Raw genomic sequence first — 144179 nt, forward strand, 5'->3', positions numbered from 1 at the left:
GAACCTGCCCCAGCTCCAAGCTCAGCCCAGGGAAGGGGATGCTGGTGCACTTCTGCCCCACTAGTGAGACACATATGGGTTCTTCCGGCTCACGATTAAACCCTGCATATGCCAATCATGTTTTCAGTAAAATGAGAAACCATCCAAATCTAAAATAGCCAGGAAAAACTTGTCTGTGACGTGGCATTATGCTGTTTACACATAAGGAGAAATCGTGTAGCATGATTTGAGCCCTCAGCAGCAGCCAGGGGCTCGCTGTGCCTGTGTTTGCAGCCTGGCCTCAAAAGACCACGAGGTGAGTCACCGAGGTGGAGTTGGGATGTCTGTTGGGGAAAAGGGCAGGATGGGAACTGTTACTAAGCAAAAGCAGTGCCAGGGGAAAGGAGACTGTGAAAACTGCTGTCAGTCCTCAGAGCTGCTGTTCACCAGCAACAACATGAAACTGGAGCAGGCTTTGGCAGAGCTGCTTGGGTGCTTGTCTGGGGCTCTCTGGGGTCAGGGAAGCAGAGACATTCAACAAATACCCAGCTGCCAGACTCAAGTTCTGCGCTTGTTTTAAACTTGGTTTGCAGCCTGATCCCAAGTCTCATTTAGTAAATCTAATTTTTGCCATTACTTGTGTCAGGAATTCTGGCCAGAGTGATTCAGGATCGACTCAGGGCACTGTTCAAGGATCAGTGTCTCTGAAAGAAGAAATCAGGGTGATCGACACGTGTACCTCAGACCTGAGATATCTGGTGCCAGGAGCTGTCACTTGTTTGCTAGCAGAATGGTGCAAAGAATTAGGATACAAGGGCTAGCTTTGCTTAATATTGAAATTGAGAAGGAATAGTTCCAGGAATAAAGCAGGGTTTCACATGGCAGAGGGGATGTCCTACACTTGCAGCCACGTTGTAACCCACCAGATCTCTGGAAAATGAATTGGGAATGGTACGTACCTATCATGTGTACTATAGCAAGTCATTTGTACCTCACATACCTCACCTGGTTTAGGTTGTGGGTCTCTGCAGCCATGATTTGCCTTCTGAACAAAAGGAGCATCAGTTCCAGGTAGGGAACCCCTACTAATATGGACCTGGGTGGGAGATGAGGATCTGGACATGCCCACAAGCAGGAGAGTGCGGCTGCCACCTGCAACTCCCCCCTTGCAGGGGAGGATGAAGCAGCCAAAGGGGCAGGCAGGCTGGCTGCTGGATACCCAGCAATGGTGACTTTCAGCAATCTCTACTGGCTTAACTTTTTTCACAGATGGAGGATACATGGGAAACCTCGATCCACCACCAGTGGCACAATAGATCCACCCACAATGGCAAACCCACAGTCTGAGAGCTGCATGCAACTTGGAAACTCAGAAACCAAAGTTTTCTGGTACAGAAAAAATTCCCCAGGGGCTCTTCAGTGTTCTTTTTGTGGTCCCCACATCCAGTTTTGTGGGCACATCACTGCATCAGGTGGAAGATGTTTCTCAGGGCTCCAGCTGGCCCCACTCCCACCACAGCCTAATGCTTCAACAAGTGCCAGGGCTTGCATGAAAGAAGCCTTTCAGAGAAAACAGACCGACCCAGTCACTCCAGACAAGAGGCTGCAATAGGTTGTAAGTTGGCAGAGCTCTTGGCAGTCCCAAGAGCCCTGTTTATACAACCAGACTCTTCCCCTGCCAGTCACGTCTGTTTTGCTGACTCCTACTTCCACTCACTGCTAATACCCAAGGGACTCTGAGACGCAACTGGTGGGAGGTAAAGATGACATCAAGGCACTTGGAAGCACTGCGGCAGTGGTGTGACACGGACCCTCATCCAGCCCAAACATGAACTCTCTTGGAGTCAGAGCACTCACTTGTGCAGCCCAAGCCCCTGGCCCATGGAGGGAAAACCTGGTGCACCCTGTGCTGGGGAACCAAAGGGCTCTCTGCTCCCCTGTGCAATGCTTAGATTTGGCAAGCAGAGAGAAATGAGTAAATAAGCATTTAAGAAAGCTTTACAGTCTGGATGTGACATCCAGAATTTATATTTTGTAACCTCCTCTTTATTTTAGCATGCTCAGTCACAAATTCTATTTGTGACATGACAATGGGATCAGGTCTGCTCATGTTTGAGCTGCATGTGGCTGCATCGTCAGCTGATGCCTTTAAAAATGGCAGTCAGTCCCAGGGCATTTGCCCTTTTGCCTTCTTGCATTCTGTCCCACACCACTGAAGGTATGTGTTGTTTGAGGGAATCTTCAAGCAGGCTTTTTGCAAACTTAAAAGTTACGTTAATGAAATAAGAAAGAGCATCCTATCCTTGCAAATAATTATACTGCTTTATTTTTCAGTATCACAGTCTCAGGAAATGAAACAGTCCAGATCTTTTCCAAGATATTACATAGCCTTGTTTTCCATCTGTCTGTCCACAAAATAATCAGATTAAATAGAAATTTGTTTGTTTGCTACATCTCTTACAGTGGAAGAACGTAATTGTTGGTAGAAGCAGCTAAGCTTCAGGAACAAAGGGTGGAACAAAGTCTTATTTTCCCCTGCTTTTGTGTAACCCACTTAGGTTTCCAGAAAAGCACACAGAGGGACAGAAGGACGTGGTGGGTAACAAAATACAGCGGTTTATTGAACAATATGGGGCAAGGCAATGTTCCCTTTACATTCGATGACAATTCAGGAGTATGAAGCAAAACATGCTATACACACACACAGACATGATACTTTGGTTAAATGTCATTCAGAAGTTCTATGCCAAACCTGGTAAAATTATAGTGAACAGTCGAAATAAAACCAAGAATAGGCTTGCATAGACAGATTATTGTCAGTGTGCAATTCATATTTAAGGATTAGCTGTTACAATGCAGGATACACTTGCAGCTCTGAGGAATTTAAGCCTTCTGACTAATCCACCTCATCACATGGCTAATATTTAGATCCAACAGGCTAAAAGTTTACCCTGAAGAGCTGAATGAGACAACTGCAGTTATTTTATCTGAGGCAATGAACTATATTGCAGTGCACAGATGCAGCTGGAGACAGACCATGGAGTCTACTTAGAGTGAACACTGATACAGTGGAACTTGTTTACCATGAAGTAGAAAATACTCATTTGTGTGTGCCACTGCCCTAGCTGCACAGCTAAGCTTTGCCCTGTGCTACTGATGGGGAGGAGGTGCCTGATATTATGTCCAGCCCAGAAGCTGAGGCTTGGGCAGCTCCTGGGCACAAAACCCATGTCCCAGAGCCTGTCCTGGGCAGGGCAGGGCAGTACAAGTGGCACCTGTGTGCAGCACAGCCAGTACCTCCCCAGCAGTGCTGCACAGCCACAAATGTGCTGGAGCGCAGCAAACTGGGATCTCTGCAGGTTTATGTCTGTCCTCTGCAATAAAAAGAAGACAAGCTGCCCATGGTGTGCTCCATGTAAGGGACTATGTCCCACACCCACCTCCCAAAGCAACTGCAAAACTAAGCCCTGAACACCTTGGGACAGTGTGGCAAAACCAACTGTCCATGGACTGGGGACAGATAAAGATCAAACCTCAAAGACTCCACCATCCTGCTGGGCATTCCTGCTGCAGCACCTGCCCTGGTACCACTGCCAGGCACAGGACAGCACTGAGCTCAGTCACCTGTCAGGCCACTCTGGGAGTTGTGCTCCAGTTCCTATTGCATCTCACCCAGTCCTGCAGTGTCAGAGCTGCCAGGAGGGACAGCAGGAGCCACCTGCTCAGGGGGACAGACACACAGGAGATTGCTCTGTGAAGGAAGCAACAAGTTTCATGGACTGGCTGTGCTCAATTACAAGAGTGTAAACTAAATAGGGGAATCCTCACACTGTCTCCAAGTGCTCCCCTTTATATATATATAAATTAGCAATCCACAGTTAGTTTGCATACAGGATAATATGAATTAAAATAAAAACCTTGATAATAAAAATATATAATATACACATTGATGAACAGCAATAAACTGAATGAAAACACTAGAATGTAACAGTGGCTGTAATTTGGCACAAAATGAACACACAGAGGTCTAGCACTGTAAAAATAACTATCAATTTTTTTCCATATGTAGAGAATGTTATCAATCCTGATTCAAATCCTGATAGGTGGGAATGCAGAGATATAAAAATACTGTACATAACAAGATCCCTTTTGTAGAGAGAAGCAGACTGCAGCATCTGTAACTTGTATCCTTCTTCCCCAAGAGGAGAAATTCAATGATGAGAATTCATCTATCCCTTAACAGCTAATATTTCCTCACCCCACCAAGTTCAAACCCATGAAGTTCTTTAAAAAAAGATGAAATCAACCAGTTCGATCTATCCCTGTGATGACAACTGCTTCTTGCTGCAGGAAGCTGTACAGTCCACATTAAGACAGTGTTTCATAGCAAGGTGACTCAGGTCAGCCTGCTGAAGACATCGAGTATCCCTGCGTGTAAGGCACGATCCCTCCAGGTCACCTGACCTCTCTTCTGCAACCATTGTGCTTTGGACGGAGGTGAGGAGGCGGTGAGAGCTCTTGCTGCTGAGATGTGCCTACTAGGAAGGTTAGGAAGTGCCAGGATTTCAAGGAAGTGTGTTTTCCACGTGGTGCCAGATGCCTTGTTAATGCACAGTCAGAAAGGGATGCAGGACCTGAACGCCCTGAGCAGGGGTCCCAGCAGGGGCTCCAACCTGCTACTAAATCCAGAGCAGACCCAAAGGCAAAGCTACTGAAACTTGGCAAGAGTAAACAAGTAAAAAAACCCAATATACTTAAACATTTTTCTGTTCTAGGAAAGAAATATTGCTCTGAGTGTTTCTTTTAAAAAGATCAGCTTCATTGTGCCCCTTTCCAGGGACACATGTACAAGGTGCTGATTTTGCATCTCGCCTACACAAGCTGCATCTTCTTGACTCTCAGCAGAACTGTGACTGCTGAGCCCCAAGGGAGCTCATCCATGATCTTAACTCTTGTTGGCTTCAGTGGGACCATGGAATCTCTTTCCAAAAGTGGTCACTAAATATGCAAGTCCAGTTGAAACCTTTGTCTCAGGAGGTCTCTAACCTGTATGGCTGCATGAGGACTCCAATCTTTATCAGATGAACAATTGCTCTGTTCTTATCCCATTTACTACCCTGCTTTCCTCAGCTGCCATTCCTAGCATTTCTCTCCCCCTTCTAGCAAAACCTTAGGAACACCTTAGGAACCTTTCACATGTACTATGGAGTAATAAAACAGGAGAAACACTTTAAAGGGACAGCAAATTAATAAAGGTCAGGAGAAAGAATAAAAAGATAGGGACTAAGAGAGGATACAGAGCAAAACAGTCCTTAAAGCATTCAGCACCCCCCAAAGGCTTCCAAGGAAGCAGCAACTGCTCCTGGGATCCTTCTTTTGGGCTCTTGTCTCTTGGTGCCATTGCTGGAGAGCCTCACTGGCCAGAGGAGGCCACTAAGGAGATCCTACAGCTCCACAGAGGAGGCACTGAGGTGTTCTTCAGACTCTACCCAGCTTCCAGACTAAATCAACCAGAGTTTTCTCTCACATTTCTACTCAGTACCATTGACACCAACAACTTGGATACTCCCAAGTATCCCTCCTGAATTAATAGGTTCTTCAAATGTCAGAGGGCTCAGGGTTCTCATAACTCCTCTGATTAGGTTAAGACAAAAGTTACACCAGCCAACTGCAATGCAAGAAAGTCCATCACAGCCAGATACAGAGGCCCATGGAGGGCTCAGTTCCGAGTTGGTTATTTCTCCTTGCCTTTTACCGAGTCACTGGGTTTCCAAAAGCACAGCCAATACAAAGCTCAACCTCTTTCTGATTTGGCAGGACTTTTCTCCATCCAGTTTTCACAAGTGCACCAGGTGGTACAAGCAGCAATGCCTGGACTACAGTGTTTCTAGGAAGTGTTAATTCTTAAAACCCCACCAGGCATCCATTTCATGATAATTACTCTGATGGCAATGGAAGGAAAAAGCCCACAGAAAAAAAAAATGGCATTTTCAGCAGTAGAAATTTTGACTGTTACATGAAATACAAAAATAAATTCTTAAAAAATAAAACCTTGGTAGATGAGGTTGCCACACTGGGCCAAGTTATCAAATAAGAAAGAAAGCGAAAAAAATAGCATCTATGTTGTTATTTTTCTGGATCCTTTTAAACAACATGAACACTTCTGAATGACAGAGATAGAATGAGAAGAGCGAACAAAACAAGGACAGTAAAATGTAGCTGCTGACTGGGATATTTCCTGAGAAGCAGCAGCAAGCAAGACCTTGCAAGTCACTTAGGGGCCCATGCGGGCAGGTAAGCTCACAGTCTGGAAGCAAGGGTATGCAGGTAGCAGGATTCTGCCCATACACAAAGTCCTACATGGCAAGGTTTTTGGTTAGTGTATGCCTGGAGCAGAGATCCATCAGGGGTTATGTGGTTCTTCACAGGTACTGAACTGCTGCCAACAGGCCAGCAGGGGTAGGATATGGAAGTTTCTTGAGTTGTTGGTCAAGGCAAGGCATGGGCTTGTGATGTGGTATTAAACTTGCCCCTGCAGCTTATGTGAAAAAAGGAGTTGCCCTGTCTTCGCAGTGATTTGGCCCAGTAACTATCCTGACCAAGGACAACAGCCAAGGCTAAAACCTTACAGCTTCCTTGAGGTTGAGTTGTGCACTAGAGGAACAGCAGACAGCCATGCTCTCTTCCTATTTCCTAGAAGTGCTCCTTCCCCACAAAGCTCCAGAGAGCTTGCCAAGACCCCTTTCCCAGGCAGATGAGTGGTGAGGGCATGTTTCCATGCCCAGGCACAGCTGTTTCTCCTCCTCTGCAGAGCCAGAGGCAAAACTGCAGCTGCCAGAGACAACAGAGAGCGTGGTGAGACAGACTCAGTGCTGGCACTAAGGAAGGTGGGCTGCAGGAGCAAGGCAGGGAAGCTCACTGCCATGAATGGGGCTGGCCCATGAATAACAGCCTGCCCTGGCTGAACAGACTCAAAGCCAGTGTCCAGATGTTCAGCATTATAGTTTAAAAATATACCTGAACATAATGGCAAAAAAAAATTAAGAAGACAAAAGAATTGAAATGAGAGGAGGCCAAGGGAAAAGGCTACTTTTTTGTGCAAGAGAAAAATGATTTTCAAAGAGTGCAGGGAAAACAAGCCAGGAGGGAATCACTGCATGGGAAAATATATACAGATGATAACCCTGCAGACCCTGCTGTGCCCTAGAGATCAATGATTTTTTTATTCCTGACTGGAGCTTGCCTGGGGTGCTGGATGGAGCAGTGGAGAGGGAAAGCAGTCAGCACAGACATCATGTGGACTGTTCAGCACTCTGTGTCTCGCTCAGGTTGCCTGTAACTGTAGATTTTGAATTTGATGCTCAATGCCCACATGGCCCTCCCTCTTTCAGCCCCATGTTTACAAGACATATCCAAGTTCAGAAACAAGTTACTCTAGTCAAGTGCATCAACAACTGAGCTAGGAGTTACAGGAGGTCCTACTTGGCTTCAGTGAAAATCCTTGGCTTCTATCACACTGAAGCTCAAAGCAGGTGACCACAGAGGTCCCTTCAGACACACAGATCTGTTTCTATGCGTCTTCCCAAACCACAGCTCACAGCTTCTTGAACTCCCTGGCAAATCTTAAATGTCAAGCACACAAGGTCTAATTTCAGTTGAAATTGTCTTTCCTTTTAACTGTTCTATCCTATATTCTGGAGCTAAATGCCTATACATACTCTATTCAGGTTGTCGGAAACCTTAGAAAGAAATACAGCAGTTAAAAAAATCTGTTTCATAGGCAATTTCTTCCTCACCAGTCTCAGGGTTTGGCTTTTGCTGGTATATGTTTGACAATGCTCTCTCCTTCCTGCAAGTTCACATGACTGTCAGGTTGGCTCAGCTGTCCTATCCAACACAGGAAGAAACAAATTTCCTCTTATAACTCCTTGCAAAGTTATCCTTATGCAGAAAGGACTTGTACTTCTGATGTTCTGCTGCCTTGCCATAATCCAACTCATTTCTTCAATTTTCCTCCACTGTACATGCATCTTAATTTATCCTATTTGTCAAAGCTCCAGCCAAAGCTTAAAAATAAAAAGAAAGCTTCAAAAGAATGTATGAGGGAGCTGTTGAGCCAGCTGGTTGATTTGAACAGCTCAGTGGCAGCTAGATTACACTGCACTGCTCAAGTCATCACAGATGAGTAAGAAATTGAAACAAACTATTTTCCTTAATATGATGACAGTTATAGAGATGATCCTGGGAGTGGAGGGTGGGCCTCCCATCAGGTCAGGTATTGAGGAAGTTGCCTGGCAATTCCAGTAATGTTTGCTACAGAAGAGTCAGTACCAAAGCAAAGGCTAGCAGAGTTTACTGCTTCCTACGGGAACCTGGAAAACAGAACAGAAAGGAAACAATCTGTGAGGCTAGATCCTGGTGAAAAAATTACACCTGCAGTCATATTTTACCTGTTCTGCCCTCTTGTCTGTCTGTCTGACTTCTAGGGTACCAGTAAAGTCAAAGGCCAAAATTGGAACTGTATGTTACACGACTCAAGCAAGAGGAAGGACTGATCCACATGACAGGCAGACATGTGCATTTCTTCTAGGGTATGAAATGTGCCCATTGCACAGTCTCACTAAAGCAAACAGACCCTATAAAGTGCCATCAACTTTCCAGCTTGCTTGATGAGGACAGAACATCAGTTTACCAAACTTTAAATTTTGGAAAGGAAAGTGTCCACATTTAAGTCTCAATAGTGGAACTGGAAGAAATCTGAGACTGAGTTAAACTCAGACCGCCCCTTTCCTTCCCCAGAGGCTCTGTAGGTTAATTCAGACAATGGGCATTCAGATTTAAAAGAACTGCAGGGGTGACCCTACCCACACTGCTCTGTGCCAAGTGATTTCAGGAAACAAACCAACAAAGCAGTGCTGAGATGCTACAGGAACAAAACTAGCCTGCTCTCAGGACAAGTTTCTGTCTGATCATCCCATCTGCTTACCAGACAGGTGATACTGTGAAGTTCTGTCTTGTATTGGATTGTTTGATACTACTGAGTCACCTAAAATCCATCATAATGTTGTCTTCATGTCATTTCTCCATCATTTGCTACCTGGATTTACAGTCATTCATCATTAAGAGATCATGGAGGACATGCAGACAGCACTTTGACAAGTTCCAGGCAAACCAATTCAGTTTCTCAGTCTCTCAGCCTGCAACGTGCTCAGCAAGTGCAACTCAAACACTGCCCAGCATCACCTGCCTGCTGGGGCATTAACTCCCATTCCCCTTCTCTATCTGCATCACTTTCAAACACTCTGTCCCCTGCAGGCTGCTTGTATGAGGAAAACAGCTGACAATAACCCAAGTGCTGGGCAGCCCTGGGGTTGATCCTACCTTTAGGAGAGTGCTCAGGTTTGGGGATCTGGCGCAAGGGGCTGGGCTGGCTCGTGTAATACCGAGAGTGCTCAAAGTCATCGAGGAGAGGCTGTGACCTGCCAAGCACGGTGTAAAAGGAGTGTTGGGAAATAACTCAAAGGCACAACAGTGTAGTAAGAGCAACATCTCAGCTGTCTGGTCTGTTACTGTCAGTTTGATGCAAACCTTGCCTGGCCCAGACCTTCTGCCTGCAGAACAGCTCCTCTGAGCACAGCCTATTACTGCTTCTGCAGTGAGAAAAGCAGAGTATTTACTGCTTCTCATGGACCTCTTTCATTCAATAGTTGTTTAAGTTGTCAGGAAATAAAGAATTTCCATTATGAAGTTTGCTGCAAACCTCACTCAAAAGGGCAACATTTTAAAGTGGTTAGTGCTTGCGCAGTTTTACCCCCACAGTATTTTAATACGATCTGTCTCCACCTGCACACCTTATTTGTTGTTTCTTTTGTAAATTCAACAAGAATTTCTAGGTTCCTTTCTGGAATGGAAATCACAGCCACTGGGGTCACTTCCAGGGTTTAGTCCCTCATGAAGGGCGTTAAGCCAGAGTACCAAGTGATTCAGAAGCAGCAGTGGGCTACAGCATGTTCCCAGTTTGGGATGAGGCACCCTTGCAAAGCACAACGCTCTTGCTTGCAGGGGGGTGTTCACATGCAGCAGTGGGAGCTGCGTACAGGGCTTAACTGGGAGCAAGGACCAAGGGAGCAGCTGTGCAAATGCATGGTGATTACTCCTTCCTGCCCAGAGATGACATTTTGTTTCACATCCCCAAAAGCTGTTTAACCGCCTCAATGTTTCTCTGCCATTTAACAAATGTCACTGGACAAGCTCATCAATCTCTGTCAGCACTGGGCATGGAGACCAATATGGACAAGTGCCACGAGCACAGTGAGTGACTCACGTCACCAAACCCCTCATGAGCTCTGTGCCCTCCATCACTCTCCTCTCCACCGAGTCCCTTGTGCGTGGGTCAGGCTGGTCATCCCACAATGCCTCCCTAAGACCCAGCTTCTCAGCAGCTTCCCAGCTGCATTCCCCATTCTTGCCAGCCAGTTCAAGCTCACCTTGAAGACCTGTCACTTCTGTGTCGCTGAGTTTCAGGCCCCTCTCTTGACCTTGAGCGCGTGGACTCGCCTGCATCAGGCTGATGGGAAGAAAGGAAATCAGCTTGTCTGTGTGCCTTGCAAAACAGCAGCCAGTACACCAGGACTGCCACAACTCCACACAGTCCTTTCATGCTTGGTTTACACACACAGTTAACTACAGCCAGACATGCAAATGGCAGCATCAGGACTCGTTTCCAGTAAACAAAACGCAGCCTTGCTGAGCCAAACTCAATTTCTTGCGCTGAATATGTGACAGCACTAAGGGACTGTTCCGAAGCTGGGGTTGAACACAGTCTGTGTGTAGTGACTGTGCACGTGGCTGGGCTGAGCAGGAAGGACCAGGGGCAGGCAGCTGTGCTCCTGCAACCACTGAAACTCAGCAAGGAGGCTAAAAACACCAGAGCTGCCTCCAAGATTAACACCACATTCCCTTAGCACCTTAGCAGTGCTGACCATAAAATCTGTTTGCTCTCCCTTTCCATGCTGGCCAGCCAAGCCTCTCTGATACTACTCCTACAAAAACTCAGGCACAATAGACTTGGAACTTTCATTACACAGCCAGTTATGAGGCAGAGTGACAACTGAAGCCGCTGCATTGCCCTTACACAAACAGAACCAATTACTGCTTTTATTGCTGCAGTCAGGATTTCAGCAGAGGGAAGGTCCTGCACCAGGGACTGACAGTGCTTGAGGGAGGCCACAAGGTGCTGTGACAGCCAGTGCCACCCTCCAAGGCCAGAGCCCAAGGACTACCTTGCTTGAGGCTGAAGCCAAAAGCATCTAACCAAGGAGATGGGTCCAAAAGGCTTGGGAAGCACCTGAATAACAGACAGCAAGACCTTTTAGATGCATCACCACCTTTTGCTCTCACCACACACACTCACCTCCCTGTGGAAATAGGAATAATGTTATAGCACCTTATCTGAAGCTTGGCATACCTTCCAATCTTGATCATGCCTCCTCTTTTCAAAGGAAGACTTTTCTCTTTCTTTCCCTTTTCTTAAAGCCTTTTTCTCCTCAGCCATCAAGAGCCGAGCAATTTCCTAGAAGGGAAACACAGACTCTGTCAGACAATTTTACTGCTCTAGTGGATTTGAGTTACTCAAACCCTTTCCCATGGACAGCTGCTGAATGGGAAGGGTGCAAATCCAGGATTTCATCCATCTGTGATCAGAAATCAAGGGACAGGGAAAAATTAAGACTGGTGACATGCAGAATGCCCAGTAGCTCCCTGATTTTCCAGAACTGCATTTGCAGAGCCTTTCTGCCCTCTGTCCATTTCCCTTAAAGGGGTTGGTGGCTCATCTCACAGCATCTTGGATAGTCTCCCATGGGGCTCAGTTACAAGAAATACTCTTACAGAACCATGAACTTCTTTTCTTTGTCATGGTTGCAACAGGCAGTCCTCCCTGCTTGGGCAGCCTGAGCATATACATTAAACCCATCTGGAAGAAAATCTCACTGGAGCCCCAAGCTTCCCCTACAAGGAAAGCAATTAACAACTAGAGGGTCAGAGGGGACAAGGGGTGTTTAGCAGCTTCTTCAAGTAAAGGAATTCCACAAGTATTTGGCTTGTTGCTTACCTCATCCTGTGCTACTTGAGCTGCCTTCTGATCTGCTTCATTAGCCTGTGGGGGGAAAAAAAAGGCGGGAGGAAAAAAAAAGAGATAAAAGAGTAATATCTCTGAATTATTCGTAATTATTAACCTACTGGGCAGGGCAAGTAGGTGCCCATACAAACACACTACCATCCTATCCAAATATTTTTAGCTACCTCACTATTTACCTTACAACCCAACACCAAAATGCCATTTCAGCTTTTCATCTGAATTTTGCCCTCTATGTATCTGCCAAGCCACACCACAATGCATTTCCCACTCTGCTGCCCTCTCTCTCAAAGATGAGCACTGGCCTGTCCACTTGTGAGCTGATCACACTGACTACAGGCCATCTTTACCTGCCTGGAAACATTCATTTAGTATCACTCTGTTTCAGTACTTTAATTTTGGGGTATTTATTTCAAAAAAATGGGGCTTTACTAGCTGGAAGGCAGCTGTCACTCCATATTCATGTGTACAGAAGAGAAAGGTAATTAGCAGAACGCACAGGAGCAAGACCTTAAGTCTTACAGTCACTCTCATATACCAAAGATTTACTAATTAAAGTTGTGATTGCTGGCTGCCTTAGTTTCTTCAAGCTGACCAATGCATCCTCTCTACTTACCAGGAGCTCCTCCTCCTGCAGCTTCCGAGCAATCTCTGCATCAGACAACTCCTGTTCCATCCGGGGTCCATCATACATGGCTTGTTTCATCCCCCTCAAATTAGTGCCTACGGAATTGAGAGAAAACAATCAACTCAAACATCCTGCAAATGCTTTGGTAAGGAGATCACTACCATCTCCTCAGCCACCAGCAAACCCCCCACTGAAGAGAACCACAGATCACCACAGTGTACCTGCCACACTGCGTCTTAGATAACAAACGCAACTCCATGGCAGAACAGACCATGTCCCTTGAAGCAGTCTTTGGTGACAGCAATGCTAGCAAAGGAATTTTAATTTGTCACTCTCTGCATTGATACAGATACACTGGCAAAACTGGGCAGCAGAGAGCAGCCCAACATTTGATAGGAGCACTGCAGAGTCTGAACACACTGCTGGAGCAGCATGGGCTGCAAGGGTTACCTGCGATGAGTTCATGTGAGTTTTCAGACAATTTCCTCCTTGGGATGACCCATGAATCTTACAATTCAATGAGAAGAGAAGGAGGCATTTTTGAAATTCATATGATGTTCAGTTCCTGCTTTGAGTATAGTTTTGTTATTTTAAAGCTAAACCTGATTAACACCTTACAATTCTCTAAGGAAAGAGTTCTTACCATAAGGAAGAAGGATAATTGTCCCAGTATCTCCAGAGACAGACACACATTATCATCCTCACCTTACCCATGTGAAGATCAGTTAGATGGCTTAAAGCATAAGCTGCCCCATGCTTTGACAGACATAGATCCAAGTCTCTACTTCACTAAGTCACCCCTACTTCCACTGTGGCTCTAGAAGTAGAAGGATGGATCTGGATCTTTAAAGGCCCCAACCCCCAAGTGCTGTTGAGCAAGAACTGCACAGGTACACATTTCCCAGAAAATTCCACTTGTATAGAATTTGATAAGAACCCCATTTTACAAATAGAACCCAGCTGGATGCTCAGTGCCACTAGTGAACTTTGCCCAAAGTGAATTAATTAAGTTGCCAGCAGGGTTTTCAATAAGAAGTGAATGAAAATTGCTGCGTTTTTTAGTGCTTAAGCAAAGTGTCCTCACGCTTACAGTCCTGCATCTCAACTCCACTAAATACAACCATAATCCTAACGTTCAGGGGTTTGTTACTTTTTTTTTGTCCTGTGCAAGGAGACCACCGCATAAAACGTATCAAGAAAACAAAAGCTGGGTATTGGTTGTTGGCTGGGCTTTTTTGGGGGTCTTTCTTTGGGGGTGGTGTGGGGTATTTTTGGGGGGGGAGGGGGGGGAATATTTGTTTTCTTAAAACACAGGATACCAAGGGCACCATTTCCAACAATACCTTCTTAATCATCTTTTCCAATGCCTTGGAACATCAGGACATAAACAGAACAAGAACACTAATGGATATGAAGAATCCTGCTAAATCAGGGAGAAACATGGGCAAGATTCCCTGTGTACACATTGCAGGTAGATACTGGAGAGAAGCATCTTCCAAAGGAGGCCAAACATTATCTCAGACACCAGTATGGGGCACGCAAAGGTCCATCCCCACACACACACACACCTTCCCCATCACTTGGTTACCTGAATCCCGCTGGCAGTCTCCAACCTTCCCCTGGCTCACAGCATGAGGGGAGGGGGAGTGTCTCCTGTGTCCTGCCCTTTTGTAGGCTCTTGTCTCACCCCTCCTACGGTCATCTCTAGATTCAGCATCATAGAGCTTCTCGTCATGTGCCATCTTGTGTGACGAATGGCCCTGATGGCGAGATTTCTGTTTCTCAGGGTGCTGCCTGCCACCCCGCTGCCAGGTCTCCTGCTCCGCCTCCAGTTCCATCTCGAGAAGGGGAAGGTGCTTTTCTCTGTCTTGCCTTGGTGGCTTTCTGCTGTGCCGTGCTTCCTCTGCGAGTCCATGCTCTGACTCCAGGTCAAGACTCAGAGGTCTCCTCTCCTTCTCCCTGCCAGCTGTCCTCCTCTCCCGCAGCTCCCAGCTATTGCTGTCATCATAGGCACGGTGCTCAATCTCTCTTTCCAGGTCAAGGCTGGCATGTCTCCTGGACCTTCCCTGGCTGGTTGTCTTCCGCTCCTGCTGATGGCCATTGCTGGCCTCTCTCAGTTGAGGAGACCTCAGATGGCCCTCTGAGGTGGAGTGCCCGTGTTTGGGGGCACCACTGGGCAAAGGTGAGGGGGGTCCTCGGTGCTCTCTCTGCTGGTGCCTGCACCTGCCATGACCGTGTGCTCTGGGAGGTTCAGAAATCTGCTCTCTGGGGTCACCCCAGGGGTGCTCTGAGCAATGGGGGGACAAACAAGGAGGGGGTTAGTGGTGCAAGGGTTAATGGGGGTTAGAGGCCAGACTCAGAGCAGGCAGATGAGAGCTTGATACAAGGTGCTGAAAATGCAGGCAAAGCATGATGAAATAAAGAATAATAACAGGGACAGATAAGGCTTTCAGGATACAAGAAGGGACACAGTGAAATGGCAGCCTGGCTAGCAGCGCTGCACAGGAGGCAACAAGACTGAAGCAGAAAGCATAGCTCCAACCCAAAAGTGTCTGAGCACTTCCTCGACAAGGACAAGTCAATACGGAGACAAATGACTTTTAATAATGCCACTGGGGCTGAAAAACAGCCAAGAGAGGAGCTCATCTCCTGATGACACATCACTGCTGCAGGATCCTGAAACCATCTGGAAAAGGTTTGCAAAAAAGGGGACAAGATGCAGGAAAGGTTGGGAGACAATGGGGGCATAAGAACAGGAGGGGCCAAGCAAAGAGATGAGGTTGGACCCTGGCTTCAGGCACAAGGTTTTTCATCAGAAAAAACAGTCTCACCTAACTGGGGGAAAGACCCACATAAAGCCAAAAAGAAGTAAGTCGGTAGGATAGGATTTTTTTTTTTTTTCTGTAAAAGCAAGAACAGGATAGCTGCAGCATCCACATATCTTCTACTCCAGACTGTCACATATCTTTTGGAGACCCATCAGTTTCAGGGCCTGCACTTACTCATTGTCTAAAGAGAAATTTCAGCTCTGAATGCAAAGATGGAAATCTTAGGGCAGAATAGGACCTCATAAAACCCAGGCTCCTGACCTCAGCATTGTGGCTAAAGAAGCTGCTTACTTGGCATTTTGGCAGGGTTGTTTCCTCCATGCTTTCCAGAAAGCAGGTAGAAATTTTCTCTGCTTTTAGTTTCAGTAATAAACCTGAAACAGGTAGGAGGATGCAGCAGTCTGCCTGCATACAATCTACTAACTGATTTATTTTTTCAACTAACCTATTTGCTAGGAAAAATCATTGCACTGAGTGAACTGTTATCTCTCCACAGCAGCTTTTCAAAATGAAAAAAAATGCCTTGAAGCAGAGATTGATTTGAAACAGAACTACACACACAACCCCCCGCCAAAAAACCCAGCAGCAGCAGACTTTCCTCTCCTCAGCTGTCCAGAGTTTGTTTTATAGTATCTCAAAATATTTAAAATAGATTTCACTGTACATGAACTACATTCTATTTTAATAAATAGCTCTGTCTCACTTACAATCCATCTAGATTTCAGAGGGAGAAAAACAAACCTCACACCAAAACTGAACGTTCCCTTCGAGTCATTCTATTCAGAAAAAAGTTTTTCAGAGCCAGCAAAAATAGAGCTTACAGAAAATCCACCTTGTAAACAAGTCTGTGTGACTTTTATCCAGAATAGGTGTATTTTTAAAAGTCCAAGAACTGTAACAGGAACTGCTGTGGTTACTCTTTAACTGGTTGGGTTTTTTCTGTTTAGTTTTAGATCATTCATATGATTTACAGAAAACAAATATACAGTCAAACAATCTAAGTGACTTACTGAACAACAGAGACCAGAGGCTGAAATCAAGAGTCAGTTTTTGAACAATACTCAAAAGGGTCTAAAAATTTATTCAATTTTGTCATTAAGGAAAGCTCAATAAATACAACAGCAGAGAGCAGGAGAACATAAAAGAGCAAAGCATGGCTGTGCTGGGAAAGGATTGCTGCAGGTAACACAACCATGCCAGACAACCCAAGAAGAAGATTTGCTTTTGAGGTATCTCAGGGTGATTAATTCATCAGCAGGTGCTGGTTCCTGTGGCACCTTCCACAGGGGCCATGTAAACAGCCTTTAAAACCCGGTGTTACTCTCCGAAGCAGCAAGTGACTGAGCAAATATGAAAATGTTTTTCATGGCACAGACACTTCCTGGAGGAACTCTGTCCTTTTTGTGTTTATTTTTCCACTTTTAAAGAGCTCAGATTGCTTTGGAGCAATAGGCCTAATTCACATTCCTCCTGGATGTGGATAAATTTTACTTCAGTCTCAAACAATAAAATAAAAAAACAAACAAAAAACCACACATACACAAAAAAAAAACAAACCACCAAAAAAAAAAACCAAACAAAAAAAACCCCAAAAAACAGACCCCACTCCCTACGAAAACAAAAGAAACCTAAAGAAAGCCAGGGGTTTTTATTTGTTTCAGTTCACATCTAATGACAATACAAACCAAGGCTGCTGAAACCTAATTGAATGGTGCCCAAGTAATTAAGAGGTTCCAGACCAATGAGCTAGATGATCCAGGCATCAAAATTCACTCCAGTCCTTTATGGCTTTTAAGGAGTGCAGATCATTAGCAGCACTACTATGAGTGGTCAGGCAAACACCTCCAACCTCACCTTCAAAATTATGGATTATTGCAGGAAGAAAACTTAAACCCACAAGATACCCTGCTCTCCAAATCCACACCAGTCTTACTTCAGGAAGTCACAGGCTTTGTCAGCTGATTTCTTATAAAAATCCATCTTGTCCTACCATCTCTGAATGCACACTGTTACCTATGTTGTATTTTTTCAGAGACTTCTCCCATTTAATCCTGAAAACCTGAAGTCTGGGTTGGCCATAACACTCCAAGAGCAATTTTTCCCAGCTTTGTACATGTAGCAGGACTTGGGGTCATGAAGTTTCCACTTGGTTACTGTTCTGCACTTTTGAACTTTGTGCTTTGTACTTTCTTGGCTATCTTTGAACTTCTTCCAAACTGAAACTAAAATGCTTTGTGTAAGTTCAAATGAAAGACTTTAAAACTGCCAATGGCATTGATGTTAAAATGAGAAATGAGGTTTGATCTTCATTTTCACAATCTGTTAATCAAAAGCAACCCATCTTCCCCACCACATTTTTGAAGAAAGAACACAGAAACCACCACCAGTGCACAGCAAAGCCATCCCCAGATTGCTCCATAATTAAACACACCCTGATTCTCTCCTCCCAGTTTAAGAAGGCCTGTATTCAATCACAAAAGCTGACCAAAAGGAAGCAGAAGAGCGCTGTGGATCAAATAATTTCCGCACTGTCCCAGATGATAATCACAGCAGAGACACTCTGTGGAGATGACCTTGTTCTTCAGTAAGTCATTCAAGGCAGCTGTGCTAATTTTACAGCTTGGGTACATACCTGCAAGGAGCTATTTTTGAAACCCAGCTCCATGAACCAGCATTTATTCCTTCATGTAGCTGTGCCAGCATCACAAATGAGCACATGGAACGGTTTCTCTTCGAATGCAAGCAGGGAATTGCACAGGCATTTCTCCCACACACCCTTGCTGTCACACAGCAGTAACTGCCTTATCAGCCACTGTCTTTTTCCACAAGCACTTTTAAAACACATGTGTGGCTGTACTTGCACATACACACACCACATTCCCGATCCCTGTCCTTTAGGCCACGTTCAAGGACAATAAAAATTATTAAATTGTCTTTTCTGCTTTCTTTGTTTTTTAACTAAATACTCCTGATTATAAAGTAATCTGATTCTGACCCTGGAAACTGATGTAACATTACAGTGCTAAATGCAGAACTGTAGGATAAAGGGAGTTTCCTAAACAGTTATCAGACCACCAGGTTCACCTATACTGCCATGATCTTGGCCTTTTATCTTGCAGAAACATACCTCCATTTTCTGCATAATAGCTCTCTTCATAGCCTGTGTGTCCCTGGGACTCTGGGTAGTGCTTCTTGCGCTTTTTTTCTTCCTGCAGTTCTTTCTGTTGTAGGAGACGGGCAATATCCTGCAGAGATGGAAGAAAACAGACATTAAATCACCACTAAAAAGTATCTCCAGATTCTTTTATTCAAATCTTTATTCAATTATTAAAATCCTTATTAAAAAAAAAAGTTTAATTTTTCAGACACGGCAACAACAGTTACTCAAATTCAACCCCTGGGCCAGATGAGGCTTTCAAATTAATGGATGACACAAGGGACCACGTCAGCAACCAGCATTCAACCTCACCCAGGCCCAGTGCTGAGATTCCAACCCCATAGCAAACTCACAACTTCCTGCTTCTCCTGCACACAAGCCTGCTAAGCCCTAATGGCCAAAGCAGGGCAGAAGGGACTGCGTGTGCAACCTCAGGCTATCAACAAGGATTTGGAAGTCACAGAAGTGCACACCCACTCACAGGAGTGGGCTGGATCTCCCCCCTGAACTCTGCCAGGGAAAGAAAAACGCAGAGGCAAAGACTGTCCGGCTAGAGGCAGTTCTGACTGGAAGGAGTTCCCAGAGCAAATCATGAACTCACTTCACACTGGCTGTAATTTTCAGGGACTACAGGATGCCAGGCAGGGAAATGCATCAGTTTGACAGACAGAGACTTGAAGGAAAAGAAAATCGAAAGGACATTAGGAAGAGCAAACTAGGCACAAGGCAGGAGCACAGTGGGGACTGCAGCCGTTTGTCTTCTGTCACCGTTTTGCTAGATATGCCAAAGAGAAGAGCACTCCATTTTCCTAATTGGTTTTCCTTCGAGATGACTAATGGATCAACAAGGCCTAGGAACCACAAACAGCTCCCTGGGGTTTGCTCCTCTGAGGCCCAGCAGCTTGTGAGTCAGTGGAGCCAGTCTGGAGCTAGGAAGCAAAGCTGGGAGATACCAGGAGGGCATGCTGCCCCTTTGGATGCTATTCATTTAAGCCTTCCTAATCCTCAGGACCTTTACAGAGCCATGCATGTAAAGCGGACATTGCAGGCAGGAAAGGCATGGCTGAAATGCAAACTAAGAGTCAACACCCCTCAGAGCCGAGCCAGCACTGGAGGACACTGGATGACTACTCAAATACAAATTATTATTTCAGGATTCAGGTAAGATCTGCTCTGAAACCAGCTTTGTGGAAAATCTGGGGATGCCACAGCCTCTTTCCAAAAAAGAAAAAAAAAAAAAACAAAAGCACCCCAAATCAAAACAACAACAAAACAAAACCAAAAAACCCTCCACAAACTCCTTCCCCTGACAAGGTTAACCTTTCTAGCAAGTACACTAAAGTCTATAAATATATGAGTTAAGCACATTATCTCCAGGACTGAGACAGCTCGGGACCTGCAAATCCACACAAACCACTTCTTACAAACAGGATTCATAAGCAGGCAGGGCAGACAGGCTTAGTGCTTCATTTAAAAACCCTGCACTCCAGAAAGGATATGCCTCAGTCCTCAGCTACATTTCAGCCACACTTGGGAACTTCCCACGTACCAGCAGGAAGAAAAAGAATATTTATGATTTCTCCTTGCTTTAAGCCACAGTCAGCTGAAGCCTGCTCCCAATTGCACAGGATGGTCAGCAGGCTGGTTTGACAAGCTGCAAGAACCTGTTGTCAGACCAAGGATATCCCTGCAGTTCTCTATGTAAAGCAGGAAGGAAAGGCACAATTCCCCAAGTCAACATTAGTTCTGCATCTCCTTCACCTTCCTGATAAAAATAAGACAGATTGTTACCTCTTTAACACAAATCCTGTAGCCAAAGTGTTCCTCCCACCCTGTTACCACAAGCTCTTCTTGGAAGACAAGCCCTTCCCATCTGTCTGGGCAGCCTTTCAGTACTTTCTTGGAATTAATGGTAGAAGAAGAAAATGAAGTCTTGCAAAAAAACCTGATGGATCTGTCAGGTAAGGGCAGATTCTTATTTCTGGCTCTTCCAGGAAATACACCCTTGTGTTCAAACTCTTCCTATACAGAAAATGCCACCATTGCACCAAGGTGCCTCTTGAAAATCTTGAGACAACTCAGGCTTCTCAGGATACCATCTGAAATTGGGACACACTCCAGGCTCACACAGGTGTTCCTCTACTCTGTGGGTTCCTTGAAAACTCAATGTGACAGGCTGACCCACCAAGGTGACCAACAAGCCAAATCCTTTGTACACTATGAACAAACCACACCGCCCACTCTCAAGCAACAGCAGTAGAGCAACATTCTGAAGTCACAAAAGGAATCTGCTAGCAAGAAACTGTAACAGTGTTCAGGCTGTGAAAGACTAAATTGAAAAACGGAGAAACCAGAAACAGATGGCTGGGCTGCGAGTCTTGCTGAAACCTTTGCATCAAAGACCAAGAAATGACAGCCCAGGATTCTCCCAAGAGCAGAACCTGTCTTCTTGCATTTGAGAAAGCCAGCAGGTCTGAGTGTATAAACAATTACAACTTCCTATACCAGGGCAATAAACACCTCAGCAAGACTTACCTATTACTTGCCTTCTTCATTAGCAAGGCCACTGGCATCAACAACTCTTATGACCCTTGAATGTGAGGACTATGACTGTATCTTATTCCTGTAACAGGACTCCCCAAAATCTCTGTGCATACAGAGGTCTGTCAGGACAAGGACTGCCACCATGCAAGCCAATTCCTATGGCTACTGGCCAAGAAATGTCTGCCCTGAAAGGGCTGCTACAAATAGCCCTGCCATCCCTGCAGCTTTAAAGGTTACCTCGTCTTTTTCCTCTTGCCTGCGGCGCTCCTCCGCTTCAAACGCGAGCTTCACTTGGATTTCCTGAGCAATCTCGCAGTCCTGTCGTTCCCTAGAAGGCAAGGAGACAGGGATTATAGGCAGCTGAAGTCACAGGCATCAGTCAGCCTGGAGAAAGGGACAAAAGAGCTAAAAAAAAAATCCACCCGATTTACACAAAAGAATTATTGCTCAGTGTTAGTGCAGAGCTATGAATCCTCACCAGGGACCAGAACTCCCTGTACTTACGGGTGGCCAAATTTAGAAAATACTTCCCCAAAACATCCACAGAGTACAAAGTAAAAGAGATTCATGGGAAGATTGCTAAGAAACGGGATAGGTACCACAAAATAGGGCAGGCCAAGGTAGTGCTCAGGCGTCTGCAAACAATCTAATTCTGCTGAGTTTTTGTACATGTGGTATCAAAGGAGGGGTTCAGGGGGGTATGGTTAATGCAGGCATTTCTGAGAAGTGGTTTTCACGTGTACGCCAAGGAGAAGAAAGTGCAGGAATATGATACGTAGGGCAAGTGGAGGCTGGAGGTGGCAGTTCAGTAATGAATGAGAAATGCCACTGAGCTGGAACAAGACACAAAAGCAGGACCAGTGCCAAGAGGCAAGGGAGCAACATGTGTCAAAGCAAGAGGGAAGGAGCCACTGCCACAGTGCCACAAGATTGCATTAACTGGGGACAGGGAGAGATCAGAGCAATTGAGACACGAGAGGTTTGGCTGTGCAGACAGACCAAAAAGGCTGGAAAGCATCCGCAAGAACAGTGCCACACTCAGCAGCACGCTCCAATGTCCAGCAAACAGGCTGGAACAATGGCTGAGGATTACTCAGGGCAATTCAGAAAAGGTTGCAGAATTTGAGAAGAAAGACTAAAAGCTCTCTCTTTCAGCACTGTTGAGATTGAGCTAAAGAGCAGCTCTGAACAGGTCAGAAAAGTCAACCCCTGCAATTGCAACTACTGAAAGGCAAAGCATAGGAGGAGTACAGCTGGGAGCAGCAACAAGCAGAGCCTGCTTTATTAGAATACAGTCTTTTGAAGAATACACTGATGATGATCAGGTAGGTGATGAGAAGAGTACCAAGAGCATGTTATGGAAAAAAAGCAAGTAACTAAAGCTGTGCTGTGTGGGCTGGAGCAACTAGTTCTAGGTTTGAGCAAGAATCTGGGCATAAATGACGTAGTGAATCTGGAGGCAAAGGACTGGGAGAGACTCTAGGACATGAGAAGAGGAAGTTAAAACACTTTTAATTGCAGACAAGCACTTTTTGTTGCAAAACCAAGAAATGCAAAACCAAGCAGCCAGTGGCACAACGGAGCCTTCCTTTACAGAAAGTGAAGAAGAGTAAGAGAAGCAGAAAAGGTCGTAAGGGTGGAGAAGAAGGACATTGCAACAAGAGGGTTTAGAGGACAAATGTCACCAAGAAACAACTCATTTGTCACAGGTGACAAAAAGGCACACACAGCAGGAAGGAAAAGAAGATTATTTCTGTCAATGGCTCCTTGGAAGCAGACCTGCAATCAGGCTGGAGTTATCAATAGGTCAAACATCTTATGACATCAGATTCTTTCATCCAGGTAATAAAACCTGGCAATTTTTGCATGTGCTGGTGTGTGTTTCATTTGATGCTGGGGAGAGATCTGTTCAAAGCCACAGGAGTTCACACAGCAGCACATCTAGTTCTTGAACCTGCTTTTTAAAACGGCCTTGGCAAACCTGGCACCAGCAGAGAACCACAGCTCCCAGCAAAACAATAGCTGAATAAGCCAATCCTAGGGAGCAGGCTGTCAGTGAGCCTGGTAGTGGATCCTTCACAACGCCAGGCTCTGAGGACATGAAACCAGGTAGAAAACAAGTCAGAAAGGTCAGACGCATCAAGGCATTGCACGTCTCCAGTTCCTCTGGCACTGTGAGCAGAGCTAAGGTGCCAAGTTCATCAGCACAAACCGACTTGTTAAATGCTTAAAATACATCCTATTGCAGACAAACAACTAATCATCTTTCACAGCTAAGGCAACAAGGTCATTGCCTCTCCTTTAGCAGCAAGGAACACCAGAAGCAATGCAAAAGCAGAAGCATTTTCTTCTTTCTTATGACACATCTTGGAATACACCACATCAATTCCTAAGAACTGAACAGCCACAGAGGATTAGATTTGGGGGTTTATTGCCTAGCAGTAATTAAATACTGAGACTTGATTAGTTAGTCAACACAAACTAATGTATTAATTTGTGTGAGCATAAGAAAATAGGTTCAAGAGCTTTGACAGCTCTTCCTTGTCCTTCAGTTTCTTTAGTGTGAGTTCAAGTGCCCATCAGATCCCAGAAATCAGTCAGAGCAACATAAACATCACCATTCCTAAACATTCCACTCACGTCCGTCACTCCTGGGCAGCCAGGAGGAGTGTTAAGAGTGTTGGGAAAACTCTACATCAGTTTATAAAAAAAGAGAAAAAAACCAAAAGTCTGTGTGATCAGAAAGCTCCCTCCCATTCACAGTGACTGTAGCTACTAGTTGTTGCCAGATGAGGAAAAAAAAGGGAATGTTTAAATGAACTATTCAAAGGAACTGTTCACATCAGTGCAATAGAACCATCACAACACTGGGAGCAAACCAGGGAAAGAACATATTTTCACACTATTTTATTTTAGTAATCTTGCTACTATGGTTAGCAGTGTGCAGGCTTCTCAGCTAGATGCAAGAGATGCTTTAAAGAAGCATGAAAATAAGGTTTGATGCTTCCCTGAATTCTTAAAAAGAAATGTTTCTATTCTCTCATTTATCTTCACAAAGTCTTTCTGAGAGAATTTAGGATTTGAAAGAGAGAAAAAAGCCAATAAATTTGAAGAGCTTTTTTATGTTTCCTGTTTCTCAAGACCCCTTAATTCTGCCCTTTTACTCCTCCCATCACCTTGCAGTGTCAAATTGTCCTAGATGACACAGAAAGCAACAACAGCAGGGATTATTTTGTTGCCAGAACATGCTACTCTTGGACAAGGAAGAGACAATGGGAATACACAAAGAATTATGGAAGAAAAAGATCCAATTACAAAAGGATGCCTCCAACTTCTTTTTACTATTCTTGCAGAAGAGCTCCTGCTCTCAGAAGCCAAACTGCTGCTGACACAACGTTTTACATCAGCAGTTCTGCCTGTGCTTTGGCTCACAAAGTTCGTAAATCCCATTTTACAGAGTCCTACAAGAAAATTGTTTGCAGCTCCCAGCAAGTAACAAAGAGAAATCATGTATGCCATACAAAATCAATTTTTATGTTGTCATTTACCCACTCCCATCTCTAATTGGTAATAAAGACAATACTATTGAAAAAAAGCAGAGACTTGAGAGATACATATGTACATAAGGTCTGTCCCAGTGTGCTGGGAACATTGAAAACAGTGGCTGATCTGTCACAGCTTCAAAGCTTTCATGAGCCGCTGCTTTGAAGCCAGTCCTGTATCTCCCACATCTGCAACACAGAGCTCTTCTGCTCCATCGCTGTCAGATGAGCCACCCAGGCTCTGTGATCCACCACAACTGCACCTGGTGGGTGGCATCCCAGAGCCCAACAAAAGCCAGGAGGTAGCACAGCTGCTGGGAGATGCATCTGGCTTTGCAGACCCTGTATTTGCAGGGACCCCCATCCAGCCACCACCTCTCACGAGTGGGAGCTGGCTGAGCCCTGTCATACAAACCACCTGCTACATCTCATGCTCTGCAAGTCCACTCTGGATTGGAAAGCACAGTTTGTTTTGCCCTGTGCTGCCATGTTTCACTTCTACACCAGCTCCACAGCTGAGAGCCGTGGCACACAGAGAGCCAAACCACAGACCACAGGGTTAAGATGTGGTGTGTGGGGACTGAGCAAACTTGCAGAACAAACTGGATCACTCATTAAAAACCCTCCCAGTTGCTGCAGAAGTCAGTGACTGCGAGAGAAGGCCTGTCCCCCAACACCCATCCCCATCAAGCCACCCTGGGGCAGCAATTCCCCTTCCCAGGTCATTTCACACCGAATAGCTGCAAGCACAAGCAGAGGCTTTCAGTGGTCAGCGCAGCAGAACACCAAAAAGCATCACACCCAGCTCCTCAAAAGCATTCTTTAGGCACAGGGCAAACACACCACTATCTGCAATTTCCACACGAGAGAGAATCCCCTGTAGCACTGGGTATTTCTGTGGCACAGTTCCTTCGCCCTCAAACTTCAGCCAGGGACAAGGTCAACACAAGTGGCCAAATCACTCCATTTTGACAACAAGCAGTACAATGGGAAGGCTCCTTCTCATGGACAGGCAACAGTATCTAAAGGCAAGATGGGCTCCAGAGTCACCTGCTCCCACCTTGTTCTCATTCCTCTGTGCCAGAGCCTGGTGTCAATACTTTTTCAGCAATGGACAGCCAAAATAAAAAAGAAATAAAAGCAAAAGGCTGATGAACCCCACACACTGTCAACTTAAAGCAGCTCTGACCTAATGGGACTAGCACTCCCATTCCAAGAGCTCCAGCACAAACTCACAAGTCTTTTTGGTGCTTCTGGATTTGAGCACGGGCTTTCTTATCCTCCTCTTCCTGCAGTTGCTTGGCCATCTGCAAGTCATGTTGCACCAGACGATTACGCTGAACGTTTGTGGCCAAGTGATGCTCAACTGGAAATAAACACAGACAAGAACTCTCAAATCAGGCTCCAGAACTTCACTGTGTGAAAAAGACAAACCAAGTGGGAGGGAGATTCCAGCCCAGAAAGGAAGACAGATCTTGGCAGGGAAACACCAAGCAATCTATCTAAAGGTGGGAAAGTCCTGAACTGAAATTATGCTAGCAGCTTGAGATTGCCTCTTTTCAGCACTGAGGGGGCTGTATACGTGTCTGTTACCAAAACAAGTTCTGCATATCTTAACACATCCAGGTTTATAGGGTATAGAGCCTAAATTTTAGGCTTTGAATTTCATTTGCTGACCATGGAAAATTACCCTAGATGAATAAAGTGGGTCTGGGAGGGACCACCAGAGGCCAGTGAGGATGAACTAAACCTAAACCACTCCTTACGGATACTTCCCTTATTTGTTCTCAAGAACCTCTACAGAACAAAACTCCTCTCACTCTCAGCAGAATCAGTTCCAAAAATCTCACTACCTTTATATTTAGCAACAGAGCAACTTAGTGCTCCAGTGAGTCCTTTACCATACATGGATACTGCCTGTCAGAAAAAATGGCTAGGTGAGCTACAGCCCAGAGCCATCTTTAACTCAGTGGTCTCAGGTTCCAGCACCAAGGGCACAAGCAGCTGCACCCTTGGTGGAGCAGCTGGCATGGCATTAGCACCTGGTACCGGCAGACACCAAATCGGTGAGAAGCTGATTAGAGAGGCCACCACACCTGAAGCTGCAATGTAAACATACCCAAAGTAATAGATAAGCACATTAAAAAAAAATTAAAAAAAAAAAAAAAAGCACCAGTCACTTTGAAGATCCTGGCTGTACCTTTTTTCTCCTTTATAAGCCCTTCTAGTGTACAGCTGCCCTACCTCAAAATGTCTGAAAATGAAGGCTTCTTTCAAAAGGCAGACACTGGCAATTCTGAAACAAGTAAACAAACAGACCTCTTCTGGTTGTACTTCAGGTCAGACTATAAAACTTGAAGCTTCCAAAATTGCTAGTCATTTCTAAAAACCTTGCACAGCAACAAAACCCAAGTGCACTCTTACATGCAATTATATCATAAATGGCATAAACAAACTCAACTCTAAAGGAGAGCACAAAATTGAAATATGAAATGCAACTATCTCTAGGGTACAACGTGAGCTGGAGAAGAGCAAAGTGTAGTGTTACAAGACAGTGAAGACAGCAATAATAAACTGTATTACATTAAAACAAAAAAATTAAATAAAAGCAGGAAGCATTTTTCTTAGCAAAATCAAATAAAGGCAGATATCTGTTGGGACAAGCTTGCTTCAGTTTGCACTAAAGATCATTGCTACTTACTCTCTTGTTCCTGCAAATTATGGGCCAAGGTATGATCTTCCAGAATAGCGAAGTCTCGACATACTGAACAGGGAAACAAGTAAAGAGAATTAGCATCAGAAAAAACCAAAATCAAACAAAAAAGCATCACAAGAGCTATGGGAGTCAGGGGAGCATACAGATACATGGACTTTTGACACACTGTCTACCAGCCAAGGTCTGGACTTGTGTTTTTCCCCGCTCCTGCCATCATGTGTATTCTTGTGTGTGTTTCTTTCTTTGTCCTTGTTGGCATAAAATGCCTTCTCCACTCTCTCCTGGACCTCCACTTCAAGAACAGAACTGCCCATGCTACCACTGGATCAGACCTTCTGTACAAACCTCTGCATTCCATTCAAATAGAATATATATTCATACCAATGCCCACACTGACTGCACTCAGCTAAAACCAAGGGCAAGCATTTTTGTTTACTGTGACTTTCTGTGCCGGGTTAAAGAGTCTGAGAATAGTATTTTCATGGCACAAAGGGTACGTGCACACTGGCACCTCTCCAGAGCTGAGCAGACTGAGCTCCATGGCTCTCACCCCAAGGTATTTCTACCAGCTCAGGCATCATTTTCAGTTGTTTCTTGTAAGCTTCACGGACTGTTTGAAGTACAGATGCTGGATTTGCACCTACAACCCAGATATGGGATCAACCATAGCACTACAGGCAGGGATAAGTACAGCTTCTTCAAAAGATGCTGAAAATGACCTTGAGAAGAGTGAAAGGGGAAACCGACGAACCCCTTTGGCATCAGTTTGAAAGCAGCAGATTTTTGCCAATGCCTATCACTTTCCCACTTGAACTTTCAAAGGAATGCTCTACCTACACTGAAGAAAAACACCAGTGTGTATTTTTAATTTGTTATGATAGGCAGTAGGGAAACAAAACACAAGCCACATACATACTGGGACAGGGACACAGCATCAGGCTCAGCCTTTTGGTTGCAGGTTCACATCAGCATCTCTGTAAACCAAAGACAGTAACCTGTGCCCCCAGACTGCAGATGGAGCCCCTTTTCACACATCTGCCAGACCTGGGGTTCTGCCTGCTTCAAGGGGAGTTTAAGGCAGCGACAACAAAAAATTTACACTAGAGAGGTCTGTCACTCATTTTTCCCTCAATGTGACAAGTTAAGAAGCTAAAGGGACCCATAGAGGGGAACATCTCCCACTTGAAACACACGTCACAAAGCAGAGAACTACAAGGTGCTCCTGAAGCCGCAGAGGGAAGTACAAATCCCTCCTGCTGTGCTCCACTGGCAAGACCTCTGGGGAAGACCAAGGATTCTCTTTAGCAATGCACAGGCAGCCTAAAAGATAAACTGAAAATAACTCCAAAACCCCCAGAATGCATCAAAAGTACAAGGGGAATTTACGAGGATTCTGTTTGTGAAGGGGTTCAGAGTCAGAAAAGATAAAACATTTCCATCACCACAAAGGAAATGAGAAAGGAACTGCCTTTTCCTGAGCCGCGATCCCACAAGCCCTCCCTTTTCTCACAGATGCACATGCTCCACGAGAGAAGCATCAAGACACTACTCCACATCCAGGTATCCTCACAAAATATCTGGAAGAGTTTCTAGTTGTCTGTACTAAGAGATCAGATAATGCTTTACCACATTCAGTGGAATTTCTGGTTGAGTCTTTCTGCATTGAAGGGTGTTTTAAGATGACAAAAGCTCCTAACAGCCAGAGCAACACTTCAGGGAAGGACAGTAACACACAGCACGGTGGAGATGAGGACAAAGGTCGCAGTTATACGATCCCATAGTGGCTCACTTTAAGCATGTACAGATCTGGATGGTGTAATTAGGGTTTTGTTGTTACTTTTTTTCATTGCAACTTCTTTTAAAAAAGGAAAGATAATATGAAACTAAATAGCATTGAACCGCTTCCAGTGGCCATTTCTGTACAAAGAAAGAAACGTTGCCTCGAGCCACAGATCTTGAAAAGCCACAGCTGAGTCACAGCCAGCAGTGCTATTCACAGGTGACAAACCCAGGGTGCTTGGTGGTCACCAACACATGCTTTTTACAGGATAGGGCAAGGGAATCTTGCCCACAGAGACTAATTCTGCGATCCTTAATACTGCTTCAGTTTCCTAGAACAATTGTGGAACAACCATCTTCTATTCACAAGAAGTATCAGCTGGCCTGCTGGAAGGGCACATCCAACTCACAGGTTTGAACTCTACCATGAGTTAAGAGCTAATCAAAGATACCTCAGCACAGAGCCAGTCTGCCCAAATCTAGGGCAGTTATTACTGCCATGTATTCAAGAAGCAACACTTGCTCTTGACTGTTTAAAAAAAAAAAAAAAAAAAAAGAGAATGGGAGGAAAGTGTTATTTTTAACTGCAGTAGGTCTCTGAACAAGTCCACAGCACAGCTGCCTGAACAGCTGTACTAGCAAGACAAGGCAGGCAGCACAGGAGCAAGGATGAACGTTTCAGAGCTACACAGGTTTTCTGCATAAAGACCACTGCTACAAGAAATGCTTATACAAGTAAATCCAAGCCCTTCCCAAACCGATTCTGCACAGGCTCATACACTGCTCTGATCCCTGTGGTATTCAAGAGCACTGTCTTGTCAGTCAGTCATGGTGCTGATGGTGCTGGCAGACCTTTGCTCCATCCTCCCCAGAGAGGCACACGTGCACAGGAGGACTTCAGCTTTGTTTTTTTTACTCCATTCTACCCACACCCAGACACACTCCTCTGTTTGGAAAAATACATGTTACAGAAACACGCTTGGCACATGGGCAAGAAAGTAGGAGGGCATGGCAGGACACTGCTCCTTGTCTTTTGACAGTCTTGCACCAACCCCAGAAAAGTCTCATCTCTATCACTGAGCTTTATTCCTACAATGCAGCAATGATTGTTTAATCCTTTTGGATTGAAGGGCCACTGAAGACTTTGTAAAGAAAGCACGGACTCAAAAAGGCAAAGTCCACATACACTTGTGTTGCATAGACAGGCCTGCTTCTTCTAGCTGCTCTTCCAGAGAAGTGCTGAAGTAGTCCATGGGTCTACAAACAAACAAGCAAACCAAACTCCCCAGATTCTCAGTTCTTACAGGCTACAGCTGAAAGCTGCTGGACATCACAGACATAAAGCAGGGACAAAGGTTCCTGTTTAGGTTGTTTTGAAGCTCAGTGCCTGGTCCAGGAAGCACATATAGGCGAGGGTACCACCTTCCTCGGCGCAATTCCCAGCTCCTGACCCAAAGCCACCTAGGTCCAGTGCCAACCCTAACATGGCCACACAGCACCCAGACCTGACGCTGTGCCCTGCCACTGCCTGTGCCACCTCCACACATCAGTGACAAAGCAAGTGGGGACACTGCCACGAGCCACCAGGTTGCAGGGCTTAGACATGAAAAAAGGGGCTGGGTCTTAAACCAGATATTAACTCACCAAGATCCAGGTACAGAGAGAGGGATGCTGGACAGTTACCAGTGATACGCACACTGGAAGCTCCTCAGTGTCTGGGTTCCCTGGTGCTCCCATCTCACAGAGAACACAGCATGACTGGAGCAGACTGGTAGGGCAGCAGCAAGCCTTGGGTTTGTTCACACATTTGGAATTATTTGAGCATTGCTGAAGAAGCCATTTGGCTGCACACACACTCCAGTTACAAACCCAAACAGACAGCTCAAGCACACAGCCCTCTCTTTGTGCTGCTGTGGCTGCTGGCAGGGCAGGCAGCACAAGAAGACCTTTCGTCACTGTCAGAAACTTGGCTGGGCTAGCTGCCTCCAACTCATCTGAGCACATTATTCTCAAGTCCCATCAGCCTGAGAACAACGTGCTAAGGAAGATGAGAACATCCCATTACGAACACAATGAAGCACTGTCAGACAGCCAGGTGGCAAAGGATGGGGACACCTGCACCTCCCTAGCAGATTTGGGGCTGAAGGCAGTGCAGAGCATTCCTTCACAACTAGACCCAGTACCCACGGCACCGAGCCAAGCATGACAGCAGCTGCAAGTGAGGCCAAGGAAACCAATCCTTGAAGACTCACACCCAACAATGAGGCAACTATGAAATAATTGGAGATGTGGACCAGCCAGACATGGTCTGAAATGAAGTTTCATCAGCACTACTTCTCCTTCCCTGCCCAGTCCCAGCAGGGTACAGCACAATCATTACTAGGTATTATATACTCTGGGTTTGTGCTGAGAAATAGGATGGCCTCAATGACAACAGACTCAATTTCTACTCTCTGAGAGGCTTCACATTTAAGGGGAAAGAAATCCATTTCCTTGCTCCCTAACTGTATACCTAAAAAATGAAAGGTAAGATTAACATTACCTTCACTGTTGCAAATTAACTTGACTTCCCATCCCTGGGTCCTGGCTGGGAGCCACCAGGCAGTCAAACAAGCAGCAGGGGTACAATCAGAGCAGCTACAATTGGCAAATCCAGTGAATCATGAAACAGTCACAACAGGTTTACCATAGTCTTATTAAGCCAATCTGCCTTGGCACAGCAGGGAGCAGACTTGGAATACACTCTGGCACAGCTGTCAATAAAATAAGTGCCTGCCCAGGAATCCCAGTGGCTCCTATAGCCAGCAGAGGCGCCAGCTGGGGCAGATGAGGGCAGGAGCATCACCTTTAACAGTGGTGGGATCCAAAATTCATTCATGGAAGAGGGAGCTCACTTGTTTTGAGGAATCCTCAAGAGCCTTTCTGTAATCTCCAAGCACAGGTCTTCTCCTCTGGTAGTTCTCACTGGAAATATGCCTTTCTGTGCATTGGTGCACCTGAGGCTCTTGGAAGCATGGCTGCTTTATGACTGAGATAAGAAAGTCCTGAGGTACAACAGCTCAGCAAAATTTCATTAAATAATCTCTTCCATTTTATATTCTGCCACCCATCTCACTAACTTTCTCCAGTATTACCTCAGCTCCACAGGTCAGCATTTCTAACACCTCAAACTGCTTCAAACACACTGATGTAACCACAACAGAGGAGCAAAGGCAGCCTTAGATGTTGTTAGTGATACTCAGATGTGTGACAGAGGTAGGTAACACCCAGGAATGGGTGGTGTGGAATATGTACTGTCTCACAAGGTCAGCCCCCACTGGCTTTTCAAGCAAGGTTCACAGCAAAACATCCCCCTCACTTCTGCCTGAAGTCTTAGATCATGTTTTGACATTCACTGCAGGTCCCAAGGGCCCCCTTGGTTCACGTGGCCCATATAACGTGTCCGGGACATGGGCCAGTTCAATGACCCAGGGACCACAGAGGCGTGTTCCAAGCATTTCCTTTTGGGTCTTAAAAACCATCTCTTGCTCCCCACCCCCTCCACTCCCAGCATCTTCCTGTCAGCATTGTGTGCTGGGTAATTCACAAAATAAACTAGGTGTGAGTCATGCTTAGTTTAGAGCATCTGCAGTTCTTGAATTCTAATCTGAAGGACAGGAGGGAGAGGAAAGACACAAGTAACATGAAAAAGCAGTATCATCAGCTAAAAATCATTTTTTTTTAGGGCCTACAGAGCTGATAAATTAAGTGGCAATCAGCAAATGCAGCCTTTTACAAGCCAGCAGTCTCAGGAGGATGCTGAGTTATGAAAATTCCTGCAGATTAGAAAGCAAGTTGGGATCTCTTAGATACTCTTACTAGCAGGGACTGGTCAGGCCACTCCAACCCAGGTAGAGCTCCAAAATCCGAAAATTATTTCCTTGAAACAAAGCCAACCTGACCAAGCAGCCATCCAGCTGAAGGTGAGAGGATACCCTGAGGGCAGCTTCCAGATAAAACAGGCAACTGGGATGTTTCCTTCCCAGCCCCTGCAAAGCTGCTCTGTGAGATACATGGCTCAGCCTCAGCAATTCCCGTTTCTGCCCTGCCTCTCCCATTGCACCAGGAGATACCCGAGCTCCTGCTACCACACGTGGGTGCTGACAGAGGCTGGCTAGAACATGTCTGGCTGCTGCAGTTATACAGATGACATTCTAGGACCTTGCTCACCAGGCCCCATCATGCCGAGGACATCAGAAAATCATGCAAGGAGAAGGTGGATCCCAGACAGAGGGCAGGTCTGGGCAGCCTGAGAAAGGGAACAATTTCTGCTTCTCAGCCACAGCACCAGAGCATCACACATAGCTGGGAGCTATGAGGCAGCACAAGGAGACTGGGTGACTCCATGGGGAACCAAACTGAGGGGTCTCGGCCTAATTCTCAAAGGTGCAAACATGAAAAATAATAATAATTATAAATAAGTAAATAAGTAAATAACTAAATCACCAAACCACCATGGTTTTTTTACTAGCAGTCTTGGCCTGGAAGCTAAGAACGTCTTGGGATTTGAGAAGGAGGTTACCCTCTCTGCTCTAAGCAAAATGCCTTGAGGTCAAGGCCATGAGATTTTTGTGCTCTGTCTGCACCATTCTCCCACATTAAGCTCTCACCTGCCTAACTATGCTTTAAAAAGGAAGACTGTATGTATTTTGGAATCAAATCCCCAGAACTTGATTGTATTTTTTAACCTGCCTTGGAATAGAAATCATCCACTCACAAAGCGCCTTCTCCAAAGGCTACTAGTTTGGCAATCTCACTTCTGTAAAGAAGCCTGCACACTGTACCACAGACCAGTCCTAAAGCTGAGAGAGCATCTGCTGAACACCTCAAAGCAGAAGGTGATGTGCTTGCAGTGTAAACAGGAAGCTGGAGATACTCAAGATAGTGAAAAAATAGCACAAGGCACCTCAAAAAGGTTATCCTTTGAGCAAGCCCCAGCCACAAAATTTGATAAGATTTATCCTTCTGCTTTTATACAGAAGGCTGCCATGTTCTTCATCACTGGATAATTCCAACCTTCCTAGTTTCATCTGCAATATTTCTAAATAAGAGCAACTCTCCTTATTCCCAAAGCTTAAAATACAACCCATAGGTCGAGAATGTTAAAGACCATCTCTTTGACTTCCAGAAGAAAATGCTGAGTTGGAGCATTTCAATCACAGAACCACAGAATAACTTAGGTTGAGAAAAACATTAAGTCGTAAGTACAACCACTGGCCTGGCACTGCCAAGCCCACCACTAAAGCATATCCCATGTACACATCTTTCTAATACCTCCTAGAACAGTGACCCAAATACTTTCCTCTTCCAACCACTGGTCATCCTTATGCTAAAGATGTTTTTTGTAACATCCAGTATAAACCTCCCCTGACAAAACTTAGGCCAATTCCTCTTGTCCCATCACTTGGTACTTGGAAGAAGAGACCAATGGCCACCTGGCTGTAGCCTCCTGTCAGGGACTTGTAAAGAGCAATAAAGTCTCACTTGAGCCTCCTTTTCTCCAGGCTAAACATCCCTAGCTCCTCATAGGACTTACGCTCCACACCCTTCCCCAGCTCCACTGCCCTTCTCTGGACTCACTCCAGCACCTCAGTGTCTGTCTTGTAGTGAGGGGCCCAGAACTGAGCATAGGATTCAAGATGTGGCCACACCAGTGCCCAGTACAGGGTGACAGTCACTGGCCACACTACTGCTGATCCAGGCCAGGATGGCACTGGTCTTCTTGGCCACCTGGGCACACACTGGCTCATACTTAGCCAGCTGCCGACCAGCACCCCCAGGTCCTTTTCCACTGGGCAGCTTTCCAGCCACTCTGTGCCAAGACTTTCAGAAGTACCTAAAAATGGCATTGAGCCTTAAGAAGTAATGACACCCATGCTTTGAAAAAATCACCCTTTTCAGCCATGTCCAGTTGGGTCCCCACACAGAGTACCCTGAGTCACAAGAACTGTCCAATACCCCCAAGTCCTACAGCCAACACTGCTGTCACAGCTGCTGCTTTCTATTGCAAGGGCTCAACATACACAATATATTAACACTTTAAAGCAGAGAGCAGATAGATAAGACGATATGTGTTAATGTCTGCAAGTCATTACCTGCCAGGCTCAGAACACTCAACTCGGTAGAAATTTCTTGATTGCCCCAATGTCCATCTACCTGTCCAGGACTGCCTACACCCAAAAGATCACCAGTGAGCTCAACCATCGCATTGTGAATCTACCAGTTAACATCCAGGTGGACAAGTACAAAAACTTCCAGGTAGATATACTTGCCAGGGTATGGCTTGGCTGGTTTGACACCACAGTCAAATAGTAGACCTCAGGCAGCCAAACACTTCACTCACAACATCTGAGATGTAATGGGGTGTGTGTATGGAAGATAATCTCAATCATCTGTGAGAACAAAAGCTGCTTGTGTAGTTCATCCTCTCCAGCACTTGACACAGCTTCAGTTGACTCAGCTAATACTGTGCAAAAGGAACAACCAACAATAAAGGAAGGCAGAAGTTTTCCTAAAAGTCAGTTTTAACCACTACCTCCCAGCCATGGACCACAGCAAAACAAACAACACTTGACTCCAACAGCTGTGCTTTACCCTCACTTTGCCCAAAGGCAAACTACCACACACATCACAGGGCAGGAGTTGCCTTCACCAGGAGAGGTCAAAATCCCGGGCCCATAGAGGCCCCATGAGCACCACTGTAGCTGTAAGACACACCTTCAGCTGTGTCCCATGGATCCCAAGATATCCCTTTTCTGGAAGGCTTTTTGGTTTCTTTTGCAGACGGAATGTCATGGCAGCTCTAGCTTTAAACCCAACACCACTCATTTAAGTTGGTGTAAGCAGGGGGAAAAAGAAACAGTCTTTTTTCATGTGCAACTCAAAACAGCCACCCACTCAGAAAACTGCTGGGGCATGGAGCTTGCATCTCAAGAGATTTGCACTGCATGTACACTTCCTTACCCCACACCAATCTCCAATGGTGATCACTGTAGTCTGTTGTTTTATCTGATTAATTCAGCTTTTATTTCAGCATTTTAGCCAATTTTACACTACACAAAATTTTCAGAAGGACACACTGAGTTTCCCAGACAAGCAAAATTTCTGTTCTCTGGTAAATACACACACTAGGTTTCCCAGATATGCAAAACTTCTGCTCTCTGATGAACGCACAGCTAACCCCTAGTTCAGTTCAGCAGTTTCTCTGCAGAGAGTCGGCAGGCCCACTTTGTGGTTCAGGGTGGCCTTCGGGAGCCATGGCACCCTGGATTGCAGGTATTTCACCAGCATTTCTCAGCCCTCAGGCTGTGGTGAATAACCTCACACGGCAGCTCCAAAGAGGCAGGCAGGCAGCAGAGAGCAGAGATAACGCAAAGTGTCAGCTCTCCCAGGCTTCTCCTCCAGCTTAATCCCAAGAGATAACATAGCAAAACACAAGGGACACAGGATGCAAAAAGGGAGGTTTCAATGCCCCTCTGGTACAACTTCATGCCCTGACTCAGTTTGGTGACTGCTTACAAAAGGCTGACTGCTGGAAACCTCACACCCACACAGAAGGTGCTGAGTGCCAAAAAAAGGTTCAAGTTCCTCTCTAAACCCCACAGTGCAGTTTTTACGCGACAGTGACCTGCAGTCATACAGAGAAACAAGAACCTCTGGAGAAAACAAGCAGAACAAAGACTCTCACCAGAGATGCCACTTTCTCTTCAGCCTTTGGGTGACTAGAGCCAACCCTGAGACTGCTCCATGGCTTGTAGCTAAACCAGAGCTGCAGCTGAAAGGACACACCACAGTATCAGTGCACATTCAAACCAGCCAGGTTTTATTCCTCCAGATCAGATACCAAGAAAAGCAAAGCTCCAGCAGGATGGGCCTCTGGGCAGCCTCCCAGCCTTGATGGAAACCCTGTAAGCTGCTGCATTCGAAGCTGAAGGTATCTGAACCGATCCTGCAATCAGCTCCAATTCTTGCACAGATTCCCATCAGCTTCTTTTCCCTAGAAAGGTGGCTGCTAGGATGCAAGGAAAGACTCCTGTCTGCCACCCGTTCAGCTGCTGCAAAGCTGCTCTGCAAGAACAACCTTCCTTCACCTAACCAAGCGAGGTTGTTGATTTATTTCAAAACCCTTTTTCATTGCTCCACCAGCTCCTCACGGGTAGTCTCCCCTCTCCCCCCTTGCTTCCTGTGTTTAAGTTCTCCAGGTTTATTAGTCAGCTCTGGGGAACACAAAGTACCAAAGCTGGCCCCAGATCAGTCAAAACTCCACATCCATCTACAAGTCACAAATCAGTAAAGTTGCAGCACTAACAATACATGTTCCCTTTCCTGTCACGGCCTTGTGCTGGCACACTGCCATAAGTGCAGATTTAAAACACTGGCATACAAGGGCAAGAAGAAGTCCCTGGCTTCTGAGGCCAGATGGACAGTGAGGCAGAGCTCCCTGCATCATCCTGAAGCAAACTGTTTTGTGGCATCTGAGCCCACAGTTCACAGGCATTGCAAAGCATGAGGAAGAAGCAGGATGGCAGCCTTTTCTCCTCTCCAAGAGCGTAAAATGAGCTCCAGGTCAGTAAAAGTAAAATTTTTTGTTTTGGAAACTATCACCTTCAGGTGATATTGCATATTCACAGCTTCTTTAAAAGAGAAAAAGTAAAAAAAGAACACTTTAATCAGGACCAAGTAAGTTCACCTGATACACAGCCAGAGCTGATGCTGCGGGCAATGCCAACAGCAACTGCCTGGAATACCAGGTAACTGAGCTGGAGACAAACCTGCTTTTTCCTTTTATCAGGGATGTGCAGAATCCAGGCAGGGCTGTGCAGCCCTAGCCAAGGACCCAGTCCTTCCAGTACTGCAGTTAAAGTCAGGAGAACCCAGCCTCTTCCCAGCATCAACTTCCTTCGGAAACCTGGCGCCAACCAGATGGCCTGCAGGAGAGCACAGCCCTGTGAATGGCAGAGCGCTCTGCCTGCCATGAAAACAGCCAACACCCTGGTGGCTTGGAAAATTCCCAGGCCTTCTCCATGCTGTGCTCTACCACCTCACCCCAGCCCCCAGCAGCACCGCCAAAGGCTCCAGGAGGTGCTGGTGAATTTAGGATGTAAATCCTTCCCATCCCACCAGCCAGCACCCCAATAATAAAACTAACACCAGAACACAGGGAGAGGCCATTTCTTTGCACCAGAATGCTACAAGTAATTCTTGCCATATCCAGAACAGATAGATATGATAAGCTGCTTTTGCAGTGCAAAGTCATTGTGCTATGCAGAGGTGGAGAAGCTTTCCATCCACACCAGGGCAGGATGCCCTAAGCCAGACCAGCATTACCCTAACCCATGTGCCAAATCAGTGGCAACAGTCCCTCTGCGAGGAACATTTCCAGCCAGAGCAGACTACAGCCTCTTGTTCTGTCTGGATGTAAAGAGCCAATGCTACACATATAACGCAGAAAGGAATTAAAACCCCTGCCTTCTCACTGCCAGGAAATATTCCTGTTTGCATAAACTTCCCTCCTCCCTTTGCCCCGTTACTTCTCATGTCACTCCTGTCAGTATCCTTATGGTATGTCTGTGTCTCAGTGTTTTCAAATATTTCCTCACTTATGTCCTTTTCCCCTTTGTCATCACTTACTGAACACCACATACTGAGCCCACATAACATTTCCCCTTAGAGCTGACTCCTCTAGCTACCAAATTCTGGTTCAGCAAAAGGGTTCAGGAAAGAATGAACAAAAATGCACACAGGAAACTCAGTTTTACCACACATGGCTTGTTACACCTCCTTTGAAAAGAGAAGTGAAAAAAAGTGAGTCACCTACAAACCCACTTTGACTTTCTGTCCTGAAGAGCACCTACTGCAGGGCAGAGCTACCAAGAGCACGCAGACCAAACCTCTACCAACCCAGGCTGAAGACAAAAAGATCTCACTATTTTAGTTTGGCCGACAGAGCATTGTGGCAGTGGCATCATGGGTTGGCATGCAATTAAAATAATCATCAGTTGAGTTTCTGGAGCCTGACACAAAATAATTGGGCAGGTGCAGATGGGCTGTGCTAGGCTCTGAGCAGGCTTTCATCTACACCTTGCTCTCCAAGGAGAGTAACACTTCTGGCAAGCTTAATTCACAGGGTGCCTGGGGTTACATGGTAAATTTTATGAGGGCCCAGGCCTAACTGATCCCCTTTGCTCAATGCAAGGTTCACAACAGCACTGCCTTGCACCCCTTACACAGACAACCTGATGCTGCACTCTCCTGTTCTCTTTCCAGCCCTGCTAAAAGTCTCTCCCAGCAGCCGTGCAGTGTCAAGGCCACACAACACTCACTGAGCAAGCTGTGTGATATCTTTTCAAGTACTGAGAAAGAAAACAGCAGGAAGGCTCCAATTTCTACTTCTTAAAAAAGAAGTATAAATGAAGTGTCAAGGGACCTTCCCAAAGTCCTATACATGTTCTGTGGAAAAGCCAGTGCTGTAAGGTGAACAGAGAGCATCACTGACACATGTCAGCCTCCACGGACACAGCAGCTTTCCTGGTGGGAATGTCCACCAAACTTGCCCTTTGCTCCCTGCAATGCAACCAACCAGCAGCAGAACAGCAGCTGTCATTATCACCTTCTTGGAGAACAGCTGAAGGTCAAGCCAGCAGCGACTGCCACGCCAGAAAATGGACCTAAAGCTTCTCAAGTTTTAAGGCAGTTTCACCAACAGACCAACCTCCTTCCCTCAGTCCTTCAGCCTTCAAACCAGCAGTGAAGGAGCAGGAAGCCAACCAGCTGGGGACACTCTGGAAAGGGGAGAAGGAAGCAGGCAGGGAATTCGTCGCTTTGTCCTATAAATCAGCACATTCATGTGAACTGGATGACTCTGAGCAAGAAAAAGAAAGCTTACTCCAGCAAAACAGAAGTTTCACACAGCTCCAAGGCACATTCCATCGTTTTTCCAAGAGGGGTTTTTCTTCTGCCAGAGAGAGCAGAACTGGCCTTTCCTGCTCCTTGCAGCAGCCATCTCCAACTCCTGCCTGGCACCCTCTGACATTTTCCATGGCCACAGGAAATGAAAGATTAAGCAGAGGCCCGTGGTGATCGTAAACACACCCGCTCACCTGTAATCATTACTCAGAGACCAGCAGTGGGTGGCAGACGATGTCACGATGTCCTAGTTGTATCATAAATGGGATAAAACCCCCCACTGCATCCCTGTACCCCCAGGAACTGGTGCAAAAATAGGCTGTGTCCCCTCTTATCCCCGTCCAAAAACCTGTCAGGAGCTAAGGAAACATCTCTGCAAAAAGCATCAACAGGAGTCTTGGAGCTTCTCTCTGCCAAAGAGTGCTTTTGGAGCAATCTTTTTGCCTCAGTTCCACCTCCACAGCAGCTCGCAGAGGACAAGTGGTAAGGATTTAGGGATGGGAAGAGGCAGACCTGCTTGCTCATTTGCCTTTCAGAGCCAAGAGCATGAAATATGCTAATCCTGCCCATCTCTGCCAAGCACTGCAGACCCAGAACCACTGAATGCATAATAAAACTTTCACCCAGCTTTAACCAGAAGTGAAATGAGTACCACAGCCTCAGCTACTGAATTCATGCACGCTGGGAAAACAGATCTCCTATTACCCAGGAGAGCTGGATGTGAACCAGTGACCTGTGTCTATGTCCCATCACTCTCCACCTCCCCTCAAGCCATCCATCTTGCCTGAATTTTTCAGAGCCCTTAAAAAAGGAAGTCACAAAGCAGAAAATCATGACACTGCAAGGAAAAATCCCAGCTGGAGCCAAAGGGCATGGGGCAGGTGGCTTCACAATGACCCAGTTGACCCTCAGCTGCTCTCAAAATTGTTGCCCTGATTATACTAATCCAGTTAAAGGCCAATGCCTCCTTCAGATGAATGCAGCTGACAGCTCATCCCTCAAAACCATTCCCCTGAAAAACCCCTAAGCAGAATCTTTCCTCATCAGACACTGCGCCAGCCACTCACACTTCCTCGATCCTCTTCCACCTTTGACAGACATCAGATTTCTCTTGTCCACTGTCATGCTGCTGAGCACAGACAGGCACCAAAGGCCTCAATATAAGCCAATAACCTCAGTCTGTTCCATGAGAGCCTGACACATTGCACCTCAGAGCTGATCCCCCTCCCCAGTCACTTGGAGGGTCAGTAACTAGAAGGTTTTTATTGCAGGAGTCTCAGCACAGGTCACGTTAAGCTGCAGAGGTCAGCAGAAAGGTCTGTAGCTGGGAGGAAGAGGAAGACTGATGCTAACAGCAAACTTTTATTCAGTTTATGCTAAGGCAAAAGAGAGCCAGCCAGACTGCCTGCCCCAGAGAACGCCTTGCCAAGACAGAAAATATTCAAGCTCTTCCTGTTTCCCCAAGGTCACAGTCAGAGCTGTATCTTTTATTACCATGTTTGGGATACCGGCCTCTCGGGCAGCAGACTACCACCAGCAGCATTTGCATGTACAGCTCAGGAGCTCCCAAAAGTCAAATCAGGTGCTTAACAAAGAGTAGAAACCACAGTGTGAACATTGTTGTGTCAGTCCAAGCACAGGTGCCACAATCAGCCTTTGTCAAGGCTGCAGCTTCAGACAGCAGCATGGAAGGGTCAGTTCTATCACCAGCCCAGACATACCACCCTTGTATTTCTTTACAGTACTACTAAAAATAAAATTGAATAAAAACACTTTACCCTCTGCAAATTTCCACAGTTCTCCAGAGCTGCACGTTGCTGGGGCAGAGTTTAGGCTCCCGGCCTGCCCCACCTCTCCCTTTTCTCTCCTCACAGAGGATTCAAACTGGCATGAATATGAGCCCCTGGGAGAATGCCCAAACCTGGGGTTTTTCTGCTGCTGCCAATGGCTCTTGGAGACTGCAATGGATGAGGGACTGAGCCTCAGCCTGAGCAGACAGGTATTCCCTTCACAAAGACCTTTGGAAAGGCAACAGCAGACAGGACCACAGGTACATCCTCCAGAGAGGGGTGAAGTCTGCACAGCTCCAAAACACCTCCCCAGAAACACCTCCCGTGCAGCTCTGCCTGCCTGGGGCCAGGAATGCCTCTCAAGTCCAAGGGCTCACTTACAGCAGGCAGCCAAGAAGGGTGGAGCCCTTCCCAAACATAGCTCCTAGTAATGCATCAGGTCACAAGAGATGAGAGGCAGTCAGAGATCAAGCAGAGCCCAAGACAGTTTTATTTGCTTTATAAGTAGCTAATTAAAATAATGTTTCTAGGATGTTTTTATCACCAAAAGGCTCACAAATGAGACCTCTAGTAAAAAAAGATCTACACACACAAAGCTGAGCAATCTCCTGAGGCAGGTCAAAAGAGCAAACAGCAAAGGCTGCTTTGTGAAAAACAGATATGTCATAGACACTTGGGAGATGAACAGAAATGCAGGCAGAGAAGCACAGGCCACAGACTGCAACTAACACCAAAACCTTCAACAAATAACTTACAAGAGGTTTACTGACCACAGAGGTCAGATCCACTCTACTACTCATGGAAAAATGGGTCTGTAACACCAGGCTGCAGCAGCAAGGTCTAGTTTATACTAGGAAAAGGGTGTTTTGAGGGTATATTTTACACCAGTAAACCCCTGTCCACAAAATAAACTGGACCAGCTGAAGTGGTTTTCACCATCAAAATGCCATCCATATCAGGCCTTCAGCTGATATAAATGCTTTTAGAGATAAAAAAGGAAAGTAAACACAAGAAGCAAGACTTCCTGCAGCACCTAGCTACTGTTATCAGATTTTCACTGCCATCGTTGGACTGAATCGATCCCACTTTTAGAAGAGCTTCTGAGATCACTCCAGAGGAGGATGACACTGTCTCTCAGCAGTCCTGGCTACCTGCAGGCGGGAGAACCCGGACACAACACCTCCTCTCCCTAAGTAGAGCTGGTGAAGAACAAAGTACTCAAACCAAAACGATGTTCTTCATTGTTAATGAATGACTAAGCCGACCTTTACCCCAGACAAAGAAAGGGAGTGCTTTTTCCAGAAGGATCAACAGTGATTTCTCTATCAGGAACAACAAATATTTCCCTCGGTATGGCAGGCGATGCATTTCTTTCCTTGGCTGGCATTGACACAGAGCACGAAAAGACCTAATCCAAAGCATAGCTCAGCCTCAACACTTCCCAAAACAAAAACAAGTGATGCCATTAAACTAAAAGCGTGACACATGCCTGAGGCTTTGCAGAACATGGCTCAAACCTCATCTACTTTGCACGTTGCTCGGGGACACTCCTTTAATCCCATTGCTATCAAGTAACAACAGATCGTAGTAACAGGACACTCTTGCAGCTTAATCCACACTATACCGTAGGTGCAAATTTCCCATGGACTGGTTGAGTTACAGTGCAACGCTGTAAATGTACTTTCATTCAGCATGTAAACTACCTCAGCTCAGTCCAGTTAGTGCAATTCAAAAATTAATAAAGGCAAATCAAATCCAGGCTACTTAAATTCTGAATATGAGCCTCTACACAGGGATTTAATTCACTTTAATCAACCCACTGGAAAGGTTAATTGGATTCATTTTCTTGAGTAACCATGTGAAGACAGACTCTAAGGATGAGATCTTGACCACACTAAAATGGCCAGTAACAGTTTTGCTAATGACTTAATAGGACGAACATTAACCCCTAAAATGTCAGCTTCAGCTTTTGTTCCAGTAGCACAAAGTGAAGCATTAAAGGATGACAGGAGGTCAAAAGGAACCCCCAGCTGCCTGCACAGACATATGTTTTCTACTCTTGGCCGGCTAAATCATCAAATTCACAACAGCTATTTTGTAAGAATTGAAATTTGGGGAAAAAAGTGACCAGTGGCAAGGGAAACAAGTTCAAGGAAGTTTGGTTTCTTTTAGGCAGGAAAACAGTACTCTCTATTACTAGAGAGTAAATCTAAACTAACTTGATTATGACAGAGCTTCTACTGGTTTATATCACAAATCACTGTCAGAAAGAACAAACTATCTCCTACAAAGCTTTCTAAACCCAAAGCAGCTCCAGGGCACATTTAACTGAGCTCAAAGGCACACGTGTGAGGCAGACACTGCGCTAACAGGGAAGCCGAGGCCAGCCCGGCCCAACAGAAGGTGAATCCGTGCTCTGAGCACAGGCCAAGCCAGCGGGACCCCCGAAAGCGAGGGGGGCACAGGGGGGTCTGCAGGGCGGGAGCGGCTGCTTGGCGCTCCCAAGCTCAGTGCAGGCCAGTCTTCATAAAAACCGGCAGGCTTAAGTGTTTATAGCCGGGGCCTCAACATCACCAGTCCCCCTCAAATCGCCAAATCTGTGGCTATTCACAGTTCTGCTTCCGTTTTTCTAATGCCCCGAGCGGAGCCTCCGAACCCGGCCGAGCCGTAGCTGTGAGGGACAGACAGCCAGCCCGCCCTGTTCGTCCATCCCCCGCAGGAGGCTCCGGCTGCCTCATCCCCCGTGGGAGCGCAGCCCCGGCCGGCGCCCCCAGCCCGGCTGCCCGGGCGCGGCGGGGGGAGCGCGGCGGAGGCGCCGGCGGCGGCCTCGGCCCCGGCGCAGACAAAGGGCTGCGCCCTCCCCCAGCGCCGCTCCTCGCCTTCTCCCGGGGAGAAGCGGCGCTGCCAGCCCGCCCCCCGCCGCTCGCTCGGGGAGGGGAGCCGGGAGCGGGGCCAGCAGGGCGGCCACGGCTCTGTCCAGCGACCGCTGCCGCTTCGCCGCCGGCCTCCACCTCTCGTCCCCTCTCGCCACCCGCACGGCCGCCGGACACCCCGCACCGGGACACCGCCAGCCCCGGGAACGCCGGTGCCGCGGCGGGAGCACGGAGCGCCCCGTCCCCTCCCGCTGACCCGGCTCCACGCCAGAGCCGTGAACCGCCGCGGCGCCTGAAAACTGTAAAATAATAATGTTTAAAAACCCACCCCAAACCAACAGTTTCTCCCCTGCCTCGCTCCCATTTCCCCTACACCACCCCGTCCCGTCCAGCGCCCCCTCCGCCCCGCGCCGGGGTGAGCCGCACCTTCCTTGACTCCGGGCAGCTTGGAGTGGTCGATGCCGATGCCGGCCATGGCCGGGCCCGCGCCCCGCTGAGGGCGGCCCCGCTGAGGGCAGCGCGGCGGTGCCGCCCGCGCCCCGCACCACAAAGTTGGGAGCGGATGGAGCCGGCGCGGCCGGGCCGTACGGCGCGGGAGAGCGGACAGAAAGCGCCGGGCGGGGCGGAGCGGGGCCGCCTCGCCGCCCCTCGCCCCCCTTCCGGGGAGGCGGACGGGGGCGTCCCGGGCTGCTTCCCCCTCCCCTTCCCTGGCGGGGCTCGGGCAGCAGCTCAGCGGGACGGGCAGCCTCCGAGGGCACTTATTTATACGTTTGGGTTTTTGAGGTTGTTTCTTTTTTTTTTACTGTTTTATTGTTTGTGGGGGCGGTTTGGCTGCTTTGAGGCGATGGCCGGAGATCCTCTCCTACCGCCGGCGCGGCTGTCAGACCGCTCGGACAGCTCCGGTCCCCGGCGCTCTCCCGTACCAGGTCCGGCTGCCTCTGCCCCTTCATCCCCAAACCATCCCACCCCCGTGCTCGCGCTGTTCCGCCGGCCTGGGAAAAGCAGAAGCGTCCCGGTGGAGCCTCAGAGCCACAGCTCAGCGGTGTCACGGCCCCTGCACCTTGTCCCTCAGGGACGGGGGCGGTGACTCTGTTGGAACGGGCACCGCTCGAGGAGGGCAGTGCCGGCGAGAGATTCCTGGTCCCGGAGCCCTGCGAGAGGCCTTTGAAGCCCAGCAGTGCTCTGCCACACACGGGTAGGGGCCAGCTCTCAGCGGAGACGGAGGACTCACAGCTGCTGCCCACCTTGATTTGCTGGCAGCAAAGAAACAGCACGACATGATGTCCCGTGGGCAAAGGGGAAAAGATAAGAGGAAGGGGATTTGGGATTTAGGGATGTCTGAGCTTCTCTGGGCTGTGCTCAGCACAACCAGTCACTCATGTCAGCTGTTATGTTTGATTATAAATGCATGTTACTGAGGACTACGCAAGCAGAAGGTGAAGTTAATATTGCCACATTCAAAATGAACTGCCTCCAGCGTCTATTCCAATGGCCCATGGCTCCTGTGCCACTGGTGAGTAGGGGGATACAGAGGCTGAGCCCCTTTCCTGCTCCCCCTCTCCAACAGGCTCTGCGAAGCTCTGCACCATGGGTGACTAGGATGGGAGCTGAGAGAGAGACAGAGTAGGATGTCAGATGTCAGAAAAAAACATTAAAGGGAATAGTACTTCAATTTTGTTAAAGAGTAAAGACATTAAAGAAAATGAGCAAAATAAAATAGGTTCCAGAGGGTTAGCCTTGTGCTACTCCAGAATTTTCTAGTCCTGTTTCCTGAAACTCAGGAAGTGTCTGTCCTTAATTCTGCCCCTTTCGAATGATACTTCACCCACCCCAATGTGGGTATGCATAGACTGTCTTCAATCTGACTGCCTTCACCTTCCCTTTAACTTCTCAGCCTTCTACGCAGAAAAAGCCACGGAGTTGTGTATATTTGTGATCCCTTCTCACATACACACACCTAGTACATCTCTCCTGTGTGCTGGCACATGCTGAGAGCTGATGGGCCTCCTGCCTAGGGGGCCACTTACAGAGAGGTGAGCAGCACACAGCTGAGCCCCACTCCACAGGTTCTCCATATGATCATACAGATGGGGATTAGTCACAGGGTCTTGCCCCTCCAAGGGGCAGCTCACACAGATTATCTCCTGTCACAGTCCCAGCTCTGCCCAGCTCTTCTCTCTAATCCCTCTGCCATCCACACAAGCAGTACAACTGGACTTCTTGCAAATAATCCTCATGGTTTCAGCCAGCTCTGAGCTGATGAGGGGTCTAAAATTAATTTCTAGTTTCTCCTAAATTAGAGTTTTTCTGAACTCAGTATATTACTCTGGACATCCTTCACCTTTTACTAATCAAGCTTTTTGATCACTTAATAAGATTTTTTTATTGGACAAAAGTGAGGACAAAAGAAAAGGCCAAGCAACAAGGACTATACAGGAGAAGTGGCACTGAATGTTCTGATCTGACACAGGTCACAGCTTTCCAAGCCCAGAGCATGGTTTTCTCCTGTACTTCTCTCATTGTAAAGTATTCAAGTCAGAGCAGCAGAAGCTGAAATTCTGAAGCATTCACATTTACACAGCAGCTTTAATGCAGCGGAGCCGCTTTATGACCCTGCATTTATGAACAAAGCTTTAAAGCTCTCCATCCCAATGGTTGTGCACTTTAGTCCACACACACAGCTCTTTGCTCTAGTCTTCAGTAATGAATTTGTATCATATTAAGTTGTCTGTCTAGGGCCAAAACCAGCAACATTAATTAGTCATAAATCTGCACTGCATTCAAGAGATTCCATGTTGGACTGATGTGACTTTGGCTGCTGTTCCGAGCACACTGTCTTCCTGGATGTGTTTAACTTGACTGCACTAAAGTGAGATCTGGTGCCCAATACCCAAAGCCACAGCAGAGCAGTTCCTGATTTCAGATTAGAAACCTGATTTCAGGTTTCTAATACACAAATTATGGGCTCTTCATGCCTTCCTGTAGCTATATTTGTTTGTGTTGCGAGATCTGCTGGAGCTCAATGATAGCCAGTGGATGGTGAGCTCTTCTAGGACCAAAAGAAAATACGGAAACAAAACCTATGACAACACCAAAGTATTTTCTTTGCCTTCCTGGCATCGGATTTCTCTCTTGGCTTGATTTTTGAGAGATGCACTCAGATGAAGTCTCTGAAATTGGAAGATGGCATGAATCACTTGATTATAGAGGATCCAAAAATGACCATAGCAGGACTGAGGATGAGAAGGAATTAAACAGGAACCAGGGAATGAGTTACTGATGTAATGCTAGCACTGCAGCAGCGTCACAGCCTTCCCCAAAGGGCTCCCCAGTGTGGCTGATCTCAAATCACCCTCCCAACTCTCACTTGTGTCTACAAGCTGCAGCTTCTAGGAAAAAAGCACAAAAGATGTTTGTTCTGAGATACTGTCATCAGCTTCTCCTGTACAGCACCTAGCTTGAAAAGTAGTACATGTTGCAGTGAATCCCAGTAAAGCTGGGAAGACTAACCACTTCCTTTTACTGAAGATAACAAGTCAATGACACTTCAATCTTTTATAAAAGCAGGTACTTGTTCTCATAGAACCTTCTGTTGGAAGAAAAGTCCATATCGTTTCCCATGACAAAAACAGAATTCGATCTAACTTCAACTCTTCTCTCATGGAGTAATTTCATTCAGAAGAGATTTTTGCAGGGCACTAGTCCAACCTCCTGCTCAAAGCAGGGCTGGCTTCAAAATCTGATGACGTTGTTCAGTGCCTTCCCCAGGTGAGTTTTGAAAACCTCCAAGGCTAAAGATCACACCATCTCCCATTGTGATTTTTCTCCTTGTTTCTTGGTGGGCTTCTTCTGGCTGCAGCCTGCAACCCTGAACCTTTGTCCTTGCACTGTGTGTCCAGTTTGGCTCTGTGCTTTCCAGCTGCCCCTCTCCATGGCAGACCACATGTACCAGGCGCATCTGTGAGGAGTGTGCTCCACCAGACAGCTGCGGCTCAAACATGGCACTGCAGCTGAGCTGTGCCATCACATGTATTAAACACCAGGGAGCTCCAGGACTGGGCACTTTGCCTACCTGCATCCAGGCATCTGATCTGCCCCTAAACACTGGAGTAAACCGCATTTTTATGCTGGTACACCACACAGCGCTTTCCCAGCTTTCACAGCACTGGGAACACTCATGAGAGGATGCACAAAGGAGAGGCTAGAACACTTAAAAACAGGAAAAAAACAACACAATCTGGACTGGCCCTCAGAAAAGCCACAGTGAATTTTGATGGGCAAGAGCTGCCAGGCAGAGCATTGGGACTAGCAGCTAGGATTGCTTTATGCTGCTAAGATCTTTCTCCAGGCAGGGAGAGACAGTTTTGTGCTTGCTTCTTAAATAAACTGGGCACCTCTCCAAGTCTCCTGCTGTCATTTTAGGTCAACAGGATAACAACAACTGTGAAATAAATTAAGCCTCATCAAGATGTTCACTTCTGACTGAACAGTCTTTTTTAAAGTTTCCTTAATGACGGCAAAGCTCACTTCCAATTGATGAGGCTGCTGTCCGAATAGACACAGAGGATAATGATTCTGCAGGCAGGAACTTGTGCATCTGTTAATGGCTAATGCAAAGGGATGGGGAAAAATGGTTCTAGGACTCTCCTGCAATCAGGTGCTGCACAAGCCCATGTCCAAAACCAGTGTGTCAGTGGTGACTGATGCCAGGGAACTGACCTTTCTGGGGACATGGGCTCTTGTTTTTCTCTCCAAAGTAGAATTCCTGTATAAAACTATAAAACCCAGTGTAGGACTCCATTCAATCTGCAGGAAGCCTGAAGGATGTGAGTGCATTGTTTTTCCCCTGTGATAAATAAAAATCAAGGTTTGGGGGCTCAAATAGGATCTCCTCCCAGTCCAGGGCAAGGATGCTGCAGGGCCTCCCAGGGAGGGAAGCAGGTGATGTAGTGATGCAGGGGAAAAAACAGACAGGGGGAAAAAATAACACTTCAGACATCAACCTCCCTGCATTTCTAAGCTAAGACACTTCAAGAGAGGTTTGAAGTCCTGTGCCAGAAGGGGTAGATGAGAGGAAGCAAACATTACAGCATTGGCAAAGAGCACCAAGAAGCAGGTGTGTAATTTCCGTAGGTAGCTGAATGGTGCCTGTGGGAATTCAGGCTCTCTGAAGAACAAGGAGAGCACAAGCCTGCAAGGATTAAGGTATTATAAAGCTCACCAGGGGTCATGAATGGGGTGATTGCCAAGAATGATCACAGAGGAAACTTAACTTGCGCTTACATGTAACATAACGGGGAGCACTAGGAAAATCATGAGTCATGCCACAACAGCAAGGGGTTTTGTTGACTGTCAAGTTGGAGAATAAACATGCAATCTGAAGTGAGATATGCCTTCTAAAAATCTCACTTAGAGGAAAGTATTATTTAAAGTGTTACATAGTAGATGAGGGAAGAAGAAAATAGGTAAATGTATCTTTCCTTGCTCTTAGGTCAGAAGAACAAAACCCACCAAAATAACAAGTTATTCACTTAGTGCACTGCAGGGAGCTGCCTGCAAGCCCTCACAATCGAGGCATAAGAAGCATAACAAATGTGGCATCCAGTGATGAAGCACCTCAGTCATTCTCAGATATTCACAGCCACTACCACCTGGATGAAACCTCAACACACTGATGTTGTAAGAGGGAATTTGGTGGGGGCTGAAGTCAGGGCAGTTCTTGCCTAGCAATGACTTTGCTATATTGCACTCAGAAAAATGTCTAGGTCTACCTAAAAAAAAAATCACCTAATACAATTGCACCTGCCCCTCCTTTTCTGGATTAAAAAATACTAAAAAATAAAAATAAAAAATTCCTGTGTTATCACTCGCCCCAGCTTTGTTTCCCAAGATGCAGGGTGGTAAGGCATGGATATGTCTTACAGCCTCAGTTGGAGCCCTCATTTCAAGTCACTTTGTATGTGCAAGTCTACAGCCATAAAACATTGGTGTTCATTCAGCAAAACACCCTTTTGCATGTGCAGAACTCTCACAGAGTCTCAATAGATAAGGGTGCAAATGGAAAGCTAAGTAAGAAGACAGGCTCTCAAAAAGGCAAAGTTTATGGTTATCTGCACAAGTTTCACCAAAACACTACAGATCTGTGTATGCTCCAAGCCCTCCCTTGGGTGACTTGCAGTGACAGTTTTCCAAAAAAACGGGCAACATTTCTCAATAAACCAGAACACCAGATGGTAACTGAGAGCAGAAAGACAGGGAAAGGGGAATTACAGTGAAAGTTGGCACTGTTAGCAGATAGAGTTGACCTCCACAACCTTAAAAATGCTCTTACAGGTATTTTTAGCAGGAAATTACCCAGCCTTGTCTTTACCCAAAGTAATACATGCACAAGATACGTTCATCATCCAGGGTGAACTCGGGGCTTGCAGAAGGCATGTCAGAACAGAGTGGGGTCAAGCTCAGGGTAAATCGGGTGGTATAACCAGGTCATTCCAGATCATGCCTCTTCAGGACACCATACTGGAGTGGAGGTCAGATTAGTCCTACACAAGCACACCAATAGTTACCATTCAGGAGCATCACTGGAAGTGCCTTTGAAACCAGCAGGTCATGGCACATTTCAAAGCAGAAGAGGTTTCTATATTGCCTTCCTCTCCTCCTCACCAGAAACCTCAGCCAAGCCACCCCAGTCAGTAGGGAGGCTGAGTCTAGAGGAGGTGCTTCAGCTCAGGATTAAGAGGCAGAAGTGAGAATTGTGGCATGACCGCCTCTGCTCCCTATTTTCTCCATAGGCTGCCTCCTCCCACATCAAACACCTTTAGATTCCTGATTTACTCTTTCAGGGCCTCACTCCAGGGCAACACTTTGGAGCTGGTTTGCTCTCTGAGAAGCTGAATGGTTTCCTGGCAAACCCTGGAGTGGAAGTGAAAGCCAGGCAGGCAGCACAGCTTCACTTCTTACCCTCCACAGCCTTAACCTCAAGGAACTGGTTCTCTTTAGTACGATGCCCATCAAATGTGAGCTGGTGATGCTTCCCTCTGTGTGACCCTTGTTTGCTTGCAGTGAGGCAGCAGCTGAGCTGCTCTACACATTGCCTTGGACCTTTCCCTTTTCTTTCTCTAAGCAAGGATACAGTTGAACCACAGCATCTAATTTTATATCAGTAACAAGCCAAGCAACAGCTGAGCCCCAAAGACAAGCACATAGAAGGGGGAACAAATTGCCTGAGTCAGACTAAAAGCTTCATAAATATTGACTGGTTTTAACAGTCCCCTAAGGAACAGAGAATCTCATTTTATAACTACGTCTTCCTCCCTGTTATGCACTCCCTCCTCTCAGGAAGCTGCAAGGGGAGTTAGTCTCCTGGCTTATGAGCACAATATTTTAATTCTTCTCCGCAGTCAAGTTGCTCTGGCTGGGACTTTGCACCACACATCAGTAGAATATCTCAGCATCTTCCAGTGGTGCTTTAAATAACATTCGGGAGTGGGCTTTGTTCTCTCAAGTTGGCCCCAGCATAGAAGTGACTTGGTTAGAGGAGAAATCAGACATTAAATTTGTAAGGGATGAAGGCTGAAGAGCACAGGATGCATTTCAGTACCTTCTCCTCTGGTTCCTATCAGATAAGGACAGCTGGAGACCCAGAGGAGCAGACAGATGCAATAGGAACATAGACAGAAGAGACAAATGGTAATAAGTCTGCAGTAGTGAAACAGGCAAGAAAGGCAGACACCATGGGAGAAAGAAAGGACTTGGCTACAGAAAATGGCAACAGTTTGTTGTGCAAGTGAATAGACAGAGGAGATAGAGATGTGGTGGGACAGGAGGGAACACTTAGCCACTGCCCAGGATGAGGAGCAGGATGACTCCTGTCTTTCAGACATTGTGTACAAAGCTCACTTCACCCCTGCCATGAGGGCAGCTCTCTTTTGTTGCCTGCTAAATGCTCACCAACTTCTCCCTGATTTGTTGGCACTGTCAAGCCCCCATTCTATCTTTCCCTCTACAAGGCATGCCCACTCCCCATTTCCAAATTTCTTTGTTTTTCCTCACCCTCATCTTATCCTTAAGATCATTCTAATGAAGAAAACAGTGATACTTGAATCTCTCCATATGTACCACGCAGTGTGAAGTCCTTTCTCTACCAGCTGAGGCTACCTACTTGCAGCCAAGTCCCACACTCGGTGCAGAGGTTGTGGGACAGTTCATGTGTGCTTTCTTAAGTACCTTAAGTAAAGGCACTTCCCTAACAGGGCACATCCCTCAGCAGGTTGGTTGCTTTGGGATGAAACAAGCTATGGTTAAGTGGAGACCGTAAGACCGTGACAGTCTGTGGATGCTGATGATGTTCAGCTGAAATACATGATGCATGTGATGTTTTACATGTTCTCAGGAAGCTCTGAAAAAGAGAGAATATTCTTTTTTTCTTTCTCCAAACTCCAAATATACAGCATACAAAGTGGTCTGGAAACCTGCCACTCCAAGCTGGCTCTGGAAAGTAGCCCTTTTATGTTCTCCTCTTTTCAGCAGCTCAACACTGCCTCCTGCATCAAGTCACTCAACCCCCCCACTGAATTCTACCTGTCTGAGGCTTGCTGTGAAACAGCAGGGATTACTACTTTGGGATTAAACTCGGGTTAGGTTATTTGGAGACTGCAATCCCACCTTCATTAGAGCTAAAGGCAAAGCCCAAAGTAACTTCAGAGAAACTGGGATTTTATATAGCATACCTGAAAATCTTAATTGCTGCAAGATCTACCAATCCACCTGGCAGGGAAGAGGAGTCTATGCACAGAGAGAAGCTGAACGTTTCGAGGAAGATGATGTCAGAGAGCAGCAAGGGCCAGCTGTTCCCTAAGGAACAGGGAGCCAAGTGCAGTGATGCTGACAGCAGGGACCCATCCTGAGAGAGGCAAGCAGGTCAGGATCAGAGACTGCAGCCAGGTTCAGTTAAGAGCCCTGGTGTTCAGGGAAGACCATGATGGTGAGGAAGACCCTGGGTCAAGATGGAAATCAATACACTGGTCAGAATAAGGCCTGATGACAGCAGCCAGGGACAAACACAGCTCAGTGAGCACCAGAGAGGTCCACAGAGATGGGACATATCCATGGTCAAGCAGGGAAGCCCACTTGCAGGTCTGCATCGAGATCGATAGGGACCATGGGCAGGCAAAGACATAGCTGAGCTCCAGACCAGCATCCCTCCAGCATAGCTCTAGGAAAAACAGGAGACCAGGTTGAGATTAAATGGGTCTCCTGAGCTGATGGGCAGAGAGGGTGGTGAGGCCCCACCTGAGGATGCTCAGGACCATTAACACCCTCTAGGCACAGACACTCTTACTCATCTCTGTCACAGAGCTGGTGCAGCTGGATTTGGTGGCACCTGCTTTGACCAAGTCTACTCTATTCCTATCCTCTGGGTTGGCTGGGTTTGTTGACCCTTGTCAATTTTCCAGTTTGGTTGTGTTGGGTTACCTGAAGTCTGCATAGCTTTGTGAAGAGAGAAACTTCTGCATGAAGGGACAGACTGGGACCATGGCAGGTAGAGATGGCGCTCACATCTTCATGTTCTTGTTATCCTTGAAGTCCAGACACAAGTGGTCAGTGGATGATTATCAATGACATTATCCGTTATCAGACATTATCAATGAGTGAAGTAATAGAGAGAATATGGAAACTTTGTTGTATTCCTATGGAGAATAAAATACATAAGAACAATATAATGTAGTATTATTTCCAGCACCTGGACTAACGGGGTAAAAGCAAAGGAATTTTCCAGGTGGGAGCCTTAGAGAAGCCAAATACTGCAAATCAATTATCTCCTAACTTCAAAAAATAAAAAAATTCCACTAGTGCTTGGCAGCAACTGCCAGGCATCTGTCCACCAACCCATCCCCTGAAAGCATCCACTCCTCACAGCATCCAGTCATCTTCCTTCTCATATGTAAATGTAGCATGGCAGTTCCCCACCTTCACCAGAGCCATCATCTGAAAGGTCTGGCACACTCTGTACGTGAGTTGCTTTGGGGACTGAACAGTTGCAATGATCCAGAACTGAAGTTTCTCTGCAGTGAAAGAGGAAATCCCAAGAATAGCTCAACTTCCTGAAAGAGCCTGCCAATAGCCCATGAGATCCCATAGCCAAAGGTAGGGAAAAACAGTCCGAGATCTGTGGATTTTGCATAAACTTAGATGAGATGGAGAAACCCACCTTCTGTACCCAGGCAAATTCAATTTCACAGCAGATCTCAAGACAGACTGAGATTTAGCCCTTCAGTATTAAATTAAAATGGACTTGACCTTCCCTTAAGGATGTAGTTTTAAGTCAGAGCTGCTACTGTCCACACTGGACTCCTGTGCAAAGTGATGCTCATCAAGTTATGGACTCTGCTTCATGGGGGCTGCTCACCTCTGAAAAGTTTGAAAGTGGCACCTTAGGGAGACAGAGGTGACTGGAAAAGTGCTCCAGTAGGATGTAGGTGTCCTTCAGTCCAAAGAGAACTTTGTGAAGAAGGTGAGCACTTCAGACAGCTGTTCACTAGTTCATAAGTCTGAGGGAAACTACAAGTTTGGTTAATTTGAACATATTATATCTCCAGGGAAAATTTTGGAATATTTTCTCAGTAGAGAACTCTTCGTTAGTGGAAGCATCACAATCATTTTTATAGGCATATCCTGCAAAAAATCTGAGCCTCTCCCCCTCCATTTTTGTTAATAATTAATCAGATAATACAATATTACAAGGGTTATTAAAAGGCTAGTCATTCAATAACTATCCAAGGCAAAGAACAAGTAGTAGGGAGAGCTGGAGACGAGAAGGCAAAAGCCCAAACATGGAAATGATACTGTCTTTTAGTTAAGATGAAGTGCAGGTACCATCAGATGAAGCTATCTTGGGTAATCTGGCATGACGTGGTGTCAAAAAAGCACACACAGTGAGTCACCAGGAGTGTACGTACAAATCAGAGCTTGCCCTGATCCTCTCCCCCATCCCATCACGGGGGGAGTGAGCTGGCAGCTCTGTGGTTCTTCGTTCCTGGCTGGGCTTAAACCACGACAAGTACAGATGATTCAGTTCTGCAGGAAGAAGAGAAGGAAAGAACAAAGCCTAGCACTGTTACTATTGCAATATTTTCCTTGGTAAGGTTGTTGTGAAAAAGTAGTAGCAGGTCCCTAATCAATAGTGATGGAATAGGCAACAAATGGATGTCAAACCAAAATGTAGTCATGGCCTGAGAAGACATGGAATATATGCAATGAGTCTCAGTACTTTGCTCTAAAATTATAAAACAAGGCTGTGTAGCCAGAACCAGCATCTGACCTTCCACTTCTTTTTTTTCCCCAAGAAAAAAACTGAAGACTCTTGCCCATCCTTGACGTATTCCATATCTACTGCCAAATCTGCACTCCCCCACTCAGACATAATCCCAAAATAGGGTGTGATGCCTTTCCCGTTGACAAAGCCATAAGTCACAGTGAGCAAGACACACTCAACATTCTCCAATCAGTTAAATGAAAAGAGCTCTCCCCCTCTGTTTCCCACCACTTCAGCACTCATTATATCTCACATTAATTAATATAGGCACTAGGAAGTGAGATGATAAATTACAAAACCCCATTAACCTGATTCTGTCCAAACTGGTAAAATATGGCAGCTTGTACATTAGACAAATCTTCCTTGCTAATGTGGGAGTCCTCATGCCTGAACTCTGTTAAAGCAGCAGCCCTGAAAAAGTATTTTTAATGTATATATGTACGGAATGTATATCAACATGCGTGAACAGTGCACGCCTGTGGGAACATCAGAATTCATTAGATCAGTCTGATATGAGATATATTGAACAGGTTCCATCTGACATATGTTACTGGGTTGTTCTGTCCACTCCCAACAGAGTGAATCATATTGACAGGTTGAATTATATCTCAAGAGATATTTTTCTCCCCTCCTCCAAAGGCCATTTGCAATCACGGCACATCCACTGCCTCTTAAAAGTGAGCTCATCTGGCACTGGTTGCATTGAAGTCCTCCTCCGTGCCTGAAGGAAGGATGCTTTTGGGCGCTGGGAACGTGGAGAAGATGTGGTCAGCCCAGCTGTGTCTGGGAGTGCTAACCATCCTGACCATGGCTCTGTGTGTCCCATCTACACATGGAGACCCTTTTTTACTCCAAGGTAAGCTGGAATACAAGCTACATGACACAGGTAGGTGGTTATCTTTCTGCTTTGCTGCTTGCCATGGCCAATGCAATGCTCACTTCTCTGGGAGGGGAAACAAAACGAACCTCCAGCTATACTGAACAGTCTGTTAACATGGGTGCTAGCGAGAGGCTTATTCATATTATCATGAGCTAAAGCTGTCCTTCTGCTCTGCAGCTGGCTGTATGACATGTTCTGCTAATCAGTGAAAATATCAGATCTGGTGAAATCTGGTAAGGGTAGCTTGTTCTCTCCCATAAAAAAATTAAAAAAACCCCCACCAAAATATCAGAGAGCAGCAATTCCAGTATGTACCATATGAGATTTGACAGCTCATAAATGTCAGTAGTACGGTGATGCTGAACTTTTTTTTCTTCACAGAACTTCTTTTCATATGTACTTAACCCATAATTTAAATTAATCTTAACTTGAATTTATACTGCAGGGAAATGTCAATCATTAGTGCTCTTTCTTAAAGAGACTTGGCAGTGGAAAAAAAACCAGAGTCGCTAAATATAGGCTTGAAAATAACATTGCTTTTCAAATTATTTTTCCACTTATATCACCTATTTATTTTTGTAATTACAACCAAAACATTCCCCAGGCCACTCTATGTAAATCCTGCTTCTGTTTAGCTTTTACTCGAGTGTTTATAGTGTTGGGGGTTTTTTTCCCTGTAGCAAATCCCCCAAAACACTAAAAGCAGTTATTTTAAAATTATAACTGTCCTTCATACTTAGGAATGAGGTTTATGGCACTCCATGCTAACTGCAGGTTGCTCTGCTTGCTCCTCCGGGTTTATTTCCAGAGATCACAACCGGGACCAGCGGCTTCAGCCGCAGTGTGAGGCAGGGTTGAGTCTGGCCAAATACTTGGAGCATCCCTTTGGCCAGGATCCCTCAGCTTCTGCAGATTTATGTGACGTTAGCTAATGGAGCTGATTCCCACACACTCTCGAACATCCTTCAGGCTCGTCTGGTACAATGTTTTGTTTCATGTGTATCAAGAATAATTGCATTCATCCCCTCAGAGGGGCTGATGGCCATATGAGACTGCATTGAGCAGAAGTCCTAAAGATCCTGGAAGAAGAGGAAAAAAGCCTGTCTGTATAATTTCTTAGTATTTTCCATGGAATTCTGTAGGTACCTTCTAGGGATTTGTAGGGTCTGTCTGTGGGGCAGGGTTGTTCAGGCCGAAGACTCTTCTGAATGGCCACTCTCCCTATAAAGTCTGGCTCCTGTTCTGTCATTCTCAAATATTAGTGCAACATTCTAGTCTCAGATGACTCTGGAAATTTGTAGAGCAGAGCTGGGAGGATCTCAGAGCCTTCAGAGCGCTGATTAGTCCCATCCCCTGCATCTGCTGGTTTCTGCTGAACCCTTGACCTTCACAACCATTCATTTGAGGGCATAGCCACAACCACTGAAGTAAAACCACTGAGAAAGTGCCCTAAAGGGGCCTCTTAGAGAGGTCCAAATTGCTTTAGGACAGCAGCTTGGGGAGGTTTTTCCTGGAAAAATTCTGCATGGTCTTGCTTTAAGTTCCTCCACACTTGAGCTCTGCTCAGGAAGAATCCTTCAGTACTGCTGGCAGTCAGACAGAGCAGCCCCAAGGCTGAGTGGGGATAAGAAAGGGCTGTGGGGCTGCAGGGCTTTTCAACTGTGGTACCCACACCTCAGCCCTCGTGAGGAGGGACTTCCCACCTCTGTCAGCCCTGAGAAGGTGCGAGGAGTGAGCGGGGGAACACCCGCAGGTTTGAGCAGAGAGGATGTTGTGGGCTCCTGTCTGGCTTTGCAGAGGCACCCACTCCACCCACCTTGCAGAAGAGCTCGGGACTGTGTAAATCAAGCTGATGTGCCCAGCTCTCTGCAGCCAGTCGTGCTGATGAGGCTGCAGTGGAACTGGCTGGCAGCCCAGGGTTGGCAGGGAGGGCTCCCCATCCCACACCCTTCCACTGTGTGGCCCTCACTCCTTGGACATTTTATTCTGTGCTCGCACATCTTCCTTTTCTCCAATCTCCTTCCACCCTGGTGAGTGCTGACAGGAGACATTTTCCTTTCACTTCCTAGCCTTCTTAATTTGATTAAGAGATTAATTGCATCAATTGATTAATTGATTCTTAATTTGATGAGACTGAGAAAGATGTGTTTTGATGTGTTTTATGTGCTGCAGAGAACCGAGTGCTTCCAGAGAGAGAAGACACAAATCACGAGGACACATTGCTGACTCTGCGTCTCAATAAGAAATTCGCATGGCAGAGGCCAGAAAATATTGGTAAGTGAAGGGGAGGGGAGATCTCTGCTTCTTGAATCCGTGTTTGCATGAATGCAAGGAACCTGCTGCTCAGGTTCTTCAGAAATACCAACTGCTCAGAAAGTGGAAGCAGCACCCGGTATGGTGCCTACATGTGATTAATGTCAGATGCTCTCCATCATGGGGCTTCTGGACCTGCTTTTGCAATGCAAAGTAAAGGTGCCAAAAACCACATACCCTAGATCCTCAGACACTCAACATTTTGCTGGGAACATGAGTGTGTACATAAGTAAAACCAAGAAAAGTTTCTGCTGAATCCCTGTGCCCCTGCTGCCCCTAAGATGTTGTGTGCATTGCCCAGGGCATGAACCAGCTTTGGGAGTCACCTCTCTACCCACACCCCACACAGCCCCGTGTGCTTTTGAGAGACAGCTCAGTGTCTTTGAGATGTGCTGAGCATCTTGTGAGCATTTGCAGGGAATTTCACCAAGATTTTCCAGAGAGAGTGGGAGTGAGATCCCTTGGGGTCAGGTGTAGTTTGGGACAAGGGCAGGGGCAGCTCCTGCCTGGGCCTAAGTCCAGCTGGAAGAGGTTGAGAAAACTGGCTTTTCCCACACAGACACTAAAGATGGGCCAGGGGGAGGCTCTTCCTGTCTGTGCTCTGTGAACAGACACCAAATTTAAAAGCCACCCGCCTGTGGCCAAACTCAGACCCGCTGAAGAGAAATTTGGACTTTCCCTGACGTGAGGCACAGCGATCACAAGCACCAAATGGATTACAGGGGTCAGCTATTCCCACAGCCACTGCAGCCAGGGGAGGGTTTCAGCTGGGTGTGGTGGTCTCAGAGCAGGAAGATGCCCTTCCCTGTGAAAACAGCTGAGATGGGGCCCAGCAAAAATATTGTTATGAAAATCCATTTCTCAAACTCAGTGCTCTTCCCCAGACCCTTGTTAATGCAGCAAGGCAGTGGTTAAACAAGCCTGGGACAAATAAATAAACATAAATAAATCAAGCCCTTATACTAACAAAGGCATTCTTCTTGCAAAGGGGATGCATTCAAGAAATAACATTTTTATGATAAGTTTATGGATTATTGCACTTATTACTCCTAGAGGAAAGGCTGCATTTTATGCCAGACAATTGAATATAATGAATCTCTGAGCAGAGCACAGACAGAGGATTTACAGCAGGCAGTTTCTCAAGGCTTCACCCATAAATTAACTTCCTTCTCCCTGTCTGAGTTAATCCGTTCCAAATTTCAACCACTCTTCATTTTCTATTCAGAGCAGTCATTGGCCAAACCTACAGTTTGCAAAAAATCAAGCCAAAACAGGCACTTGAAACTCTGAAAGAGGTAAAAATGTTAATAATAAAAATAGTAATAATAATAATTCTTAAGTGACACTTTTGACTTATAGATGTGTCAGTGTCTGTCTCTACATTATGGGTATGTAAAGACGTACTTAGGAGGAATCTACCTGAGGTCATTGCTGATAGTGCCAGGAGCAGAGCCCACACCACCTGACTCCATCCCCATCCCCATCCCCATCCCCATCCCCATCCCCATCCCCATCCCCATCTCATCTCTCAAATTGAATCCTCGTGTAATGGATTTGATTAGGAATTGCTGCTTTTACTGTTGGATGAATGTCAGAAAATATTCAGGATTTTTCAACAGAACTGTCTCTTTCTTGAAGGAGAAGCCAAGAGGGCAGTCAGCTTTTTCTTGGCACCCTCCTGCTCAGTTTCAAATGTTCCAAAAAAAAAAGCTCAAGTCTGGCAATGTGTCTGTGTGCTGAAGTCTTATCTGAAATCTGAAATCAAGGGGAATTATGTCTTAAATCCCCCTGATGATCCAGACCAATGCCTGCTGCCACGTTAGGAACAGAGAAGAGAAGCAGCTCCAGGGCTGTTTTTTGGCTTGCTTGTGGCGCCCAGCAAAAACATTCTTTAGCTCTTTCCTGGCTCTTCTGCTTATTTTAGTGCATTTTTTCCCAAACTAGCACTTAAAACCAGCTGATCACTCTCCACTCCTCTCCCAGGAGAACTACTGTAGCCAGTCACTCAGCTTTGACTGAGCTCATCTGTCTTATTAAAAAATTAACCGGGTTTGACATCAGTTTGAGGCTGGAATAAGGTACCTCAGTCCTCAAGAGCAGTGAGACTGAAATTCCCCACCCTTGCAGCTTTCCCTATTGCTATTCCAGGCTCTTTTCAGTTCAGCTAGATGTTTTAGATCCTGTTCCTAGGCACCTAACTCTCCCCCCCTTCTGCATGGGATGGATATCTCAGACCAGTTCATTCATCCACCTGCATAGTTTTTTGACAGTAATACAGAACTGATTAGCCTTGAGATCTCTAAGTCTGATCTATGAGGCTGGGCCCCATGCTCACGACAGGTCCTCGTGCTCCCCTAACATTGAGAAGTGTGGAATCCGTGCACTTACTACTATGTGACTTTTCCTGGTGCTCCACTCTGCCAGCCTGGATCTTTGCTGACTTAAAAATCAGTAAGTTATGCTAGGCTAAATTTGTGTCTTCTGACTTCTGCCTGCATGGGTGATGTGAGGATAAACGCGTCTTAAAGGAAGCAATGGGATGTCATATAAAAGCCAGTGGCAGAAAAGTCAGCATTAGAGATTTACAGTTAGCAGGATAAAAATTAAAAATCAGCAAAATACCTGAATTGGTATCACACAGTAAGTGACCTCATTGGGCCAATTCCCCTACGGCCTGGTGAGCAGTAAAGAAGCCTGCCTCATAATGGAGAATTAGGATAAAGTCCCACAGGATTCAGCAGAGAGAACCTGCTTTTCTGTCCATTTCTGCTGTCATTCATTTGAAGATCACTAACAGGAGTTAAATGATAACTAGGTCTTTGCTTGTCGACCCCTGGAGAGGGCAAATGAAGAAAGGGGTTTTAATTTGAGCTTCAGGAAGCAATGCAGATGCTGATGTTACTCTCTCCCCTCTTGCAGACTGGGAGCTGGCAAAGAAATTTGAAGAGCTTGAAGAGGTGAGGAGCAAATGCACAGACACATAGATGCATGCTCTTGCATGAGTAGTTAAACAATTGTGTAAGCCGTCTTTATGCCCCATCCTTCCATCTTTGCATCCTGCTACCCTTCCCCCTGCTGCTATAATGTAAGCATGAATTGAGAGAAGAGCAGCGCAGAACCTGGGCTACACAGCTGCAAAGCTGGAAAAGGTAAAAAGAGGACAGGGCTATAGACTGGTGCAATAAAAGCCTCTGTCACCAGTAAAAGGCTAGTGAAAGCCAAGCCAGGAAAGAATTAAACACCAAAGGAAAGCTCCATAGGAGAAAAGGGAGTGGGAAGAGGAGGTCATGCTGCCTTCCTGGGCACTGTATGAGCTGGCTGCATTAGGTAAAGGTTTGAAGCTGGAGGGAAAGCCACTGCCCACCTAAACCAGAAATTTTTCTGGACTCTTTGCTAGTAAGAGTGGCCCTACTCAAGGTCAGAGCCCTGCTGGGCTGATAGAGCACACACATACAGATAGCATCCCCATCCTACACCTGCTGCCCAGGAATAGGAAAAGGTCAGCAGCAACCTTGGCACGGCTCCCACTGTGCCCCAAACCCTGCGAGCAGTGGAAGTGCTTTTTTCTCCCTCTCAGGCCAGGTCCAGCTGTTCCAGCTGTTTGCATGAATGCTGGAGGTCCTGCTGGGTTCCACATGGCACTTTTCACTTCAGACTGAAAAATCCCAGTGCATCATGCCAGAAGGCTGCCAGGTCCTACGCTAGCCCCTCGCTCCAGTGCTGAGGGACATTAAGCTCTGACTTTATGGGAGCAGCTTTGCCAGAGCAGAAGTCAGGATGATGGCTGTAGATATTCCCAGTGTACAAGAAAAGAGTAGCTACAGATGAAGAAATGCAGTGGACTGTCCACATTATCACCAGGGGAAGGCAGCAAGAACTGTGAGGGAGAGAGAGGAGGGACAACCCAGGGCAATGGAGAAGGGATGCCCTCTGCTGCAGTGTCTGGATGCCTGAAGACCTCCTGTCCCAGCACTGTCTTGACTCTTAGTGCTGCAGTATCCTTCTACACAGCCTCCTCTCCACAGGGACTTACACCTGGGGTGGAGGGAAAGAGCAGGGAGTGCCCACACCACTGCCACCAAACCAGCAGCTTAATGAAGGAGGGTGTGAGGAGCTATGAGTACTCCAAAGGCAGATCCTCCAGGAATGGTCCTGCTCCAGGGAAGACCCTATCCTTCCCAGTGATGCTGTCAGCCAGTCTATGTAGCTCCTTTGTCCTGCACTTCCCAGCACTCTGTGGAGCTCCTCATGATGGGGCCTTTGTTTACTGCTGTGTTTCTGTTTAAACAGCTGGAGAAGTTGAAGGATCAGCTCTCAACTGAGGATGGGCCAGAGGTGGCCTATGCCTTGGAAAGCCTCTCAGCATCCCAGCCCAAAAAACGCGGTAGGTTTTGAATTTGAGCCTTGCAGCCATCCTGTCCACTCTCATTTCCAGGGCTTCCTTTGTGCAACAAAGACAGTCACAGTAAACATCCCCCAAATATGCTGAAAAACAGCTGGTTGGCAGCTTTTCGAGCAGTCCTGGCTCTCTCTTATGGCTGGCTGGTTTAGCAGCTGGGGAGAAGGATTGTGTCCCCAACCTTGTCTTCTGTCGAGGCAGATACACCAGATCTGCAGTCCCAGGACCTCGTGGAGGCAGGCAGTGTCACATACTGCTTTTCACAGAGGAACGTGGGGTTATGTGAGCCATGAGTGCCTGCCCTGGAGTGGGGGAGTTCTGTATGAGCATGTCCCCGCAGTGCACCCCTCACTTTGCTCTGGCCTCAAAGCAACTGCTGGAGGCATAATGAGGCATGTGGACTGCAGGCATTGCCCTCTGCCAAGGTCAGTGCCTCCTCACAGAGAAAAAAGGAGCACTTGTCTACTGCTGTAAAACAGCTACAAGAGATGTGGAAATCAACCAAGAATGCAGGGAACTCAGATCTGGTATGTCCCCCAGCTGGTCTCCAAGCTTTGTCCAGTCTGTATCCAGTGGCTCAGGAGCACATTGCAACAGTGCTCCTGTGAAGCTGCCCCTGACAAGCACATGGACAATGCTGCTCATGCTGGCTTTCAATGGATTCCTCCACAAAGCAGTAGCAGCTGTGAACCAGAAGTCACTGATGACAGATCTGGCCTAAAAACAAAAGAGCTGGTTCTGCCCTTAGCCCACGTGCTCTGTGCATGTGGAAGCTGACAACTGCCAGACAGCCAAGAGAAAATCCCTTTGTGCAAGGCTTGCTTAAGTGCTTAGGTGATCCTTAGGCAATATGCAATTTATAAGCACCCCTGGAGGCTGTCATTAATTTGGCTAATGTAATTCATGCCCCCACCAGTCTGGAAGGTTTAATGTAGATAAAACTACTTCCCTTTGCCAGGTTTAAATCAGATTCTGACTGAATAAGAAATGAAAGCAAGGAATCTTTGTCTTCATCTAAAGTCCTTCCAGTCTGGGAGGAGCTCATGTCTCGGCATGAGCGCTGCTGATTCAGTAGGAGTTTTCTTCCAAGATCCTCCTTTAAAAACCAGGTAGAAATCTCTTCTCATACTTGATAACAGGAAACTTACGTGGGATTCATGCTGGTTGTGATACAGCTACTTTTTCCAACACCAAAATATACATCCTTCCCTAATTTAGTCTTCTTAGAAGATTCTACAGAGTTGAGTGTTGTTTCAAGGGTGGTTGGTAGCAGAGTGGTAGTGACTGGGTTTAAAAACAAGTAAGAACTAGATCCAATCCCTCCAAGTCAGTATTCTGCTCTTCCAGTCAGTCACAGGTGAAAACCCCTGCACACCCCTCTGAAGCAGCAAAACTGCTGACTAGTAGACAGGAAAGAAAAAGCTGGTTCCTGACACTGCTGAAGTAGAACAAAAGGAGCCCTTTTAAATCAAGCAACATGAAGACAACTTTTAGACCCCATGTTTACACTATGAGCAGCTAAAAGAAATACCTTCTAAGAGTGTTGTATGAACTGAAAGCTGGTTATTGAGATGTGTCCTGAAAGCACAATGCTGGCTCCATGCCCCAGCTCTCTCAAGACATGGGTCTTCTGAAACCTTCTGCAGGGCTAGAGTGGGAAGCTGGAAAAAGTCCGTTGTATGCTGACATGTTTCTTTCATATCCCTTCACAGCCTGCTTTTGGAAATACTGCATCTGAAGGCTTGTCAGGACTGGAGGATGAAGATGAGCCCTTCCCCAAACTGCCTTGCTGGGTATTAACGTGTTAAAAGTTTATTCTGTTCTCTCATCGTGCTGCTAATTCGGATGCCATCCTCCATGACTGCACCACAGCCAGGTCTAACGGGGACTGTGACAGGAGCTGGCAGCCCACTGCCACTATCTCCTGTTCCTTCCTTCCAGGTTTAACCTACCATGGTCTTCTACTCAGAAGATGCTTCTCAACTTTCTGTGCTGTTCTGTGCGTGCCATTCAGGCTGCTGCCACTGTACACTCTCCCCCTTCTCACCAGGTCCCCTGAGGCACCAAACACTAACTCAGCTTCCTTGGGCTTGGGGCTCTGCCCACACCTGCAGACGTTGCTCTCACTGGTGTCTGGGTTTCCTGTCGCCTCCTGAGCAGGTCTGTGCTGCCCTGGTGGCCGCTGTTGGGACAGGAAGGCAGGCTGGGTGTGATGCGAAGGGCTCAGGGCTGCCTGCCTCAGCTTGCTGAGCTAGAGCTGCTCCTCGCTGTGTCCCAGAGTGTGCACAGGGGAGGGCAGCCAGAGAGCTCTGGATCCTTTGGATACCATTCCAATAAAGATTTTCTGTTGCACAGAAGCATGCGTTGTTTGCTTTCTCAGCCCCTGCAGGGGCCCGAAGCGCAGCACATTTCCCTTGATGTCGGCTCTTGTTACCTTAATGGTTCATGTGGAGTTCACAATGGAAAAAAGGCTCCCATTAAACACCTAGGGTTTTAATGTGCCTGAGAAACAGACCCTTCCTTTTGGCCAGGATCAGGAATGAGAGCTGGGTTTTTTTCATAGACATGTATGGGATACTGTCCTTATTAGACTGGACCAGACCCACTGGTTTCTACCTACTCATCCCAAAAAGATGTTTTGAGCAGAGATTTTTGGTTCATCTGGCTGGTCAATACAAGTGCTAGCTGGCCTTTTCTACTGCAGAATTATATCTGGCCCTGTCCAAAAGCAAAAGATCACAATCCAGCAGTGATTCCTACATATATTCCTCTCAAGTCACATTACCCACATTTATTTGCAAAAACAAAGGACCTCGTTCTTGAAAATGTAAATTCAAAATAAACCCTGATGTTAACTTTGAGGCTTCCAACAGCATAAATGAGAGCAGGATCTGGTAGCCACTGTGAATGCGTGGAATGATTTTGACTAGCATTGAACTTTCTCTCCAGCTCTGTTAAGCCATGTGTTTTAACTCTAGCTTGCATATTACATATTCTTCCAAACGTTACCTCTCCCAAAGCTGCAGTTGCCATCCTACTCATTGCCTTGGGCTCTGGCAAGAAGCACACGCTTACCACAGCAGTACCTTGCGTGTACTTCATTAACAGGAGACCTATTCATCCTGTTGCAGGCCAAAGCCAGCATCTAGGGAATAAAGCCAGCTTGCTTGATTGTATCAGTGAAGTCTAATGACATGCAAAATACAGTTTCCTGTTACTATTAGTTGTTTGTTATTTCCTTGGTGGTGATTCAGAACACATTTCCCATGTTCTGTTGCTTTTGTGTGAGTGAAAAGGTACACGGGAGCATGCTTTCACATACCCTCACATTGGCACCAAATCCAGGAAAAAATTATACCCTATGGACAAGAATAGTCTCTCTCTTTCTTTAAGAGTTTGGTGCTCCATCTGAAAGGGAGGTGTGTTCCAAGAGTTGCACTGAGTGCCTCAAGCTGGTGTTGAGCTCAGATGATTTCAGCTTGCAGGAAATCCCAGTGCAAGGAAAGGCCAGAGCAGCAGGCTCCATCTGTCACCTGTTTGCTGTAGCCATGCCTTCCTGACCTGGTGTGACAACTCATCAGCAAGTCAGGAAAAGGAATACAGTGTCTGCAGATATTTAACAGCTTGCTCTGACCTTAGACAGGAATTCCCTGGAGTGCCATGCATCATGTTGCTTAGCAGTGATTTTGTGCTACATCCTATCAGTGCAGTTATTTAAGTGCTTGTGGTACCCAAACTACCCCCTGTTTCCTGACAGGCACTCTGTGCTGTTGTATTAGCTGCTTCTGCTGCAGAGATCAGCATGTATTAAATGCAATTTATTAACTAATTAGAAGCAGAGGTGGTGTTGTTCCCCCCAGGGTTGCCCTCTACATGTCACTGTGGGGGTCCTGTCCTCTCTCCTAAACACACAGAACAGAAATTCTTCTCCTCCACAGAGCGGCTGCTGACACCTTACCCGTGCTTGGACTGTCACTCTTGCCACAGTTAATGACCCACAGGCAATAATTAAAGGGATTTCCCTGAGACACTCTAGCAGACCATGTGGATTTATTAGAAGAAAATCCTCACAGGCATCTGAATTGATTTGCAAATCCAGGCAGCACAGGGCAAGTCTAGTGAGCAACAAATGCAGCAGTACATCCTCATTTCACATTTGCTGATCTCCATGCTGTGCACAATGGCTGGAGCCATCCAATATTGTCTACAAAAACAAATTGTGGTGTTCAGCCTTTCAGACACCATCATACTTGAAACAGCACTTGCCAATGTATAGCTTTTAAAGAGTGTTTCTTGAGCCTCAGGAAATCTCAGTGATGGATGAGGCAGAGGAATGGAAAGACTGTTGCTTTCTCCCAGGTAATCCACACAGGGAGGTTGGAGCAGGAATGAAGCGTCCAGCTCCCAGTTCTACCAACACCACCACAGACCCCTCTGTCCTGCTTTGCTTTCACATTTCCCTTCAGATGAAGGGCATTTCTGCACACAACTTTCAGCCTTTAAAACCCCTCTTTTTTTCGAAGCCCAGGCTAATACCTGCCAAATGTTAAATATTTCTATGATCCAGCTGTGCCTTTGCAAACCGGCTATATTAGCACCAGATTCCTCTGGTCTCAATCTACCAAAATATGTAATGCACTGACTCTGTCCATGGTTCTTTTGCCTGGCAGCTGTTTGAGTGGTCAGGTCCTTGCATAATCTGCCCATGCCCCGTACATATGGCTGCCCTGCAAGCAGATTATCTGCAGCCTGTCTGGATGAGCTCAGTGCAAGAAGATAAATGTGCCCTAAACCACAGGGCAGGCTCAGGATGGATGGTGGCAGTGCACTGCAGAGGACTGCCTGGGACAGTGTTTGCAGGCTTGCTTCTAGCATGGACTGAAAATCTTGTCTTGAGTCAGTCAGTCTACCATGCACCCACTCAATCCAGTTCTCAGACCCTTCAACTGGAAGCTTAAAGGCAGAAAAGTAGCAGTGGGACCAGGAGAAAAGCAGGAAGCAAAATCACAAGATCATCACATATGGACTTACAGGCCTTCCTTTTTTCTCTGACTTTCAAGAGCTTGGTCTGGAAAGCATCTGCAGTGCTTCACCTCACACACAAGCACTGACAGCTCACTCACCAAAGGGGGAATGATCTCCTAACTCAGCTGGAGTGCTACAGCAGATGGCAAAGATAAGGACACCTCTTGATGTGAGTCACTGGTTTGTGCAGCTGTTCTCAGCAGCATCAGCCTATATTAGAGATGTCAAGAAAAGTGAAGTTTCTTGCGAATTTTCAGTGCCTGGGTCAGTCTTGGTCTCTGGGCAGGGCTGTAGGCGAGGAGGAAAATGGGAAAGGCCCCTGTTATGTCTGAGCACATGAATTAAATGTTACCTGCCCTTCTGAGCAGGAGCCTCACCTCCCACCTTGGCTGAACCAGGGCAATTGTCCCAAAGCCCCAACACTCACAAATGCTCTTAAGTCTCATTGATTTCCCAACTACTTTTTCTTTTTGTTTTGTTTTGGAGCTGGCTCTATTTTCCCCCATTTTGCTAGCTGATGGCCAGGTGTTTTGTGGCTCATACAAGATCAGGAAATTAACGCTTAATTCCCATCTCCAGCATTACTCCCTGCCTAACACAGGGTGTTTGGCAAGAATAAGTTTGTTTTTTTTCCTTAATCCTGCATAATCCCTTTCTCAATAGATCTTCTTTTGCAATGCTAAGGATGATTTATACCCAAGAATAGCAATCAAAGAAATTTAGCTGACATGGACCAAAGTCCAAGAAAGAGAGAGTATGTGAGGTTTAGAAAACATCAGCTAAGAATCTGAGCATTGAGATGTCAGCAGACAGCTCTTCTCAGCTATATTTTATAATCTGGAAAGAAGTGAAAAGGATGAAAGAGGATTTAAGATAACCTGTTTTACTCTGAAATGAAGTGGAGAGGACATGTTCACCTTTTGCCAGAGTGAGAAATACTTGAACTTTTAGAGTTGGATTCTGACCATGCCCTGTGCACACATCAAGAGGCTAAAATAAGGCAAATGATGCAGATGGCCTTGGAAGCAGATGACTTCATATTTGGATGCTATCCTATGTTATGCATAGGGAGGAGTGAAATGTATTCATCAACTAAAAGTCTCACCACATTTCAGGATCTGCCATATGATGAAAACATGTCTAAATATGGTGCAGAGACAAGAGAGAGGCTACTCAAAACATCAGGACAAATACTAAGGGGTCTTGTCACTGTTCTTATTCAGACTAACTCCCAGGGAAGGCAGTAAACATCTCCTTCCAAACACATCAAATGCATTCTAGCTTTGTCCCATAACTGTTATATCCTCCCTTCACCTACCAAACAGCTCCCCTCCAGAAAGAAACGTGCAAAGCAAACGGTCTGCTATTCATGGACTGCTGTTGGCATCTCTGGAAGTTTTATTTTCTATCCAAAAAATCTCAGTCCTGGCTAGGTTAATAAACTTCTATAAGTTTAACAGATAAATGCCATGCAATAAAAATATATACATACTCTCTGTTCCCTCCTATCAGTAACACTGTGCACAGCTGTGAGAGCATTCTGACCTGATGAACTGAATATGTTATTATTTGTAAATGCAACGTTTGTAAAATGCAACTTGAAACAGATTTTGGAGGAGGTCAATTCCTTGAGTGCTGTATCATTAGGCAAAGACAAGACATGCTGTGAGGCATCTTCCATATCTCTGTCATGTTTCCAGTACAGCATCACTCATTCAGAATAGAAGCACCTGTAGGCAAAAAAAGCAGTAAATATTACATTTTCCAATGTCAGGAATGCAAGGCTTAGACAAACACACTGTAAAGTTGACTAGAGGAGATTAAATTATTAGGAATACTTGTTTGATTGTAGAGAGGTACTCAGTGGTAAATTAGGGCATTTCATGTTATAAGAAGCCACCATTCCCTAGTCACTCTTCCCAAGCCTGCTGGCATGACTGAGGACCTCCAGCAACAGAGAACGGGTGGGTTCTCCAAGCCTGTCCACACCTGCAATACTCTGGCTTACCTGCAGGAACTGCTAAGCCCTGGTGTTGCCGAGGTGGCTCACTCCAATCCGGTCCAGAGGAACTCCAAACCTTCTCTTAGGCAGCTCAAGCACTTTCCTGCACCAGGAAAAAGAGTAAAGAGGGAGGAAAAACATTGGGAAAAGACATCTATGAATAATGAAAATGTTACTACATGTTTGATTCCTCCATTCATCCCACTAACACCTTATTGTTCAGATAGAATGGTGGTGCAGGAACAGCCAAAGATGTGAGTGTTTAAAAATAAGATGCTGCACTTGTCTTACAAAAGGCTGCAGTTGCAGCTGTTTTACTGACTGGCTGAGCTTGATCCACTACCCCTGTTTTTATTTGGCAGCAAACTAACTCCACAGGTTAACTGCTATTCATAAAAGAAAGGTGCTACACTGCTTTTATAAAGGGGAATTGTTTCCTGCACAGGATCACATACTGCAGGTGACCCATTGTCTGGGTCTTTGAAAGCTCCAGGGCCAGATGGGGCTAAGATAAGCAAGGAAATAGAAAGTATTGCACAGTAATAGAGGGGACAAGTCAGAGAAACCTTAGCTGGATTTTCCTATAGGTTCTCTGGTAATGTACTGTTCATCAAAATTGTATAGTAGCAGTCCTTTGATGAGATTGAAAAGGGGAAGGTTTTGGGGTTGGGTTTTTTCTTCCTCTATATGGTAAATCTCTTGACAATTTGGTGAATAAGGGCATGAGGAACATGTGAAAGCATTTCTATGCAGAAGTGTTTTTTGCAATCCTTTTTATATAAAATAATACGTTTTCCCACCTTAATTAAGCATTTTTTAAGCTTTTTTCCCATCAGCAGAAGCTTTTTTTTTTTAATTAATTGTGGAAATGGCAAGGTTTCCTGCAGCTGAGAATAACCTCAACTTCTGCCCTCAGAAATACTTACCAGTGAAATGCAAGTCCAAGAGAAGCCCTGGAAGATTAATTCTTTATCAGTCCTTGTCGAGGAACATAAATAAAAATAAATTTTGTTCTGTAAGTTGTCAGCTGCGAAATAACAAGCGGGAGAGAACGCTGTGGTGCACTCAAGTCTAACTTTGTGCCAGCACTGTTAAGCTCCCTCACCCTGGGGCTGTGCATGCCCCACCCGGAGCTGCGCAGTCCTCGGTCTCATCTGAGCATCTCCTTCCCTCACACCTCTCGGGCATGGGCTGCAGTCCAGATGCATCAACCCAGCATCCACAGCCCCAGTGACCCTTTTCTAGCTGCCTTTCAGATGAGGTCAGGGAATGGGAATTCCCTGTGTCCCGTGTGAGGGGAGCACCGCATCAGCCACTCTGGAGCGGTTACAGAACACCACAAAGGAAGGGGAGCCATTTGTTTGGCCTGTCCCTTCCCCAGGCACCAACTCAGCCAGCACTGCTGCACCAAGCCCTAGGGAAGGCAAAGGCGAAGAAAGCCAGGATGCCCAGCCTGTTGCCTCAAGAGCAGCAGTGTTTCCCCCCAGGTGGAGGCACAAAAGGGGGCAGGCGGGACACTTGGGCTGTCAGAGCGATCCTGAGCCTGCCTGGAGAAAAGAGGAATCGGCTCCCCGGGCTGGAGCTGGATGGCGGGGCGGGGCGGTGTTTCTGCAGCCCGGCTCCCCTCTCGCGGCCGCCCCGCACCACGGCAGGCCCGCCGCCTCCGCCCCGCGCTGTCCCCGAGCCGTCCCTTACGAGGGACAAAGTGACTTTTTCTACTTAAAACAGCCTTGTCTAAGATTCCCGGAGTTTCCTTCTCTCTGTCTGCTTGTGGATCTTTCTACCTCTCCTGCCTTCCCGCACGCTTTTCCCGTGCTTTTCAAAGTGTTACAAACCGATGTTGATGCCAGACCAGGCTCTGGGCTCTCCTGTAATCGGTGGGTGTCAGAACAAGCTAAGTGGGCTCACCTTTGATTTGCTCTTTTCCAAAAGCTTCTGCTTTGTGCCAGGCACTGCACTCACTGCATTGATTCGGGGGGCTCGATCTATGTATCAGCTTTCACAAATTAATTTCCTGGTCTCTAAAGGCAGCTGGCTCAGCTCGTACAGGAATGAGCTGTTATCTCCTGGCTGAACGACTGTGGCAGGGTGCTCAGTCCCCTGTTTTACTCGTCTAAGTGCAGCAGCCTCTGCCTGTTTCTATCTAAAGGTACTTCTCTATCAAAAGCCTTATTATTCTTTCATAACATCCGTCTGATCTGCACTCCATGCTGGTGGTGGTACCAGACTATCACCACAGTAATCAAGGCAGCTCAGGTGGTTCCAAGAAATGGCTCAACCCCAAACTTAAAAGCTAAGCAGCTCCCCCAAAGTGATAATCCCAATGCAAAACTGCAAACTGTGCTGATGCTGCTGGGAAAGGGGGAATTTTGTGCAGTGTCACTCATTTTCATGAGATCATTATTCAGAGACAAGCTGTTTTTCACCACAATTTCCCTTTTTTTGTTAGTCTGCTTTTTGTTGTTTTGGGGATTTTGTTTGTTTCTTTGTTTAGTTTTTCCCTTGTACTGCACATAGAATGAAAGATTTCCATCCAAAAAAAACCAAGAGAAAAGTTGGGAATACCATGTACCTTCGCAAAAAAGCATAGCTTCAAAAATGACCTCTCATTTCTTTGCCTGGAAAGCGAAAGCATGCTAAAAAGCAAATGAAGAGTGAGCTGATTTTGATATCTTGAAGAGGCGGACAGAACAGAATAATTCTTCTTAAAGTTTTAAGAATTTTGTATTTTATCACTTCTGGCTGCAGCCAAACAGTCCTAGAGGCAGACTGGGTGGATAAATGGAAAAACAACAAGAAAATATTGCAAAACTTGGTTTTAAAAAAGTACTTGTATTATTGAGTGGCTCTTGTGAATACTTTCCATTTCCAGATTAAGCTTTAAGCATGTTATTAAATACTTTGTGGCATTAGGGATTCCATCCAAGAGAAGACAGTTACCAGAAGAGCAGAACAAGACAGGGAAGCGCTCTCAGATACAGGGAACAGCCCCTACAGCTTTGCTCCAAACTCACTGTCTCTCCCCAGCCACATCGAGCATCATTCACTGCTTAGCCCTGTTACAAACAAGTTTATCTTCAGACATGTTCTGTGAAGGTATTGCTGTATTGATTAAACCCTGATGAATCCAAAGTTGATGGAGGTCTTGAAGCTCATTCTACTGTCTGCCTGCCCATTTTCATGATGTGTCCTTCATCTTTCTGTTCAAAATGTGCACACCACCACACCTTCTTTCCATCTCAGTCTCAGGAGCACCCAGCCCTGCCCCTTTGTTTTGAACCCCAGGCACATTTTTTGATTTAAATAAGCTCATGATCAGAAATGTAGTTTTAAACTGAATGTTAGTTCACACCAGCGGAAAGAAGTGTCCTGGAAAATCACGTAAAATGACACATATAATTCACTTGAATATTTCCTGGTAGCTGGGAAGCACTGCAGGGATAAATGAACTAGTGAATGTATTATACCTCACAGCTGAAGGGTGACACACTCTTTGAATGGTTCCTGATCAGAGGCACCTCGCAACTGACCATCAAACCTGTTGGGGGTTAAAGCTAACCAATCAGTGTCCAGAATACCTTCCAACAGCCTTTCTCCAACTTTCTCACTGGCAGGACCATTTAAGAGTTTACCTCTGTTTGCCTTTAGCATCCACAGAGCTTGAAGAAATTCTGTCAATTGGGGAGCCAAATCCTGGGAAACTTCTTTTCTTCTTGGTCTCAGTCACCTCATTCTCCAGAGACACCAAGCCATCAAGAAGGAACAGTCTGGCTGCCAGGTTGGTGGCTGGCTTCTCCTCACTGGCAATGGGATGTGCTCCCACGCCCAGAGCAGCAGAAGGCTCCAGAGGCTGCAAAAGAAAGCAGTAAAATTTCAGTTTGCTGGCTGCTTGAGTCCCAGAAAAAAAAACAACATTTCAAGCAGTGTCATAGCAGCAGTCCTGTAAATAGAAAACTACCAGGACACTGAAATTGGGACAATGTTTTAAAACAAAGTTCCATCTCTGAAATGTTCCTTCTCTGAAAAGTTCCTTCTCTCTCTTTTTACACCCACAGGATTTTGCTGTCAAAGTCTGGGATTTTTTTTTTTTTTTAATAGAACTGAACTTGCTTTCATTATTATTGCAAGAAATATTGAAATTTGTTACTTCACAAAGCCTATTTCTGCAGGCCATCCCACTATCTCTATCTCAGCACTGCGATTAGTGTCACTTACAGCATGAGCTGAGTAATTTAATCCTTCTGAAAAATGCAATCACCAATGCCCAACTCCAGTATCCATCCTGATAGTTTTCAAGAAAACTGATTTTTGTTTTTTAAATGAATGCTAATAAATAGTAGTGAAAACTTCTACAGAAGTTTCCATCCATATCTGACAAATTAATTAATTTTTAAGTAAAACATGTTCCAAAATAAACTTGCTTAGTACTGACATTCAAAGAAATTATGCAGTAACACTACATGGGGAGGAGGAAAGGAAAGAACACTCTGTTGAATTGACACAACAGTTTGAACCTTAATTACAACACTAGGCTTAACACCATTTCAAAACCAAACTTTGCTGTGAAAATAGCTGAGAATATTGGGGTCTATTGAGAAAGAAATGAAGCAAATCAAAGTGAAATAGTCATTTTGCATATAACAGAAAAATAGAGGGCAGCTAGTCTACAAAAGCAAGCCCAAATCATTGTCTCTTTGAATGAAATGTGCCTTCTTGCTCCACTTGATTTTCAGAGTTAGACAAACTTTATGTCTTACACCATCAAACAGGTTTTATTCTACCTTTAGAAGCACACCACTGTCTTTGTTATTCATACATGGTGGGTTTAGTACACGTGTGAAGGAAGGCATCACATGGATGATGCAATATCCTTGTCTACTCCAGTTGTGGTGGGGATGTTTCCCACTACTGATGGGTGGGATAAACAGTGATGGAGTGTATAAAACTGTGACCTTTATATGAGGAGGAGCAGAGGACCACAATGACCACACCAGTGGTGTAGCACTGTTGATACTTTTGTAAAGGATCTCGCGTTATTCTCTGACTCTGTTTTTTGTGAGCCTCAAGTACACAGAACAGTCCTTTCTGTTCTCCTTCAGGGTTATAAAACTTTCATGGAGATTTGCAACCAAAGGATGCCTTTAAAAAAGACTGAACTCTTCCTTCTGGTTAGTGAGGATAAATATCTACAGGAACACTTGAAACTAGAAGGGCAAAAATAGCCTCTGCTTTTGAAGACCTTGCAACCCCACTATATTGTCTTCAAAAGATATAATGGAATTATAAGAAGTAAAGTGACAGCTAAAATGATAATCAGAAGTAGAAAACAGTTTTCCTCTGGTGAACCACTGAACAAAGTACAACTTCACAGATACGCAGAGATGAGAGTGGGTGTAGGTGGCATAGTGGAGGGTTTGCAAACATAGAAACAGCAATGAAATGAATAAAAACTAGAAATTTTTTCCTCAAGAGAATGAGCTTCCCAGTCCACCCAGTGAAGTCACCAGATGGTGGATTTAAAATAAATATAAGGAGTTACTTTTTAAATACAGCACACAGATGAAGGGGAATGCGTTGCCAAAGGATGTCATGGATACTGAGTTTTTAAACTGATTCAAAGAAAAATTATGGCACATCAGCAGCTAAAACACGCCCTGGTCCAGTGCAAGTCTCTAGATCTAGAAGTCTGCAAAGATGTTCTGTTCTTACATTCTTTTCACAAAAATCTATCCCTGATAGAGGCAGGATACCCGGTCTCTGTGGCACCAGAACAGCAGCTACTGCAGCACTTTTGTATAATCAGGTCATGCTTATGTGAAGACAGAGAGCAAGGTAGAAGAATCCATCAGTATTCTTCAGTAGCCATCTAAAGTTTAAGTTGATCTTGAAACCTATGTAAAAACCCTAGGGCCAAACAGTGCTACTTTGAGTAAACTTTTAGATACCTGATTTTTTTTTTTAAATGGCATGAAACCATTACATAAATACCTTTCCTGCCAAATCTGCCTTATGTCAAGATGACATAAAAATAGGGAATGCAGTAGAAGTATTTTCAGGTGCAACCCCTACATATCATTCTGGGTGAAACATGAGACAACTCTCCCATTTCGTCTGCTGCTTTCCTTTGCAAGCTTAGGCAAGTGACTTTGCTCCTTTCCCCTTCTGGTCTAGTCTGTCTCCTTTAATTTGTAACTTCCGTGCAGGTGATCTTCTCTCAGGGATCTCCTTATGGCTTCTGAAAGCTGCAGCTTTCTCATGCTATTATTTGTCTTTAAGAAGAATTAAACCTTCCCTTCAGTGTTAGAGGAGTTTGCTTTCCCCCCTGCTATCAACTCCTTCCCCTCTTCAGGAAGTTCTCTATGCACTGGACAATGTTTTAAAACACAGGAAATCCCCTGGTGTTTCAGGAGAGGCTGTGAGAATTTGGGTGAGACCTCATTCTGTCTGTCCCCCCCAGAGCCTTGCAATTTGCATCTCTCTCTTATTGAGGCTCCTCCTTGGCCCTTAGAGAGTCAATACTGATCCTTCACCTTCCAGCACTGTTTGGATACTCCAGTGTCTTCCTCACTCTGTGGCTAAAAACACCCAAGGAAGAGCAGTTATGTGACAACCACCAGAAACCTTCACCTACCTCCGGAGCTGCCTCTGCAAGGAGCACAGAGCTGGAGTTCCACCACAGCAGGGCAATCACAAGGGCCAAATGCACCACCACGAGCTGGAACTGCAGCATCTGCAAAGGAGAACAATCTATTAATGACTCCACAGCTGCATCCCTGAGGAATCTTGCTCTATAGGTCTTAAAGTAATAAAAACCAAGGGAGACTCACCTCATGGCTGGTTACTAAGTTTTATCTGTCAGAGTCACTGCATAAAACCCAGCAACCAGATAATACCAGCTGAATGCTTTTCACCTTCGCATGCAGCATCAGCTCCCTCCTCTGCTCCTTTACAGCCCTGCCAGTATTTTGATTCCTTTCTGCACAGTGGTGCAATCCTTGCAGCAGCAGCAGTGAGGAATGCAAACTTGCCTTAAAACCAGATGAACTGGATGCTTACTTGTAAGCAGGGAGACTTTGGCTTGTAGGCACCCAGGCTGACCCTGGCCTTCTCACATGCTGGAGGTGCTTAAGGCTGTGACAGAAGTCATATGCCTCTTCAGTAGCATTTTGAAGGCAAGGCTGCATTTTGCTAGTTCTCAACATGATCCACATGTGATGCCATGAAGATTTTTTGCCTTTTCTTTTATACCCCTGTTATACCTTTTTACAACCTCTGTATTCCTAGTGCTTTTTGCCTACATTCTTGGACTTGTTTGTCAAGCTGAGAGACTAAACATTTTAGAAGCTTTGTAGCTAGGGATCAGTGTGCCCCAGACCCCAAGGTCCTCTCCAGAACACATTCTGTAAACCAAGATAGAACCATCCAGGGGAAGGTTCCTTGGGGAGGGGGGCTCACTTGAGCCTCTCATTGGGGAATCTTTGACAGATATGCTAATTAGTAAAACCTATAATGTTATACCCGATGTTGGGGGGGGACACACACATACTCGGCGGGGTGCATCTCAATGCATATGACCTGGACGTGCACACCTAAGGATCCTTAAAATAAATACCAAGGTAAATCCCTTTTCCCCTTCTAACCGTGTACGACTCTTGATTTTAAGACCAGGAAAAGGCATCACATGAGCCACAACTTCCAATGGGATCCTGCATTGAAATTATTCCCACACGTGAGAAAAGCTTGCATGGGGATGTGTTGCTCAGACTGGTGGTGGTCTGACCATGTGTCACAGCTGCAGAACTGCAGAAGCCTACCAAGCCTTTAAATAATGCAGGGAGTTTTGGGAGGCTCGGGATGGGGGAGGTGCTTGCTGCAGGGGTTCTCTCTGGCCATGGGTTTAGCCTACATTGTTTAAGCCCTTGTTTGGATCTAGATCTTAAAACCTGATGTGCCTCCATACCCCCAGGTGGGAATTTTTCAGATGATGTTAATAGGAGTTAGGCTGGGGCTTTCTGCCAAAGGCATCTGCTAATTTGCTGATTTCTCTGTCTCCAGGTCCTGCCCCAGAGTATAATTCAAGTCTGATTCTGCCATTCTTTGCTGACTCTCCACTTGGCAAAAGCAAAACCACAGAGTGTATGAATATATATATATATATACATACATTATTACTATTACTATTGTCTGTAAGGGATGGGCAGTTAGGAAGAAAGTTGCTGGTTACACTGTAGGGGTGAGGCAGACTCAGTTCACTGGAATCAGAGGACAAAGTCAATGCACTAAGCCAGGTGGTACCACTGTCTCTCGGTCTGACAGCAACAGCCATTGCTTGACATAAACACAGGGGTCTGTCTGGGTGTTTTCAAAGCTGCAACCCTCTGCAATGTATATTTTTGTATGTGGGTGTGCATTGAAATTTGAAGTAGCAGTCTACTACCTTCACAGGTAACCACATCCTGATTATTTGGATACAGAGATGTAAAAATAAATGGCAAGGTTAAAAACATATGTTTATTATGGTTAAAGATCTGTGCTGGTATTCATTCAACCCAAAGACTAAAGAGCTAAAAATAGCAACTGGTACACTAGTGAAAATAAACAGTAGGGCACCTGCAACACTAAAGACATTTGATTAACTGGTCAGAACTCGATGCCAGTGAAATTAGAAGCGGAGGAAATTGTAAGGCTTGGCTCTACTTCCCAAAGAAATAAGCAGCTAGAGATTGTGTCACTGACTGAAAAGGGAGCAAAACTTAAGTCCAGCAAGACCCTGTTGTACTGATTTTCATGCAGCAGTGGGACGAAGGCTGGAGAAAGAGGCAGGGTTATTGCAGTGGAACAGTTCAGCTTTAGAAAAGCATTTGCTAAACTAATGATGCAGTGAGGACTATGTAAGTACAATTAAAATCACACTTTCTTATGCTGGTCTGGGACTTAGTTTTACTACCTTCAGCCATGTTGTAGGACCTTAGCTGTTAAAAGCAGTTACTGGTATTTCTCCTTGAGCTCATTTGCTGCAACAGGCCAAGCAGAGTCCTCTGGCCGAAAAGGGGCTTTCCCAGCCATGCACTGGCTATTGCTTCACCCCATCCATATCTTACCTTGACACATTCCAAGAGAGACTATAAGAGAGGCTGGACAGTATTTGTTACTGAAGGAGAATAAGCTAAGCTCTGACAAGCTTTTCAAGATACACTCTTATTAGATGTATTGCAATTCCATCCTGCCAGAAAATTCTTCACCACCAACTTCAAGGAGCTAGGCCAAGGGATTGGTGTATAATTCCATGTCTTTAGTATCTCAGGGTCTAGTGTTATCTGACATAAAATACAGTTTATCCTTCTCTAAATTTAATTGCAAGTCTGAAATTCAGACATATTTATGTGTCTTAGTGATACTTCAGCTTGAAATGTGTCAAAACTAAAATTCCTCCGATAATTAGGTATCTTTGTTACAGGTCCAATTAAAATAAAATTAAAGATAAAAGAAAGAACAGTATTCTACCTTATCAAAGCAGGATAAACATACAAAACTTTTACTTAGGAATCTGTGCAGAGCCATTTTCCAAGAAAAGATCACAAGAAGGCAAAACGCTTTACCAAACAGAAACTGTTAAGTCTCCAACATCAAACCAAAGGACTTAAAAGATGTTTTTCTTTTAAAGAAAAAAACAAAACCCAAAATGACATCCTGAAGATAAGTGGGCTGAACAAACACCAGACAGAATGCAATTCATCACCGAGCTCCAAACCCATTGCCTGTCAAAAATGGTAACAGCCATCATTGTTCTTACCCATTTGAACTACGATATTTCACATTACTGTGGAGATTACTCTGCAGGCATAAATCACAGGGGCCTTATTTTTCTTACTGGCCTGTTAGCAAGAGAACCGAGGCAAGACATCACACCTTGCACTGCAATCCTTCACTCCAGCTGCCAGTCTGTATTGATGGCTGTGCTCTGCTTGTTGCTGTGACACGAGCATGGGACATGCCCAAGTTACCTGCAAATGAGGACTTGTCCTTGCAGTGAGCACCTTGTGGCTGAGCCCAGAAGCCCTTGAGGTTTTGTCCTGGATGCTCCCAAAATGACCTGATGCAGAGCCAAGGCTTGGCTGTCCCATAGGCACTGGGAAGCTCCTGGCAGTGCCCCTTTGGCCTCCAGTGCTCCTCTTTTAATGCTGGGATAGCACTGGGAAGCCTTCATCACCTGTTGGCCAGGAAGGCCTCTGGGACTGTGCAGATTCCTTACTGAGCTGTTTTATTGCTGCTCCAGCACCACAAAATAAAATATTAACTGCTGCTACCTATCTTAATTGAATTGATTAATCAAATTGAGCACTTGCATTGGCCTCGCTGTGCTTGCACTGCACACCTGACAGGAATATACCTTGGCCAAAAAAAATGATGATGGATGATTATCTTACCAAAAAAAAACCCCAACTCATAAATGGCTTGTGTGAAGTTCTAAGAAAAAGCCTGCTCCTGTTGAAACACATTTGCCTTACTTTCAAAAGTTGTAAAGGGTATGTTCTGATCATATGTATCACCACAAAGCCAAAAATACTGCCCCTATCACCAGTCCTAGAGATTTTAGAACTGCTGAAGGACCCTGTGTATCTCAGGTGCAATTTTGTAGTTACGTAAATGCAGAGGAAAATGGAGGAAAATCAAAACAAATCCCACCCTCAGAAAAAAAACCAGAGCTCAAAAATAGGTTAGAGTGGTGTTTTTGTTCTCACCCCTCAGATGAGATATGGAACATTTCTCACATATTGCTTTCTAAAAGATGCTGAAGCCAGACATTGAAGCATGGGACTTTTTTGACAAAATGAAATGTAAGCTGCCAGTGTCAGGCCCTTTATGTTATTAATAATGTGTTTTCTGGAGTAGGTGCAGATTTTTAAACAATGCCATATATTTTTTTGTACGTGATACAGACACTGACAGCTTCTACAATATAAATTTCCCTCTATTTTCAGTTTCCTATGTAGATAGAGGCAGGTAGGTTTCATCTGGTGGAACCAGAGACAACTTAAAATTCATAAACTTATGCAAGAGGTGTATGATTGGTTATTTTGAGATAACTAGGTGTTTTTGTGTCCCAAATGAAACTTTTTGTCAGACAGTATTTCAAGGCCAAGCATGTTCCTGTTCCTGAAAATTAAATTCCTTCAAGGATTCTCAAGGCAGTCAAGATTCATCATTGATTTCCAAAGTCTTCCTTTCAATAATTGCATTCCCTGTAACATGATTTCCAATGTTTGGTCCTGACATGTTCTCATATCACCACGTCAGTCACATTTGCCTGTTTGACAGCTGTGCTTTGGCTCAGAAGATGCTTGAGCGCACAGCAGTTCCTACCACTTGTACTCAGAGAAAACAGATTCAGTCATGGTTTAGTCCCTGCAGGGCTTGGCTGGACCCTGCCCACACAGGACACAACGTCTGTGGGAGCAGCACTCGCTTCATGTGAAGAAAGGGTGGAAAGGTGACCCTCTGGTTCCCATGAGGAGTTCAAGAAGTGCATAAATGAACACAGCCCTGACAGGACACCTTTGCTGAACAGACACAAGCATGATTCAGCAACAAATTAACTGACAAAGGTGGGCAAACACTTGTGAAAAACCAGTCAGTCGTGGTTCTTATCTATACCTTTGGAAACAGGGCATGAAACCAAATGGTCATACAGGACAAATGAGGACACTTCTCTTTAGAATGGGCAGGAAGGACACAGGCTGGACATCTTGCAAAGCTGGCTACACTTTTACACTATTACGCTGTATAATAAATCCATTTTTAGCAACAGATTTCAGAAATTAAGACCCCCAAACTCACATATATACCATAAAAGTAGGAGACCATGAAGCAGGAGACAAACAGAAGTGATGAAGCCCATCTAGAAGCTGAGGGAATATTAAAAAGAAGGATGCTATGAAGTGTAAGAAAGTATCTCTTAGTGGGAAAAACCTATTTGCACCTTTCCTCAGAAGATAATTGAGTGAGCTGCAGTATTCCTGGTATATACAATGGAAAACAAAACATTATTAGACTATTCTTCTTTGTCAACAAACCCTTAATCCTACACTATTTATATGTGTACTGACTAAACATGCCCACTTTTCTTAACATTTTTAACAACTTGACATTCAGCCTTCCTTCATCTTTAGCACAAGAGCCAAAAACTTTTCATTGTTAGAGTGCCATCTTCAGCATTTAAAGCAAAAATAAGAAACCTTTCCATCAAGAAAAATCAAGAAATTGATTGTAGTTTTCTATATTAGAAAAATATTTTTCTTTCCTAACAGCATTGGAGTGATAAGTAGAAGATCTTCACACTAGGTATAAAGAGTATATTAGCAAAACAGGTTATCAATATAAAACCAGACCATTTAAAGTATAATAAAAATATCCCTCAGGATAAGCTTTTAAGAGACAGGAATGTCATTGGAATTTCTTAACAAGATTCAAACACTGATACTGAATTACTGGATAAACACTTAAACATTCTGACCAAGGACATTACTTGAAGAAGAAAAGTCTTGGGGAAGATGCATTGCAAATGTAAATTAGAGAGTAACCTGTCTCTCTGAGTTAAGTGAGAAGAAAAGGAAAGCTGCGAGCACTTGCAGTCTTGGTCAGGGTCTAACAAGGGAGCTCTTACAATTGTTGTATATTTTAATTTGCTTTTTAAGAAGCCCAGAAAGGCACTTGTCATTCATTCAAAGAGCGAAAACAAAGTCCTAATCTGCTGAAATCAGATTGGCAGGTATTTATAAAAACATGAAGAATGCCTGGTCCAGTCAGATATATTTTGCAGTTTTCCCGTCATTTACACCATAGATTTACTTGGTTTGAGCTGGGGATTTTTGCTTGTTATTCCTCATAATGTTCAAAGTATTTCACAGGAAAAGTAGGTTGAGCTGCATTTTGAATACAGGTGAGCAGAGACAGATAAATGCAATAATAAGTTTCCTAAGTTAAGCTGTGGGCAGAGGCACAAAATGTCCTCTCAGCTCCTCAGCTTTCAGCTCTGCACTCTCCATGAGAGAACAATCATTTCAAATTTAAAAACCAAGTAAGGAAAGCTCAGGGCACTGCATGCTACTGCTTCAAAAATTAGTGGATTCTGAACCTTACTGTAGCCTCTGGACATCTAAACCAAACGTTATTTGCATGTATTTACTCGTACAACTCCAGTGTGGGAGGGGGAAAAAAAACCCCAGTGAAATAGTTTTGAACTCAGAATGGAGAAATCACAATGACTATCACAGAATCAGAGTCTGCCTTCACTTACAGCAGTGCAAAGCTGAAGCAGTCAGATCACTGGATAATGATAATTACTCAGTGTAGAAATGTTTTTCCAGTTATACTATTATTGCAGGAATGCAGCAGAATCTGGATCAACATTTGTCTGACAAGGGATATAATAAAACCCTTTTGCAGATCCATAAATTAAAGACTTTTCCTAAATCATTTATCTCCTGTTTTTCAATATGTTAGATGCAGCAAACTTGTCTACCACATAAGATATTTAGTTATGCAAAAGAATTATTCTGTCATAGCTTTTCAGCTTATTTTAAGAAGTAATATGCATTTGACAATAACTCACACAAAAGGAAAATCCATAACAATATAAACAGACAGCAGTTTACTGCAAAGCACTGCAAGAGCATAGAAGTAATTTGTCAGTGTTGTAAATTGCACTGACACATTCTGTTTAAATATTGGCTGATTAACTGAAGGAAATAAATTTCCACTGAATATTTGTAGTTCAGGTTTACTACCAAAAATCCTAAGTGATAGGCACCTTATTATCTTAATTCTAAACTGGAAAAAGTAGTTGTGCTTTTCCCATCAGATCTGGGCATCTTTATACCTTGTGAATGTCTGTTAATACAAAATAATTGAAGAAAACATTAAAAAGAGGAAAACACAGAAGGGAAGTAAGCTTCTGTAAAGAGAGCAGAAGACACAAAACATCCCCAACACATTCTGTCCTCACTCCTCTTACCTTGCATTGGATGCAAGCAATTCCAACCTTAATGGTCCTGCTATGTTCTTCCTCCTAACTTACCCTTAATGTTCAGCTTTCTTTCAGAGTTTTTATAGTCTCTGGTGTAGGCTACAAACTCCAATCCCTGCCTTTGCTTTCTCTTACATCATTTCTAAAGATTTTCCACTGATCCTTGCCCTAAACCTTTCTCTGTCCTGCACTCTCACGCACATACTTGCCTCTCATTTGTTATATTTATTGCTGTGATCAAAATGATTAGGTTATAATTAAAGGTCTAGGGGCTTGTTCTGTTTTTATTTTTCCTTTTTTTCATTTAATTTCAAGATTCAGACAGTCATGGGAGTAGAAGGGTTTTCAGAAGCATCCCTCTAAACTCTCACTTCTGTAAACTGCAGTATAGAAATCTGATGTCCGGAGTTATTACTGGGGGTTTTTTTAACTTCATTTCTTGAGGATATCAGAAGAACTGCATAAGCTTCAGAAAGAAATTAATGTGGTTTTAGTAGACCAACACCACTGTAAGCTAAGCATTAGAAAAGGAGTGTGCTTTGTAAAGCAAGTGACAAGAACTTAAGTCTTTCACACACTTTGTTTCTGTTACTGAAATGTTAAGTTACTGAACTGTAAAGCATAAGCTGTGGAGATGCTTATCTTTCCTAGGCAGTACCAGAGGATTTATTTCTTTCCCTGTTTGCCTCCCTAGAATAAGTCTACCTTTTTTTTTGCCCCTTTTTATAGATCTCAGGTTTAATCGATTTGCAGAGCATTTGTAGAACTGTTTTGAGGTTTAAAATCCTGGTCGGTGCAGTGCCCTTAAGAGTTAATTCATAGTAATTTTATTTCCTAAATAGATAGGCACAGTACTTTCAAAGTAGTTTGACTTGCCAAAAGCTTTTCCTACAAGCCATGGACAGTAAAAAGAAATTTGCAGTATGTGGGAAAAAAAATTGCTAACTGGGGAGCAAATGCTTTGATTTCATCATTTGTCTTGATCAGAATGATTGGAGAAAAATAAGAGTTTATTCATATTGAAGCAAAACAAGGATTTCTGCCCCATCCCTGGAGATGTTCCAGGCCAGACTGGATGGGGCTCTGAGCAACCTGGTCTAGGGGAAGGTGTCCCTACCCACAGCAGGGGGGTTGGCACTAGATGGTATTTAAGGTCCTTTCCAACCCAAGGCATTCTGTGTTTCCACAGCATCTCTCAGTACAAGCAGATATGGGAATGTGGCCTAGAGCAGAGCTGCAGAAATACACAAATGTGTTGGCCACGTGAGCAGCCACACGTGTCAGGCAGGTTGAGACTCTTCTCCACTGCAGAGTGTAACAGAGCTGCAGAAGCCCAAATGGGCTCTGTGGGTACTAGAGGAGCAACAGAAACAAAAGAGCAGAGCCAAACACCAGACTGCTGAAACACAGCTGAAAATGCTGCTGCAGGAAGAGAACTGGACTGTGGTCCGTTTTACTGCATTTAGGTGGTGGTTTGCTGCTGGAAGTCCAAGGACACAGAAGTACTTGACTGATGTGTCTAGAGCAAGCAGGATCTCAGGGAAAAAAAAGAGAACCACAATCTAACAACAAGGTATTACTGGTTTATGGAGTACCTTAGTTGCATAAGACCACGAGGTGCTGCTGACCAACTACTGCAGTTCCAGGCACCCAGTTTCTTCTTCTTTCTTCTGTTTGAAAGACACAAGGTGGCACTCACAGGCATTTACTCCTCTTGGGAATGTTTACAGGTCCTATCTTAAGCTCTTCAAGCAGAATCTCTGCAGGACTCCATTCTGCCACCACACTTGGTGCTGATGTGGCTGGTAGGAGGCCTGGGCTGTGACAGTGTGAGTAAGCTGATGACAGAGAGCTGAGTGCTGGCAGCAAAGGTGTTTCAGTGTTTAACAACACAGGGGAAAGTCTGGGGAGCAGCCGAGACTCACCTAGAACTCAGCACCTCACAAGAGTGAGGGAGAGGAGAAAGGACTGCAGAAAAAGTAGAAGTGCTGCCCTGCAGTCACCTCCTTTGGCTCCAAGAGGATGTCTAAGACCTGGCATCAAAATTTTCTTTTATGCTCTCCACTGATCAGTGATGCTATAGCAGAGCTCCAGCTACTTCTGTTCCACCTTTTGGACCTACTGAGAGGTTGAGGCTCTTCCTTTAAGAAAAGTTATTTTGTATTTCAAAATTTATCACTGTATCATTCCTACGAAATCTAAAAGACGCCAGAAATTGTTGCTGATACACACAATTATCATCACCTCTGACTGGGAGGTGTGCAGGTTCTGACCTGGGTAATTTGTGACCTTCATGGGCTTCTTCTGACCATCACATGTGTGGGTTTTCTCTCTGGGGGAAAAAACCCCAACCAACAAACAAAGCAAGCAAATAAGTAAACAAACAACAAAATGAGAAATACTACTAATAAAAATTAGTAGTGTGTTAGAGCGTTAACATTTAATTTCCTGCTCTAAACTGACTTCACTTTAGTAAAACCTTTTTGACACCTTCTCATGAAGACTGCCGAGTAAGCTTGCCAGACAATGAAAAAGGTGTATGGTGGTTACTCTGCTGGCAGAGCATCTAAGGAACAGATATCCTCAACAACACTGTGGTTTAATTATACTTACAATATAATTAAGTTAGGGCAACCAAGAGTTTGGAAGGAGTCTTTATTGTCTTAACCATGAATGAATAAACAAATATAATGTGATTTTTTTCAAATATGAAGACAAGAAAAAAAAAATTGGAGGAGGTAACGACACAAGACATGAAGCTCCTTCTGTTACCAGCCGAGAGAAAAACAAACTTGCCTCCCTACTGCCCTCATGGTCCCACAAGAATTTCTGCAAATCTTTCAACACTGGTTTGCAAATCAGTTGAGCTGGCTGAGTGTTTTTCTTAAGAAGAAAAGTTCTGATTCAGAGAGCAGGAGTTAGCAGGATTTCACTTGTGTAAGTGTTGAGCAGTCTTGCTCTTCAGCACCCTTGCCTGTGGAAACTATATTTGGGGTTGTCAGACCTTGTCTTTAAAGTCTTAGTAATGGCACATGAATACACCATGCTTGATAGTTTCCCACTTTCAATCCTTCCCTTCTCCCACAAAAACAAGCAGCAGTGCTGTTACACCCCTGTGGTCTAAGCCACAGGAGCCTCCTCCTTCTGTCACTAAGTTGTCCCATGGGAACTTCACCTTCCAGCCCCTTCAAAGCCCTTCCCAGCAACCACTGATTCCTCACATGACATCACACATCTGTCACTCATAAACCAACGTGAACAGTGCAGGGTCCAGCGGGTGTTATGGCCAAAGCAGTACACCTGCGCTCAGGAATTTGTGATGGATCTGGCATGGAGTAAAGGCTTGTGACTTGAGACATTCTGATTTCTGGGATTATTCATATTTTCACTAAACAATGAGTGTGTCATCAGAAACAGTCACATTGAAGTTAGCAAAAGTGGACATTTTTCCAGGTTTGCAAGGTTTGCCCCAAAATTCTAAGAAATAATCCAAGTGCTTTTTTTTCTTTTCAAATTGAAAACTGTATTTTTTAAAATAATGAGCTGCTTTCCACAAGCCAGGTGCTCAGCTGATACTGATTCATATGTCTCTGAAATAAAAAACTGAGATATTCCAAATTACAGTGACTTCAATTTATTTTTACTTCTTGAGACAATAAACTCTTCAGATAAAACTGGCCCAATTCTGACGACACTCTGAGAGAGGCATAGCATTCCACCAGATTAATCAAAACACAGCAGTTTACAGCTACATTATTGGTACAGGGAGAACGTCCAACATTACTTTTGTTGCATTTACATTCATATCGTGTCTGGAGAATGGGAAACATTTTAAAACAATCACCCCAGATTTTCAGTCAACACAAAAGAGAATTTCAGAAACCAAGCTAATTCCTACTGATTTGCATGGAGATACACAGAGCCAGAGAGCAGATGACTCACTCTAAGACAGACTATGGAAAAGAGACCCTATATTAACAATGTGCGGGAATGTTTTCCAATAGAAGGTACATTCTACCTTGGAAGGAAAAACTATGTTAAAACAGCTATTTTTAAATTTGCAAGGTATCAAAGTCGGTTTTGTTGTGTCACTTCCACTTTAGATGAATCCTTGCAGCTAAATAGAGTTGGAGGAAAAAAACCCACAAAGTGAAGGTAGAAAATAGCACTGAAGACAGTAACATTCTTCAGGAATGTTAGGCTTTCTACTAGTAGTTTCTATACATGTACTTTTAAAAAGTCCTTTGTGATGGAATTATGTGCTTGTGATAGGTGCTGGGTCATGACATGTATGATCCATAAAAAGCTCTCACAAAACAAAGCAGAAGTCCCAAAAAGGACATTTTCTTGAAAGGCAAGGTTTTTCTTAGCAGGCAGGCTCTGACGAGGAAGGTTGGAAATAAAGGATGTTTTATCTCTGGTGCCCATGCCACTGGCTCCCAGCCCAAGATGGACATGAGGAGTGAAGATGGCCAAGAAGAGCAACAGGACCTTTTGTTCCAGCTATGGACACCGTGGTCCATGAGCTAATGGACAAGGGTCAACAAAAACACACAAGATGTCTCAAGCAAATGGTAATAGTTCTGGGCCAGTGTCAGCCTGGTCCTGACTCAACTGGCACCACAGAAATGAAAACGAGATTGTGTTTCCATCCCCTCTAACTACGCTCCTTGGAGTCAATGCTAAATACAAAGATAACAAACTGGGAACCAGACCCATCTTTCTGTGCTAGGAGGGAAGAGTGTTGATGTTTTCACACTGTGTGCCTTGTCAAAGATGTGTGTGCTGACGTCCCCTATTGTCACTGAAACAAACTCTTTGTGACCCATGAAGCCTGGTGCCACAGTACACAAAGCACAGAGCAGCAAAGCGTGCACCTTGGCTGCAGAGCACATACTGCAGCAGCTCCAGAGCCAGGTACAAACACGGCCAGGAAGCGCAGCACTGAATGTGCAGCAGCAGCTCAAGTTCAGATACCCTCCAAGAAGAAAAAAGTGTGTCTGCCCTGAAACTCTGTCCTCACCTCACACTTTATTTCAACCAACTTTTCATCATTTCCTTGCAGAACTGAGAAGTATGGTGGAGTTCCATTTAATGGCATCAGGAGAAGAGAAACGGAAGAAGTAAAGAAAGGAACTAATCAGCAAAATGAAAAAGAGGAAGGATAGTGATATTCTTCGGCCAGATGCAGAGGGGTGGAAGCTGGGCAGGGCCACATGTGGACCACTCCCAGCATCACAGGATGCTGCAGGAAACCTCTCTGCCAGTTTCTTGCCTGACATGCAGGTAAAGGAAGATGAAGTCATGTGAAAGGTGGGGCTGAGAAGCTGTTTCTCCATGGAGACAATTCCTGCACTGAATGATGTTAATAAGGAAGGTTCTGTCCCCTCATTCCTGGCAAGGCCATCCCTGGGATGGTGGCTTGCACAGCAGGACTGTGCTGTGCTGGAAACCAAACAGAGCACGCTAGTAGCCTGAACCCAGGAGTTCAGAGCAATTTGTGCTGGCTGATTTGACTTTTTTCCTGCTTTGCTCTGGTTTAAATGTGCTTATGGATTGGTTCCCTCAAGGGACAGCACAAACCAAAGCTGTTAGAGAAATGAAGCTTTCTGCTATTTCTAAGAATTATTGATCTTTTAACAGTTTGTAAATTCATCCTAATTCTTGAGCTAAATTCTGATACTTTACTTGTCCACTTCAATTCCTCTATCACTTCAGCTGGACAGAGACCTATCTCTGCTAGACTGTGCACCTTTCTGCAGCGAAGCTGCAATTCCTTAAACAGCGGCAGTATCGCAGCTGGATTAGTCCGGGATATTTCAGGAATCATCCCATTACGTTCATCAGTCAATCACCGCCCTCTAGAGGTGGCCACACTGTGCGTGGGGCTGAGCTGGGTTTGCGGCGAATGAACCATCCCAAAGCCAAAGCGATCCTGCAGGAAGCGGGAGGAAGGTGTTGGCTGGTTTGAATAGATCCAGGTACGCTTGTGGGTACAAAGGACTGAGCGCTGATTCCCAGCTCCTCCGTTATTCCTCCCCTCTCCACCTGTGAGGTCACCCAACTGGCAGCATTTTGCCTTCATGCATTTTGCGGTAGTGCTACTGCAGAGACTAGAGAAACATGTAGAATGACAGAGAACTGTATGACACAACAACAATAAAAAGCAGTAAAAGTAACTGCCAGACTAAACTCTGGTTACAGCTTATTTTTTTCTGAAGCAATGTGCATAAGCTAAACTGGTGGCACAGCTGCAGGAATTGATTGTGCCGACATGAGCTGGATGTGCTGGGATGAGAAAAGCAGCAAGCCTTTCTGTACAACTACACTCTCACATTACTTTCCCTTGTCTGAAACAGCTAGGAAGGTTTAAAGAGAAGAATACAAAGAGTGATGAATAGTAAGTAACCCACCACATTATCAAGTGATGAATGTACTGCTCCTGCAAACACCCTGTTTGAATAGGCGAGTATTTAAGGAGAAACTGCTCCGTACAGAGGCAGCACAAGATCCCAGAAGCAGGAACAGCACATGGCCAGGTTTCCCCAGACACATCCTTCCTCTTTTTTTTCAGCTGGAAATTCTGTCTAGGTGGAATTTAGCCATCTTCTACATTTTCTTCTGACAGACTGTCTGGGTGTGCTGGTTTGCCTGCATATGGAGGGATTCTGCAGGTAACCACACATGTGCACAGGCCACCTGTGCATGTGCAGCCCCGTACCTGAACATCTACTTCTGTTGGCAGCATTTAATCAAAATAGAGCAGATGCCCAGGATCCCAGCAACCATTTCACTTCAAATATTACCCTGGGATTCAGGAGAGCTATGTTCTGTTACAGAATCACAGCATGGTGGAGCTTGGAAGGGGCCTCTGGAGATTGATTAGTCCAACACCCCTCCTCAAAGCAGGGTCAACAGAAGCAACTTTTTGCAAGTGCTCTCCACAACCTCTCTAGGCAGTCTGTTTGTTCTTCAGTCACTGCCACAGTGAAAAAACCCATGAAAAATCTGATATTTAAATGCAATTTCTTGTATTCAGTTTGTGCCCCTTGCATCTTCTACTGCACACCACTGAAAAGACTCTCGTCTGTCTTTTACTTCCCCATCAGGTGTTTATATGCATTGATAAGATCAACTCTGCTATACAACCCCAGATCTCTCACCCTCTGCTCACCTGTGACAGATGCTCCAAGATGTGGCCCTCCCAGTATGCCCACACCTCTCTTGTATGGGAAGCTCAGCACCCCATGTGTGCACACACTCACTCAGCCAAGGCTGTTGGCCTTCTTTGCTGCAAGGTCACTACTGGTTCATGGTCAATGCACCCATCAGGACCCACAGGTCTTTTCTAAAAGCTGTTTTCCAGACATTCAGCCCTCAGCTTGTGTAGGTGCATGGGCTTAGTCTCAGCTCCCCTTCTGCCTTGACTAGCTGGCCTTGGATTCAGCTCTCTGGACCTTGCTGTCCACGGTGTTGATGCCACTGATCTCTTTTGTAAAGCAATTTCAAACTTTGGTTATGTGATATAGGTGTCACTTCATTTTTTCTTCACAGGTAAATATCTTATTCTCTGTTAATGTGTGGCTCCTCATATTGACAACATTCACTTCCATGTGGGCTTTTACAGCAGTCACTGTCCTGCTGCTCAGGTGCCTCAAATTGTATTTAATTTATGATTTCTTTTGGAACTTATGCACACATTATTATACTGCACTACGAGTCCAGAAACTGAGACAGAAAACTGAGCACTGTATGATATCCTATGGCCAAGGCCTATAAGTCCTGTTCAGAATATTATGGCATGAAAAATGTCCTCTCATCTTACCAGCTTTTTTCCCCTCTGTGGCCGCTGTATTCTAGACAAAAAGTGAGGGAGAAGCCCCAGTTTTAATCCCATATAGAGTGCAGGGCAGTGAACATTATCCAGTTCCTTCTGCATGGAACTGAGCAATTTGTGCTTAATTAAAACTGAGACTGACAATTTCAGAAAACTCAAGGTCCTAGCACTGCCAGCTTATTCCTGCTGTGTATTTCCTTGTCCACCTCTGCACTGTGCCAGCCACACAGTCAGACCTTTTCTCTCTGCAGGCCAAGGTTTGTCTTTCATGAGGGTCTCTGGGTTCCTTCATGGGTTTTTCTATCCTGGTCAAAGTTAGAGTGTCCATGCCCTTTGGAAATAAACAATGATTCATATATTTTCACAACACCTTTAGGGGCAAAGAAGCACAATGATCCCCTACCAAATTTCAAAGCCCAGCTCTAGAAGAGCAGGTTTGTCCCAGCTCCTCAGCATAGCTCTTCCCCTGGTCACACGCAGTGGGAAGCAGGCTCGTGCCATGCAGCAGTAAGTCCCTGTGACTACAGGCAATGCTGCTGGCATGCTAACCCGCTGCATAAATCACCAGAGATCCACGTGAGCCATGTAATCCTCTGGGCTGCAGTTACTCACACCAAGCTGGACGATGTCCAAAAGCCACACACTGCCCTCCCTGCAACGTGGCTGCTCCCCAGAGCCTGTTTGGTGCCTCTCCCTACCTGTATCTGTGTCTTCACCTCCACAGGGGGCCTCCACATCTTATACAAGGACATTAGCAGAGGAGACAAACCCACCTTCCTTGCACTTGCCTGGCTCATTAATCCCAGGTGTGAATCCATGGAATTGTGTGTGGAAGGAGGTTGGCCCTCCACCTCCACAAGGGCAGACACACTGCATTTGTGCTTACTTTACAATTACACTTGGAACCATGGAGGAAGAATATAACATAGTTTCTTATGTAACCATATATTTACTTTGGTTATGTGCGGCTTCAAGACAAATCTAAAATGGTGCTGGACCGTGCTGCTGCCCTCAAAAGAAGTTTGTCAGCAGAGTAACAATAATGTTCTGCTCCTGAAAATGATGTGCTGGGCTTTATGATCAGCTTTTAGGTTTGAATGCTTTTGTTCCACTTTGATATTTGAGCCCTCCCCTCAAAGCGAATCCTTCGAGTGTGGTCATGGCTCTCCAAGCAATGGTCATGGGAGGACAGAGACAAAGCACAAAAAAAAGATGCTGACGGCATCTGAAAATGATTTGCAATCTCAGCCGCAGGAGCTCAGTCGTACTAACACAGTTATTTATATACTGGGGACAGCTTTTCTCATGTTCTTCTATAAATTTCTTGTTGGAATTATTAGGCATCCAAAATACATTCGGAACTAACCAACCAAAGGAGTGAGACAGAGCAGGTAATACTGACTAAGCACACCAAGCCCTGTCTCACAGCCCCAAATCAAGCACATTGCCACCAAGCACACAACTACAGTGACCAGTCAGAGAGCATCTGGAGCTGGGCTACTGAGCTAAACCATGCAACATAATCTGGGGTGTTGCAGCATAAGAGGATCCTTCTGGGATCTGAAGCATCCACACTCCCCACTCCCCACAGCCCAGCCTTGCCACAGCAAAGCCTGGTTGTCTTTGAGAAAAAAATGGCATTGGGAGAGTGTGGAAGCTTTGCACATCAGATGTGCTTAAGGTAAACATAGAAGAAGTGGGTGAACTTTTTGCAAATACTGCAATAAAATTACAACTAATGAAAGTACAAGATAAATAATACAAGGAGCATTTTAAACACAAAAAAAGTGAGGCAGGCTACTAAGGCTGCTGCTGAAAGAGTAACAGACCCAGCACACTGCCACAGATAACTCATCTCTGCTCAGCCCATGGGGCAGAAGCCCTGCCCTGGGTGGTGCCATGTCTGGCTGCACATAGACATTCCTGGGCATACAGCAATGCCACTGGTGTTAAGTCCTGCTCCTACAGAATGCTCAGAGAGCTACAATGCTTTCAGGAGCAGGGAGTACCTGTTTCATGGAGAGATTAATTTAGTTCTCAGTAGACCAAATAAACAACCAACAGCCAGAAAAAACAGCCAGCTACTAGCTGTCCCTAGTTCTTCCCATCCCAGACAAGGGACTGGCTTCTATTCAGGCAGGTTATAAGTGGAATAACTGCTCACCACTCAGTACCTTGATAGCAGAGAGTGCTGTCATTGCACTGAGGTCAGCAGAGTGACACCAGTACAAACAAGACCAAAGCCTGACTGCAGAGATGGAATGGAGAAAAGGCAACGGAGAAAGTGCCTCTTCAAGGCACTTATCACACAACTGAAACACCTCAATCCTGCCCTTCTTCCACCTCTTTTTTCCACCTGGTCCCGTAAGTTCCTTGGACCAAAGGGGATTCGCCCCCCTCCCCTCCATCTCAAGCAGGTCCCCCACTCTCCTGCCACACGAAGAACTCAATATAACCAGCGCCACCCTGAGGAGCAGCCAGGGTTAATGGACTGGAGCCCTCCCTTCTCCTGCTGCTTGCCCAGGCTCTGAAGCCTCTGGGCAGCCAGGCAGACAATCCAGAGACTCTCTAGGTTGTTTTCTGGGGGCCATGGGAAGCACAGTGTCAGAAAGAGCTGTCTGAGCCGTGCAGCCCCACGGTTAGAGAGGAGAAACCTCAGCCCAGGGCTGACAGTGACTGATGACTGTAGGTGCTGCGAGAATTCTGTTCCTCACGTTACCCAAATGTCAGGGGGTTACAGTGATGTTATTAAAGCACCACAGAAGTGCAAAGATCTGTGTAAACTGAGAGGATAATCACTATGCAGGCAGAGCAGAAGCTGTTTGACAGTGTTGAAATTATGTTCTTTGGTAGCCCTCTGACTTGACACGTGACTTGATACACTAAAAACACCCATATTGTGTTTTGATGTTCTGTGTCCATGACAATTGCTTTTCCTGCAGCAGACAATGATTTGTAAAATAACTTTTCTTATTCCCAAATCACTCAAAACTTTGCAAATTGTTTTCCACGAACTAGAAGTGGTTTAGAAATAACCTTGGCTCAGGGAATGGCTCTGTTATGGGGCTTTTGCTGCCATGACATCCAGCTGGGGGAAGACAGTTATTTCTGAATTACTCTATTTTTACATTAATATCTCTTTTAGAGCAAAACAGCAGCAGAAGCAGTATTATTTCCATTGTGTGCTCTGAAATAGGACAGATTCCTAGGAGCCACAACTTATTACCCTCCCATCATAGTCATCCCTGGTCATTTCATGAGGAATTATATCCACTGTCTCCCCAGTCCCAAGCCCTGAGATCACTGTGGGGGTGCAGGAGCAAACCCCTTTCTCCTCTGTACTGGGAACTGCCAGCAGAAACACAGATCCCACTTCACAACAGACAGCCTTGCATGGCCAAAACCCTGCAGCCCAATATCATAGAACAGTTTTGGTTTAACTGGGCCTTAAAGGTTATCTAATTCCAAGCTCCCTGACATGGGTAGAGGAAAAGGGAAACCCATCTATGCATGGGCTCGAATCTCAGCTTTCCAGTTATGAGCTAAATGTGCTGATGGACTGCACTACAGAGGCTCCATAGTTAAATTATCTTCATAATAAAAAATAATTCTCCTACCTAAAATAAAACTACTTTCTGAAAAGCATTGATTCTAAGTAGTAGAAATATCACATAGACCAAGGGGCCTTTATCATGACATTATAAATGTTCAAAACTACAAGGAATCCTCCTTTCCCAGAGACCCATCAGCAACTTCCCCATCTGCAAACTGACCAGCTCAGATTGAGACCTATGACACCTCTGAATCAAGGATTAGATCCCCACATTTTCAAAGCTCTTGTTCCAGTAGCAAAGACACAATTTTGGTGTCTTCTGAGTGTACTGAGGACCCAAGCACTAATATGCCTCAATCATTTCACTGGGCTCTTCACATTTCAGGAGATCAAATGTGCAATCCTAAGATTCCCAGAGAAATTAAAGAAGCGGTTTAATGGATCACTTAAAATTTTAAAATATTTATAATTAAAAGAGAAATCCAACATCTTATTGAGGGGGGAGCAGAAAGAGGGGAAGGGAAAAAGTAAACAAATGAGAAGAGGCACCAAACTCTACTCCAAGTACACACAGTGGAAAATGCAGGTCAGTGCCAGCAGCCTAATAATCCAAATTCTCTTTCTATGCACTGACCTCTTCTGAGGAAAGGAAAGAATTTAAAGGAACATAAATGATAACTGTACATATTCTGGAAGCCAACCTAAAAGTGCTGCCAGGAAAAATCATCCTTCTCCTTACAGAGCCATTAACACATTCCCTTCCACCGGGGCAGCAGAGGTCCCACCTGCAGAGGGAGGGGAGAGAGGGAATGCTCCTTACCTGCCACACACAGTCAGTCCTCAGCATAGCAGAAGGATGAGCATCAAATCTGAGTGGCAGAGATGGGTTTCAGGGCTGGCAGGATCAATGTGCATGTCTCAAAAAACCCCTGTAACACACTGAGCATTGGCAGGGGCAGGCACTGCAGCTTTCTGGAGAGCGTGGGAGTGCAACCAGCACTACACCTCCAGGAGTCCCCAGCAGACACGGTGCAAGACACTTGCTCCTTCCCCTCCCAGAGTGAACAGCAAGAACTGCTTTGGGTGCTGCCCTCCAAAGAGTTGGAACTAAGGAAATTATCCTAAATGCTTTTTTAAAAAAATGACGAGTTTCATCCCTTTTACATGCTCCAGATGGCTGTAATAGCAACAACAATTCACCAAAATACCAGCAGTTAGATCCACCAATAGCATAATTCTGTACAGGGCTTATTTTCCTTTGTTCTTCATGCAGCTAAGTGCCCACACACATCAGTGCATTATACTTCTCCTTTCATGCTGTTCAATACCTCTCCTTGGTCCCAGTGAAATGGAAGTCCTGCTCATTTTGCACACCCACTTCATACCAGCTTTGTTTAGGTACTTTTTCTGGCCAGCTTACATATTGATTGGGTCCGACTTGCACAAAGAGGATTGCAAAATCTGCCCCCAAAATTTCCAGTGGAGGATGTTCTTGCCTACCCCAAATTTGCATTTGGCCCACCTGCCACAGTTGTTGCAGGGTTGAGGTAGTGTCAGTACTATGAGCAGTGAACTAAATGTTCTTCAGAGGGGATGAAAATCCTGAGAAATTCACGAAAATCAGTGGAGATATTCCAGATGAGGGAGGTATATGGCTCAACAAAAATAATGAAACAGAAAACATCCACAGATGCAGGAGAAGTTGTCCAGACAGTTAAGCTACCCTGGCTTAGCCTGCCAGGAGCACAGCCCTTAACACCCATGCAAAAACCTTCTGCACTGCAGCTTTAGCCATGACACTTCTCTCCCTGTCACTGGCCCCAAACCGCTCACTTTGCTGGCTCCTGCTGACTTGCTCTGGGGGAAACTTAACCCCTGAAATTACCTAAAAAATGCATTTGGGGGATGCTCAGGAGAGATACCCTGAGGGCTGCTGTGAGTGACTCCAGAGCAAGTCCCTGTCTGGCTCAGAGGGATCACTGCCAGGGGACACTTGGGGCAGGAACACTGAGGTGATCCTGCTGGACACATAAGCACAGGGTGAAGAATAAACTAGAAAAATAAGTAAAAGGTTTCTTGTATCTCAGAGTATTATTTTGGTGTTATAGCTTCTCTGTCCTTGGTAGCATTTACTTTGGTGTAACTGAAATGAAAACGTGGCTCAGGAAGATTAGAGGACTCTGAAACCAGCTGAAAACAGAGAAAACACTACTTTACTCCGCCAGCTTAAGCTGCTTTCCATGGAGCACGTATCCTGAAAGTGGGAACAAATCACTGTACAGAGCTGCAGAGATTTTCATGATGATTTTAAATCAACTAAATTTCCAACAGCTGAGATTTTGGGCAATAAACTTGGCTGGAGCTGAGCCAACCTAAGTTAGGCTGGGATCCTGCCCTACAAGTTCCTGAAAGTGTCTGTGCTGAGTGTGACAGGGAAGATGCTGAGGGGACAGAGGCTGAAATTAGGCCAATAGATCCAAGCACAAAACAGATTTGGCTGCAGCTGCAAAAGAAAGGATGCATGAAGTAGGGCATTTAACCATCAGCCCTCTCTGGACAAGAGCACCTGGGCTAGAGAGGTGAGCTGGGCTCTCACATCTCCTCTGGGAATAAACATCTCCATTTAATGTACACACTTTGCTCACATTTGAGAACATTAATTCAGCACAAAAAAGAAAAATCACCAGCTGTGTGCTGCTGAAACCAGGCCCTTTGGCTACCTCAGGGAGTTTACTAGGTCTGTATAAATAAACATGGAAGACTTCACTGTGGCAGTTTAACAAAGTGCTAGAATCCCTTCTGAAATCTTTATGAGGTGAAAATTAGTAAGCAACCTCTGAAAAACCAACTGACATTTTTCAATTTATGAGGCTTCCCATCTCACAATGTCTATTATTTTACACAAAGATTTTAGTTTAAAAACTGCCTCTCTGAGCTATGCTGAGATGGGAAGAATGCTGAGATCCTGGGCTGACATCCCAGGAACCGCAGGAGGTTGCCTGGTATTCACAGTCGAATTTTCTAATAAGGTGGTGCACATTTCCAAAATGTCACTGCACAAGTGGCCATTGGTGGGGTTATTTTAAGGCAGCAGTTCAGGAAGGCACTTCTTGTGCCTGTTTCTGAATTGACAGACATGCATGCCTTGAACTTTCTTAAGGCCCTGCTGTGAAGAGAGACTTTAATGGCAAAGACAGCTCCAGGATCACTTACTGGAAGAGATTTTTATCACTTGATTTTCATCTCTTTGTACTGGTGTCAATTAGAAAAACAAAAATTTCTGAAATTCAAGGAGTTAGTCCTGGACAAAAGCGGACTGAAGCCTGAACTGAGCCATATAAAGCAGCTTCTGCCTTACAGCAGTGGCATTTTCCATGGATAATCTGCACTAGAATAGCTGGAAACAACCATTTTCTATCTCCCTTTCCAACATCACGTCCCTCAAAGGGACAGCTTTGAGGCAGTTCCATTAAAAGTGCAGCCAGCCAAGTTGTGGGGTATCATGATCAGTGTTTATAGTGCCAGGCAGTGATCTGAAAGGCATGTCCAAAGAATCTCCTCTGATCCTTACTTCAAGGCTCTGAAAGGAACATACTTTCATCCCACCATCCCTTACATCCTCTCTCTGGGAATCTGACTCACTTCCTTGGGTTTTGTCTTTCTCTCTCTTCCCTGAACATTTTTTAAGTTAGACTAAATGCTCATGAAGTTGCTGCTGTGGGGGATTGATTTCCTTTTCCCAACTAGAACTGTGCAAGATCCTTCATCCACTGCTGGTAAGTCTTTGACAGAGATGCCCATGGAGATCAAAACATTTATGTTCCCTAAGTACAAGGTAGAAAATCCAGGGAACCTTGAGGTATCTGCTGTTGTTCCTTAAGACACATTGGAAATAACATTATTTCTTTTTTTCTCCATCACTCACTATTTCATCATCCCTTCCTCACTGCTCATCTTCTGTAGGAACATTTTGTGACGGACTTTGTCACAGACTAAGGGTGCTGCAAACAAATCAGACCAGCTCAGCCTCCTTTAATTATTATTTTCCAGCACAGAAAAGGCCAATCATTTTCATTTATGAAAGAAAGTGCTTTAAAATTCCCTCTGGTGCTTTTGTCATCTGTATAAGTGTGGACTTTAACTGCCCTCTACTATGGAAAACAAACCAACAAACAAATCAGAAACAGTGAAATTGTAGCTTGTTACATATTCTCCTACTCATGGAAATGACTACAGGAGATGGACTTTGGAGAACGAGAAACAGAGTCCCACCTACACTCAAATACTGCAAGTGCAGAGTCACAATTGGTGTGGAAAGGATGTGGCAGCAGAGGAGCAGAACTCCTTCAGATATCCCTCACACTCCCTGCCCTTGCCTTGCCACCAGGCACATTTCTTCTTGGTTGATTTAAATTCTACCTTTTTTATTCCCCTTAAAATGAGCTTCCTGTCTCCCCCTATCTCTGTGTCTACTGCATTTCAGTGAAATTTTACTTTGTTATATTCCCACAAGAAATTTAACAAAGGAGTCTGGAGAGTGGACAGCAAAAATAATACACTGGAAAGCAAAACAAAAGCAGCAGGGACCATGCAAAGGGAGACACTAGAACTATTTTAATTCCCTTTCTACTAACAGAAATCTCCTGCTTCTGTTGTTATTTCTTTTCTTTTGTGCTGGAGAAAAACTAACATGTGAAGAAAGAGCAATGCCTCCTGGCACACTTCAAAATTCCCTCTTACTGGCAAGTGAGGATTGAAAAATCCCTGTGAAAGCTGCTAAGAACTGACAGCTGCCCTGCTCAGAACTTCTGAGCACCCCATCTCTAATGAAGATATTCACTTTCTTTAGAGCTGGAGAGGTTAAACTGCCTCAGCAAAGGAGCCCTTCTTCTGGAACAGATTTCACAAAGGATTGGAGAACAGGAGGCTTGGGAGTCCCCAGGTTCATTGCAGGGGCAGAGGGTGCTTCACCTCATGCAAGGTGGCGGGTTTGTTACCTTACAGTCCCTCCTCCTCCATTCAGGTATTCCTACATCTGCCTGACAATCCTACAGAGGCAGGCCAAGTGCCACAGAAGCCACTAGGACACTTTCATGAAGAACTGTCTGAAAAAGGGAATTTCTGATCTGTGGGAAGTTCCAGCATTCTGAAATTTCCTTTTCTTCCACATACAAATGAGAGGCCAAAATTCCATGGTCTGTGTGGAATGGATCTCCTGGAGAGGAAGAGGGGGAAGGAATGGAGAAGATTAAGAAACTTTGTTTGTAGGGAAAAAAATAAAACCCTGTTGATACTGTATCAGTGAACTTTTCAACTTCCATGGGGACCAAACCAGACCCCAGAGAAGACTCTCAAAGTCTGCAGCTCAGAATGTGGGAGAGATGCATGAAAAACAAGCAAACAACTAATGATCAGTCAGAAACCCCCTGATAAAGAACTTATTTTCAAACTGGTTATACATTTCAAACAATTCACATAAATTCAATATTTGAAGACAGCTATACAACTGCTCAGAGAGTCCAGCAAAGGATTTAGGTATGGTTTTCAATTTCAGAATATGTGTCCCCACTGAAAATATTTACTCAAGCATGTACAGTTGGAGGTTCATTTAATTATTTTCCTGGACTAGTTCCTATTCATTCTTAACCCAGGAACGTTATTTTTACATTTGATACAACACCCTACTGATTTCTAAGCAAGTTTCACTCTCAATTTCAGTCAGCTCTGGGTCTGCTATTTAATTTTTTAACCAAAATCTGTTGGCCTGTGGTATCTCAAGTCAGCCCTTTAAAGTTACATCAATAAAGGTACTTATCTTTCGTTGAAACAGAACATCTGGAGTTTTCCTTAATCATTGCTGTCAAGAATCTGCAGCATTCCCTTTTACACGACCCATGAAATTTTGGGATGCTCATGGGCATAGCAATATGCATGTTCCTGACAATCCTGACTCCCACCTTCCTCTTTTTTATCATATCAAATGGCTAAAGCTGCTCAAAGAAAATTTTGGCATTTTTAACTTGAGGAAAAAAAGCTTTGTGCAATGATCTAGAAAGGACAGACAACAAGTAGAAGACAGTTTGCTACCAATAATTAGGTATTCCAAGGTATTAAGGAATGATTATGGAAAATTTCAGATGAAGGTGACAAGATGGCATGTCTGGCCAGATGACACTGAGGTGAAGTGATGCACACAGGAAGAAACAATCTTAAATACTTCTACTTTGTCTGCATAGCAAAGGGCTTTGAGCTGACTATTCCTGATCCAAAATGAGGACCAAGAGGGGGTTTGGCAGAGGCTGGTGCTCAAAATGATTGGTTCCAATATAACAGCTTGGGATCTTGAATTGAAAATGACAGGAAATATGCTTAAAACCCAGAAAGGACCTCTTTTCAACCAGAGTGTATTTTAACAGTGGAACTCCTCACCAAATTACACTCAAGATGCCAAAAGCTTACACAGATTCAAAAACAAAGTCACCAAAAGGAAAATCCCTCAAGGACTATTAAGCACAAAATATTGTGTCTGGTTCTAAAATCCCTCAGCCACAAATTGTTGGAGGCTGGGAGAATATTTGAAGGAAGTGTCAAATATGCTTGCAGGACTGGCCACTGTCAGAGTGAGTATCCTGAGTGAGACAGGCACCTGGTCTGACCTGGTGTGACTGCTCCTGCACTTCTATACCACATTTTCCTGTTGCCTTGTTCTCAGAAAAATCTAAGAAATAAATCACTGAAACAATCATTTACATTCAACACACACCCCATATTTTGTTCAATAGACAGAGTTGGCATGGGAAAATTCAACACAAAGACTTAAAGTTTAGTAAATTCATAAACAACCAAAGAAAGGGAAATGCTGAATGTTTACAAGTTAAATAAAAAATTATTTGGAGTTCAAGTGGATAGCACATATCAACAATTTAGGGTAATACACAATACAGCAATTACATAACTGAAGAAACTGAAGAAATTCAGAGATAATCTTAAAATTTAAAGAAACTCAAATACACTGACACATGAAAATACATACATATTATGCATCCATACATAGGGTGGTGACATTTGCAATGTTTCCCACAGCCTAAAGGGCTCTAGTGCTTTTAGAGATATCCTTTGCAGTTAAAATACAGAACCCTAGTAAACCTACTAATATTCCTCCACTTGGTTGGAATTTCTTGTGTGCACATATACATGCAATGTCTTTCTTTGAGAGGCCGACATCAATTAAATTTAACTGCTTCCCCTGTGGACTTAAATCAAGATGCTAAGTTAATATATTGCTATATATAGCCTGTTTATAAGTCATTCTTCTTCAGCAGTGGCACCTTTTCCATGTAGTTTAGAATAGAAGCTGCCCTTGTTCTCTAGCACAACCTCTACCATGAAATCATCAGAAGAAAGTCATTACATTTAGCAGGCACCTCCCTTGTTTAATGGTGTATAAATGTCTTGGTGCCAGTCCTGTGCTTGGCATATAAGGAAAGGTTAAATACATTAAACATCTGCAGCCCAACTAAACGCCAGTGAAATGCTACAGGACATATGATAACCACAGACAAGCACAGGAGAAATGGAAACACTAATGATGGAAGGGCACTGCTTAGGATAATTTCTAGTCATAGAAAGATGCTTTAAAAGTAACTGCAGGGAAAATTATGTTGGAAATATTTCCTAATGGGGAGACCTAGCAGGCTGTGGAATAATCACCCAAGGGAGGGGAAAGAAGTCCTTTTGACTGAGTCATTTCTTTCTGGACTGGGAACACAGTATTAAGCACACTGCAGGGAAAAAATGTCCTGGCAGACAGAAAGATTACCAGCTCTACTGCTCAGAAGCCTAAGACATTTCTGTTCTCAACAGTAGCAGTTTTATTCAGAACAAAACCAAGCTCATAAAAACTTTTTTAATTGTGCATGAAGAGATAAGTGACTTCTGTAGTCTTCCCTTCTCTTTCTCAAATTTAATTTATTTACATGCATTTATGGCTCTTTCTTAAACTGTATTTCCAGAAGAGAGGTTTCCAGAGCTGCAGTCATGTAGTGCCTTTGTTCATCTGATGCTGTGTGGCAAGAACAGATGCAGCTTTATCAGGAACAGGTCCTGATCAGGCTCTGGCCAAGCATGACTCGTTTAATGTGACAGATATAGAATGAAAGGAGAGTGAGAAGGGAGGAATAACAAGTGCCAGGGAAAGATTAGATTCTCCACACATTTCTGCATTTATTGACCTTTTCTTCTTCGCTATACCATTAGTTACCCAGATTTACAGCTCGAGATGGCAGGAGAGCTGTCAGGTGCACTGCTTAGGTCACTGGTGATGTTATGAACTCTACTGGAAACTGATTTCATTAAACAAAACTATGTGGCTTGGCATTTGATATAGCAAATATCTAACTGACATTTTTAGTTGCTCTTCATACAATTTCTTTGTAATTAGTGAGATCTTTTTAATAGCTTGTTAGGGACTTCAAAATTTAAAAAATTGCATGTGGGGTACCAACAGCTGGTATACAGCATCCCTCCCTGATGAAAAGTCAGTGTATGTGAGAGCAGTCTGGCATCACTGTACATAAATCTGTAGACCAATCTGCAGAGAAGCAATATTTTATACAGAAGTTTCTTGAAAGCTCACTTGGATGGTTTTCTTTCAGCACCCTCTACATCAAATATTCTGTCATAAATTGGACTTGAGTTGGAATTTACTCATGAATAAAATACCACCTCTGGGACTTAATCCAGAGAGAAAGTAAAGAGCCTAACCCAGATCACTGCTGGCCAGCAGAAAGAGTTCAACATGAAGGACACCAGTCTGAAATTATGCAATAGTCTACAAGAGGGCAAGCAGGATTTCATAACCTTTAGACCCACATTTCTGAAGGCAAAAATCTGTACTATGTTTAAAGCACATGCAGGTCTGCATCTTTTATGCTGAGGTCTGAAGCCAGGCTGTTACTGTGTGTTTGCTTCACTCATTACTGTCATGGTTTCAACCAGCCAAGAACAAAGCACCACACAGTCACTCTCTTACTCCCTGATCCCACTGAGGGGAAAAGAGAATTGAAAGGATTAAAGTAAAAAAAATGGTGAGCTCAGATCAATTTAACAATTGAATAATAACAATAAATCTTAATGAAAAGGAAATTAACAAAATGAGAGAAAACAACCCCCAGGAAAACAAGTGATACAAATGAAAACAACTGCTTACCATCGACAGACCAGTTCCCAGCCAGTCCTTGAGCAGCCTCGCCTGACCCCGACCTTCTCTCTAGTTTCTTGCTGAGCATGATGTCAGATGGTCTGGAATACCCCTTGGGTCAGCTGGGGTCACCTGGCCCAGCTCTGTCCCCTCCCAGCTTTCTGTGCACCCCCAGTCCCTCACTGCTGGGGTGAGATGAAGAAAAGGCCTTGGCTCTGCGTAAGTGCTGCTCAGCAATAACTAAAACATCCCTGGAATTCTCAACACTTTCCAGCACAGATCCAAAACACAGCCCCACACCAGCTACTGTGAAGAAAATTAACAATACCTTAGCCAAAACCAGCTCAACTACATCAGTTGAAGCAAAGCAATTCCAGTGATACACAAGATCCCCACCATTAGATCTGGGTAAGAGTTTGATCACTGTTCAACTGTAGCATGAGGGAGCCATCCACACATTCATCCATCTTGTTAGAACACTTTCAGGCTAAAGCATATGTCTTCTAAGAAACCCTTCTTGCCCCTCCTCAAACCAGGTAATGCTTTACAAAGGCAAGCAGTTGGAGGAAAACAATTGCTGTTCATGTTCATGACATAAATCCAGCATTCAGCATCCTGACCTCAGTGCAAAGAGGGGTCAACGCCGTGGGAATCAATACAGCAACTTTGACTGAGGCAAATCTGATCTGAACGAGATCAGGCTGGCCTGGTTTATCTCCCTTCTATCAGCTGGAGGCAAAGACTTTGGTAGGCATAAAACCCAGCCTGGTCCCTGATTCCACAGGAGCAGGGACTAATCCCAAGAGAAAGTGGGTATTGGAAAGCTGCCCCTCTTTGCACTGACTTAGTGGCTCAGTGCAGCTGCAGCAGAACCTCATCCATCAGGGCTGCTAAGGGATCCTCTGCACCAGCCCACTTGTCCCTGGAAGGGATCCCTGGTTGGTGTCTTCTAGACTTTAGTTAGAAGGGTGAAGTATCATTTGTCATCTTCAAAGAGTTAAATGTAAGACCAGCCACTAGCTCTGCACTCAGGTCTGTTTAACTTTAATCTCTGCATCTGTGTAATGTGGCTGTCACGTTTTAGCACCATGAGAAGAGCTAAGTCTAAGCTCTGGGACTCTTGCTGCTGATGACAGTTCCATGCAGATCATTTTCCTCATGCCACATGACCTGGCTGGCTTTGGCACATCCTGTCTAACTGCTGCTGAGTGAAGAGGAAATATTTGCCTTGAGCCTGAGCACTAAACACCTCCTCTGTGGTTAGGAGAGATGCAGCTTTCTCCATGGTGGGGTGGTGATCAGACTGAGCCGTTACCTCCATTTTCCACCTTTGCAGCAGTAATTGCTTTCCCTTGTGCCCCTCACTGGACAAACAAGCTAAGGAACTATTCTGGGAACAGCGAGGACTTTTGAACACTGTGTAACGTGAGCACACTGGCTTTTGGAAAAGGAGCTGGCTCAGCAGATGTGCAGGTGGGGGTAGTTTGCTATCCCACCCTTAGGTGAGAAATTAATTGCTCTGTGTACCCTCTTTGCCATGTATTCAGCTGGCAGGCCCTAGACCACGGCATTCGTGTGGGGTCATCCAGTTCTGGGCTTGTTTGTGCCCTAATATTTCACACCTATGCTTCTGTACTTCACAGGAATATTCCTCGCAGGGCAGAACATGCTCCTGTGCCTCTACTAAAGGACAATGACTTGAATGGACAGCATAAATTTTATTTCTTGGGCAGAAAACTGAAGGTGACAAGCCAATTTTGCTTGCATGAGAGATGCAGAAGAGCAAAATGCCAATGAGAAGCTAAGCCACCCACCGTAGTCCCAAAACAGGCCACAGCCTTACCATGTCAAGAAACTGCATAAACAGAACAGAAAAACCCTGCCATTTAATACCTCAATTAATTAAATGAAATTCTCATTATTCTCATAAATCCTCAGTCAAAGGATCTGGGCACAGTCAAGTTAACGTAACTGTACATTAAGCTGATTGTAGCATTTCCTGTTGTGCACTCTTATTATATGTCTTAGCTGGCACAAATCCTTCAAGTCACTGGCACTCCCCCCGTGATGCACTACAAGATGTTTAACTGATGCTAAAGAAAGAAATGCTGAAATTTTGGTATACAGAGGGGATTGATATAAAAGTAAAGCCTGACAGAATGAGTTCAAGAATGAAGGAATGCTTAAAGCAATTCAAGGGAAAACACTAATTGGAGCTTAAAGTTGCAATCTGCTGTGGCAGGCAAATATCCCTATCATTATAAAGGCTAACAGGATTTTTTGTAGTATAATAACTTTGATAACTTTCTCAGAAGTGTTCTGCAATGATTTAAAATATTCCTCCCCTTCCTCAGTGAAAACAAACTTATTTTCACACTTACCAGCTTTAAGATTTGAAAAATTTAACCCAGCTCTTACTGTATTTAATTTTCACATGCCATGAAAAGAAAGAACCAAACAAACTCAACAAGTTGTGCCTATGGAAACCTTGCCATAGCATCTGCTTGGAAGTCAATAAGAATTGCTTGTACATCACAGAAGGTTGAAAGAAACTTCTGAAGACTTTATAGACTCCTAGAGTATCAGACCATCAGACCCCCAGCTGATCTCCACAGATGTTTACATTTTGCTAAGCCATCATCAGTTAACTTGTGTTAGGCTAAAGCAGAGACATCCACTTCTAATATGTACACATACTGGAGATAATCCAGCAGTTTTCTTGATAGAAATCCAAGGAAACCGTAAGAAATCTACTTTGTGCAGCTGCAATACCAATCTCACATCAGAGCCAATAAGTGGGTGACTTATACTACTTGCACATTTGCCTTTTTACAATCAGATGGCAAGAAAGAGCTCATTTTCCAGCCACCTGCAACAGAAGAACAAAGTTTTAGTTTCTAGTTTTCAGTGTTCCTTCCTTATCCATGAAGAGTCTGATCCAAGAGAAGGTTTGTCATGGAATCATGGAATCTTTGACTTCAGATGGCCCATGGATGGAAGGAAAAACCTTCAGGGATGGGGGAATAGATGGGGAATGGGAGAGAGGCAGGTAACAAATCCACACTGTGAAAAACTCTTACCCTTTTTGGAAGCAGATGGAAGAAAAAAGTGCAGGAGACAGTACATAACACAGAAGAGTTAATACAATCAAAAACGATTGTAAACTGCTCTAGACTTGACCAGCAACATCAGAGGGCTGTTGGTTTTTTTGGAGAAAGAGAGCTTCTACCAGCTGAGAGAGAAGATATAGATGGTAGAAATTGCAGAGATATTAGGAAGCAGAAAAAGAAGGGAATTTGAGCCTCAAGGCTGGGCAGAGGTACTGGTTAATACTGATCTTTGAAGTAGGAATACCTCCTTAGTCAAACAGCCACAGTGTGCTTTTTGAATGGAATGGAACAGAGGAATTAACACCTCCTATCATTCACACACACATGCAAAACATACTTTCAGTCATTAAAACATTCTGTTAGAATTAGAGGTAGGAAGCTCCAAACACAGGTAATATCAGGATTCCTTTCTAGGCAGAGTTCAGGTTTGCTTAAGATTGAGGTTTTTTGTCTGGTTATCACTGAAATTTTCAAGAACTCTGCCAGACCTGTACAGCAAAAATATAACTTACACTACCAGAGAAGTGTCAGCATTCTCTGTGTTGTACTCCAGAAGCTGAAGGGCTGTGATTTTATAAGAACCCTGCTGTTGAAAGACCACAGAGTAATCCACTGACATTTTGAGCTGCACTTAAACCTAATATATACTTTTAATACTACATTTATGTTCCATCATAAACTGACACTGAACAGAATAAGTCACTATTGCCACTGTGTCTGCACTTGAACTTCAAATGGAAAAGGCTCTACAATGTGGAGCCTTGCAATAGGCCCTTTTTCTATGCCAGTGTCTATCCAGGGTTTTGCAGCAGTGCCAGTCTCTCTAGTTTCTCACCACTTCCCTCTTCATTAGACTACAAAGCAAGTTGCCAGTAGGGCTTCTGGAAGCTTCAGCCTCTTTCCTTTCCCCAGTTACAGGAACCGGGGAATTCCCCAGTTACAGAGAGAGGATACACAACACCAGGGACTGCAGTGTCAAGAGAAACCCAGCCCTTGTTCAGACACCTTGTCAAAAAAGAAAGCTCCTGCTGCATTTCATGAGGATGATCAGACTCTCTCTTGGCTTTGTACAGCAGTTCTGCTGCCCTGGGAGTACTTGAATCCTGTTTTTGCTCTGTCTCATCTGCCCCATCGGCAGCTGCCAGGGCAGTTTGCTAGTCTGGTACCCAATGGGAACTCACATGATCAGAATTGAAAGAAACAACAGGGAAAGGTTGTGCAGAGCTGAGGAGACTTTGTATTTCTAGGACTGAACAGCCACAGAGACATCTTTCTTTCTTTGCTGCTTTTTTCAGGGTGCCCTTAACATGCTTCCTCACATGTGGATTTCATGGGCACCTTCTTAGATGTCACTTCTTTACAAATCTGTATATTTTTTAAAGACCTGAGGACTAAGTCAGGAACCACTCTCACTCTCCTAATTTCTCCCCAGATACACACCAAAAAATAGGCTGATGCACAAAGCAGCCTGCACTTTTCCATACACTCACGCTGGGGAACTGCATGAATTAGGCTGGTGTGAGTCCTCCCTCCCTTTGTGCAGAGTCAGGCCTCATTTCCTGGACCAGAAGCTGTCTTCTGCTTGTGCAACCATACCATGAGATCTTGTCTGACAAGCAGGGTTCTGGGACAATACAACAAATGAAGTACAACAATAAATATATGCTAGGTGCTCTAGCCACAGTAACAATTATGTATAAAATTAATAAAAAAGAGAGAGAGAGAGAGCACTAATCATCTTGTAAGGCTTCCTATACCTTATTGCTTAGTCATTCATCCTGAAGTGACAAAACAGATATTCCTAATTGAGACATAAAGATGATATTAATGCAGTACTATGGCCACTTCCATCATATGCAGAAAGGAACAAAACTACAAACATAGAAGAGGGCTGAAAAGCAGATTCAAGTGCTATTTCTAAAGAAATCAGAGCTATTCTCAGGATTGCTGTCATTCCTGTTAGTGTTTTCTGATGTTCATATTTCCATACTCCCAGCAGTTTTAGCCAGGGAACAGGGTTGCACTGAACAATGTCTACACACAGCTCTCAAAGAAAGATGGTCCCTGGACATGAACCTTATTCTCTTGACAAAGAGAAGCTGAGTGCTTCCTCACTTTACTTGCCAAAAGAGACAAATTATCACACCGACCATCACAAAGTCATGAAGGCAACAAGAAAAAAAGGTTAAAATATAAATAATAGCATAGGCCTGGAAAAGGAAGAAATTTCACAAGGGACAAGAGAATCATAGAGCAGATACAGGACCTAACAGAAGAACAGATTTGTCACATAAACCAAATGTGTTCCAAAAGACCCCCAATTTAATACTTTAAAAAATAGCAATATCCTCTTCATGGCTCACTGGTACTCCCTGAGGAATTTTGGAAAACATTCTAGTAAGACTTGCTTTGGCTGAGAATATCATTGGTTTGCTGGGATTTGATTTGATGTTTTCATCATTTTTTTCTTTTTGGTTTCTTGCTGTTTTGACTTGTGAGAATGAACACTTGTCTCAAAAACAGGATCTTGGTTACTGAGGAATCTGTTTATTTCAGGCCCTTTTTCCTAACTTGGTATCAGTTGGAACCACTCGCTGCTCTTGGTATTTTAGGGGTCTAATTTTAGGCCCTGGTTTTTCAGATATTGGCCAGAGGCCCCACTTGGTCTCTACACAGAAAAATTGTATTGGAAGATTTTCTTTTACGGCTGGTGCAGATCCAAAGCTTCTGAAGACATATGGATTTCTTTCCATTGAGTTCCATAGCTCCAGGTCTGGCCTCCTGCTTGTGACACCAGTTAGTCTGAGCATCTGTGAAGGGCCTGAAATGGATGTGAGGATCCGCCTCACTTCAGGCACTTGGTGAGTGAAGAGCTGCCTCTGCTCAGCTGCAATAAATCTAGTGTCCATGGCTGCACAAGCAGGTGGAATTTCTTCATGGACGGGGCTGTTAAACATTGGAATGGACTGCCCAGAGAGGTGGTGGAGTCACCACTCCTGGAAGTGTTCAAGAAATGACTGGACATGGCACTAAGTGCTGTGGTTTAGTTGACAAGGTGGTGTTTGATCGAAGATTGGACCCTGTTATCTCTGAGGACTTTTCCAGCCTAAATGACTCTGTAAAGGCAATTCCACTGCCATCAGGAGCCAGCATCCCAGCACATTCAGAGTGCAAAGAGCCAACACAACACAAAGAAAAGGGAAAAGCCTGATTCTAATCTTCTCCTGACAGACTTGTTGTGAAATCCATGCCAGCTCTCTGCACCCTGATTTAACTCATACCATCACTGGTACAAGTGTAGCAAGAAATCTCCAAGGGATGAGCTTTGCAGGAAAGGCTCTGCTCTTTGACAAGAACAAAACATTCCCATAATAAGCAGACATCATCTTCGCTATCAATGCCAAGTCTTAATCTCAGGAAAAAGATAACAGGGATGACTTCTCATCCAAAAAACCTCCCATGTCTCCCCAAGGCACTGATATGCTGCTGGAACTTCTCCACTGCTTCTCCCTCCACACAGTGTCTCAAGCTGCACAGCAGCACAGGTCAGCCCCTGGACATGCCAGTGCTTTCTGCTCTCACCACATCCACCCAACACAAGACTGAAGACAGATCTCTGGGGGCAGGTCAGGAGTCTCTCAGGGCTTTCTCCATGCATGAGCAGCACTCAGTGCACAGGGGTGGGCTTGGTTCGTGTTTGCCACACAAAATCTGAGAGCTGTTGGAAAGCAGAATTGTCTCCTCACTCAGGGGCTCGCACATGATGAATGTGGGATTGCACTGAGGCAGAAAGAAAAGGCACCTTTGGAGTGTTTTATCTACTTTAACTGCTGCTATTTTCTGGTTTTATCACAACCATCGTATTTCCTCTGTCAGGTTGATCGTCTGCTACATTTACTTTTTTTCCCTGCAAACAAGAGGCATGAGGACCACTGATAGCTAACAAGTGTTGGAAAGCAAAACACTGAAGGACCCTCTTATAACCAGAGGAAAAGAGATGGTAGAGAGGATTATTTGCACAGAACTCAGCTTGGGTTTTCAAACCAGCATTTACAGGTTTGGAAAGAGCCAAGAACAGAAACTTTAAAATAGTTATTAGGGGTTTTATGGAAACTGGATGAATGGATAGTTTAAATGGGAAGCCAAACAAATATAAAAAAAAAGATAATCTAAGCCTGGCAGGAGACCTGAGGATCTTGAATAATAAAGCTAAAAAAAGTAGGAAAATAAAGCTTTTGAAGTGTGACACAAAGCCTCTGGAGTCCAGGAAAAAATGTTTCTCAGTAGTAGAGATCCTGTGCTTGAGTCAAGGGACAACAATTACTAAGGTACTGCCCTATTAACACAAACTCTGCTGTCCTGTGCACTGCACTCTAACCACAGCAATACACTCAGATAAACCATCCACTAAGTACAAAGATGGCATCTGAGAGAGAAGCTGAAATCAGCCAACAACAACACCAAGTTATATCCACCGAGTGGCTTCTGCCACTTTGCTTTCTCTAGGAAGCCATGCATATGGATTTCAGTCCTCAGATGGCCACAGTGGTGCCTGTGCTAACCACAGCAACAGCCCTGCAGAGGTGACCTCATCTCACCTGGAGCTGCGGCTGCAGAGCAGCTGTAGCTGGACACCTCTCAAAACCAACCTACAATCTGTGGGGGAAATGGAAAGCTCCTTGCTCTCATCCGTTTTCTAGAAAATCAGACACTCCAAGTGATGCCTTAGGTTTTACATTTTTCAAATCCTGTACTGCTTAGTGTGTAACTCTGAAGTTTCATGTGGCCTGTTAACTACTGTTCTCTCATGCTGGTTAGACATAGCAAGCCTCTCTAGGTTTGCTCTTCAAGGACACCTTGATTGTCCCAGGCCACAAAATGTGTAAACTAAAAGCCTTTGAAGAGGGGGGGAAAACGTGGGGTAATTACATTGTTAACTGAAGTTAGAATTGGAGAATTAACCCTGATGTGCAAACAGACCAAACTTAAAAAGTGTGAAGAACCCATGACCCAGGGTCCATCTTGGGTGGAGCCCCTTATAGGCTTTACACTCCCAAAGTGGACCTTTGAAGGCCTTTCAAATGAATACCTACTTTTGTTCTCTTATTCTTGTCTAGCCTCTCTTTTTAGGTGGCCACATCAAGGCATCACAAGTAGTGACTGCGGCTTCTTTGTACCTGAACATCTGCAGCATAAATGATGCCATGGTCTTTTTGTAGACACAACTGTAGGAAATAAGCAGAGAGAACCAGATTCATGACAGAGATGATAATCCTTATGATGCAAACAGGTTTTATGCCAACCAAATTCCACCTCCTGTAGCGTTTCAAAAGCTTTTTACAAACCAGTAGTAGATGCAAAGTGAGTTTTGTTATTCTAATTAAATTAGTAATTAGGCAAGATAGCCTATTATGCTCTGAAAAATAGGGGAAACTGAGGCTGAAAGCAGTGAAGGAATCAGTGGGAACATCACAAATCAACCCAAAACTTCTGACTCATGTGCTTGTGCTCATTTGGCTAACTCTCCTTTCATGTAAGCCAATTCCTGGTTCTGACCTGATTGAAGCCAATGGTAAAACTTACATATATGTGAACAGAGCAAAGATCTGAAATTTGTCTGTCATCTGCACTTTATAGGTTAGTTCCTTTATAGATGGGGCAGATATTTCATTCTGCTCTGTGGTTCAGCCAGCTGGATGGTGCTATGTGTATTTAGGGCACAATGAGAAAAATAAATAGCAATTAAAAACCAAAAAAAATGTCAACCCTTTCTTCCATACGGAAGATTTTAGTATTTTTAATGGTAAAATTATTCTTCCACATTTATGGCACTTCCACAGAGAGAACAGTTGCTTGAAACCATTAGCAGCAGCAGCAGAGGCTGATCTGGTTCTTCCAGAGGTCTGCTCCACTAGCCTGGCAGCTCCCCACAGCCACAGGAGGCAGTGGCTCATGCCCATCTGTACCATGGGAGAGACAGTGCTGCACCCAGTTATCCCCTCTCTCATCTTCTGGCTTTACTTTGGCTTTTGACAGCAATTACATGCTTTAAGACTGTTTTAAACTATCAGCAGGTGACTACTCTTACTGATATCCTTGGGGGAAAAAAAAAGCAGCAAGAAAGTCTTAAAGTTCATACAAGCACAGGATGAAAGAAGTGGAGATCTGGTCCCATCTACATAACACCTGCAACAGAGGAAAGAAAGAGGGACCCCATATTTCATACAACTCACCTCTTCCCCAGGGCCTTCACTCTGTCAGTACAGAAACACTGATGGGTCAATCAGGGATTAGCTGCAAAAGGCTCTACACCTTCCCAATGAAAACTCAGCTATTTCATTCCAGCATATACATTGGTAAACACCACCACCACTTTGGCCATGGAACCCCAAAATGAGGGCAAATCCAGTGTCACTGCTTGCCCCAGCCATTCCAGAATAAAAAAAAGATGTCAAGGACAAAACTGCTTCACCTGTAAGGGATGCCAGCAGGACAGAAAGGGGAATGGATCCCTACTGCAGCCGAGAGTGTCTTGGCTAGACCCGATGAACGATCCTGGCGAACATGCTGTCTCCTGCTTTCACAGGTGAGGCGTCAGTCAGCACATTGCCTGGGTCTGCTCCAGATGTTATGTACAAACAGAACTCTCCCCACTACCTTTCTGCTCCTGTATACATTTGAGAGAACCACAAGCAACTTCACCTGGATCCAACTGACTGTGTCACCATGCCATGAGTAGAGCACATGCTTTATTCACCTCTGCAAAGGAACCAAGGCCCTGTGGGTCAGCAGGGTGGGGCTGGCAAAAATCAAGCTGAGGGAATTGTCACCTTAAAAGTTCTTCCACAAAAAGTGCCTTATCATCCCCCCCATTTCTAGATTCTCAGAGTGAGAACAGATGGGAACATCCTCCCTCTCCCCCAGGAGATTTTCAGTCATTGAACAGCTCAGGCTTCAACAAAGCAGGGTGCACATGTGCAAACATGACCACACAACACTCATGTCCAAATACTCCCAAACCCAAATGACATCAAGATTTTCTTTAATTACTGTAGTTTTAAACCCCTGATTTTCTTGTGGTGGAGGCCTGAGAACCATTGGAGACCTTGGGGGGTGGAGGGGTGCCAAAGACAATTGTGGCCTGGGAATATTTGCCAGCTGGACTATGTGATTTTGTTCTCAATTTTTTTCCCCCGTTTTCCTTTCAGATCCTGCTTTCTGGCTCGCTGGGGTCTGCAAATGCCCAGATCTAGAAGTGGCAGACCCAGACTGCACTGCTACATCAGTCCCTGCAACTGAGAGCCAATGCAACAGTGAGCAGCAATTTGAGACACCAGGAATCCTGCCTTTAACAGACTACACTCCATAGCCACAATTCCCATTGAATGTTGAAGGCCCAGGTTTGCTCCTGTTTGCACCCTTTTGGCTTTAACAGCTACTCCTGATTTGTTTGAGGAACACAGTTTGGAATCTGGGATTCATTTCCTATTCTAAAGAAAGAAAAAGAAAAGAACAAACACAGTTTGGATCCAACTATCTTGCAGGCTGAAATTCTGTTCTGCATTTTTTCCTTCCCATGCTGCAGCCTCCCCTGCTCCTTCTGCCTATTTTCAGCTGAACTGCTGAGATGCTGAAATTCAAACGACATGAATGTGCATCATATCTATCACTCACAATTGTGTTGGTGCAATATCTTCCTACCTACCCGTCCTACATCAAAGTAAAATCCTCTGGTTCCCTGACACAGTGAAGACTATCTTGCAAGTATGACAGGAATTCTGCTCAGAGGAGGGAAAGTGCTGCAGCAGCTGGTTCTTGAGGCTGCTGCCCACCATGGAGAGGTGCAATGCTATCCTGAACTCAATCCCCAGCTGATGTGCCAGCACAAAGCATCAAGACCCATCCTTTGGAAAAGCTATGGGGTGTGGATGTGAAAGATGTTGATCTGCTCCTGCTGGCAAAGAGGCAGCACTCTCTACCAGCTCCCCACAGAAAGGGGAGCTGGAAGAGTATTTTGGATCCCACAGGCCCCCACCATGGAGAAGGGTTGAGAACAAAGCCATTTTATGTAATAATCTTGAGGCATTGTCAGCAGCAAAGATCTGAGGGGAGTGGCTAAAGCAGGAGGAGGACATTACAGATCCCAATAAGTAGAAATCACACAATTATTTGGGACAAACTGTGGCTGCAGATGAGCTCCTCCATAGAATCTCATTAACATGAGCTACCTTGCCAGGGACTGAAGGGACACATGCAGCCTTCATGCTCTCAGAACAAGACATCACACAGCATAGCTGGGGAGTTGGAAAATTCCCATTTCCTGCAACTCTTGCAAAAGACTCTCTTCGGCCACTTTGTAATCAGTTCTGCACCATCTCCTTTCTGAACTCTTTAGTCTTTTCCTCATGAGTCAGCTCCTGCAGTACCCGAAGCAAAATAGATCCACCTTTTGGATAAGAGAAAACTTGTCCTATACACTGGTTTTATCTTTAGTAACCTGAGCCAGCAAGATGCCTAAAAACCAGGTGGATTTTCACAATCTTGCTAAGAGAGCAGGGAGGGAAAGCCTTACTGGAAGGCAAAGCCTAGATATGCATTGCATAGCACAGTATGGACATCCTTCCTCCACCCCTGCTGTCCCCAGTAACTTGTCGGGACTTGATCCTTTAACAGGACACAGTATGCAAAACACTTGGAAACCATGGTCTTATTTGGACACTTTGTCTTATTCTTCATCCAAATTAAATTGTTCTTCTGTGAGCCTTACCAGCAGTGCCCCAGTTCCACAGTGCTTCAGTCACTCCTTTCAGAAAGGAGGAAAATACTCCATCATCTGCATATGCCACAAACATCAAACGAGGATCGGCTCACACGAACAAAAGCAGAAGCACGCTACATCTGTGCTTGTCCAAATTATTTGGCAAATAACAAGTATATTGGGAAAGAACAGATAGATGAGGACAAAACAGAGGAGTTATTTCCTCACAAACCATATTCTTAATAAATAACTTGACTCACTTTGCTAAGAATAATTTGACTGGAACACTGGACTTAAACTGTTTAAAACTTTTATTTTCCACTTGCTCTTCATGCACAGATTCTGCGGCAATTTAACTCATTTTACTGGAATGGGGGACCAGAATTACACCTCAGCATTGCACTATTAAGCAGCAAAATTACCACTGTTCCTCTTTGTGTGCCTCCCCTCTGTTTTAGACTTCTTCACCGGTATGCAACATATTTCTATTCATACAGAAATTCTAAAATGCAATTGTAGGGTAAGATATAAAATTCCCTACATGGCTGATCAGGACATAAACAACCACAGCACAAGTTGCTTGCTAACCTTCTACCACTCAGCACCAGAATTAATTCAAGAAAGCACTTTCTTCCCCTCACTCCATCCCCTCATTTTTCCTTTTCCTCCAACCTATGCAGCTTCAATGTACACAATTTAATTTGCAGAAGTTTTTAGCTCATCCATCTGGGTCACATATCTATGGGTGATACCAGTACAAGTTAAATATCCCAGAAAGAATTTTGGGGGTTTGCACTCCATTCATCTCCAGAGCAAAGCTCCTGATGGCAAGCCGAGGCTCAACCACCTGAGGAGGATTTGGACATGCAGGCTCCATCAGCAGCCATACATCCCAAGTACTGCCCAGGCATAGAAAGCAGATTTCCTTGCCATCTTCTGGGGCTTTTTCTTTTCCTCACGAGATCTGTTGTCAGAGAAAGGGAGTTGAGAGCTTCTTTCCTTCCACCAGTGGGTTGGTTTCACTCTGCTACATTAATGGGAATTGCAGGTGCACTTCAACCCAAATGTTCATTTCTTCAAATAGCAAAAAAGGCTACATGCACTTGGGGAGAAAGAAAATCCATCCGTTCGTGCAATCTTAGCTTTCAAGGGGAAATGTGCAGTGGAAAAAGAAGAAATGATAGGGGAAATTAAATTAAAATGCAGGAAAAAGAATATTAGTAACAGAAGGGAACTTTTACCTGTGGTGCTTGCCAAAATGCTTTCATGATGCTCAGTGAGAATACACAGGTGTGCAGGAAGCCCAGCAGACTATCCAAGTACGATGCTGAGTTGCCAGGTTCCAGGGTAATTGTCCTGTAACTGTAGCCTTGGAGAACTCAGCAGCTCAGGCCAGCTCTGATCTCGGTGGCTCTGTTGTCCCTTATATCCCTAGGCTGGCAGGACAGCCCCTGGGGCATTCCTGCAGTATCTCCTGGTTCTCCTGCCAAATGGTCTGTAGCACCTTCAAAGGCACCGCGAGGGAAGAGGGGATGCAGGGCAGCACTCACTGACATGGCAGAGGGTGTTCTGGTAAGAGTTTCCCAGGCACTTTGTGACAAAGAACATGGGAGGCTGTTTGCTCTTGCAGTCCAAGTTGCTTGCTCAGACCTACAGAACTGCCCAAACACTGCCAGCCTGCACTCAAATAATTTCCAGAGCCTTACTACTGTGCACTGCAGCTCCATTTCCAGATATTTCACCAGTTCCTTGTACAGCACCATGAAAACATCCCTATCTCCACAGGTCACCTGCCTAATATACCTGGATTGTACTTATATTGGCAGAGAGCAGCCACCAATGTTTGAACACCCAAGGCTGTATTGCTGCTGTTTCACTTAATTTTAAAAAAGAGAGAATTTACTAAAACCCCAACCACACATAAATATAGTATAAAAATTCCTTTCCCATCCTTTTCCACTCCTTCCCACAAGTTCACTGGAATGGCAAGGTTTCTGATATGGATACCAGTCCTTTGAATAAAACTTGGCAGGTTCCACATCACTCATTTCACACAGCACAGTGCTGCACGACATTAACAGCTTCCAGCCATACCATTGACAAGAGGAAAATAATTCCTTCTGTTAGCAGTGACCTTCCAAGGTAGTGTGCTAACAGCCTTTATTTCATTGATTTTCCCAAATCATTGTCAGAATTTCTGGTAATAGGTTCATTAGTCTCACAATGAAGAGACGATTAATATATCCACCAAGAAAAGAGCAGGAGGAGCTACAAAGAACATGAGAAAATGACGATGGTGTGATGTGAATGGTAGATCAGCTTGGGTCACAGGTGGTGCTGCCCAGTGTTGTTCTCCTCTCTGTGCTGTTAGAAATTAGGGTGCAACCAGGCTCACACCCATCTGACCTAACTGGCCATTCCCCAGTCTGATCATGGACCCTGCTCAGCTCTGGGCTCTGTGCACAGACTTCATTCTTGAAGACCTCACAGTTTTATCGCTTAGCTCCACACAGTTCAGCTCACTACGTGCTGCTGGCTTTCACCCAAACAAGCTCAGTTGATCTGTTTTGTCCCAAATTTCCTATGTGGCTGAGGTGTCTCTCTTTTTCTTTCTATTTCTGGGTAATCACCTTGAAATGGACAGCAACTGAAAACTTATCAGCCTTGACATTCCCTGAAATCACTACCTTCCCATTTTTGTCAACGCCACGTCATTCCCCCCATCCATTAGGGGCTATACTAGAAATAATGTCTCCTGATTGCTTAGAATGCAAACCAGTCAAAGCACATGTTGATAGAAATTATATCTGTCTCAAGTAAAGAGCAGCAACTTTGAATACCGTTTACAACAACAAAAATTTAAAAACCAATAAAAATTGTACTGCAATAACAATTGCTGATATCATGGTATTGTAACCCCTTGAAGACCTAGACCAACCCCATCTAACCATGCTTTCATTCCTGCGTATTTCTAATTTCACTCTACTTTATCTACATCCTACCAGACTGTGGACTTTCAAGAGTGTTATCTTTCCATTTCTCTTACAGGATGGGATTGTAGAGAACATGTATCACAGCAAACTCCTCTGTTCATCTCAGAATCTCGAAGAGACAGGAGTACGCCCAGAGCGAGAGGCCCCAGGCTCAGGGGACTCAGCAGCAGCTGGACCATCTGTGCTGCTGAGTCCCATGGTCACGTTTAATGCTTTCCTGAAGCTACACCTGCATGCCAAAGTGGACAAATTCACATCCTTAAGACAGAAGAGAAGCAGTTTTAATGCTCTCATGCAATCTTTGGCTTGCTTTTGCTATTTGTAGTATCACTAAGGAAACCAAATGTGACACTGGTGATCTTTATTCAACATGTCCCTTCCCCACACATGATCTCAGCTAACTTGTGTATCACTTAAGCCCAGCCCATTCTTTCCCATACAAATGCCCAGGAAATCAGGTTGAACTGGAAGGTAAGCAATGATAGCTGTCACTGGATAATTTTATGTCCAGTCCATGAAGAGCTCCAGGCCTTTGGAGCTGCAGCACCTGTGATGCTAAGCAGAGTACATGGTATGTTTGTTATAAAGTTAATAACAACACATCTTGCTGGAAGGTCTCACCGCACTTTACAGCAGTGGGATGTAATTACCTCCCAGAAATGGAGTCAAAGGTGATGTGAATCCTCTGAGATCATCTACCTGGTCTGGAACAGCCACCAAGGTTACAGTTCAGGACTTCTGTGTCCCCACCCAATGCTTCCTCCAAGTGAGCCTAACAATAAAACACACTGGACTAGATAAAAATACAGCCAATTCTGTCTCAAATCCAGGCTTTGCTCTACCCTTCCCTGGAAGCTGGCACTTTCTTTTTAAAGCATTCACCTTCATTTCTGAATAAAATGATCACTGTTTGCCAGTCCCTGATGTTGGCTACTGCCTGTGGAAAAGCAGAGTTTTAGTTTTGTAAATTCTGAGGGGGGAAAAAAACCCAAAACAGCCAACTAACCAACCCCGAACTCTTTACTTTTGATTGAAATTCATCCAGAAATTATTCTGGCCTGCTTTTTAGCCTGTGAGCCAGCAACAGGTATGGGATGAATTTTTCATGGCAGTATTAGAGTACAATTAGCAGTTTTCTGAGCTTGATATTTTCTGCACTCATCCTCACAATTAACCTCTTTGCTGGGGATATGTGACCTTTCCCAGTATCAGAGGTGGATTCACACTTGAGGCCAAGTTCTGTGATCACCCACACAGCTACAGCTCACACTCTGGATGCAAAGTTCAGCTGATTCACTCAGGGAGGCACCAGCCATGCAGGGCAGACCGTTGGCTTATGTTCAGGCTGGCCCCTCCTACATCTGGCTCCAGCCCAGGGTGACGCAAATACGAATTTAAGTCACTTTTTACACAGGGTGACCAGTGGCACCAGTAAGCCGCCACGCACCACCCAGTCTGGAGGAGCTGCCTCCATGAAGGCTCTCACCTCTCTGCAAGTGCAAAGCAGTCAGACACAGCTTAGCATGCAATGAAGGAACCTTCACTGAGGCAACAATACCTTACACGAATGGAGAGCTGAGCACCTTCATCGAGACAGCGATCATGACTCAGTGACATGTAATAATTTCTCAAGTCACAGCAATGTGAGCATTTATCCAAATCCAAGAGATTTCCCAATAGTTACAAAAGAAGCCCAAAGCACAACAGAATGAAAAACTTAGCAGTTTCCCAGAATCTCAAATACCAAGCCCAGGTTCCCCTCCCTCGCTTAATAATGAAAAATAACATTCAGGTGTACCCTTTTATCAGAAAACCAGTACTTCTCTAATTGCTCCACCATGAGAGTTTTAAAAGCATCATTCATTTAAACAGCTCCTGAAAGCACTGAATCCATACTAATGAAGATTAACAGCAGATTTGCAATAACAAAGCTTGGAAAGGGTACTTTTAGAAACTAACATCTCACCAAAAATACATTTTCAGCTGTACATAACTAGTTCCATGGTTGTCCACTGCAGGGTTTCTTGGACTCCAGAAATAAATGTACTGCAGGCTGTGGTGTATAGGACCTGATGGTGTATAGGACTAGATGGGACCTCAGTCTGGCAATTTCTGTGTGAGCCAAGACTTCCCTGTTATAGGATTTGCCATGTCATCAAAGCACTTATGTGATCTCTTGAAAGGGAAATATAGTGGAGTTTTACACAGATGAGAGCCATTATTCCACCTCGCAGCACAAAGCTGTTCTGCACAGGTAAGAGATCAATGGGAAGAAAGCAATTCTGAGATTTCTGGTGACATTTGGGTTTACAATGCTCATTTCATATACACACATCTAAGTGTGTTCGAGCTCTGTGTTAGGCACTAAGAGAACTGTGAATTATATTAGTCAGAAGTCAGATGCTTTCCTCACACCCCAAAGTTATGTGAGGCCATTAACAGTCTGGTGCCACTCTAAATGGTATGCTACACCTCACTATTCATGCATACTCCTTAGGCGTTGCAAGAACTTCACGTTTAAGAGCTCCCAGTGAAATCCAGCCCCACTGCACAGAAAAAAAGAATAGGCATCATTATTGAATTTCCCAGAAATCAGAACCTAAAAGTTTCCATAGATCTTGCAGAAAGTAAAAGGAGTGGGAGTAGGATGCCCAGCAGTTGCCAGTTCCAGCATCCACCAGTTTTGCTCTGGCCCAGCAAATGCATGTATGGCACATAATGGTTTGAGTCTCAGCCTTTGCTGGAAAGGAGCGGCAATACTGACAGAACAACGTCCTGCAGGCAGCAGCAGAACTTGCTTTGGTTAAAGACTTGATCTTACTTTGACCACAGGCAAAGCTGGAGGGTCTTGCAGCCACTGTTACCCTGAGCAGTGGGCAGTGAGTGGCTGGCAGGATGGAGTGGTGTTGGTGTCAGTTTCTATGGAAAATGTCTCTGTTGATACAGTTTTCTCTGTGCCTGAGCAGGGCAGAATTTAACCCCCGGAAGCTCTGCCACCATTTCTCTCAGTGAGCCTTACATTGCTGACAAAGGACCCATGACAGAGGGTCATACATGAAGAGTATTTTTGCAGAAAGGGGATGAGTAACTTCAGTTTAACTGCAGCAAAAGGAAATGGGGTGACTTGGCCAAGCACCTCTCCCACTTTGCACTGAGTGCCCAGGGCAGTTACTGCAGGCGATACTAGGACCAAAGAAAAAAAAGAACACTCAGAGAAACCTACCTCTGGGTTTTGAGTGTGCTCTAACTGCAGAACTCCTACACAATTTACCCTTTCAGGTATTCTGCCAAAGAAATCCAGGTACAGATTATGGGACAAAGCCCATGGAGAAGCAAAGAACCTCTAGATATTAAAGATGGAATCTGATTTTCCTCTGTTTCTCTTGCTAGAGAGGTCAATCCATCTGATTTCTCCCACATCTTGTTCCTTCTCAGGCTGACACTTGCATCACTTGCAGCCAAAGAGGAGCATCAGACTGGTAATCTGCCATGTCTGGCAGCATACACACAAACAGTGAGGCTGACTAAATGCCCTCAGTAACTTTTGGTTTATGTATGCATTGACAGCACTCTGACACTTTCAGGAGGTATTAAATACCTCATAGAAATGGGCCAATAGCCAGGGCACAGATCTGGCACATGGAAAATAGTAAGTGGAGTATCTCCTTGTAACCACAGCAACTTGAATAACACAATGAAAACAGTGCCTATCCCTGCAGAATTGCTGAGGATGAACAGACATACATTTGTGAAACAGGGAAATAAATGTTATAGTGATGCTCCTGAATTGCAGAATAAATCCTACTTCACGCAGACGTGAATGTCAGAAAGCCAGATGTTGTCTATTGATACTGAAACTTCCTATAATCCCCTAAAATTTGTTGGATAACATACAGGAACTGATTGTACCAAAGCTGAAAGGAACAAGAACAGCCCTGACACTTAACACAACTAAGCACGAGACAAATACTGATAGTATTTCAGAACTTGTTCTTAATCAAAGTTTAATGCTTTTTGCTAATAGGCATATTTATTTACTTTCATGGATTGTGTGGTAAGAGACCTCATCCACATCACCAGAGTTTGCATCTAGACATGGCTCTATAACCTAATGTCAAGACAGAAGGCTAATTGAATATCTTGAGATAGGAGCTGTGATGCAGAAAATATGAAATTATTACACACTGCATTAAGATCCTCCCAACAGCTGCAGAGCAGAAACTATAATCTAATTCTTGGAGATAAAAAATGTGATCATAATAAAAAAATACAGTAAGAACAAGAGAGTCCATGGTCAAAACCAAAGTGACAATGGTTAGGTGGAAGACCCTCTTGGGTCTTGCTGAGTTACAACGTTCTGATGTTGTGTCCATCTGGATATGAGGCCAAAATGAATTATTTTCTGGATCAATCAGATACTACAGCAATACTTAATTCAGTCTACCTAAAATTTCCAATGAGTCTGTCTGATTTTCTTGTCACAGTCAGGGTGGGGGCACATTCAATCAAAAAAGAGGATGCAGATGAATCTTTATCCAAAACTTGAATGAAAGCCCTGGGATTAATGAACTTTTCATTAATATTTTCTTCCCTAATGGCTAAAATGTCTGTTTGCATTTCCTTGATTTCAGGTACTACTGTTATTAAAGGTAGGCATTACCTCGAAGATATAAATAGTATGAGGCTATTTTGTACCAAGTTCTTTAATCTGTGGGTTTACCCAGAGACTGAAAGAAGTCTCAAATACACATAAAAAACCTAATAATGAAAAATAACCTGTGATGGGTTCAGTTTACAAGGTTTACCCAGAGACTGAAAGAAGTCTCAAATACACATAAAAAACCTAATAATGAAAAATAACCTGTGATGGGTTCAGTTTACAAGGTTTACCCAGAGACTGAAAGAAGTCTCAAATACACATAAAAAACCTAATAATGAAAAATAACCTGTGATGGGTTCAGTTTACAAGAAGAAGACCCAGTATTTCAAGATAATCCATTTATGAACTGTTCCATGGTAATGGTAGGAAAACCCAAGGGCATGGGATCATCGTGCTTATCACTGTTTGTCTCAGTTTCAGAGAATCCAAGATTAAACAAGGGCGAGGAGGAATCCCAGGAGGTCAGCCTCATCCAGACAAATACTTCCAGTGCTGCAGATCCCAGACCCCTCTTGGCCAAGTCATACTTGAGCTTTGTTGCCTTTCCATAAGAAACCTTTGCTGGGAATTGCAGTTAGACACAAGAGTGATTTGCACACACATGTTGCTGTTTCACACTGGTGAATCCACTCCAACCTCACCAGATCCTTCCAGAGGCTCATAAAAGGGGACAGAGATCCCTGCTTTCTGGGGAAGGACAACTGAGAGACCAAGCGAGATGCCCAAAACAAAACACACAGCCTGCAGCAGAGCCAGAAAAAGAGTCATGGAACCAAGTGTTGTCAGGTGTTCATTGAAAAACTGCAGCTGTGTTTCTCACTGGAGAGCTTCTGATCCTAAACCAGGGATCCAAGGGGAACATAAATGCCACACACTGTTAACAAGGTCTGTTCCCATCATAAGCATATATTTATCTCATCACCCTTGCTCTCAGACCTGGATTTTTTCACTGTAAGTCACTAACATGTCAGAACAACTTCCTGAACTGATACCAAAGAAACTGTTGCTTGTGATTGCTGTAAATATGTCAAAGCTCTGCATTGCTTTTTGGTTTGTTTGTTCTTTAAAAAAAAAACCTTTGTCTGATCGTTTTTGCCTTAGACATGGCAGTTCAGTAAGAAAATAGAATAAAGCAATTCTTTTAAGATGTGAAATGAAAGTTCTTTTCAATTTAAATCTAGTGATTCTTTAAGCAAAATAGCTGAGAAAAAAATATTTTCTTTTTTGATAGATGAAAACTGTGGTGACAGTCACACATCAGGGGAGTAACTCTGAGGCAGGTCCTGTTTTCTGCAGAAATGCCTGTGCTGGGAATGGGAAGTGCCTGGTACACAATGTCCTTTTACTGCCTCCACAGGAAGAAAGCCAGGACAGGTTTTCATTCTGCACTTCCAGTAAGACTCTCTCCATGCTCCTGGGCTGTTCTCTTCCAGGTACTCATTCCCTGTGAAATCCAGGGGTAAGGACCCTGCTACAGGTGATGCAGAGCAAATCACTTGCAGAGCCCAGCAGACAGAGCAGCAATTCTGTGCTGACCAGACAAATGGACACATTTCACCTTCCATCACAGTATCACAAGGTAGAACACAGCTCTCTTTCACTTGGAAAAGAAGCAAGAAAGGATTCCAATGCCTCAGCTGCCTTGAGACAAGCAAATGCAAAGAGCTGGTAGATGCAACCTGCACCAGGCACTGTGCAGGTGTAGTTATTAGCAAAAAAAATTCCCTATTTATGGAGAGGAAAAAGCCCAAGAACTGCCTTCAAACACTTCAGGAACAGTTAACAGAGTTTCTGTTTCCATTTATTTTTAATTCCTTTCTGGTGTGTCTTCTTTTAAAATGTAAACTTGTGAGGCAAGAACCAAATTAAGTCCAATTGAGTAATTCAATTTATCAAGAAGAAAAAACCCCAATGAACAAGATAGTCCCACACAACAGCTCATTTATATTCTAGACAAAATGATGCTACAAACTCAGCAATGACTACCCTGCAATTTAAAATAAAACATATCAGAGAGGCATGGTAATGGTCACCAGGTGCTAAAACAAAAGAAAGAGTGCTGTAGTGGCTCAGTTGAAAAGACCTCTTACCTCAAGGAAAGCTGAAAGTGTGCAGGTTGGCAGAAAATGTCCCCAAACATACCTCTGGTCTAACATTAATTTAAATGGCAACAGAATCGTCATTTTTCCTTTCACTGCTGCTGTCATTAAAAGCCTCAGGGACTGAAGGGAACCTGACCAGTCAAATTTGGGAATGAAATTGGGTCGAGGCAAATAGACCACAGAGATGACAAAGATCCAGTGAGACTTACATTAAAAAAAAAAAAAAAAAAAAAAAGAGAAGGAAAAGGAAAAGTTGATTTTAGTAATACAGATTAGGAATATTAATATAGATATATCTCTCCAAACTAATATATATATAATAATTTTCATGTTGACATCATCAGTTTAAAGACGACTCCACGGCTGTCAGCCAAAGGTTTGGAGAAGTGTTATTTGGCCTTGTAAGTCACTATTATGGAGACAAAGCCCACTCTTTTTGGTTATTTGGTGTACATGGAAGCACAGATGTGATTTTTGCAAAGCTGGCTCTGTTTCTGTAGTTAACTCTGCTCTCTCCAGTGCATAGCTGACATCTGTCAGCGCCAGCGTTCCTTCACTTTGGTCAAATCCCTCTCAGAGCTCATGCTGGCAAGCAGTGAATTCTCAGCTTGCTGCTCTCCCTTGAAAGAGTTTCTTTCCTCTGCCTTTCACCTGTGAGAAAGGGAGAAATCTAAACCTTTCAGTGCCTTAATCCTGCCGCTCTGGTGAAGTGCTCCATCACTCTCAAGCACTACCAGATCTAAGCAAAGCCTCTCACCCTGTGGAGTGATAGTAACCCTTTCCACATAAACAGTTTTCCAAGATGATTTTTCCATTAGGCTCTTGATCCCTTTGGAATGCATTGTTCTGACTTTATGAAATGAAATCTGAAACTTCTTCCTCTTGAGGAACAAAAGGCTTTTGCATGCAACACAAAGCACTGCAGCTGCAAAGTGGCAGTGTCTGTACGTGTGTACCTGTCTGCACATGCACCACGTCCCTCTGCCAGAGGGCAGCAGGAGCATCCAGCAAGAAGCTGCACATCAGCGATTGCAAAGCAGCAAAGAGAAACATCCAAGCTATCCAGACACTTTTCTGCAGCTGAAGAAGCTGCATTTGACTCTCACTATCCCTTTGAAGGTTTAGGTGTTGCAGCTGCATGCGCAGCTGTGCAGAAGCAAAGGTACCTTCTGCAGCCTGAGGGGCAGCGTGGGGAGGAAGCTCAGGAAGGACTGTCCCAGCTCTCTGCAGGGTGGGACAGGATCACGATATGGGGGCTCTGGAGTGCACTGTCTGAAGTGCACTCTGAAGTGCTGTCTCATTGTGGTGGGGAAGAAGTTGCAACCCGAGCTCAGCACAAGGGCAAATAATGACTTTGTGTTGGCACCCTGCGGTAAGGAAAGCAGGAAGTGCCAGATCGGATCAGTCCAACAGATAATTCCGACCACGACTCTCAGGCTGGGACAGGGGCCTCCGCTGCGGACAGTGAATCACCAACCAGCCCAGAGATATTTCCTTCCATTAGTCAGGGGAAAGCCTAAAGAATGAGAGTTTATTCCACTTCTGGTTTTAATTTCCACTTTGTGGTAAGCCTTGAAAAACTAATAAACATTTAGCATATCTACCACATAATTCTGTGTTTGCCTGCATGTATAGGAGCTGTAGGGAGCAAACACTAACTCACAGCAACAGACCTTAGTCAAACTGACAGTCATTTGTCTGCACCAAAGAAATCTTTTCTTTTTTGGTCCAGTGACAGCTTTTCAAACCCTAATAAATTTGAAATCAATCACATAAACCTGAAAACAGAACAGAAAAATAAATTTGCCAAAATATATGTGTGCGCTTATGTGTGCAGATTCAACACAGGCTGGAAGTCTTCCCACAACTAATTAATTCTAGGTGTTTTCCAGTTTTTAAGAACGCTGCTCTCCTGCAGCCAGTCCAGCCACCCAGTGGAAGGCTCCTGGAAATACATCAGCCTATTTCTGATCACTTCCCATGTATTGATACTGAAACTCTCTTAAATTACCAAGATGCTGCTATTCTTTAGTAGCCTATAGGTTCACCCCAGGCTAACAGCCTGCAATTCAAATGACATACACTTAACACTGTTAACAGCCAAAAGCCCAGGACATGGTTTCCCTCAGCTGAACACACTTCCCCATTTCCAGATCTTCTCTTCCTCTGTCACTCATGAGCCTAAACAATACATGACAGTTCACATTAAGCTGCCTTAATGTGACACTTCTGAGATGATTCCGCAAAGAGCTGCAACTCCCTTTGTGCAGCAGGCTTTTAATGAGCTTTAGGAAGGGCTTTATAACCTCTCAGAATCAATCTGAACCCTTATAAACACTCCTCAGTGACCTGCTTTTCAAATAAAGTCTTGTGCTTTTTGGCTAGGAAGATGCAGAGCTGTGTTGGTTATCTAAGCAGTTGTTGCAGCAAGAGAGGAAGGAATTTAAAGACTGCCCCAACCTGAGCTGGCAGCTGGGCTTCCCAAAAGGAGTACCAGGAAAACCACAGAGCGTGGTACAGAGAGTTCTGTAGGATACAGAAGCCTGAACAAGGACAGAGCCAGCACACAAGCCCATGAAGGGATGTCACTGAGCCGTGGTGTTGCCATTATCTCCAGTTTCCAGCGAGGATGTTCTGTGGATGCACAGGCTGCAGAATATGCCGAGCTTGTGCCATGGGCTGTGTACGGAGAAGGGCTGGCGTGGGAAGTGAGTAATGGGACACAGAACAGCTCATTTGAGAGCCCTGGTTTGTGTCCATCGCATCTCATTAGGGGCCTTGGGTGGAATCACTGCTTCACTGACGTCAATGGCAAAACTCCCGCTAATGTTTGCCTGGGCCAGGATTCACCCGCAAGAGTTTCTGACACATGAGAAAATCTTCATAACCACACAGGTGGGTCTCCCCTGTGATCTGCAACACACAGTTCACTGTCCTACCAGTGTGACACAACGTTTTGCTGTATGTGTGAAAGGCTGAACTACACAATGCTGCATCAGAGGGGACAGAACCTGGTAAAGCACATATACACATACACACACACACAAATGCACTGCTGCTGTTGCTGTGGAGATGGCATTCTCTAGAGCTGGTTAGGGCAGAAACCTGAACAAAGTCCAGAGCCAGCTGTAAGAGAAATCACACCAAAAGCAGCTTGATAAATAAACATTGAACGAGCATCAGAATTTTGCTAAGTACATAGGAAAGATTCTGTTTCAAAAAACCCAACTGAACAAAAAACAACCAACAAACAACAACCAAAATAATACCAAAACCCTAAAACCAGAATTCTCTGTGTTTTACGCACTCCAAAGAACTTCCAGTCAAAGAGCTTCCTCAATAAATGAGCCAGACATTCATTTACAATACTTGACTAGGTTTAGAGCAAGTCATTGAACAGCCTGACTACAATTACAGCGACAGAAGACACTGATTGCAACACTATTGTGTTACACATTCGTCACTATACATGCAGTAAAGCATATGAAGCTAGTCCCAGCATTCAAGCCCCATCGTTCACTGGAGCTAGATGGAGGCAAAGTCTTTATTGCTGTGATAGATTAGAAGGTCTGCAGGTGCCTAACATGTCAAGAAAGCATTATGCTTTGTGTCACCGAATCTGAGAGAGGTGACACACATTACAACAGGCTATTGCCATGCAGAGAAAAGGCCAACTTACTCACAGCTGTAACTACTATCCCACTCTGGAGCAGACTGTCTAAGAAAGCAGCAGGAAAACAGGGCTGGATATTTAGCCAGTCCCCAGTTAGATTTATTTATAAGTTAAACAATGCAAAATGTTGCTTGCAGTATTAAAGCCACAGTGTCCTTCCCACAGGTCTGTTGCTCTGCCTTAACATACAATGGATGTATGCTCCTGCCTCAGTTTCCCTCAGGTGAGCTGGCTAATCATAATTGATTGTATATCTTCTTATAGATAAAATAACAGTGTTTGAACTAAATTCTTGCCTGGTTTTTGTGCAGAATTTAACACTGACTATAAAAGCTGCTTCTGAAAACGGTTGCCAAAAAAAAACCTGTGTGCTTACCCTTCCTGCAATTCCTCACTGACTGGAATTTTGCTTTAGCAATTATATGAATGCTAAATGAGGACAAGCCAAGCACATAGTTTGGGAAGCGTTGTAAAACGCTGATAAAATCTGATCTGTATTTTAACATTAGTCAGTCTTGCAGTTATGTAAATGTAAAGCAAAAGGATCCCTGAAGTATGTTTTCCTACATAAGAAAGTTACAAGAACAGTGATTCAGGTTTGAGTACCAGTAACATCTTGCACAATTCAAACCTATGTTTACCCCAGGCAGCTCTCAGCAGGCAGCAGAGCAGTGTAAGGCAAATGGAATTCTCTCTTCACTCCTTTCACATACTCTATACTGCACAGCAAATTTCACCCCCTGGATTTCCACTTTTAAGAGCTTTAATCTGAGCTCACTTTAGAAAAATATACAGAGGAATTAAACTCTAGACTTGATGGGCTGCTTCAGAAATATTTCTTTCCCGATAGCTTCCTGCGAAGTAATTGAAAGCCCAGGATAACTGAGTCCTGTGCTGTCACACTCAGATGTGCTGCAGTTAAGTGTTACTGCACATGGGCCTGTCAGCTGGGGGATGGTGATCCAGGGGCTCTCTTTGACTTCTGACAGGCAAGTGCACCTGAACTTGTTTGCTGGCAGCAAAGTCTCCATAACCTCTTTGGGATTACATGGCTCCTGCAGTCCTGATTCCCATTAGCTGGAAATACACAGTACTCTGCTGCCAGTGACGAGTAGGCATCAAAAGGAACACAGCAAGGGTGATTGGCAGGGGCTGGGAAGAGCAGGGGAACCTTCTCCCTTCCATCAGACAGCTCTCCCACTGAACAGGTACCTCATCCCACAGCTCCGGCACCCTCAAAGAGCCCAGGTGATGAGTTAAAAAGTAGTCAAAAATAATTTAAAAGAACAGACCAAAATTAATGCTTTTGGCCTACATGACTGATGGCACACTGAGGTGGGAACAGCAGGAAACAGGGACTACATCAATTACACTTCCAGTTTTCAAATACACTTATTCTGCCCTACTGGATTAAACAATTACTCTTTGTAGCACTCATAATAAAGTATGGGTTTTCCACAACTGTTACTGTATCCACTCAGCACTCACATGTGGCATTTCAGTCACTTCTGTTGATACCTAATGATCCAGCATCACATGGGCTGCTTCCAGGAAACATGTGTTTCTGTCTCTCTAGCTGTCCACAAATTCATACGGGGTCCCAGAACAAAAGAAACCTGATCTCTGAGGAAATTCAGATCCTGATTTGAATTCAAGTCCAAACATGACATCTGGTTTAAAGAAAATAAAATAGTCACACACACATTACACATACAGAGATCTGCATTCCCCTGGGGTTCCACACCAGGGGCTAGAATGTATTTTACCTTTATCCAGTAGTCCTCCTAGATAATATATTTTCTATTCATTTCTATCTTTACTCCCTATGTTTTCAATGAAAATGGTATGTGTGTTACTGGGGGAAACGGGATAAAGCCAGGAGAGAGTTCATGCACTATGAAAAAGACTCCCTCCTCCCGGAGCTGCTCCCTGGAGAAGGGAGTTCTTTTCCCAGGACTGCCAGGCTGGATCATTCCCTTCTAAGGCCACGTAAGTTAAAACGTTGTTGCCCGGCAAGCCCCGGGCTCCCGGGAATCCCCTGCGGAGGCGGCGGCCGAGCTCCGTGTCCAGCGCACGCCGCGCCGCGAGGTGGGGCTCTGTGCGCACGGACAGGGCGCACACGGGGACAGCCCGCAGCATCCCCGGGGACACTCAGCACCAGCGATAGCATGTAGCACTGACGCTCATATTCCACCTGCACAGTCAGGCCGGCCAGAGCCCCTTGCAGACTGCCTGGGGAAGCAAAGAGCAGCCGCTGTTTTCGCATGACGGCTGTGGGGTTTCGCTGTGCGAGAAATAAGAGCCCAGGCTCAGAGCTGCCGCTGGAGACTGGAAAGTGCCAGTTTTCCTGCTGAAATCCTAACCGGGAAGACAAGATTCAACGAGGAGGAGAGGCAGATGAGAGCTGGCTACTGATGCTGAGACCTTGCTGCTGAGTCCCTCGGAGGAAATGGCAGGCAGAGGTGTCCGAGGGGTGTGTGAGACACAGCATAAAGCAGAGGATGGACCTTGGCTGGGAGTGTTTTGAAACAAAAGACAGCATCTGACTTTAGAAACAGGAGAACAGGTTCACCAGTAGTGAACACTGGAGACGGAACCCCTCTCTGGGCCAGCCACTGCGGGGACAGATGGGACTCAAGACCTGCTCAGTAAAGGGGAACTGCAAGCCTTGCCCAACTGGGGTTCTGCACCGAGGCCTGCCAGGGAAAGCAGTTCCATCTAAAAGCTGCTTTTTGCATAAAGGAGGGAGCAGGATATACGTAATGCTCTTTTATTTTAAAAGGACTAGTAATAGCTGGAAGGATACGTAAAAGAGGAAAAATAAAGTGCTGTGAAGCCCAGAAGGCTACACATGGTGTACATGGAAGCTTGTGTACTGAACACTCCTTAGTTGTCCTGCAAAAGAGAAATATGAGTAAAATGCACATCAAATAACTCCCTAAGACAGGCAAGACTGGAGCAGATGTCTCCTGGCCCTTAAACAGGCTCCTGTGGCAGGGGCAGAGCCAAAAGCAGCCCCCTTGTAAAGCAGCCACTTCAACTCCCTCCAAAATCTGCTGTGGATACAACCCACACCCTACTGCTTCCTCCCAGGGGCACCTCTGCATCTTTCCTTGCTGTTTGCTCACATTCAGGGTGTCTGCAGAAGAAGGAAGAGCTGGGCTCAGATGATCTGCTATCAGACACAGCCTTGGGGCACTCGGCCCAGCCTGTCCCTGGTCCCACTGGATCAAGTCTGCTGAGTGTGTCCAGGTACACACCACAGGCTTGTGGGTTATTCAAACCACCCAGACATCCAGGACTGCTCACAGAGCGTGAAGTCCCACCTACGTTTGGATGCTACATTTTGGTGATTTCAAATAAGGGGTCTGGTCTGTGTGGAATAGCTCCACATTGACAGCACTACACAGAGGTGAGGCAGTAGAAATCATCCCCCTGTGATTCCACACTGCAAAGCAGACTGCAGGGGCTGTCCTTAGTGATCTCTGGGGTGCCTAGAGATGTATGCATGGTGATGTGAGGTTGGAGTAGGAGATAGAGACCAAAGAGCCCTGTAAGGAACAAGAACACAAGAGAAACTTCAGCAGACACAGTATTTTTCTCGCACCAAGGCTGAGCCAGTAGGTGCCTCCCAAGGAGGTTGTTCAGGGTGCTCCTTTTCCCTTGGCAGCAGGACAAGTACATTTACTAATGAATAGGACCCTTAGAAAAGGCAAGGAATTTTTTTCTTCCCTACACATATTCAGAGAAGCAGTGAAGGTTTTTTGTTGTTTTTTTCTTCACTCCCCCTCTTCAAGATTCTTTCATTTGTCATTTCTAATCATCATTCCACTCTTCTTTCCCTCCTTTTCTTCACTCCCCATTCGTGAGTCACCCCCCCAGGCTTGGCACTGAACCAGACCCAATGAACTCCAGGAAGGTTTTTTTCCCTCTCCTTTCCTCACCACCACCACCTTCTCCTCCCTATTCAAGCTGAACTTGTGGACAAAATAAACGCTGGCACTGGGTCATTGTCCTTCCCCTCCCCATCACAGGATTCTGAGAGAGGATTAAACTAATCTCATACATTGACTCGCTCCTGGGTGCTGGCCTGGACTCCTGCCATGCAACGAGATGGCATCAAGTGCAATGTGCCAGCAATGTGTTTCTGCAGTGACTTCCTATGCAAAGGCAGCAGAAGGACCCAGCTCAGGAGCTGGTGGTTCTATATTGTGCAATGTCAACACAGTCATCACACTTAACACATTGCCTTGATTTAAAAAGAAAAAAAGGAGAAGAAAAAATAGAAGAAGAAAAAAGTCTAGGAGGTTTGAGGGAATGGATAATCCACCCAAACCAATCATTGTGCCATCAAGTGCTTCTGCTTTGGCTCTTATGTTAATTAATACTTAAGCAAAGAGTACTGAAAGCTGTGCTGAAATGGGAGGGAGGCTACTGGGAGTGGGACTTCCTGGAATTGCTTGGAGTCTCTCCTGTCTCCCATATATCCAGATGATCAGTACCTGCAGAGACCTCCTCTGAGCTGGCAGTGCCTGCCTGCAGGGAGCCCAGGATCAGCAGCCTTTGAGTGGTTCACAAAGGAGGACAACCATCACTGCTGCCCCGCAGCAGGTGGGGAAACTGAGACTCCAGAAACCACAGCGATTCCCACAACTCCCACGGGTAAACAAATGGGTTACTCCAGAGCTTTAGTTTCAGAAAATACCAGCTCACTGCTGACATCTCTGAAAAGATACTGCTAGGGTTCAACTGCCTGGATAGCTCTAACAAAATAAAGCTGCTGGGCTGTGTGTGCAGCTCCATCATCATTCACTGACTTACACAAAGCTGCTTCTGTCCAAGGATGTCAAAACATTTGGCAAGACAAGGCCACAACTCAGCAGAGTTTGTGAATCCTGTGAGTCCCATGTGACAAAGAGATGACTTTGATGCAGCACATTTTTTAAGAGCTAATGGGTTTTAACTGGTAAGGTTAAGTCAACCTTAAGAGCCAGGTGAGCACAGATGATTGAGGATCACAGTTTGCCTCACCCTTCATGAGCAAGCTGGCAGAAGGGTAAAGGTTGCTGGGAAGAAATAACTGGAGAAAAATTGAAGAGGCAAGACATGATCAGAGGACCCTTCAGGGACTCTTCCTGATCCATCTCAGGCAGCAAGTGCTAAGGGAACAAATTCTCATTCCTGCATCAGTCTTGCAGCTGACGACTGAACAGCTCTGAAACAATCCACAGATAGCAAACAATTCCAGTCACAAACACCCAGGCACAAATGTCTAGGTGGTTTGTCAGTGAGCAATTAAATCCTGTGCTGAATAAAAATGTTAAAAATGCATCACATTGTGGCTTTAAATAGTCTCTTGTTGGAGAACTTGGTCTCACTGCCAACTCGCGCTTGGGTAAACTGTTTTTGCTGCTGCTGGGATTCTCTGAATGTCCATCAGGCAGTTGCATCACACACTGAATAGTTTGGCATTACCTCATGCCTTAAGGGAAAGGCAGAAGAAAATGAACTAGCAGCCTGTTTTCTCTGTCTACTTATTTATTTACTTTGGCGAGGGGCTTTTTTATTTGCTTTTGTTTTGGGGGTATTTTTCTGTCCTTTTCCCTCCTGAGCTAAGGGTAACTTGAGTGCACAGCAATCAAAAAAGGTGGTGAGGAAAGTACTTTGGAAAGTGTAAGTGGGAATGTGGAAGGCAAAGGAGAGAAGGAAAAATGTGAGTCAAAGGATTAAATCCAAATTCCAGTCTGGGACTTTTTAACGAAGATGGAATACTGACTAGTTGAGCAAATTAAACTTTTTCAAGGGGGTCTGGGGAAGTGATTGGTTTCTATCCAAGCAGAAAATGTCATTCTTCTCCATCGGTACCAGAGAAAAAAAGAGAGACAAAACACTCCCAACCCTGCTCCGGGAAATCTGAAAAGATGGGAGAACAGACAAGGACAAACAAGCAATTAAAAGGAAATTGCTTCTCTTTCCCCACCAAACCTTTTGTTTCTTCCCAAATGAAAGTGGAAAAAATTGATTAGGGGGTCAAAAGGAGGAAGAACCAAAGAACTGCATCATGTGCAGTGCCACGTGAAACCAGCCACTCTGCTCCACCGGGGTGTGGGCAAAAACATGCTGCAGCAATGGGGCTAAAGACCTGCAGGAATGGACAAAAACTCACTTCTCAACCTGTTTGGGTTGAGCCTTCTTCCCACCTCTGAATCTTACTGTGACAGTTAACAGTTTCTCTGCCTAAGTCAACCATGCCATAACTGAAAACTTAGAATATTTTCACATGTGTTGTTTTTGTCTCATCAAACCACTCTACCATCTTTCTCACTGTGGTTTCCCAGGGGACAGCTAGCACACACTGACCAGCAGCTGCTCAGATCTTCAGCTGGAGTCCCTGCCTGCACAGCAGGTCAGCAAAGGGGAAAAGCACCCTCATCTCTGTCACTGCAACAGCTACTCCCACATCCTACTCAAATCTGGCTTCATCAGTGGATTAACTAATATTAGGCTAGCAAAGTGGATAAAAGGAATGCTCAACATTTGTTACCTGCTGCCCTTCTAGCGCACAGAGCTGCAGACAGCAGCTTTGTCAACTGTTTCTGTAGGATTCACACAGGGACATCCCTTGGAGCCCAAAGCGTAGCAGCCACACAGGAAAGGGGGCACAATTCATGGGACACTAAGTATAAAGTTTATTTTCTGCAGTAGTACAGTAATTTTTAAGGAAGCAAAATCTTTGCAACAAATCTGGATTCTCTTGTATGCCCAGTGGTCTGCAGCTTCAAAGGGTTCATTCAGCTCTGGATGGAAATACCTCAATTCATACCCAAATTATCTGAGAATTCAGTACTCACCAAGACTGGAATATAAGGTTAGGAGAAAATTATGTTAATAGAAAGAAGTTTTATACAAAAACAATGTTTGCTGCATTGGATCAGAATGAGCACCTCCCTAAGTAAGCAGCCCAGGCTCAACAATGGTCTCAGTAGCTAGACAGAGCACACAGATGTGTGTTACTTCTCCCTTAAATTCCTCCAGTCTCCAACTATTTTCAGCCCAGGAACTCCCAAAGTTAGAGGGGCATTTTCAGTGGTTGGTAATTTCTCCTTTCCAAACTTTTCCAGTCTTCCCTTGAACACAAGTCAAACTTTAGCCCCTATAACATATCTTGGCAAGGAGATGCCAGTCTCTAACATGGAAGGTCTTCCAGGAGCTATCTGAAAAACCAGGCAGTGATGTACATGATCACTTGGTGGTTTGCAGGGCCTGCAAAATTCTCAGCTCTTCTCTGTTAAAACAGTCTTTAACACTTCACAGGTGGGGAAATCAGAACCATCTCTCCTGCATATCCAAGCTGTCTCATAGGATGAGCCATGGTAACATGTATTGGGCAGCTCAGCTGAGCAAAACTCAGCATCAGAGATCTGAGAGAATATTCTGCCAAAGCAGCTGGAAACCCTCTCCAGACATCCCCTAATTCCACCTTACACTACAATAAGCACCTATGCAGAGCTTGGACAGTGATATCCACACAACCATGACAACTGTGATTCTGACAGCAAACAGTGTGAGAAATATCAAACCCACCAGATTTCTCAAGAAGCTTGAAGTTGGCACATTTGTGGGTGTTTCCTAGAGGTCTGCATATTTCCAAGGAAATCTGAGAGAAAGTATCACTGATTTGAAATACAACCACTCAGAATTTTGATCTAAGTGAGAAATCTAAGACATTTTGTTAAGCTTCATTTCAATATTTCAAACTCATGTGTGACTGCAAAAATGAAGTGACAAATTCATTGTGAGAAACACATTGGTAACACATAGGGGAAAGCCAGATGAATTTCTACAAAGTGTGAAGGCTGTTTCCAGCATCTCTCCTGTTGGACACACATAACCAAGAAAGCTTTCCACAGTAATTTAAACTGAGCCAGGAGACCCATGGCCAGCAGCAGAGCCTCATCCCTCTGACCCTTGTTTCACCACAACCTCTCTACACACTCTGCTGCTGGGGAGTGAACTGGGAAACTCCTCAGGCATAAGACATTACTGACACCAAATGTTTAGAGGAGTTCTTGCACATGTAAAATGAGAATGCATTTTTATATTGGACAAAATAAACACTTAAACAGACCTAACCTCCTGCACATCAGAGAACAGGCTGAGCACTCATTACCTCCAACTCAAACTTCCATTGAGAATGTTTGACCATATTTTTTTGGTTGTTTTTTCTTAACTAAAGCATTTTTAAATTGATTTTTGCTGGACATAATACATTTATCTACCTGAGATATTCACCCTGTACATTACTGATTTATATAATTAAGTGATGTCATTATATATAAGTGCCTTCATGATCCACTTGCAAGTGCCATGCAGGCAGACATTCCTCGGCAAGCTGAGGAGGGGCAGGGCAGTCTGCACTAGGATTTCATTTTGCCCTGCAAGCTTTCTGCTCAGAAGGGCCAGGTTCAGTAACCCAGAGGTCCTGGGTAACCCAGAACAACGATGCCTTGCTCGTATGTCCCAGGCTTTGACTGGTACTACGGCAACAGCTAAGTCTGGCTGGGACATTTTCATTATACTCTCAGTGCTAGAAAACAAACAAATTTGTACAACGCATACAAACAGTCTTTTCTAATCTCTTTTAATGGCACTCTGAAGACCAGACTGTCAATTGTCTGCTGTGTTCTCAACAATTTGCTAATGATAATTAAAGATGCTCAAAGTTTGCCAACTATTTCGGCACTCTATTTAACCAAGAAGATAAGGGTTCAGGAGGAAAGCAAATGAAATGAACTTGATCCAAGGAGGAGGCATTACCTACAAAGGAATCCATAAGGGTATAAAAATAGCAAAGGCAGGGTAAAATACTCTCTAAACTGCACAACAGATTCACAGGGAGATGATGCCAAAACCCTGGAATGAGATTACAAAAGCAGGAGAGTGAGTGGATTATTTTTTCCTTTCTTTCTAAAGGATTCCATCCCAAAGAAGTTGCTTAGACAACGGCAACCCCCTACCATGCGATCTGTGTATGAAGAAAAACAAATCCATGCTGTAGTAATAGGAAGATCAAAACATGGGTTGTGGTTGTTTTATTTAGGTTTTTTTCCTTCAGCTGAGAGAAATGAAATACTCCTTGCACGCCCGTTTCTGCAGAAAAGGACCACATTTCCCCCATGGGCTGTGAGATATCGGGCATGCAGCTCCCAGAAGATGGAGAAAGAAACAGAAGAGCAGGCACCTGAAACTGGAAGCACAGCTTTGTCTGCTCTGAAGTTCTGCTGAATTAAGAGTCCTGTATAAATTCTCGATTTCAGAGAATCCTTCGAGGCATTCAGCTGACCCATGCAAGAACATTCACTTGACCACTAAAGCTGTGAATTTGTACATTTATTTTTAGTAAGGTCTACTGTGGCAGTATTAAGAAGTTGACAGACATCAATATGGTGCATTTTCCTTGTGTCAACACATGCAGCAGGTAAGCAAGCGCACACCTGTCCCCGTGCGAGCCTCTACTTGTTGCCTTACAGGAAACATCTTTCCTTTCTGAAGATCACCAGAAGTTCAGAAGTTCCTCTGCTATGATGCAGTGGGATCACATGCCTTCTCTCCAAAGTTTTACAGAATTTTATCAAATTTATATTTTCTGCAAGCTCCATACATGCAAAATTGTACCTATGGCCTTCTGGCACCCTTAAGTATTAGGCTCTTTGTACTTCTACTGCCTTATTGCATTATCTTCTAAACCTGTTTATTCCCTGAGTGTGCCTGTGTTTGAAGCAGCATAACAACTTCCCAACATTAATAACACGGAAAATTAATAACATGGAAAACACATTTTTACCAAAGGGCAGGAAGTCTTTATTGGGAAGAATAGTCTGGGGTTATACCTGAAGGAGCTTTGCCACCTATTTTCTGAGAGCATCATATTCAACTTCTGCTCATTTCAGTAAGTTCCAATGACTTCAGCAACACCCACTCTGCAGGACTCTGTCCCCTTTATGTGAGAAAAATAGTAATGGTCCTCCAGCAGGTTGCACTCCAGATCATTGTCAACTAGAAACTCAGTGAAAACACTGCATTCCTTAATTCTTAAATCACACTTTTCCCTTCAAATGACTGGGACTACAAACCAATAATCAGGGAACATTATTAAATGTTAATTTTCAATCTGGCCATATTGATGCTCAATTAGCTCCTACTATCTGAACTATTTTTTATAAAATACATTCCTACTAAGTTTCAGATAATTACATTTTCTGAGAAATTCAACTTTCTGTAGAAAACAATGCAACAGTCGAAAGCAAATGGAAGCCTACTGCCTGTGAATATCTATTTCCAATGCAGTCCCATTTTTATTGATATTTATTTTCAAAATCTTTTAAATTAGCAGTGCAAATTAATAACCCAGGTAGCGTTTCATGTAAATATTTATAGGTTTGAAAGCTTGAAGCATTATATTCACAGGTTTTGATGTTAGCACTTCGGGGCTAAACTGTCTTTTTTTTTTTTTTTTTTACAGTTTCATGCTCCCAAACTCATCTGACGTAGGAGCCAATTCTCTACCAAAACACCAAACATTTCACATTCATCTTGGCTTCTTTCTGGCCAGATGGAAATAACTCCAGAAAGCAGGGGGGACTCAGCCCACAGCACTCCTTGCTCAGAACGTGTTTGACTTGAACCAAGTACTTGGCTCGGCAGTGACAAATCAGGACATAAGGTGGCATTATTGCCCTTCCTTAACTGTCTGCAGGGCCAGCGTCCAGATCTGCATGTCAACAGTGCTACAACCTCGTTGTTTGGTATTCCAGAAACAGTACAAAACAATAAAAAAAGGCCCAATGAGAAAATCAAGTCTGCACCAAGATGCATCCAGAATAATACACACAGCTAAACGCTGACTGCTCCCTGACCTAAAATTTTCCCCGAATACTGTGTGTATAAAGTGGCCTGACTGAAAAAAAAATCAGTTAGGCTTTTAGTGCATTAACTGTACAGGAGTTCTGAAATAACTTTTTAAAAATCTGGACTTCATTTGTATCCTTGACTCACTGTTCAGTTGTGATTGTCCACAGCAGGAGCTCCCATCAAATTCATGCAGATGCTTGGAATAAGAAATGAGAAAGCAACTGCAATGGATACAGGAACGTGGTTTGCATGTTCATCTGTTTTCAGTTCACACAAAAATGTAGGATTTGAAGCTATTTTTTAATTAAAGAGCTGATAGCCGTACATTTCAGACAGAGACATGAAACTACAAAACAGGGAACCAGCTTTTCCCTGGTCTTGTCCAACACTTATGGTGTATTTGGATTGAGAACCATCTTTTTTGTCTCTTCAGTCCAGCAAAAGAGAAGAGTAGCATGAGACCAACAGCCACATGTGAGCATGTTTCCAGTTCCAGGTACATACAGGATCTTTCATTCAATAGTTGGAAGCTACTACTCACAATGGAAAGAAGGGGAGGACTTCAAATAACATCAGCAATTAAACACTGGAACTGTTTCCCACACAGTGGCTCTGTCCCTTACACAGTGACACTGTCCTCTAGTAATTCAAAATCAGGGCAGGTGCCTTTTGGGAAAGGATGTTTTAATCACATACAAAACCTCAGTGTAGAGAGAACTACGAGAACTGACAGAGCTATGTGGTGTCAGAGGCAAGGTGGGCCCTTTTGGGTTTAAAGCTCTGTAAACACGATTCTACAAAACAATATTCATTGCAATATCCCCAAATATTCATTCATTTCTCCTACCAAAATACACTCATGCCTAATGTTTTTATTATGCATCTACCATGAAACTCACCAATGTAAGGTCCCTGTCTGTACGAATACAGGTTTAAAGACTAAAAGCTCTGCAGGTGTAACACAGACTGTCACTGTGTTCTCCTCTGCAAATCTTCTGCCACTTGAACACTGAGACACAGGGGCCAGAAATAAGCAGAAGTGGGAAGCATCTAGTGAAAAACCATCAGAAACTCAAGACAGCTCTGAAATGGATTTGTTTGTGCTCGGTTACCATGGCAGTGGCAGTTGGGGTAAGCTCCAATTACATCTGACCCAGTGCACCACTTCACTGAAAAGGAGCTCATCACAGTCCAAGAGATGCCAAGCACAAAGGTGCTTATTTAAATTTGCCTATCTCTGGTTCCATTAATCATGACCTCCTGACAACTTTTGGATCCTTCCTCTCTTCTTCCCCCATCTTGCTGCAAGCCTGAAGGGCCTCTTCTCTCAGGTCCATTCAGCCAGGACCACGATCTCTATGAAAGCTCCCTGTGTGGCACTGGCTCACTGTCAGATGTGGCTCCAGTTCATTTTTTTCCAGCACTAAGAGTCCCCTGACATGGTTATTAATCATAGCCTCACTGACAGGGCACTGAACTGTCTGGAGATGAAACTTCATATTCCCATCCAGGGCTCCCCAGGTAGGACATGGAATTTGTTTCATCTTTGTGTAACCAAGAAATGGAGCACATTAGGGGAGCGAATTAACCCCAACTTCAGGTTCATAAAGGTGTCCCTCCTCTGTTTAATTAAATCTGTCTTAGAACTTCCTAATCCCAAACTAAAGACTTAATAATGTTCAGGAACCTCTTTTTCCTTACACTATATTGGTATAAACTGCTGACAGCTTAATATTGAAATAAACATGCTGCTCCTCTAACTGACCTGGCCAGTACAAAGACCAAAACCCACATGACTAAGACCAGCTTCTCCCAGAATGGCAAGAGGACGGTGCACCACAGATGTTAGGTATGTAAAAACTGTTTAATTTAATGCTATGAAGTGTCAAAGACTGGGAAAAACATTAAAAAAATCAAAATAGAATCAAACCTTTACACCCCTTTTTTGCTTCCATTCATGATTTTTTTTCTCTGAACATGCAGAGACCTGTCCTTTTAGACTGAAGATGGGAAACCCTTACCCATGGGTTTGGGGTATCACACATTCCTTTGAGAGAGTTTGAGGCACCAAATATCACTCCAGGCCTGTTTGATAGTGGTCAGAGAGAAGCTCTGCTCAGGCTCTCCAGATCTTGTGGGAAATCTGGTTTTGCAATTCTTTCTTAAAAAAAGTGAAGAAGACACGTTTCGTATTGTGATTAGCAAAATTCAGACCTAGATCAGGGCTTTCTTCCCTACATTAAAAAACAGGTGGTTGGATTTGGAATTTTGGTACCAGAAATGAAGTAGCCTGGAATATTGATCTGTTTAGTCTCAAGAGATACGAAACCATCATCAAAATTTTAGAAGGCAGCTTGTGCAAAGCAGAGTAACTCTACATGAGATCTTTAAGGAGGCAACCATATCAAGAGAAAAGCAGTGTGGTCCAGGGCTGGAGAAGAAAGACAGCAGGAATACAGCACAGATGTACAGAGGCAGCAAGGCAGGCAGTAAGGAATGACAGCCCAT

General features: G+C 44.6%; 3 protein-coding genes across 8 annotated transcripts; 1 reads left to right on the top strand and 2 right to left on the bottom strand.

Annotated features, from left to right (window-relative positions):
* Positions 1-2279: 2279 nt before the first annotated feature.
* Positions 2280-45525, bottom strand: CCDC50 (coiled-coil domain containing 50). Of its 2 annotated transcripts, XM_048314123.1 has the most exons (12): positions 45343-45525; positions 27516-27578; positions 26051-26180; positions 21510-21600; positions 18699-18816; positions 14332-15030; positions 12732-12838; positions 12092-12136; positions 11447-11551; positions 10467-10546; positions 9361-9458; positions 2280-8351 (listed from the first exon to the last, which is right to left on the bottom strand). In XM_048314123.1, exons 1-12 carry the CDS (start codon positions 45389-45391, stop codon positions 8332-8334), a joined length of 1605 nt encoding a protein of 534 aa, XP_048170080.1. In that variant the 5' UTR covers positions 45392-45525; the 3' UTR covers positions 2280-8331. The 2 variants fall into 2 exon arrangements, with proteins under 2 accessions (XP_048170080.1, XP_048170081.1); XM_048314124.1 differs by lacking the exon at positions 14332-15030 and having other exon boundaries at positions 45343-45513.
* An 11220-nt stretch (positions 45526-56745) lies between these two features.
* Positions 56746-66179, top strand: UTS2B (urotensin 2B). Of its 2 annotated transcripts, XR_007205711.1 has the most exons (6): positions 56746-57086; positions 59283-59384; positions 62343-62380; positions 63714-63807; positions 65535-65615; positions 65764-66179. XR_007205711.1 is itself a non-coding variant. In XM_048314477.1 (5 exons), the coding sequence occupies exons 1-5, from the start codon at positions 56963-56965 to the stop codon at positions 65558-65560; spliced, it is 384 nt and encodes a 127-aa protein (XP_048170434.1). In that variant the 5' UTR covers positions 56748-56962; the 3' UTR covers positions 65561-66179. The 2 variants fall into 2 exon arrangements, 1 of the variants encoding a protein (XP_048170434.1); XM_048314477.1 differs by having other exon boundaries at positions 56748-57086; positions 65535-66179.
* Positions 66180-67894: 1715 nt separating this feature from the next.
* OSTN (osteocrin) lies at positions 67895-118694 on the bottom strand. Of its 4 annotated transcripts, none has more exons than XM_048315084.1 (5): positions 118574-118694; positions 77481-77579; positions 74482-74699; positions 70856-70952; positions 67895-70577 (listed from the first exon to the last, which is right to left on the bottom strand). In XM_048315084.1, the coding sequence occupies exons 1-4, from the start codon at positions 118598-118600 to the stop codon at positions 70868-70870; spliced, it is 429 nt and encodes a 142-aa protein (XP_048171041.1). In that variant the 5' UTR covers positions 118601-118694; the 3' UTR covers positions 67895-70577; positions 70856-70867. The 4 variants fall into 4 exon arrangements, with proteins under 4 accessions (XP_048171041.1, XP_048171040.1, XP_048171042.1 ...); XM_048315083.1 differs by lacking the exon at positions 118574-118694 and adding an exon at positions 97086-97361; XM_048315085.1 differs by lacking the exon at positions 118574-118694 and adding an exon at positions 84864-84909.
* Between the last annotated feature and the right edge of the window lie 25485 nt (positions 118695-144179).

The sequence above is a fragment of the Corvus hawaiiensis genome, chromosome 10 (assembly GCF_020740725.1).
Source record: "Corvus hawaiiensis isolate bCorHaw1 chromosome 10, bCorHaw1.pri.cur, whole genome shotgun sequence".
NCBI classification, from domain to species: Eukaryota; Metazoa; Chordata; class Aves; order Passeriformes; family Corvidae; genus Corvus; species Corvus hawaiiensis.

Excerpts from the sequence above, each read along its gene's own strand:
- UTS2B (XM_048314477.1), top strand. The coding sequence starts at position 56,963 with ATGCTTTTGGGCGCTGGGAACGTGGAGAAGATGTGGTCAGCCCAGCTG. Across the intron at positions 59,385-62,342 it reads GCAGAGGCCAGAAAATATTG|ACTGGGAGCTGGCAAAGAAA; the intron begins GTAAGTGAAGGG and ends CCCCTCTTGCAG. Across the intron at positions 63,808-65,534 it reads ATCCCAGCCCAAAAAACGCG|CCTGCTTTTGGAAATACTGC; the intron begins GTAGGTTTTGAA and ends ATCCCTTCACAG.
- OSTN (XM_048315084.1), bottom strand. The coding sequence starts at position 118,600 with ATGAAAGCATTTTGGCAAGCACCACAG. Across the intron at positions 77,580-118,573 it reads CATTTTGGCAAGCACCACAG|ATGCTGCAGTTCCAGCTCGT; the intron begins GTAAAAGTTCCC and ends TCTCCTTTGCAG. Across the intron at positions 70,953-74,481 it reads GATGCTAAAGGCAAACAGAG|GAAAGTGCTTGAGCTGCCTA; the intron begins GTAAACTCTTAA and ends TTCCTGGTGCAG.
- CCDC50 (XM_048314123.1), bottom strand. The coding sequence starts at position 45,391 with ATGGCCGGCATCGGCATCGACCACTCCAAGCTGCCCGGAGTCAAGGAA. Across the intron at positions 18,817-21,509 it reads GGCAAGAGGAAAAAGACGAG|GATATTGCCCGTCTCCTACA; the intron begins GTAACCTTTAAA and ends CCATCTCTGCAG. Across the intron at positions 12,137-12,731 it reads TGCAGGAGGAGGAGCTCCTG|GCTAATGAAGCAGATCAGAA; the intron begins GTAAGTAGAGAG and ends TTCCCCCCACAG.